This window comes from Lytechinus variegatus, chromosome 1 (genome assembly GCF_018143015.1).
Source record: "Lytechinus variegatus isolate NC3 chromosome 1, Lvar_3.0, whole genome shotgun sequence".
Lineage (NCBI taxonomy): Eukaryota > Metazoa > Echinodermata > Echinoidea > Temnopleuroida > Toxopneustidae > Lytechinus > Lytechinus variegatus.
In genome coordinates, this window is record NC_054740.1 from 42,368,096 (window position 1) to 42,512,274 (window position 144,179).

The window sequence follows — 144,179 nt, forward strand, 5'->3', positions numbered from 1 at the left end:
TACAAGGCTTGATATGAATTATGCATATAGGATGCATTACTTTGCCAAAAGGAAAAAAAAACAGACGTCTCAAATTATGGATATACCTCAATTACAGATACATGAGTAGAGTCTGTCGCTTAATGGGGTCTCGGTGATGGGCTCCTTGTATCAAATATTAAAGGCATATCCGTGTCATCTTAAGGGATGAAAAGCTCTTGGCATGTTTTGTTCATTATTTTTATATTAGTAGTCAAAGCTAATTACTTACAACTGTGTGTATATTCCTTCTGAACAGTGATTAATGATATGAAAACGGGAAATTTTTTTATTGTTAATTTGATGTCAAATATCATTGTTTTATTTAAATGATTATTTTCATGTTGCGACTGTTTCTTTGTTGCTTTTTTAAAAGAAAACATTTGTTTTTCATCTCTCTTTTTCTCTATATATCTAATTATTTCCCAAACAATAAACACAGTTAATTGATGTTCATATTGATCATGTTGACGTGGGCAGGGTCGAGGTCCTAATAGCCCTCCCTTTGGAACTCCAAAAGTAATTGTGGACTTAGGTATAAGTCTTTCCGTCCCTTTGATATTCATAACTGCATGGGTGGGTGTAATTAGGTTAATATAAAGTTTGATGATATTAATGAAAATTCCCAATTATAGGCCTGTTATCAATGGACGCCCATCATGCCAGCGTTATTGCTCGTTTATGGCTATAGCCGACTTGCTATTATTTGATATACATGAAACTGAAATTGTGTAAAGAAAACAGATATGAAATTAAATAACATAAACAAAATTAATGGTGTTACGCAAATTTATCATTTTTACATATTAGGCCGCGCCAGAATATATTGAACCATATATCTTAATAATTCCCCTGACGCGACCACTCCCTTTAAACCAAACGTATTCTTTTCACGTAATTGCAATCTCCATATGTTTGTACTTATATGCCTCTAAATTATGAATTTCAGTTTCTCTGAACATGACTGGGAGAAAAATGAAAAATGGAGGAGAAGATGCGGTAGGCATCTTTTTTTCTCTCTCCCTCTCTTTGCTAAAATTTGAAACGCGAGACACCAATCGATGTCCATATAGCTGATGTGGCTAGAACATTAATTTATCTGTTACCCCTGCAGGCGAAACAGTCACTGATGGAGTGAATGACCGCTATTAACTTTCTATCTCCTTTTAATTGACAGGACAATAATTCTATATTGTCGTCACATAGTCATCTAAATATGCAAATAAAAAATTACAGGGAGACTATAGGAGTGAATCATGAACTTGCAATTGCCAAGTACAATTATTGTATGCACTCTGATGACATTGTGTGTATAAAGGAAATCCGTGAATTTGTCGTTGATATTATCTTATTATCTTAGAAATTCATGAATGAATTAAGAGCTAATAAATAGTAATCATTTTATTATTTATTGTATTTGGAGCATAGATGAAACTGTTTATGTCATTTTATGTTATTTATATTCTACTTTGTACTTACATCAACAAAAACAACTAAATAACCACAAAAAGCAAAAAAAAAGGCAAATAAAGCTGTTGATTGTTACTACATATAAGCTATAAAACAATTATATTTACCAAATTCCATTTGAATCGTATTATAAGACATGAGTTATAATTTCCGTGCAAGCTAGAAGGCTCTTCTCTATAATGTGGTGTATGAGGATACGGCAAATAAATTTGGACAGATTGTCAAGACTAGTTTCATTGTCAAACCCTTTTTTTGTTTATAAGACGTGACAGAGCACAAGTTCAAATGATCTTTTTTTATATCGAATTTTCTGTCAAAATGTTTCCACAACTACTATAGTATCTTTAATGTTCTAATGAATATGGACGAGCTAACACCTGCTATCTCTGGCGTTTTGTTTGTACTTTACCTCAAGCAGATGGCAATACAACCATTATTCAACTTAAGCGCAGGTAATCGGATATGAATGTTAAATGTTGGCTTGTCAAGATTCGATAAATGGAGGGAATATCTGTAAATTGACATAGCATAGATTATGGCCTTTATTTCACTCCATGTATGCGCCGGGGCAAAATATATCTAATCGATAAGCCTTATGTATATATATGTATATATGTATATTCAGAGTTTTTAAAAAGGGAAAGACCGGTACACCGTGTAAGCACCGGAAGAGTGTAAAGTAATTAGTGTGTACTTCACAGTCGCGCCTGTTTGACATGTTCAGAACCCGTCTAAAACAATAAAATATCAAAGGGTAAAGATCATTATTGGCATGGCATAGCAACCATTTTGTTGTCCTGTAGGAATATCCTCATGCAAGCACAAACTGTCATCAGCTTGAAAGGGGGTAATATGGATAAAAAAAATCTATAGTGGAAGCATAATAACTGCATGCCCTCACACAGTACATTGCCCAAACTAATTTAGCTCTTTAAGCATTACTGACACCAGTAGTAAAATAGGCAGGATGCTTACTCCAGAATACTATTCCCATGGAATTTGATACATTTTTTTGCAATGTATGTGTTCATTTTTAGGAAATACTACAAAATGCAGTAATTTGTATTATCAATATTGGTACTTTGATAAGCCTTTATAAACTCGCAATAACTCTAGCTGTGTTTTGTGAAATATCACGTAAGTTTAATGCTTAAAGGTGCGATTTATGAAGAATTCTTATTGAAATATTATAATGTATAATCACGTAAATTGCACAATTTTTCTGGCGAATGCATTCCTTATCATAATGATATTCACAAACTTGTGAATTAGTGCAAGACTGAGACATTCTTCGAATAAGCATGGAAGGAGTCTCCAATGACGCGACTATATGTTGACATCTACTGAAGATCGATGATTGTACACAATGCGAAACGGGACGGATGGAAGACTTCACCGTTTAATGTTGATCTTGTAGAGCTGCTCTTGCCGTGAGCGTGCACACACGTGGTTGATATTGGTATATCGAATTCTATGGATGTAGTCTTATCTATAAATTATCATGACGGCTGTCTCGTTCTCTCTCTCTCTCTTGTTCCCCCCACCCCCCGCAGTCTTTGTCTTCCAAATTCTTCTCCATTCTGAAGGCCCATGTTTATTTTTTTTTCGTTTCTGTGTTTATCTACATCGCATGTGTCTTGGTCGCTTTGTTTTCTCGTGTTCCAGTTGTACTTTTATATGGGTTCGATGATCTTTAAATAAAGGGTTTAATTTTATGTTCAGATAAAGTTAACGTTCTGTTCCTCCGTTCCTCTTTTGCAATTCAACGTTAATTTTCCCCCTCCGTTGCGTTTTTCTTTCTTTTTGTTTATGATCTGTGCGTAAATGTGTATTAAAGGTTCATCTTTTTGTATGACAATTTTGAATCCAATAATTTGTCCCCCCAAACCATTCAATTGTTTAGCTATTAAGCTTAATTGTAAAGTTTGCATGGGTGGCGATCCTGTGAGGGGGCTGGGAGCTACCCTCCTAGGAAGAAAAATCACATTTGTATAATACTCTATTGTAGAGGGTCACTTGGTCCCATCTTGAATGACCAAAAACCTCCTAAATCCACCGCGGACATGGTGGATAGTAGATTGGCACTTTTAGAGACAGAAAATATGATAGATTTGCAAAGTTGCGAGTAAGCAATTGATATCATCTTCAATAATTTGCAAATGATTTCCCTTCGACATACACCATAGATCTGCTTCATGTAACCTAAGGGCCCTCCTATTTACACCCTTTTCTTTCTTCCTTCACCCCCCTCCCACCTTGGTTACGCACTATTTCAATCTTCACGTCCTTCGTCGCTCCTCGCCCACTCAAGTTTAGACTAGTTTGCAGACTCAAACCCCTTTCACTCTTCTCACATAAATCAGGACCGGATTAAAAGACTACGACGACTATGGACGTCTGAAGAGAGTGTTTTGTTTCTATGCATTTTTTTTACTGCAGTGGCATATCAGCCTGATATTTGCAGAGTTAGGCTTAAGGCAAGACTTAATGGAATTGTTGGAAAACGAGATAATAGTTTCTATGAGAGGAGACTACAGAATTTGTCTGTTTGCCAATCTGTCTAGGGGGATATTATGTTAATCGACTGAAGTTCAGGTTGTCTCTCGAATATGAATTCTTCTGTAGCACTAAGGGAAGAAATGGCGAAATAATAATGATTGCTATTAAATAATGAAGATATAATGCCACGACGTCGATACTCATGGTAACCAATGGTAACAACGTTATTTCTCTTAAAACTCAGGCCTCAACGTGGATGATCATATCAGCCGTCGACGCCAGTTCTGTAATCGTGACTTCTTTCTTGAGTAATTTTTCTCCCATTATATACCCTTCACTATCTGCCTCTACCAAAGCCAACACCCTTGAATTTTCTCTCAAACATATTATCTTTTTAAATCACTCTCTTTTTTATATTTTCTCTTTATCTCTCCCTCCCTCTTCCACCTTGTAAAGTTTTCGCTCTTTCTTTCTTTGTCTTAATCTCTTTCTCTCTGTCTATATCTGCTTATGTGTCTGTCTATATATCCGTCTCTCTCCCTACAGCATGTTCAGTGTTTTAGTTTTCTCATCTTGCCTCTATATCTGATGATGTCATGGTGCATTTAATTATCAATTTTCTTTCTCTTTCTCTTTCTTTCTTTCTTTCTTTCTCTTTCTTTCTTTCTATCCATCGTTTTTTCTGACTCTACCCCTCTTCCCTTTTTCTCATCTCATTCTCTCCATATGCCTTTTCTCATTACTTCCTTCCATGCCTTCTTTTCAGCTTTAAACTTGGTCCCTCGTGCATAATGATAATGTTCCTGATCTTTGGAGTTGATATATCCCCTTCGAGCACTTATCCTCTGTTCCATGATGTGATGCATTTAAGAGCATGAATATATGTAAATCTGCAGAGGTACCAACGGGTTCTTGTCTGGGATTGAAAAACACTCTAACTTAAATATCATGGATTTAAAAATAAATCCAGATACGCAGTGAATAGTGACCAGACAAACATTGTATATATTCAACCCTTCTCCTTGTGGATTTAGAATTCAAGCTAAAAGATTAAAATTTAATCTTGTTACTGTTTTGAGATTTAAAAATTAATCCTTAGGATTTAAAATGAATCCAATATTTTGCTGGTCACTATCTACTGCCTATCAGGATTTATTTCAAATCTTTGAAATGTAAAGTGAAGCTTCATTGATGCCGAGTCAAATTTGACTCCGAGGTAATATGACTTAGATTCCGGATGAAAGTCGACTCGGGATGATGTGGTTGGCATTACCTGCAAAATTATGAATCAAAGTAACTCGAAAACGAGTCATTTTGACTAAAAAAAGAGCTGACTTCCAGCTGACGCCTTCTTTTTTCCTTTCAGAAATGAGATCCTAAGTACAGACCACGATATCGATATATCAATGGCACATCGATTTGCTTGTTTTGACGCCATTTTCTAATACATATCATTAATGTCATTCCTGACTTTTATGATTATATAGCAAATGTATACAAAGGAACACTATAATATCTTCATGCATGTAAAAGCATAACTCATACATGTATAATGCAAAAGAATATTGGTTGTTTCTTATGGTTTCATTTGCTTTCACTGTGTTATCTCATAGTATTTATTTTTTTATACTACTCTCCCTCAAATCGCAAATGAATCGCTCTAAACGAAATACATTATAATGCATTGTCTATAGCAGTATTTTAAACTCTATCTAAAAAAGGGGGGCTGAGAAAATTTGTTTCAATAGACCACGATGACGCCAAACATGCCAAAGATGACAAAAAAAATCTAATCTGAAATTGGATTAAAATTGATGAAGAATCTTTCACCCTTCTTGAATACGGTGGCAATTTGTTAAAATTTTGTAATTAATTAAAGATGTCATCAGACCGTTTCTCATTTCCTTTAGCATTTTAACTCCTTCCATTTTATCATCTTGACCTATAATGCAATACCCACATTGCTAATCCTGTTTGCCTTCCATAATATTTCACTCCCGCAGCAGCCCCAGAAAAATTAAGAGTAATTCGCCAGGCATGACTCATGGGAATTTAGAGTAATATAGAAAATAAAGTATCGACCCGATCATGTGTAGGAAAAGAAATTCCATGTTTTCCCGCCATCCGCGCAGGCATAAACAGACAGCAGACGACATTATCTCATGGAGTTCGATGTTCGTTGTATGACGCATCGTCCAAGCATTCCATTGTGAATTATTTGGTGATACCCCGGCTTTCCCAAGAGACAGACGATATTTAAATTGATCATAAAACTGACCCTTAATTACCCACTTTTTTGCTCTTAAAGAGGGACCATCCTTTTAATCAGCGAGCGTGCCCAAGAGAGATTCTTATTAGCATTAAGCACTCGGCGCAGCTCATAAACCTTGCATGTTGATTAAGCAGTCACATTTCCGTAAACAAGATTCGGGAAGTTGTGTGATGGCGTATGGTTTTCTGCCCTAATTGTATTATTTAAGATGCCGAGAGCGGAATAATGTTCCTCTTATTTGTACTTGAATTGCCATAGGTGTTCACCCCCCCCCAAAAAAAAAAAAAAAAAAAAAAAAAAACTTGAATTAGTGACGATTATGAGATAAGGAATAGACATTTAGACCCAAAGCATGAAAATATGGGAAGAACAAGGGATGAGCAAGGAAACGTCTGTTTTACTTGGTCTCAGTTTTCTCGTGTGATTATTTAGTGCATAAATACATATCTTGATTTTTTAAAATTATTTTTGTGTATAAAGCGCATTGAAGTCCTGCCGTAATATTCATGAATACTTTATTATTTTCATTAATTATCATATCATATAAATATTTTTCATCATTATTTACATTTAAGCTGTTGCAGTAATTTATTATTTGTTATTGGTATTGATTGTTATTATTATCATTAATACCATTTTTACTATTATTATTATTATTATTATCATCAATATTGCTATTATTATCATAATCATCATCAGCATTTTTACTGTTAGTGTATATCCTGTTACTTTATTTTTTCACAGTTTGTTATTTCAGATGATTCTTTCCTGTGTTTGGTCATGATCGAATCTTCAAATTTTGAAATATTCACTTAAACATGCTATTAAGCATGTTAAGCGTTGTCTGTCATTCTTATACAACATGCCTCCGGGTGAAAAGAAGCAGCTATACAGTGAAACGTAGATATCTAGTTAACTCGAAAGTGCAGATTGTGTTATTTGATTTTGTAGACTGGGCAAGTGTTTACCAATGACTCGGGGATATGACCTTTTTTTCAAAATGTGAACAGTTCTCCCCAGAGGGAAACGAACGTGGGATGGAAAATGGCGCCAATTTTAGAAAAGGGCGTTGCCCTAATTGAAAACGATGTTCACTGCTACTCAATGACCGGCAGACAACACCTTTTAATGATGCAGTTTCTATGATGATCATGGTGATGATGATAACGATCAATAACAATGATAGTAATAATGTAATGGCATGTAAACGCTCGCATCATTTCTCTTTCCACCAGGCGCACTCACATTACCCTTATTTAAGATCCTTACATTGGCTCCCTGTAAAACAGCGTATTATGTTCAAGATTTTGATGTTAACTTACCATTGTGTTCATGGCTCATCTCCCCAGTACCTTATTTCACTGATCAAAAGTTATACCCCTTCAAGATCCTTACCTTCCTCCCTTTCCAATTCTCCTGTTACCCCCAAAGTTTCCAAAACCTGGGGTGAAAGATAATTTGTTTACTCATCCTCGAAGCTATGGAATAGCCTCCCTCATAACATCAAACAGTGCTTGACTTCTGAAACTTTCAAAAATTACCTCAAAACATTTCTGTTCAATTCTTTTTAATTTCTTTTATAATTTCCTAAAAAGCGCCTTGAGCACTCTACAGAGTGGATTTGGCGCGATATAAGTCTAATTGTTATTATTATTATTATTATTATATTTATTCAGGGTAGCCATATCAGTTTCGAAAACTGTTCTCTAAGTCCTGCTATTAATATTATTACCCCGGCTTTAGCTAAAAGGAGTTTGATATCATTCGTTGGGGTGGACTCAATCCCCTCTAAAAAAAAGTATTTTAGCTCTGTAAAACAGGATATAGCCTTCACTAATTAGGATCATTGTCACCAACGTCTTTTTGTCCGGACGAACATCTGGTTTTAGCGGCGTGATATGCTCCCCCGGTTACATTTAGATTTGAACCTGAATTTCTTTTGTTTGTATTCTTCTATTTCTGGATGGACAGGGCTTGGTTTGCTGCTTTAGTTAAACGGGGACCTCACCATGCCGTGTTATGATAATGATCAACGGAAATTTAAATGAAACATCTGTATATAATTTTATTCATTTATTATATTGTAATATAGTATAATATATAATATTGTAAAATAGTCAAGAAAATGGGTTGATCATAAGCATTTCTTTATTTGAAATACCATAACTTTCTTATCCTTAATCACATTTTGTTTCTAATGATTTACTTCCCCGATCCAAATCTTCTGAAAGTTTGTATGTGTTGGCCTAGACTGTCCTCCAGAAACGCACCAGTTCTTTAGGCATGTTAGGTGGTTAGCTTGTAACCGTCAACGACCCAGTTGTATTTTGTAAATCACCATCCAACATTTTTATTTCCGTATTGTTTTATGCCGCAAGATTCACAAAGAGGAAGCCATACATCATGTCGTGTTTGACATTTAAAAAAAAACATAAACGAAAGACAAAAGAATCAGACAGAAATATCTATTTTCAAAACATATTTATCCATCTAATTTCGGAGTCAATTAAGCATGTTTCCATCTGCGTACGTTATTATCTTTGGTTTCTGGTTCATTGAACGCCCTTAAGAACACCGTCTTTGCGTGTAATTAAGCAGACAATAATTAGTCTCCCATTACTGGGTGATTGGCACCCAGGATGTGCATGGAGGGTTAATCCAATATTGGTTAAAGGGTGTAGTCAAGGTTTATTTTCAATTGGTCTAATGCCAATTCGTCCAATTACCAACCCCTCTACTATCATTCGGTCTACCTTCGGTTAATCCACTATTCACAGGGCATTATTGCCATTTCGTCTGCTCACCGTTTCGTCTAATAACCATTTAGTCTAATAGTCATTTAGTTCATAAACTATTTGGTTGGACTAAGCGTTTATTGGGCGAAGTGAATGAAAAGGAAATGGGTATTAGGCAAAGGGGTTAGAGACGAATTTGCCATAGACGAGCTTTGTAATTAGACAATTTGATCATTGGACGAAATTTTAATAGACAGATTGACAGACTAAATAAAGGTAGGCAATGGAGGGGACAATGGGGGAGGGATAGATTAAGTACGACACCCCACTCCCGATCTGATACGGCATGGAGGGTTGGGATGAATGTGAAACAGAAAATTGTTTTATATATCATTTTTTCCAGTTTGATTTCTATTAATTTACGTCATCATGGTCTATTTAGAGCGTTTACAAGTAGACAGGAATATAAAATAGGATATGCGATTGAGGGGAAAAGAAGTAGGTATATAGAGATAGGGAAAGGGGGACGAGAAGAGTGAAAGATAAATAAAATATAAAGGGTGAACATTCCATTCTGCAATCATAACTTTCTAAGAAAATAAACACTTCGGCATCTTCATTAAGCCTCTAATAATCGTCATCACGAAGATAAACGAATTACACACAGAACCGGGAGAAAATTCACGCGAACACCGAACATAAAATATTCCTTACGAGAATCATTCCTTCGACATTAAGATTTACAAAGCATTTTATAAGTATCTATGTCAAGTGAACATACCAACATATCAACACCGAAGGAGCCAAATGATGTTATGTGACACCACAAATACCATCAAAGTAGCACCAGTGATATCACGTCGCCTTGTTGCACGCACCATTTACTCCGGCCCTGATTTCTTTACATGATCGTTAATGAAATACGATTGAAGGTGACACTGATGCTACATCCATCGGGTCATAATCCAATCCACAGAATGCATTAATGGATTTCTCATTAGTAGATCTAGCTGTATGATATGTGCCTTGTGAATCGATCATTATACATATGAATTAACATCATATTTGACTTTGAAGCGGACTTGAAGGCGCGCATGTTAAGATCGGACACAGCTCCCCGTCAAATTGAAGCAAAGAAATCGGATAAAATTTTGAAGAAAAGATGGATACAAACCCGGAATATTATCTTTCTTCGGAATGCAACAGATATCTCGAAAAAATATAATTGGTTGTGCGAGATATTAACATTGATATAGTCATGCAGTGAGAACCCACAGAAACCGAAAGATCGGCAGCTTGACTTCTTTCCAAAAATAATCCCGAAATCGCCGTCCAATAGAAAGTTCACATAGTAATGTCATCATATGTCGCTTGGAATCTCGGCATTCTATAGTTTCCCTAGTGACTTCACATCTTCACAAGATTTGCACTTTCGATCGTAAGTGTCCCCACTGCCGCGAAAAACCACTACTTCATGTACTCTCCCTGTGTACCCAGCGGTATACTAACTTATTTCACCGTCTGTGCATGTGGTCTGCGTGGATTTATGATTGTGGGAACTGACCTTTAACCCGTCGGCGCTAACAAGATTGCTTCTATATACAAACTGTGTTTGCTTGAGAAGGACCCCTTGAGAGGGGGGAAGAGAGAAGGAGATCAAGAACTTGCTCAGATTGTATCCTTTTGGCAAGGTCATTTGATTGCAAATAAATCAATTTCCGTAGTGTGTGTATTTTTCTCTCCTGCTTAAAATTTCGTTCATGGAAATATTTTGTATGTTTGGGTTTGATTCTTCCCTATTTGTAACTCAATATTTTCGTTCATTTTTTTCAATGATCTAATTATTTTTCTAAAATTTTCATAAGAAGTCTTTTTTCAATATCTGAATGTGAGATTTCACAATTTGCGTCCAGACATTTCCGCCATCCCCTTCTGTGTACTTAATCATTTTCCTATTTCTATAATATACTTTTTTCTTCCATTAGTTGGGTTCCATTTTTCATCACTTTCCAACTGCTCTTACTTTCTTCTTGTCTACCTAATTCGAATTCTCTCTCTCTCTCCCTTCTATCATCACCTCTTTCATCGTCAAATGCCCTTTCTCTCTCCTTTTCTACATAATTCCATAGAATTCCAACTCTCTCTACCTCTCTCTTCCCTTGCTCTTCTCTCTCACACACACACTCTTTCCCCCTTCTTTTCTCATTTTGTCACTTTGCCTCGTTAGCGACTGCTCACCCCACCTCAAAATGTGCGACGCTGCGTGAAACCTTTCGCATAACGATGAACTAATCGCTCGCGCATCATCTCGCCGGTGTCTATTCATACCATCACCCCCTCCGCCAGATGGATATAAGATAATATCGCACTGCAAGATAAAAAGACGGAAAGGCCGGACGACCTGCTATTTTAGAGTCTTCAAACTGATGGCATATTACCGAATACATATTATATTGGATTATATTCATGCTGGAATGCCGCGGGAGGTTGCTGGAATGTGGTGAATTACTGATGCACATTGGAGTTAATATCAGATGTGGATTATTGGAGATTAATTTGTAAGTGAGCTTCGTGCTATGTGTATTTGTATAGTCATTTAAAAAAATACAGCATAAATTTTAACCATCAAGATGTTATATAAGATCGTATGTAATACGGGGAACTCGGTATCACTTCTGTTCTTGGCATTATTCACTTTACTTGACATTTTGATTTGAAATTTAGCCTGAATTTAGTTTTTGATAACTTTGGCCGACAACCCCCCCCCCCCTGAGTTCTTTCGATACACCTCATTCAATCCTGTCTTTGAGAAGTATTCTCGTATAATATCCTCGACCAAAGGAAAGGGTTTTGCCTCTTATTCGTACGTACGTCTGACAAAATGTAATTGAAGCCCCCCCCCCCTCTGAGAACCTCTTGTAATGAGTTAACATCGTCTAATGGCCATACACTTGGATATAATTCTGTTCTTTTCCTTGTATCTTTTCCACATGTAAAATAACACCTATATTGAATTATTGAATCTAATTGAATCGATCGTATACCATGTATATCTACCACACAATAAATTTTGTAACAAGCAAGTCGCTGGCCCTCCCCCTGAAACAAAATAAAAAGTAAAAGGGTCATCAAAATCCATCATTTTAGGTACGGTAATGCCACACTGCGTTTCTAAAACCCAACTTTATGTACGGTCGATGAGTTTTGCTGGAGCGAAATACAACTCCTTTTTAAAGAGGGTTAAAAGCCTTCATTTACCACTGTTGGTCAGTGTTTAGCCACGATTCACACCATCTGAGCTGACCAGTCGTGACTTCATCTTTGTTTTCCTTCAAGAGGTACTCGAAATACCTCAAAATCCCTTTCAACTGGAAAAATATTTAGCAACCTGCGGATTTTAAAGTGTAAATTTGCCCATCCCCTAACCCCTATTTCATTGTTTGCTTTTAAAGTGACTACTTTATTGGCATGAATGGTTATTTTCTGGATGGATGGAATGTTTGGACTTACCGGACTATACGACAAGTCAATAGTCGGCTTTTCTTTGTGTGTGTGTTTCTTACAACTATATCATAATTTTCCATTTCATTATCATTATGTTTGTTGTTATTTCTGGTGATGATGTTGTTGATATTATTACTATTATTATTATTTTGTTTTCATTATTATCAGTATGATCATTGTTATCATCATTTTTGTTTTTACTATCATCATCATCGTAATCATCATCATGAAGATCATCATCATCATCACCATCATCGTGATCATTATCATCACCACCATCATCATCGTGATCATCATCATCATCATCATCACCACCACCACTATCATCATCATCATCAACATCATCACCATCATCATCATCACCGTCATCATCGTCATCACCGTGATCATCCTTGTTGGTTGTTATGTCATTGTACTTGAATTGTTATGTTATTATGCGTATTTAACTTGTTGCTATTACATCAATTACGTTGCCTTTAACGTTGCCGTATAACTTACCCCGTCAAATGTTCAGTTTGATTTACTCATTGCATTTCTCGACTACTTTTGTAACTGAAATATTTGAGGAGTGCCATTCTGACATGATGTTGTTATAGATCGGAAAGAGAAAATTTAGTCAAATTATTTATAGAACGAGAACACCTCCCCGCCGATAATGGGTAAAATATGCATGAGGATTCAAGTTCACCGCTTCAGACAAAATGTCATCACAGACGTACTTACACATTCATGACGTCCAACCACCGTGAAAATGATTTTCATAGTCTTGTTCCATTTGAGGTCCATTTGTGGGTGCTTTCTTATTAGCTTATGTTTGTCTTGATCCGTATACAGTTTTGAAAAATTTCAAACATTACATTTTAATTTGGTTACATTATACCATTTGATCTTTTTTGGTAGGCTATTCATGTCTTGGAGTGTACTATGTAACCATTGTGTTACTTGGGAGGAGCGTGGGGGGTGGGATCATGTACAGGTAATACGATTTCTGTTCCCGTATGTGTTTTTATATTCATGATTTTCCCTTATTACCCCCATAGATTTAACTGGTACCTAGTTCTTCGTCTAGGTTATATTTATTTTTTTTTGGAAAAATATCGGTTCTTAAAGGCCACTTCACAATAATGATATCCGAGTAGTTTATGGCCTGCATTTTTTTTTTTTTGTGGTGCACCGATCGCTTGGTGTCTTGCGAGAACTCGCGGTCACTTTAGACGATTGCGCGAACCCATGGTCGTAATTGGTCGTATCTGAACTTTTAACATGTTCAAAATCCAACGCGATCGATTCACTCGCATCAGATCGTACGACCTGTCGCTCTGGTTTCATTCAATCGTATGAGCGATTGTATTGCGTCACGTCGACTCTCACGACTCTGCGATCAGTCATGTAACTATTGATATTGGTGTGAAACCACTCGTGATCACTCGTTGAACACTCAGATTTGAATGCAAGGTAACTCGCACGAGCATTCTGCGAGTAAATGTGACTTACTGGTCTATTTTGTTGTATTTGTGAAAGTGTTTCTGCGATCTTATGAGAAAGTTAGCAATTTATTGCCTGTTGCTGCCTGTCGTGCGACCAAAAGGTCGCAAGTGGTCGTGACCAATATTATTGTGAAAGGGGCTTAACCGTGATGTTTTCTGCCATACCTCTTCACTCCTTCCCATTAAAGGGGAAGTTCACCCTGAAGAAAACTTTTTTGTAAAAATAGCAGAAAAAATAGTTAAAAATATTGTTGAAGGTTTGAGGAAAATCCGTTAAAGAGTAAGAAAGTTATTAGAGTTCAAAATTTGAGATTTGTGACGTCATAAACGAGCAGCTGCCCCATGTGTTATGTAATATAAAATGTACGAATTTCAAATTTTGTATGGTTCCTGATGACTTAATTTTGTTTTCTTTTCACGATCGGGTGTGAAATGATTTGTTCAGTTCAGTTTCAGTTCAGTTTGGTTTATTTCATTTCAACTCAAATCAATTTTAACAGCAAAAGAAATCATTACAAAGATATAAATGAATATGCAAGTATATACAGTATGACAATGTGGCATATATAAGTAAATATATACAATAGACACGAAACAATATAATCATATTAATAATGATATTTACGATGAACTAGATAATCTGCAGATAGCTGCAGACTATTCATGTTAAAGAGTTTTGCATATGATTTATTTTATTCATCTTTACTATTTAAATAAATGTTGAGGAAATGGAGGGATCCACTAAAAAGCAGGGCTTGTTGAGTGTGGATTCCTCAAATTTGTCTATTGATATGCAAAAGTTACAGTGAAAACCATTTTCAATTTTCTGAGAAAATGACATTTCATTGATTTTTTACCATTCGCTATGTAGAAATGCTGCTCGCATATGACGTCACAAATCAAATAATTGAAATTCTAATAACTTTTTAATTATTTGATGAATTTTTCTCAAACCTTCGGCAATATTTTTTATTATTTTTCTGCTATTTTTACAATAAACTTTTTGTCAGGGTGAACTTCCCCTTTAAAGACATAACCTTCGTTCCGAAACAAAATATTTACCAGACAGATTCGCTACAAAAACATGTTTGTATGCAAAAATTTGCACCAAAAACAAACTAATCCCGCCCAATCTTCATAATGGGTGTTCGCACATTCACTTGTCATTGACGTATGTAACGAACATTGTTGGCATGTTTTCAATCGCTAGAATGTGGCGAAAATATTTTTCCGATCCGAGCCCTTTCATGGTATGGTATGGTATCGCCAAAAAAGAAAGAATGAATGTTGTATTGTGTCAAATCCGCTTACATGGCTTAGGTCGATTAGCGACATCATAACATGCAAAGTCATACCGCCGACAAACATCATTTATAGGCCGAATTTTCCACATGAGTTAAACAGCTCTAAAGCCCCCATAGAAGCTTAAATTAAAGTTGACATCAGTTTTATTACCATTATTACCAATAATGAGCCTGAAATATGCAAGGAGGTACCTATTTGTGTCTCAAAAAATGAGGGGAAGAGGGGAAGAATTTCATATTCATTGTGCGAGGTGGCTGGGAGCTGAATAGTTGGCATCACCTACTTGTACCGTCGGCCTTGGGGCGTGTGCGTGAATGGTGGGGGATATTTGGTGCTGTCTCGAAAGGCATTCTGCATCTGTAATCCATTATACAACAATTTGTAACAAAAACAGCATATTTTGGCAACAAAAGTCAATACGAAGACAAACATATTTTTTCTTACTCGCCTCGCCATTTCTGCGTATGCGTCGTCCTTTTTGAAAGGTTGTGTATACATTATACATGTTATATATATATATATGGAGCACATAATATTGAGACCACTCTTTTTATTTACTAGGGCTTTCAATATCAAATTGATGTATTCGTGTAAAATACATTAAGGGCTTATTAATCGCGGAGTATTAACTTACCATTTTTACAGGAGCCTTAAGGACGTAGGTCATTGACGAACATATTTTACTTTCAATATCAAACTGATCATGTCGGCATGTTAAATGTAATGATTTGCTGAATGCATTTAATCAGTGGAAACTTACGATTTTTTGACGGGAGTCTAGAGGACGACCGGTCATAGACGATGAAAACCTACATCCAAGCTTGCACGCCACAGCAATCACTATTCATTATAATGAACATGGACACAAGTAACACTGATATGTCAAGTTTACAGATTGAAGGCGCCATTTTATATAAATACTATCATAGAAACCAGAAAGGTGGTGTGTTGTAGCATCCCCGCATTGGCAGTGGGTCTTTGCAATGTTTTTTGACCTACCGAAACCCAAGCTGCATCAGAAATCGTAAAACCAGTGTTATATAATAATATAAACATAGTGCCAGACCAAAATGTGATTGAAGGATAAGTCCACCCCCAACAAAAAGTTCATTTGAATAAAAAGAGAAAAATCATACAAGCATAACACCGAAAATTTCATCAAAATCGGATGTAAAATAAGAAAGTTATGACATTTTAAAGTTTCGCTTAATTTCACAAAACAATTATTATGTATATCCTGGCTGGTATGCAAATGAGGGGACTGATGCCATCACCCACTCACTATTTCTTCTGTATTTGATTATATGAAATCAGAAATATTTCAATTTTCTCCTTATTGTCATGAAAAACAAGGTTTCATTTCTCCATGAACATGTGGAATTACCATTGTTTGAACATTTTGTGTTCAAACCAAGAGGGGCCTTATTGTCAAATCCGTGAAAATTGAAATATTGCATAATGCAAACAATAAAGAACAAAAGAAATTGTGAGTGAGTGACATCATCAATTCTCTTATTTGCATATTACTGAGTTGTGCATATCACTGTTTTGTGAAAAATATGCAAAACTTTAAAGTGTCATAACTTTCTAAATTTCCATCCGATTTTGATGAAATTTTCAGCATTATTCTTTTTCATTTATCTCTATTGATTCCAATCAACATTTTTCTTGGGTGGAAATGCCCTTTAAGATACGTTTTCTTTAAAAAAAACTGTCACCTGAATTGAATTGTATCTATCTACATTGTCAATAACACGACGCAAAACTGACTTGTTCCTTAAAAGGTCAAAGTTAATTTAACTGTATTTTTACAGCGTGTTTATGGTACAGTATCATTGAATATCATGAACACCAGATGAAAATCAGCGTGAAGAATCAACAACAAATATCTTGATGATATTGATATGATTATGAAATCAACCGTGTCTGCCTTTATCAAGTTTTGTTATAGGCCAAAAAAGCATGATTAGGCTGCATGCTAGCATTTTTTTTAAGGGTATTTGGCTCTCCCAACGCTCCTATTTCTCTGTTGAGAGGGAAGTTTAATCCTCTGCTGCGCGTGATAGGTTAAGATTTTCTTTTTCTTTCAGGACCTATAAAATATTATTATACCATCATGTTAGTGGAACCATAAGCTAAATCTTACACGTATCAATGTATTCATCCTATGTACGAACCATGGGAACTCCTTTTCTTGGAGGTATGTTTGATATAGTAACCCTTCAGTGTGTTCGAATTGTGTTCACGGTGTGTTCGCAGTGTGTTCACCGTGCGTTCACAGTATGTTCACAGTGTGATCACAGTGTGTTTGCATTGTATTTACAGTGTGCAGTATGTAAGCAGTGTGTTCACAGTGTATTCACGGTGTATGCACAGTGTTTTCACAGTGTGTTAGAAATGTGTTCACAGCATGTAAACCCCACTATGTACACACTGTGAACACGCTGTTGGACACCATGTTCTTTCTAGGAGGGAATGTATCAATTTACCAGTATATCTCTAACACCTGTGATTATTTTTGCACATTTAATTCATTTTTTGCCGAACAAGCCAAGCATTTAGGACATGAATTAAAAAGATGTTTTGTCGCATGAATACCATATAGCTTTTAAAATATACATTTCGATACTCGACTGGCCCAATAGAATGCATAACATGTGTGATGGGGCTAAATGTGTTTCTTTGAAAGTGCTGTCCTTGTTCGAGTTTTACACAGCTCATTGCAATTACAACCATAAACTGGCATTAAAATGTTCACGCCACATTATCGAATGATTTTTATGCATACCCTTTCCGGTTTAATAGCATGCATTAGTTTAAATAGTCTTCAAATATTGTGGGTTACTAGATTACAAATTCAAAACACATTTCCCCAATCTTCAGCCAAGTAAGTGTTTGAAATAAATTTTATGTTCCCAACCTACCCCCCACCGAACCCCTGTTTACTCCGTGATAGATTTGAGTATGTTTTTGTAGCTCATTATCGCATCTTCATGTTTTTAGACACAATATCTTTTGAAATTCAATGTTCTGTTCGTGTTCCATTTTTTTAATTCAATGCACCTGTATACGGCAGGGCGTATTTATGGAACATTTCATTACAATAACGAGTCGAAACACTCAATAGAATGAAACGGGTTAGACACAATCATCGGAAAGTCGTGTCTTTTTTTTGGGGGGGGGGTGGCATAACGATCATAATCACATTCAAGTGTGACATACCCTAGGCCTGATTCATATAAACCCCTTTTCATGATGTGACATTGATGACAAATTGCTTTGAGACGATCTCCATCACATTTAGGTGTGACACACACGATTCAATTAATAAAACCCTTTCATGAAATGGCATTGATGTCTGAATTGTTATCTGGATCGCTTTCATCTTGAAGTATAACATGCCAAAGCTGGGATTAAAAACACCTCTTGATTCATGAACTGATCTCAGACTCAATTAAACTTAGCCCAGTTACACCTAGAATGCTCAAAGAGGGCGCCCGTCCAATCTCGAGAACTAAGAATTTAGTTTGGTTCACTTTTAATCTTTTAATATATCATAAACTTGGAACTGTGATAACAAAGAAAAATATCGGTAAGAAATTAAAAGAAAAAAAATACTGTTGCATCTAGTGAAGTTTTTTTTTCAGGGGGAGGGGATGAAATTCGTTTGTAAAGTCCCTACCCCCCCCCTTCTCTCTCTCTTTCTCTCTCTGTCGGTCTCTGGTAGATAATGTAATAGTTTTTTGAAAAAAGTTAACTAATGTGGAACTATATGATGGTCCGCTGGGAAAAGAAATGGTGAAGTCAGTGTCATTGTGTTCCCATTTCTTGGTGAAATTGTACTTTTATTTGACCTATAGTAAATGGTGTGATAAAGTCGGAGAATGTTTCCCTTCGTTTCCATGCTCGTTATGTATCTGCCATGACAACCATGGGACCATATTTCAGTTTTCGAAAGAACTATTTTTTCATGTTTGGTGGACCTCACACCGAGAATTTGTTTCTTTTTGTGTTTTGCGTTTTGATGTACCATGAATGTTCCTTGGAAACATGTATCAATTTACGAGATCGTGCAAATAACATTGACAATGATTGATTTTACTAATAATCTTTCCGAATGCTCAATAGAACTAAATAGTTCTCGTTTGGCTGTGTAATAATTGTGTTGTGTTTTTGGCAATATCGTGTACGTTTCTTTTAGCATGTTTAGATTTTGATCTAAATTCGGATTTGATTATTTAATCAATTATGACATCATCTAAACAATGAAGCTGAAATAATTTTCGCTCCAATCCAACAAAGAAGTTTGACGTCAAGTGGTTATTATCAGGAATATCCATTGTTTTTGTTTAATAATAACTAGGGAATATTTAGTAGTAATATAATGTAATAACTATTCAATAATGTGGTAATGTTGCAGGGATGAAATAGGGCAAGAGTGGCGATCTTTGATTGACGCTCTCATAGCCCCCCCCCCCAAAAAAAAGGGGGGGGGTAAATGGTCGATGAATAAATAGATAAAAGAATAACTGAATGCATAAAAAATAAATAATAAAAAAACATGAATAAATAATTCAAGGAATTGATTATGGGTACATGAATGAAAGAGGAAAAGGGATAAATATTTGCATTTTCCACTACCCCTTCTTGAAAATGAATACCTTCAGAAGATTCGAAATGCTCGTTTTAGGCACCTCGATTACTCATGTTCTTATCCCGCACTCATTCTGTACCCCAAACGCCGTATTGAGAAGACTTATAGAGATTTTCTTTGGATGGGAAAACACTTAAGATCTTCATTAAAAAAATTGACCAACATATGCCGTGATGTATTGTATGAATATTTTCCCATGATATTTTACTTTTAATCTATCAATCACACTTCCATAATCAATATATAAACCTAAACGATCCCTTTGTAGCGTTCAGGACGTCTTTACCTGAAATATTTTTGTGCTAAATCTTTTTAAAGAGATAGGATTTTCTCACACTAGCCTATTTTTACACAATGTTTTGACCGATTTTCCCACGACTTTGTTCGCTTTTTACGTCTTTGCTCCGTCGTAATTTATGGGTTTCATTCATGGGATGCTGATAATTTGTGATTATTTGTTTTCCCGCCAACCCTTTTCTCGCATTTCAATTGTTATCGCTCCATGTATATATCGATTAACGTACGATTAGCACACTAATTCATTTCCTATGCATAAATCATATATTTATATTACCGTGTCATAAATTGGGACAAATCGAAGCGAAATGGGGATGACGGGTCGCGCAAGGAGGTCAAAGTCGTGGGCCTCTTTTTGACAAAAAGGGGGGTCATAACCTATTCCATTCAATAATTCTGACCAACTTTTTAATAGAATATTTGCTCTCGTTCTGTGGTTTCTTTACATACCACTAGCAGTCTACACGCGAGACTTAACGGGATTTCGCTCTAATAGAAATTGTCCTACATTTTTTTGGCAAATCAAATCAATCAAAATTTGATTGTGTAGAATTGAAATGAGTCGAAGATTGTAGGTTTGATATCAATTGAATGGTGCTCTTGTACATGTATTTTTTGTGTGTGCGGGAATAGTAAATTGTAGGTTGCTACAGCTACGGAATGTTCAAGTAAATACAATATTTCAGTGGAATTGCCATAGGGTATACAATCGAAGGATGTATATACTAGCTACAATGACCTAGACGCAAAATTGGTGGAAAGATGAAACGAATGGCATAAGACGTGTAAGATTTCGTAGTATTGGTGTTTTGAAAGAGATGATTAACTATTGGCTTTTCACTTTTCCATGAAAGTCGGGATCCATTTCCGAACCGAGGATCTGTATTTCTAGTGCATCTGTTTGTTTCATACTGCATTCCCACTCTTTACAACTCAGCTCAGGTTATCTTTAGCATGGCATGCATTGGGCAGTTGGGCCAAATGGTTTTTAAAATAAACCATGTTTCATCTCCCATGTACTTTACAGGGGATAAACTATCACAGATTTAATTTGTTTTAACATTGGGACATCTGGCATTATCACTTTAAAAACAGAAATATTCGGGTTACCTCCCAGCTTCTCCTGATGATTAAATAGAGATCTTGTCCAATAGGCATGATAGGAAGAACTTTTTTTTCGATGACTTTATCCTTGTGGCGTGTACAGATGTTCATTTCACATTTTCTGTGTACATTACAATCTCCTTAGTGTTATAGCTTCTTCAAAGAAAAAAATATATAATTGAAATAATCTCTTTCTGTTGTACACCATATTGATTTCAAAGATGATTGAGTTGGTAAATTTAAGGTCTGGAATACGGGGTTTGGTCACAATCATGATATTTCCCCGACTCTGCCAAGCGTCGCGTCGGTGCAATTTTGGCAACTTAGATCGGAACAAAGAGAAAAGGCAATTTAGGACGTGTCAGATAAATACGTTAACTGTGACAAATGTGCCCAGTGTCAATAGTGCATACTATTACAGAAGTCGTCATAAATCATTCGTGATACAAGGATTATGCTTGTCTACAAATCTCATGAAAGGGAAGAATCGTGTACACTGTGGTCGATAATCATGATTATATCGATCTCTTTTAGATGTGAAAATAGCACCGACAACGAGACATTTTCTTGGGAACTTGTCTGGAAAAATAGGGTTTGTTCTGGGCATCTTACAAAGAAACGATTGAGCATGGTATATGAATGGGGCATAGTTGGGGATTTCGTTGTTTAGAAATCGTCTGATATAAAATGATTGTTATATTGCTGTACAACTCCTAACATATAATAAACTGCAGTATCCGTGATTCATGAAAAAGGTATCATATTGTAAGAATAGCAAGAATTGTCTGACGATTTCTCCTCATCACGGCGACGATTCCATGTGTGTTTTTTTATTGGTAGTGATTTTTTTACCTGATTGCTAACAAAGCATGAATGCTTGTAAGCAAACAACCAGAGAACCGACGGCTTGAACTCCTTTCCAAGGGACCTGGTAATGAGGATTAATGCCTTAAAAGGGCACTAGAGCACCAATTGGGAATCGAACCCAGGTCACCTGAATCTGTAACTCCCGCTCAACAGACCGAGCTATCCCCGATCTTTATAGCAAGAAAAAATTATAGACCCGGGTACAATAACATTCCAAATCGACCATCAACCTGAACTTTCGCGTAGTAGGTGATAATTGAAATTGAAGTAATCCATTTTACGTAGTCTTGATTGTTGGAATTTGATTGATTCAAGTAAATTTATATTGTGACAACCAATTCGGTGAAAATATGCCAATTATTGTGAAAGGGGATTCTTACCTTCTTAGTTCACAGTTCATGGACTTTCCTATTTACGATATCGCCGTTGATAAGGAAGATGATCTATTAATTTTGATACTTCGAAGTCTTTGGGCGTATAAAAAGGAGTAATGATGCATTTTACAACATAGATGATATAGATGTAGAATTGGTAAAGGGGAAAAGAACTCTTTAGTTGTGTCCCTTGTCCTTTAATCTCTATTAAACGCAGCAAAAACGGTGGTGTTAACCGGTGTACATAGAGGACCACACCAGTTCTTTTAAACCGGTGTTAAATTGGTGGTATTAGTTTTACACATATAGATGTTATTACAACACCTTTGGTTGTTACATTTACACTCTAGGGTGTAATTTTAGCACATCAGGGTGTGGTCCTCTATTAACACCAATTGGTGTCAGTTTTAACACCACAGTTTTTACAGTGAATTGTCTGTATTCCAAGGGAATGGCTGAAGAAAAAAAAAGTTGAAGGATAAACGTGCTGTTTTTTTCGCCTGAAAAATGTCCAAAGTCACATATCATTGTGATCTTATCCAGTTTGTAATGCCACATCCTTGCTCGACAGAAGACAGTATTTCATAGTTTCACAGGGTGTGTTCACAGTGTGAACAGTATGAAATCAATATGAAATCATCATTACACTGTTCAATTGGAGCTTTATATCAGTGTGAATCGCAACTTCACATACACACTGTGGAATTTCTTCCCTCTCTGTCCTGACTGTGAATTGTAATTTCACATAGTCCACTAGTTAATAAATTGTAAACACACTGAGAACAACTTACATTGTTGAGGTGTCCACAGTGTTAGATTTTTTCCCCATTGACATGACTGTTGAATTTGAGTTTTCTTCACATAGTCCACCATGTGAAAACACTGTGATCACTCGCACTGTATGTCCACGGTATGGAATCGTCTTCAAATTGTGTGGCACTGTGAACACACTGGAGGCACTATGGACACACTGTGAACTCACTGGAGGCACACTATGGACACACTTTGAGCACACTGTGAACTCACTGGAGGCACACTATGGACACACTATGAACACACTGTAAACTCACTGGAGGCACACTATGGACACACTTTGAGCACACTGTGAACTCACTGGAGGCACACTATGGACACAATTTGAGCACACTGTGAACTCACTGGTGGCACACTATGGACACACTATGAGAACACTGTGAACTCACTGGAGGCACACTATGGACACACTATGAGCACACTGTGAACTCACTGGAGGCACACTATGGACACACTATGAGAACACTGTGAACTCACTGGAGGCACACGATGGACACACTATGAGAACACTGTGAACTCACTGGAGGCACACTATGGACACACTTTGAGCACACTGTGAACTCACTGGAGGCACACTATGGACACACTGTGAACTCACTGGAGGCACACTATGGACACACTTTGAGCACACTGTGAACTCACTGGAGGCACACGATGGACACACTATGAGCACACTGTGAACTCACTGGAGGCACACTATGGACACACTATGAGAACACTGTGAACTCATTGGAGGCACACTATGGACACACTATGAGCACACTGTGAACTCACTGGAGGCACACTATGGACACACTATGAACACACTGTGAACTCACTGGAGGCACACTATGGACACGCTATGAGAACACTGTGAACTCACTGGAGGCACACTATGGACACACGATGAGAACACTGTGAACTCACTGGAGGCACACAATGGACACCCTTTGAGCACACTGTGAACTCACTGGAGGCACACAATGGAACACTTTGAGCACACTGTGAACTCACTGGAGGCACATTATGGACACACTATGACCACACTGTGAACTCACTGCAGGCACACTATGGACACACTTCGAGCACACTGTGAACTCACTGGAGGCACACTATGGACACAATTTGAGCACACTGTGAACTCACTGGTGGCACACTATGGACACACTATGAGAACACTGTGAACTCACTGGAGGCACACTATGGACACACTATGAGCACACTGTGAACTCACTGGAGGCACACTATGGACACACTATGAGAACACTGTGAACTCACTGGAGGCACACGATGGACACACTATGAGAACACTGTGAACTCACTGGAGGCACACTATGGACACACTTTGAGCACACTGTGAACTCACTGGAGGCACACTATGGACACACTGTGAACTCACTGGAGGCACACTATGGACACACTTTGAGCACACTGTGAACTCACTGGAGGCACACTATGGACACACTTTGAGCACACTGTGAACTCACTGGAGGCACACTATGGACACACTATGAGCACACTGTGAACTCACTGGAGGCACACTATGGACACACTTTGAGCACACTGTGAACTCACTGGAGGCACACTATGGACACACTATGAGCACACTGTGAACTCACTGGAGGCACACTATGGACACGCTATGAGAACACTGTGAACTCACTGGAGGCACACTATGGACACACGATGAGAACACTGTGAACTCACTGGAGGCACACAATGGACACCCTTTGAGCACACTGTGAACTCACTGGAGGCACACTATGGACACACTTTGAGCACACTGTGAACTCACTGGAGGCACACTATGGACACACTATGAACACACTGTAAACTCACTGGAGGCACACTATGGACACACTTTGAGCACACTGTGAACTCACTGGAGGCACACTATGGACACACTATGAGCACACTGTGAACTCACTGGAGGCACACTATGGACACACTATGAGCACACTGTGAACTCACTGGAGGCACACTATGGACACACTGTGAACACACTGTGAAGCACACTGTGGTGGCACTGGCCACACTCTTTGATCATTAATATGCTCATTCTAGCCTGCCAACATGCAGGGATAGTCCTTGTGCTTTATACAACTTTGATAACGATATACGCACACACAAGTCTGTACTCTCCTCAAGTTTCCTTTCAAAGTCCCAGAATATTACAGTCACACCAACGACACCGACTCCAAACCGACCAATGAAAAGCTATTGCAAATAACGTAATAAATTTAGCTTTGATCGTTTTGGGGTTCGTTTCAAAGTGTGGCTGTACCGTAATAAACATGGGTAAGGGCAAGTCTCGATAAAGTGGTATAGCGAAGCTTCTGCATAATGAGGTCAACATGGTCAACAGACAAATGACCACCGTATACCTTGAATGGGCAAGGGTTTCCATGATCAAGTACCTCATTAGCCTACCCAAACACTTCTGCCGCTTTGCTATCCTTAAAGATGCTTCAATATTTTGACAGACTGGGTGATCTGGCTTGACACGTGCGGTCGAATTGAGCAGGTGAGTCGATCCTTCAACCCCAGCTGAACCCATCCGACAACCCCCCTTCAGAAGTGGCCAACGAGTGAATAGCCATCCCGGTCTCCTTTAGAGATTGGGTCAGCATTGGTTTCTTGCATTGATTTGTGGTTAGTCCCCAATTATGAAATTCATTTATGCTTACTCCAAGGCGGCAATCGCAGAATCTACTATTGTTTGTTGTCGCCCTGATAAACAATCTTCCCAGAATTTTATGAATCGGCCAATCATAGCCGGCTGATTGGCCTTCTTGAATCCTTCTCCTTCCGCAGACCCTGGAAAGGTACCGTTGCTGACCACATCAAGGACACCGCCAGAGACTATATATCGTCAAGCTCTCGAATGCAGTTATTAACTATCCATAGTGCTTAGCTGAATATTCATAATGTATCAAATGAGCACGGATGGAAGATAACCATACAAGCACGTGCATGTTATTTGATATCCATCATATCGTGATGATCAAAATCATAAGAGGGGAAGTTCGCTTTTACCCCTTAGAATAGAAGCTCGCGCAAAGACAGTATCATCCAGATGAGGGGGGGGTACTCGATGGCGCTCGTTGGGGCACAAAGGACTTGCTGTTGCAGCATTGCATTTAGTAGGTTTAATTTGGCAGTAATAAAACTACCTCGGGGCATGATATCTGGAATTGTATGAATCAGATCAGTGCACTTTTTGTGGGTTTTTATTCGTCTATGGACGAAATTATGAACTGTAGGGGTATCAACCAAACGAGACAATAAATTTGACTTCAAACCGAAACATCTAGTGTGTGTTTTGATTGCGCTCCTTTGTTCAACGCACCTGTATTCTTTAGTACTGGCTATTGGTCGCTTTTTCATTTTAGGGTTAAATGCCGACGTGATTCTGAAGACTTATTGTCGCCCTTTATTTCATATCAGACATTTTTTTACATTTTGCACAATTTTATCTGATTTGTAATCATGACTGGTCAAACATTTTTCAAATAAGGCGCTTGCGTTACATATTGAACTGCGTCGTGCCTAAAATATAAATTGCTTTAACACTTAACTAAATTGATATATATTCAATTGACATGATTGACGCTTAAGCAACCTCATTTTCGTTGATTATGCCATGGTCACATTTGTTCTACGGCGGCCGTACGGCGAGTAGAAAACAGCCGTTTTAACATTTTTTGTCAAACTACATATAGGTGGTTTGAATAAAAATTGATAAAACGGCTGTTTTCGACTCGCCGTACGGCCGCCGTAGAATAAATGTGACCATGGTATAAGTTTCAAAACGTAAGATTCGACAGTCTTCATAAAAAATATTGTAGCCGTATTATGGGCCTATGTACATCAGATATTCATCCGAATGCGTCCTCGAAGTTATCCCAAATCATTAATACTATTTTTTCCAGAATACGTAATTTCATTTCATTTGATTATTACAATAATTAAGAGCGCATATGGGTACCAACTTGCTTGACCATGGCCCCATTTAGGCCTGTATAGGTGTTATATTTTCAGCGATATTAGATTATGGTGAGTGGAAAGAGGCCAGGGCTAAGCGAGCAATCGAGTGTGAATATATTATATTACAACTGGACTTTAGATGAGATATATAACAATTGTGATAAGGGTGATCATTGAATTGACTTGATTTGTGAGAAGGGATGGTGGAGGAAAAGAGGCAAATATATGGGATGCTAGTTGGGTATTGAAGTAAAACAGAAATATAGGGGAATAGAACGAATATTTGTAAGTAAGAATGGAAATGAGAAATAATAACCTAAAGAAAAGAGAGAGGGTGTTAGAGAGATGGAAAGAGAGAGGATAGGTAGAGGGGGAAAAGAAAAAAACCCGGGATATACATGTGTAACAAGCAAGAGGAAAGGGTGCGAGAAAGAGAAAGAAATAAAACAAAAAGAAAAAATAAGACGAAAAGAAAGAAAGATGAAAAAGAGAAAAAAGGGGAAAAAAAGAAAGAAAAATGAAATAAAGAAAGAAAGAATGGAAAAGAAGGGGAAAGAAAGAAAGAGAAGTTTTGAAAAATATTGGAAGAAAGAAAGAGAGGGAGAGAAGAATATTAAGGAAACAATGAGCAATGACTCATAGCTCTGTTGTTGAACTTCAAGGGTGAGAAAGTACCCTTGCGTTTGACCTTGACTAGGGCCGTGTTGTTGTTCCTACACACCTTTATAAAAACCGAGAATTACGGCGTCGGCAAAAAAAAAGAAGAAAAAAAGAGAATTCCCCCAACGGGGTCTTGACTTAGTTCAGACAACCTCCATAACAAAACTTGTACAGTCACACCTACATAACTAATCCAAATCGACCGATGGTATATGTCATTAATAATAACGTAATAATCATTTTGATCGAATGTGGTTGTGCTGGCCGTTGAGACTGTATTTATTTCAAACATGACAAAGTAAAAGTTGAATAGCACAACCGTCTCATGTTGCCTAACATTTTGCGTTGAGGAATATGTCATTATAGGAAATTCCTTCTGTAGTCATGCTCTTGTGTGTCACATGACCTTCAAACTAGGAAATACTAGTAGTTTTTTTGATGACCAGAATGATTTGTCTAAGAGAGGAATATGAAGTTGCAAGTGTTCACAATTTGCATGGGTTATTAATTTTATTACGATATGAAAACTTGTAAATCAGGTATTGTAATGCTGCTTCAACAAGTTCAAACTGTGTCAATTGACATGAATGAGGAATATAATTCGCCTAATTGTTATTAACACATGAATGGATCCCAAGTGCAAATTCAGCAATCAGATGACCTCTTTTGACATAATATTCCATTTTTGTCTGGCATTCATTTTGTTCTACGCCACGGTGAAGTATATAAGCAAGAATTGGACCTGGAAACGTGCCCTAATAGGGAGTTAGATAAATTGTTATTTCACATTTGGACGCTGGTATTGTCACTACATTCGTTGTATTCTTCATGAATAACATACGACCTACATCCGGGAGGGGGAGGCAACGGTAGATAAAGTACATTACAAAGTGAGCTGTTGGTATCGTTCAACTTCGTCTCTACCTCCCTTTTATTAAAACAAATAAATCATTCTCACTTAATTAATTTGTTTCTTCGTTTATGTGCATAGAGACATCACATATTCATGCACTAGAATTTTCAAAAACTCATTGCTCCCATGATTACATGCATTATTATCATTACTATTACGACAATTAGTGATGGCGGGTTGAAATGTGCTAATAGGCACATCTTCTCTGTAACGATCACTGTAACCCATATGTCTGGGAAGCATACATGAACAAATTCAAATTCATTCTTGAGTACTATTGCTTGGTGTTTCTGTATTCTCATTGCTTCTGGAATGGGTCTCCCTGACTCAACTCGGCTCAACAGTGCACGAGCAAAGAATAGAGTCTATTCCCCATAGGCAATCGTAGCATATTTGATTGTCACTCGGTTTTGTGACGATTGTGCCGAGTTCTTTGCCTCATTACACGTTTTCTTCTATTTCTGTCCTCCCCTCCCCCGACTTCTTTTATCCATTTTTCTTTCTTGGTTGCCCTGGACTTCGGAATATTCCAATGTTTGGGTGTTTTATACGCTTCAGTCACACCGGCAAAACCGACTCCACATGGATCAAATCTATTACATTACCTCCAATGGCATATCCTCGGTCAGTTTGGTATCGGTTACGTTGATGTGACTGTGGCATTGGCAATTGAGATGAAAATGCGGAACCATTTGATATGTTTGTGCAGGGGTGCTGCAAAAAGTGGTGCTCAGAACTCAGAAGTGGTGTTAAAGTACATGTATATTCCTATTTTGGTTAAGATGTATGCGGCCCTTTAAATTGTTGACGAGTTGAATGATTGTGCTTGTGTATGGAGGTTGGTTTGGGTCTTGAATTTTTAAGTGAAAATGAGTTTTATAAACACGTGCGTTAATTGGAATAATTAAGACCAACATGACGACATCGCATCGGGATATGATTAGGCTATTTGGGCAGTTGTAGACCAAGTGAGTACTAAACCAAGAAATGATTGGACCAAACGATAATTAGACCAAATCGGGCTTCCCGATACCTCTGAGAATCAGTCCATCTGCTACATACCTGCAAACTGTTCATATTGAATGAAAAAAAATGTTATGTTTTAAGGAGAGGCAAATCGCCATTTTAATTCTCGTGTTCCTATTTTTTTCTTTTAAAATACATTGAATAGACAATTTAAGAATTTTCCTACTTCTGATATTTTCGTAATAGGTTTTTTTCCTATTTCTTGTTAGCAGATGTGCTACTTCCTACTGGTGAGAGCACAGTGTGATCACAATGTGTTCACATACATGACATAGGGGACTATGTGAAAATAGTATTCACACTATCAAAATCCTTGAATTAAAAAATGTGAAGACATTTTCACACTGTGGACACCTCGACAGTGTGACTGTTTACATTGTTTCCACACGATCGACTTTGTGGATATGTTATTCATACTGTTGAAACGTTCAAATTTGACAGTGTGATGTAGTCTTCACAATGTGTTCCACACTGTGAATGTAGCACACAGTGTGGAACAGTGTGTTCTCGTAGACGAAAGGGATTAATGGATACGAATAGATTCGGTAGCCACAGGGCGCCCCGACAGTGGAGACACTGGGGCAGTGTATCCATCGAAAGGTGTGACTTACTCGAAGTGGAATTTTGATTGACATCCATAAATGATTTGCTTCCAACACCTCATCCCACAGAAAGCAAATAAATATGAACATAATGAGTGACAAGAAATTGAAATAGTTTTGACTGAATATACACCTTTACGGATCGAAAGTAAAGCTTTTGAAACTATCACGTCTTCCCCGTCAAGCATTCAAAAGTAATTTCTATTTGATACTTAAAGGTGATAGAACTATTTTGGTGTCAAGTACGGACCTGCGAATCTATACAAATTTATGTATGTATTTTGTAATGTGCATATATGATTTTCTTCACGGAACCGCCTAATTCCCATTTTACTCTTGGGTATTAACCTAACTTTCAAAGTTCAATTTCACACGTTGCGATAAAAGGTATTTTATTTGGGTTTTAATGATGACATGAATGATGCCTTTCTGTGGTCAGCTATTCTACGTAATTCATCGCTCTACTCTTTTGAAACGCTTGCAGAATTCCTTTGCGTTATTGTAGGAGAAAATGAAATTTTGTTTATTTTCTATTTCTGTAACATTTAACTTTAGAAAAATAACCACTTCTCTTTTCCTTCAAGAGAATTAAAAATTAAGTCAATATACTTTTTTTTCAAATACTCTGCTCCTCATGAAGTAATGCAGCATTGTTTGATTGGACATATGTTTGAATAATTTTGGGGATTGGGTCTTGTCTATTCTTAAGAAAGAGACTGAACATAAAGAAAGAAAAGGAGAAGAGGAAAAAGAAGGATGGGGAAAAGAAGAAGAAGGAGGAGAAGGGAAAGGGGAGAAGGAGGAGGGGTCAGAAAAGAAGGAAGTGGGACTCAACTAAAATAAAATGAAATATTTTTTTTGTTTTGCATTTTAAGAAGGAAAAATAACTTAGGTGCTATGTAAAGGTGCTTTGCAGTTTATCTCACATTATAACAAAAACATACATATTTCCTCATCTCCTCATCATGATAATAACAAGCCGATTATTCAGATTATTTTCTAAAGCTTCTTTTACCCAAAACAAAGAAGAAACAAATGGGATCTTTTGCAAAGAGCTGGAAGACACACAGACTTCTATTTATTCAACATAACACATTTCTTTGTAGTGTCTGTTTATCCATGGACCTACATGGGTTATCATCTTCTTCTTCGTAATTGCATCCAAAGAGTGTTTACAAAAACAAATGCATGTGCCTAGAGCTAAACACACACACACAAACACGACAAATGCCCTGTTTAAAGTTACATTTTTAGACAAGGTTAAACTTTGCTTGAAAGGGTTTTGGGCAATAATGGCACGCAAGAACGTAAAGAATTTTGTGTGTTTGTTTGCAAGTCAAATTACTATATACAATACAGGAAAACCTTGTATCGCGCCTATTATGAGCTATTCTTGGCCAATTTTATGAATTCTTGTGACCTGGTATTAAACAAGATAGAAAACAGGTTAATGGAAAAGCATAACGGCTGTGGTGGGGATGGCTCTTGTCTCACAGAAATGTTCAAAACGTAGATTGTTATTGTAAAATGTTTTGATAATCTTCCACACATTTCAAATTTTCCATTCTCCATTTAAGAAACGAAAAGAAACAGATAAATCCAGAACTCCACGTCAAGCCAGCGTCGACTCGGTCACTTCGCCCACTCGCTTGTATGTATTCTTGAATGTTTTGAACTACCCATCAACAATGGTCATGATCATGCAAGTCAAGTCGACCTCGTCCATGGGAAAACCAACAGCGTCGTTTATTTTCGCCATCATCTTCATTACAGCTTGTCATTAGTATTCATGGGTTTCCGTCAATTTCTTATCACCCTTCAAACCAAAGGTGATTATGAGCCTTGACACCTTGTCACCTTTGCATGCAGTAATATTTTACATCCTTCGTAATTAAAATGTATCCATATTTCTAGAATAAGAGATTGACATTCACCCATTTCATTTTGACCAGTTTGATTCCATGAATGAAAAATAAGGATATTAGACATGTACCTGAACGTCTGCTGTTTAATTTGTTTTAATATCAATTAATAAAACTTTAGTAACACTTGTAATCGCCACAGGAGTGTTACAGGCTTACATCATCCTCCTTCCAAGCAAAACTCGAATATCTTCATGATAATGAGATGGGATGCAGACACTGATATGATGGGGGCATCATGAAAAGCGGTGCAGTTTTTTTTTTTTTTACCTTATGTCCAGGGAGTGTTTGTTCATGGAGGCATTAGAGCGGTACTTGGGCATGTTCAGAGTCTAGACCTATGTGTGCATTTAAGAGAGAGAATGGACGTGGTGGAGCTGTTTGGTGATGTGAGAGTAGGAAATTTTACCTCTTGACCAGGCATGCCAGGGAGGACAAGGAGCAATAACCATAGGGAGCATTGACCTATGGATGCATTACCTGTCGTATGATAATTAGAGAGGATGGAGATGGGTGGAGCTATAGTGTGGCGAGCGTGGTGAGGGGTGCATGCATTGCGGGGTTGCGTTGGGCATGTTCGGTAACCACGGTTACCTGTCGGATGATGTCATAGAATTAGGAATGGTCGAGGTGAGGAGAGGGGTAACGGATCTTACCTCTTGACCAGCATGACCAGGGAGGGTGTCTTAATCTAAGAATGCATTACCTGTCGTATATGGTGTGTCTAATGATCTCTTTGATATGTCGATAAAAGAGTTGGACCGGCCGTGGTGAAGGAGTGCAGACTGACCCATGAAGTGTTGGTCTATATATACATTACCTGCCATACCTGTCGGAGGATATTAAAATTGTTGATAAGAAAGGTGGTGGAGCGGTCAGCCATATCAGTTGGAGGGGTGCAGTTTTTACCTCTTTTCTAGGGATGCATTAGCTGTCGGAGAGGGTAGAATGGAACGGGGGTGTAAATTGTTTTCCATATCCAGGAATGTTGATCTCTAGATGCCTCACCTGTCAGAGTGTAATACTATTTCTTAAAACAATTGATAAATAAGAAAGAGTCATGTCTTCATGGAGAGGGGGTATTATTATAACTCTTTTCCTGGGATGCGTTTACCTGTCGGCTAATGAAAGGGGTGCCGGTCTTCGGATAGTTCATGTCTAAGGAGTGGGGAAGGGTGCCGTTTGTATTTCAAGTCCAGGTATTCTATCTGATGGTGCTCCTTAGGACTTCGATGACATACACGACTATAGTCTCGTAGCGCAGACCCGATTGAAGACGTTCTTCATTGTCTTGGATCCATTCCATTAGGCTTCAATCCTTGACATAAAGTCAAGAATTCATACTTTATACAATGTTGGTATAGAAATAACGACGACTTAATCATGACAACAATATCAAACGGTTTTCTGAAGTATACCTTATATCTTTTGCTATTCAATGGATCAAAATTTTCGTTAGGACCATGTACATGATGTAAGCGAAGTTTAAAGAAACTATTGTCTTTTCTAGTCCGTGTTCAAAACTACCAGTGGTTTATCTGTTATATAAATATGTGATAAGAACACAATAATTCGACAGCGAATCCTGAGTGAAGAACATTTTAAAACGCAATCCCGAATGTGTTTGTTAGCGGCAATCGTTAAAATTAAGTTACTCTTTCAGCCGAATTCCATAAAAATACATATTTATCCTGAAATAAAAGAACAGAAACAACTGTAGGTTTTTACCCATGTACATGAACACACTTGGCACATTTATTGCGTTCTTAAACACCATTCGGTCTGGGTTCATGTATATGTAGGCACTATAGATATAGGGTCTTAGGACTAGTAAAGGAATTAAGATGCCGGTGTTAAGTATCTAAATCCTCTGGTATTAATGACCAGTTAATCACCCTACCGGCTTCCCATACCTCCATCACCTCGCTCCTTGATCGGAGCTTGGACCACATTCTTTAATCCCAATCAGCATGAATGAGATGCCATTTCTTCTTGACCCTCCTTCGTAGGAAGTGGTCCTGACTTTCTAGGTCCATGATCCGACCAAGGAGATATCACCTCTCCGACGAATTGTCCATGTTCGCGATGTATGGAGGTCATGGCATTGTAAAGATCTTAAAAAGAATGCTTGATGGATTCCAGGTGCTATTTCAACATGACATTGTGTGAGGTTCCTCTTTTTTTAGTGGGAGTATTCAACTGAAGTCCTCCCATTTGGAACATTCTGCGAAGATATCCGACATTCAGTTTGGGCTCTTATACCTGGTATCAGTCGATACCAGAACTTTGAAAGATCGCAGTTATGACAAGTTTCTGGAATCTAGGAGCTCATAATTGGTTCCTTTATCAGGAGTAACTGAACATCCGTTTGGACAATTCTGCAAAGATATAGGATATTATCTAACATTCGGTTTTGGCTCTCTTTGAAAAATTAGCTGAAATCAGTTGTAGCAGTTCTTTGAGAGATCGCAATAATGTCGGACTTATTTGGGCTAGGAGCCCAATTAAGGCTCCTGTGTGGAGAGTAACTGAACGTTATTCAATAATTCTGATTTCCAACCTTCAACTCGGTTTCCTTTAAGAGCTCTCGTGATCTCATTTGAAGCTGTTTTGGGAGCAATTGAGATTTCTATCTCATTGTATGTGATGGCTTGAATGGGTTTGCATAAGGACGTAGTTGGTAGGTTCCATGCTTTCTTCTTTTGCTTTTAATCTTTTATAATAATAATAATAGCTGGATTTATAAAGCGCTTTTCCAGAGGATACAAAGCGCTGCTTTCGTTACCCCAGCTTTAGCTCGAGCTAACATCACCGGCGCTCAGTGCATGCAAGGAATTACTCCTGCCGGGTACCCATTCACCTCAACTGGGTCGAGTGCAGCACAGTGTGAATACATTTCTTGCTGAAGGAAAATGGGCCATGGCTACGACTCGAACACACGACCCTCTGTTTCAAAGACGAGAGTCAGAACCGCTAGACCACAACGCACCCATGTTTATGCTGTGAAAACAGTTATTCGTTATAATATAGAATAATATAAGATTCACGTCAGTGTTTTTTATCTTTTGTGTAAATCATTTCGTTGACGGGACATTATTTCCGCACTCGTCCATTCATCAACCTTTACTTTCTGGTGTTATCCCCCTTTTCAGTCATTGTGGATTCAAAGAAATGGATCAAGACTGAGTGATACAAAATACGCAATTATCATGATCATGTTCATGGTTATGGGGAGAGAGTTATAGAGTTATTCACAGTCACTGTAAGTTTTTACCTGTATTATGAGATGAAGAAACGTCCGTGTTAGTCACGGTGAACTGGTCAAAAACATCTAAATTCTCTTTTTGGACAAAATAAATGGCCGGTGGGAATGTAGAAAAAGTTTTCGTTTTAAAATGGATTCTTGTTTCAATGTTTGTCAGTTTTGAAAAAAAAATATATAAAAAAATGTGAGATTGACACAATGCTATGCAATTTTTATTTTCCTTTATCTCAATGTGGGACCAAATGACATTTCACTGGTTGTTAACGAGCCCGGGGACTTCGATATTATGAATTTTCGATTTATGTTTGTTCGGGGTTTTTCACAGATATACTCAGTTATCCTGTACTATGTACACAAATTGTTGGGCAACGTACTTTCCACTGTGTAGGGCAAGGCATGTTGCTAATATATATAAATATATACACGATATATTCTGGGCAATTGAGCAAATTTATTACCCAATTAATAGTTTTTATTTCCCAATAAGGACAGATTTTAACCAATAGTTGTGTGGACAGAATGTTGCCCATGGTTGGTTAAAAGTTTGGCTTTTTTCCCCCAAACTATTTAGAGTGATATGGTCTTTGAAGATTAATCATTACCAGTGTTTACGTGTGGTTTTCCATGTAGTCATGTACATCTGGAATTTGAACCATGAAACATTTGCTCTGTATAGATTGTGGATAAAAAAGGGTGAAGTTTGCATTGTGAATCAACAATTTATTTAGACGATCTCATTAAATTATATGGCATTTGCACACAACTATACAATGTTTTTTCCCCGAATATTTACACTGTACGAACAGGGAGTTGGGAACTCCCTTGTGTGGTATGAATGAATGCAGTGTTGTCCATATTGGTCGGGGGGGGGGGGTATCGACACACGTTGATCGTGTAGAGGATGGCAGACTGGCCCTGGATTGAAATGATGTATCATCTAATCAGATGTTTACCCGACATATCACTACCGACAGCGTAGATAGGTCTTTTAGTATACCCTAGATGTTTTTTATACCCAAAGTAGTTTATTGAAGTGGTTTTGCTCTTGCAGTAAATGTCCATGTGCTAGTACGTTGTTAAAACTGATGTTCGATCCATATTCCCGCTTTTATTAGCATGTTTAGTGTGTGGCAGGTCTTTACTGGATTCGAACCAGGAGCCTTTAAAACCTCTGTGAATTCGAAGTGGAAGTAGATTCTTCTTTTCGAATACAGTCAGATTTTCACTGTGTCTGTGGTATCTAGAAAAAATATCGGTGTTTTTGTAAAGTGTGTGATAATTTTTACCATGAAGATGATGCATAACTCTTCATAACATACAGTCGGTGTTATACCAAGCAGGCCTATGGGGATAATTTTTTACCATGAACCAGTGTGTAATTCTTTATATACCATGATGTGCAAAGTGTTAGCACGAATCGTTGTTACAGAGTTGACGAATCATGTCGGAAGTCATGATAAATGTTTTTTACCATGAACCAGTGTATAATTCTTTATATACCATGATGTGCAAAGTGTTAGTATGAATCGTTGTTACAGAGTTGACGAATCATGTCGGGAGTCTTGATAAATGATTTTTACCATGAACCAGTGTATAATTCTTTTTCATATCAATCTGTATGGTGTGCATATCAGAGTGATGGCATGAATCGTGTCGGGAGTCTCTCAATATAGTTAATACCATGAACCAATTCATAATCACCCTGTACCATGATGTGCGACATGATAGCATGAGTCTTTGTTAAAAAGTTGACGAGTCATGTCGGGAGTCTATATACAATTTTCTTTCCACATTGACATCAAGATCAAATCCAGTGAACTACCCAATCGGGTGGAAACCATTCATGTTTTGTGATGTCTTCACTGGGTTATGAAATTGAACATAAGATGAACTTCTACGACCTGCAAAACGAGCTTCTATTTTCGGGATATGATAACAACTCGTGAAAATTGTGTTTGGAAGCGAGACAGGCTTCTCGCGAACAAGATGAAGGTATCACAAGATGGGTTGTCCCCAAAGCCAATGTAGATGTTCACCCATGTTGGCTTGTAGAGGTATGCTGTGGCATAGTGGATATGTCTCCGGACTTTGAACCACAGGGTCCAGGGTTCAAATCCCACAGCACTCGTGTCCTTTGGCAAGGCGTTAATACTTTTACTACTCTCCACCCAGGGAGAGTGCATGGACTCCAGGTAGGAAGGAATTCCTTGAATACTCTAGCGCCCGATCGGGGTAACAGTGCTAAATCCTAGGCAATAGTATGAATCGCTTCAAGAATTATAGAAGCGCCGTATAAATGTTGCATGCTTCCATAAAAGAGCCTACACGACAAATTGTCCGAATCACCAATGTGCACCTTTATCAAGCAACTCAGTCCATCATTCACATGGAAAGTTTTAATGTCTAGATAGATCGAAAGGCTCAATAATCGCTTTCTATGGCTTTGGAAGTCGCATTTATGTCTTAAGCCTGTTTTAAGTGATGGAAAACGATTTATCGATTTCCACTCAACCACACTCATGACACTGTAGGCCCCACAAAACCATTTTTTGTACCAGAAAATGATGTTTCGCTTTAATATGGTCTCAAGCTTTTGTAAAGGATAATGATCATCTTCAAAAACCACACAGCCCACCAACCATGCCAATAAACTCAATTTCAAAAACCTTCTAATCCTTTCGGGAAAGAGCCAAATTATAAAGAACAAAATGACGCTGAGGTGATAGAATAATGTACAATCGGTCGCCCGTAGTGTGAGACCTATAGGGATGAAAGCACACCTGGCTTTTGCTTTTCTTTTGATGAAAGCAAAGGATTTACCGACTCCATAACACTCCGATTTTGACGTCGATGCCCAAGTCACACTGGGAAACCGACATCCCTACCGACCAAAGCTATTACGTTATTACCAATGACATACCATCGATCGGTTTGGAGTCGGTTTCGTTGGTGTGACTGAAGCATAAAGGTGATGGTTTTGACACAGCCACTGTACATTAGGTGTATTATTTCTGTTAGAGAATGGAAATTTCGGAACGATGGTTTGACACTTAAGATTTAATGAAATTAGTCAAAATGGAATCGCAATTGGTAAAAGATAATAAGCATCTGCGCATTATAATCTCGTTAACTATAGCATTTTATCGAATTGTACGTTCAATGTACATGATGTGATCTTGTTTCATTTATCCAATCGCTATTCAATTGGTGACTTTTTCATTGTAGAAAACATGAGAAAATTAAACAAGAATTAAATGTGAATCCTTATTCACTATTATGGTTTATATTTTGGGGAGAAAATACCATTGTATTCTATATGTTTAACAAATTCGTAAAAAGACCGAAACAAAACACGAAAAAAAATGGGTATGGACAAATACATTGTATCGAGGTGGCCTAGTAACTAAGTCTTGCGCCCTCTGTTTGTAAAGCAAGTTTAGTTGCATCAAAGTAATGGTGTCGCGCGCGTAATAGACTTGTGTGTTAAAATGGCACTTTTGAAAAATCCATAAAAAAATCAACGTGAAATTAGAGGGTCGAATATTTACAACCGTTGGATAAGATATATATCTGGCATTCCATATCTGACCAGAAAATAATATCGTAGCCAGCTCATTTTATAAATAAATAGCCATTTATGAAGATAACTATGATGGGATCAAATTTATCAAATGAAACAGTAAAATAGCCCTAATTCTTCCGCCAGTCAAAAAATAGTTCCAAAGTCATTTTATATCTTCCCATTTGGGCAAAGGGATAGTTCAGTACTTTACAATTTCTAGAATCAGTGTTAGATTTTCAATTACATTCTTACACGTTTGTCAATCAGCAATATCAAATTGAAAAAAAAAAATCGAATGGGTTGAGTCTAACAAATATCTTTAGCCCTCCTGTTGTAATTAGGCTCATGTAACCTAATGTATTGAGTTTATTATCACTATTTTGAAGATCAATGGTGTATGATATATAGTTCACGTCAAGAGGGCTGCCCTTGATATCATTCGGGTTCAATGTACACAAAATAAACACCATAAATGGGGGGGGGGGGCACCCGAGATCATTTTTTTTTCAACAATTCCTTCTTTGGAGTAAACAAAAATAGACAGAAAAGATGAAACAGTGAAAATAGAGGAGGCGGGCAAACGAAGCCCAGCTACCCGTGTTATTTTTGTTTTTTATTACTTTTTTTTTTACGTTTCGCCTTGGTTAGTTGAGCAAAGCGGCAGAAAAACTGTGCAAACATTTCACCAAACTCCAAACTGAAAAAAGCCAATCTCTTTCTTCTGCCGCACGCGGTATGAACGAGCTAGACAACAATGCAATTTTTACTTTGCCATGGTTTCGGGAAAAAAATAAAGGGGAATTTCGTCACGCGATTTCTTCTACCCAAATTTTGTCGTTTTTATGACGGATTATCAATGATTATCGCATCTAGTGTTGAAACATGCGTTTTATTCGCTACCTGACAGATTTTCATGTTTGTTTATCGAGTTATTTTTCTCTTCATATTATTTAAGAGATTCGACATACTTAATCAACATTTCTTTATTGATTTACTTGTTTATTCAATTATATTTTTATTTATTACTTTGGGACAGTAAAAAGAAAGGGAGAGGCAGATAGGAGCCAAAAGGACAAAGAGAACGAAGGGCAAATTCAAGATAAAAGTATTATTTGGCATAATTCATCGTCCCGACAACGGGATAAAAAGTGAATCCTATATAATTTTCGACTTTTGTTCAGATGGGAGGGGGTCTCCTTTCACTCACCCCCCCCCCCCCCTAGTTAATCCAAAGCGGTTCCCTTTCTACTCCACCCGATTTCTTTGGGTATACAAGAGCTTAACACATGCAGAGCTTCATAATTCTACCTGAACACAAAAAGTTAATCCCCTCGTGTGGGATGAGCCCTAACCACCCACCATTTTGATGCCTTTGTTATAAAGCTTCAAAGGCGATTGCCAAAGGAAAAAAAGTCCCCCAGCTTTTGGCTAAATCCATTACATTGAAAGAGTTCCTTTTTTTCATTTTCATGATTTTGAATAGCGCGACCCAGGCGGCGCTTGTCCAAACCCTGCCCCCCCCCCCCCCCACCACCGCGCCTCTCAGCGTGCTCAGTGGGACACCAACTACTGGGGTGCCTTACTTAGACAAAAAAAATGGTAGTAGTTATCATAATAACATGATGAATCAATCATTACGCCTCAGCCGATCTTTATACCAAGTCCCTTAAGGGATGAAATCTACACCTTCTATTTAGAAATATGAATTCAATCGTAAAATATAGTTTTCACACATTGGATTTGCCATTTTTCCTGCTAAACCTCGTGAAACCGAAATTGCCTATAATCCTCATATCAAATAGATCAATTGAAAAGATTTTATTTATGTTTTATTTTTACGATCGATTTTGTATTCAAAACTTTCAAAGCTTTAGTAAAGAAATCGAAAACGTCAAGGGAAAATCGCAGCAAATCTAAAAAAAGAAATGCAAGCGAATAAATGAAAATTCTTTTGAATAGTCATTTACACCCCCCCTTCCCTTATCCCTATTGTGAAACGTTTATGTTAAAGGATATTAAAATGGATAATTTCTGTCTATAATATTTGAAAAAAGTGACTCCACACAATCCTGCATTACTGGTATGAACTTGTATTTCTTAACATGATTTTTTTTTCTTTTGTACCTGAAACATAGTTGGCATAACACAAAATTAACGTTCTTTGTAAAAAAAAAAATATATGAAAAATAGATTAAAAAAAACAAAAACTTGCATTTATATTTTCCGGGTTTTTTTTCAGTTATGAGATTACTCCAAACCTTTTTTTTTTCTTTAAAAAATTTTTCTAAGAGTGTGAACATTTAACAGGTGCTTCTGTCTTGATTAACCACATCAAATTCTATCAATATTCCGGCAATATTCTCATATAATTTTTACAATTAGGGAGGAAAATGACTTTTGATATTTTTGTTTGGTTTAATCATGTAACAGGGCAAACTTTGTGTCATACAGAATTTGACTCTGGCACGTTATGGCATATAATTCTCTGAAAACAGATAAGTAAGCCTTCAAATGGGTGCAATTACTGACTGAATGGGGATATAGATATACATTCTCTTCCAGTTTGTAAGCATTTGTTTGACATTTTTGAGGACAGTGTCTGTGAATGTATATCATTTACCGAATACAATAGATCGGAATGTATGGAATGCCATGACAGTGTTGATGTAATTGATTGAAGTCGTTGCCGTGTCGAGAGCCTCTGCAATTAATCGCGCAACAGGTGGTTTCGGATACATCTGTCATTATTTTTCATTTATTGTTTATTTTTATGACTAATTTCAATGCGCGGTCGATGATTATGGCTATGATTGATATTTTGTAAAGCACTTTGATGTGTATTTTAGATCTGTAAGCGTAATATTTATTGCCATGACCCTTTTTGTGTTTTTCATTGATTTAAATTATGACACTTTGGTTTATAACAGAATATTAGTTTTTATAAAGGTCATTGATGTCTTATTAGATGTAAATCATGTTTATTTTGTTATTTCTAGTTTCTCTCTGAATTTATTTCATTCAATATCTATATTATTTCTTTATACCCATCCATCGATCCATGCATCTATCTATCTATCTACATATCTATCTTTCTATCTATAAATCTATCTACCTACCTATCTATCTTTCTTTCTATTTATATATCTATCGACCTATCTATCTACTTACCTATTTATCGATCAATCAATCACTCTATCTTTGTTTTCTATCGACAGGTACACACTTTTATTTCATGTTTGTCTGTCCTTGTCGTTAATTTCCTATCTCTCTTTTTTTATCTTATTTTATTGTTGATATTTGGAACTGTAATCGCCCATACTTCTGCCCTTCTTTCAGTCTTTATCTTTCTATCTCGGATCTGCCATACCCCTGTCCTATATTCGTATCCCAAGTGTTTCTGACCATTCACCTCTGTTGTTGATCACGGTGCAAATTGTCTATTGCTGACATATGAACAATGTTAGCCCCCGATTCAATAGTACTTCGTGACCCAATAACAACCAATGCGTGAAATATAACAATCTTATCTTCCTTGCATCTTACCGCGTGTATTGTCAAGGTCTGTTTAATATATTGTCATTGATAGTCCTAAGTCATCCCAACCTTTCAGTTTCTCTTAACCAATTAAAGTAAACTTAAAGAAAATTCCCATTTCCATAGATCAGTTCTTCCTATTTAACAAAAGCTCAAATTAATAGAAATTCGGGTTTATCAAAGCATATTTGATTCGTGTCGAAGCCAGCGTGAGGTTTTTGCGACTGAAAAGCAAAATCAGATTCGTGGCATATGGCGACCCTATACCATGTATACCTCGACATAGTTGGAAGCCGTTGAAATTCCATCACAAACAAAACATATGATAAATAATCACCTTGTCGTTTTGTTGTAATGTTGATTAACTGGTGTTGTGTTGGATACAATAGCTTTGAATTGTCGAAGTCTTGTGCGTGCCATAGCAAATTTTGCGTGTTCCATTTTTCATTGGAACCTTTTCTACTTTACGTGTTTGTTTAATCCGATTCCCTTGAAAGCCAGTCACCTTTTATGTCTGAATTTTACTGACAGCTAATGCGATTTCCAAAACGAAGTTTTTCTCGTTAACCTGTTGCGTGATGAATCTACAAAAGTATGATTTCGTGGCAGGTGTGAAAAGTGAATAGAAAAGAAATATGTCTTTGACTTTGCCGAAATTGTGCAACGTAACTCAATAGAGGGCGAATGTATATATATATATATATATATTTATATAGCACGAACGTCCCGCGTACCACAATAAGGTGACAACACTTGTTTTAACCCCCCCCCCCCCCCTCTCTCTCTCTCTCTCTCTGTCGTGGTTCTTTTAAAATAAACTTTTCCACGTTCTTTTGTCTTCTGAACTAATAGAATCCTTAGAAAGTAATCCAAAATTTCTCCAACACTTTTTTGGTTTCTTCTTTTTGTTTTCATTTCTTCTTCGTCGTCTTCTTCTTCTCTTTTTCTTCCTCCTCTTTTACTTCTTCTTCTATTTTGTAATCTTTTTTTTATTTTTCGTAAGGTCTATTCTTTGATCACGCGAATATTATTTACCGTTCAATCCTGTCATGAAACTCAGATTTTAAGGGTTCAGCAGTGTTATGTTTCCATTAGGCGCCATTCGTTCCACTATGGATAAGTTTATCTGGAGTATATGTGTAAATGCCTGTTGATGCGAAATCTTCAGAATAAAAAGTTCGAATCAGCTACCCTCACTCTAAACATGCTAAATGTTATATGGACTTCGATGATAGAGGGCGCAAGTACAAATGTATATTCGTTGACTTCCTCTAACCACTGAAAAGTAACTGATGATTAATTCTTGACTCAGGGCATGTTTCTCTTGGAATTATAGAATAAATTCGCATTGATGACCATAAAGGGAACAATTTTTAGAATCCGTACATGTGCTAGTTTTCCGTATTCGAAAGGTTTACGGATGGGGACAGAACAAATTGAAATTACATTGTGCTATTAAATCTGACACAATACACTTTCAGAAAGCAATCATAATAGTTGTAAAATAGATAGAAAACGTGGTATGTTGCAAGTAACGTCAATAATAAATCCGTATAAGTTTACATGGATTGCGGGAATGTTTACAATTATGTGCCTGCGTTCCAAACAATTTCCTCGGCACGTCGCTTTTGGATCCTGGAAAAATCTCGGTTGCTGAGAATAAAATGCCGTCTTGCGTGACAAGGGGAAAACAAAATATGGTAGACTTTCGACACTGTTAGATGAGGACGTGGGGAGCGCCCCCCCCCCCCCCATTTGAAAACCAATCGTCATCCCCTTCCCAATGGGAAAAACAACTAGGAAATGCGAAATACAATATTTTTCAAGTATGCAAGGGAACGTGAGACAGGGTATTACGAAAAATTCATTGAAATCTTGCTCATGATTTTTTTTTAATTATTGATCGTAATTTCGGAGAACTAGACGGGGTGTCTCTGCAACATATAGCCTGTCTGAGACCACCCCCCCCCCCTCCATCACTTATACCTACTCCCATCCGGAAACCTTATAATTCTGATAAACAAAAGTCGGACGTGATCATGAAAATAATACACTGCATGATATACAGAATGTTTGTAATTAAACGCTGCATCGTGTCTCTGACATGACAATATTAAATTTCATCAATCAATGATGCCAGAATGGAGTAACATGAGACGCGAGAGGGCGTCCTCTTCTTTCAACAAGAAACGAAAGCAAAACAAAACGAAAAATAGAAAGCAATAGAAAACTTCCAATATTGAAAAATATTTTCTGTATTACCGACCTCAATAATGCATACCCTATAGGTTCGAATTATACTACTTTCTCCTGCGCCAAATTATTATCAAAATAATAATGAATTTATTACTTTCATGCCTCGACCGAATAAAATCCCTGAGGTTTCTGGATTATGATACCGTTAACCGAATTGGGGGATTAGAACATTCTTTATACGTACGTCACAATGCGTCCCTAAACTATAATCTAATGTTATTTGCCTTGAACAAAGATTTAAGAACAGAGAGAGATTTAGTAAAATATACACTCTCATGACTGTTCCGTTGGATGACTACAAGTGTTAAGTGGTCGCCACTATGGATGCTTCATTTCTTTATGCGCTACGGATCAGAAAGGGGTGCCATTTCCACCCCTCTACATTTACTTTTCTTTCTCTTTCGTTCACCAGGAATTAGCAAGTGCCCTCAAGCCCCTTCCATCTTTACACCAGTGATATTAGCTGTCCAGGGCGCGAAGCCCTCCTCCCCAGAAAAAAGCATGTTATTTTATTTTCAGATTTTCACAGCAATGCGTGAAGATGTGCACCAAATATTCCCCGTTCGTCCCTGAAATACACTCCCGACACCCACACACACATCACGAATCGCAAGCACCCCCCCCCCCCACACACACACAAAACCCCATCCTATCTACATCAATTTAAAAAAAATGGTCTCCAACATGACGATTTTCATTTGACCAAAAAAAAAATGCTTCAGACTTTGTTTGATATGAGAAATTAAACTAACTAAATAAAATAATTTAATTTTTATATTATTGTGTCGTCATCGTCGATCTTGTCACCACAATCGTCAAAGAACTCATCGATGAGATATTTTTTTTCTTGATCTCTTTATCCCAGGAGTCGAAGAAGCAACGATACCGTTTTGGTCTCATCATCGATGAGCTCCACGGGGCCGAGACGTCGTCGTACAAAACGACCCTCGTCGCCTTCATCAACTGCATCCTCATCGCCACCGACAGCGTCGAAGACCGCATCAGGATACGCAACGAGTTTGTCGGTAAGCAAAGAATTCCACTTCAGTCGTCTTTTTTTTCTCTTTTACTTTCGTATGATCTACCCAGTAAACAGTCAATAAGCTTCACAAAAAGAAGCCCGTAACACCAAGCTTAGCAATGATCGTTAACCATTTCTCTACGACTGATTGCATTGACTACAATGTACAGTCGATCGTGAAAATCAAGCGTACGGTTAATCGTTTTCCTTTGTGTCACGGGGCCCGGGTATATAGCAGGCATTGTTTAAATTTAAACAAAATTGTAGACTAATTGGAGAGGAAGATAATTGTCAAGAAAGGAAAGCAAAAATGATTAACTATGAAGAGAGGAGGTAGAAGTGAGACATTTGACAAGGGATGAGAGGGGGAAGGGGGTGAGAGGGGGTAAATATGGATATAAGGATTGACGGGAAGATCAACCGAATTTAAAGGTTCTTCATCCATCCTATATCTAAATCCGCTTCCATGTCATTTTGGTTTGCCTATTTCATAGAAGCAGTTGTTACAATTAATGCTAGATGTTGTAAAGTGTTGGTATATATCAAGATCCCCGGAATCATATTTTCGTCACCCAAGTGAAACACAAATCCACTTTTTCGTCACCCTTCCACCCCCACTCCTGTTTTATCTCGAATGTCGATCGCTGTTCTACACCGAGAGGTCATTGCCATGGGCGCCGAAACACTTCCAATGGTCAACTCCTCGACAATGATATTGACCTGATTAGAATCTTTACTGTCACTTCAAACAATGTCTGTGTTTAGATAATTATCAGTCGGCAATTTTTTTAGAAGATAAAGACAAAAAAGATTGAAGTCGTCAATGGCGGCCGCGGTTGTAACAATATCTGCTCTCCTAAGGTTTAATCTCAAGTCGGAAATTTCAGATACCTTTCAAGACAATGTTGTTTTTGATGAACAATAAATACTCCAGCAGACGAAAATAGCGGAAACATTCAGGTAGGTGGAGGAAGCATGAACCGCTTTCATAAGAATGAAGCCAGGAAGCTATCTAGTAGTCTGCGTAAACTTGGCGTTGCCGGTTTGCTGGTTTCGATGTCACCAATAGCTGTAAGGATTTATTGTGACAGAAACAAACGCCCCACAGCCGGGCGAATATTGATAAACTTTTCGGATGAATTTGACAGATGTTCGAATTTCCTTGAGTTGGTTTTGACAGTGTCACCCCTGCCGAGGGGTGACGATGCTCGTGACATTAACCCAGAGACCCTGAATTTTTAGTCCAATGCTCGGAACATTTTTTGTTTCTTTCTTTAAATTATATTTTTGATACACAAGGGACTTCCGCTTATGTAATCCGGTTTTCATTCTTATCAACAGGCACACTGCCAATCTACTGTAAATAAAATTGGTTTATTCTCTTCGAAATTTGAAGTGAAAAGGATGAAACACGTCCATGTATACTTTTGACAGAAAGTGATATGAATGGGCTTGATAATTTGTTTAAGAATCTGTTTGGAAAAAGTTAAGGGTAATGAACATGATAAATACCGTGATAGATTTCATACTAGGGAATCGCATTTTAAGGCTGATGCTAAGAAAGATTTTGGATTATAGTCACTTTATATTCCGAATAATAGAATTAGAATAGAATTGTCTTTGTAGGATCAACGTGTGACGAAATATCGTCCAGAAAAAAATACCATTCATTTTTTTTTATAATTGTCATGCTTGTTAGGGTTTCTTTCTACAACTCGTCGTTCGGATACCATGGATATAATTTTCAATTGTATTCTCTCTCTCTCTCTTTTCTTGGGGGTGCTCTGGGGTCGAAAATTGCCCGGGGGCATTTCTGTCGACCACACAGGGACAAAAATGGGTCAAAATTAGTGAATGTTATGTCTTGATCAGTGCGGTTTTCGGTCGAGATAAATCTTTTTAAACTTTAAATTTATTTCTGAGAATGTAACCCTGAAATTGTAAGCATGTATGCTGATAACATGTTCCACATTTTGACTTAACCCCAATTCACCTTCTCATATTCCATGCTTTCACTCGTGTGGGTTGCTCAATTATTTACCCTTGGGCAGTGGCGTTTCCAGGCCGCTGTTTTTTGTTTGTAAAAATAGGGGGCGGGTGACTTAACTCACTGAACACTAATGTATTAAATGTTGCCCTCTTTCTCTGGATGTTGTGGATGTAGGGGCAAAATTTCTATTAAAAAAACTCCGAGCGAGAGAGGCGAGTGAGCAAAAATTTGACTTTTTTTACCAATTCGTTTTTTCCTTCTCTCCGTTTTTGGTCGTGATTTTTTTTCGGGGGGGGATCCCTTGCCCCCAGCTTCCATCCCTACGCCACTGTTCTTCCTTAATCAGAGGTGACTGATTGGGTGATTGATTGGTTGAATGCTTGTTTTGATTGACCAATTGATTAATTGTTTTATTAATTGACTTAATGAATGCTTATTGGATTGATCGATTGGTTAATAGATGCTTTTAAACTTTCACCTCGAAATTGGCAGACTAGCAGACTAGAATTCATAAGAATGCCTTCCAAATTTTAAACGCATGTGAACGAAAAGAAAAATCGTATTTGGGAAAGTTATGATTATTGATATTTCTCAAACCTTGTGGTGGGCTACTATACGTCACCGATATTTATATAAGCTTACTGTGGTTTCTATAAGTTCAGTGAACTCGTTAGTGGTGTATAGGTCTCCTGTCAATTTGTTATGGTTAATGAATTCAGATCACTAACCTCTATTGAACAGCTTGATACGTTTCGGGATATACAGCTGATTTTTTTCCAACCTTATTTTGATGAAGATGTATCCGCGTATATTTGAGACATGGAAAAGGAGAAAGATAAAATCAATATTTTTCATTCGGTTTTCTTCTTTAATTGATTATTGATAAGTTATACGAGTTCACATTTATTATTGATTATTCATTAGTTTATTCTGCACAAATTTATGACAGGAATCGAATTTGAACACAAGTCATGTGTGTAGGCCTATGACGATGTATCAGTAAGTGAGTGCGGGGGGGGGGTGCTGGGCAATGATTCTTGGAATGATGACCCCCCCCCCCATCATGTAGAACAGAATAGACCTATATTCATCTAGTTCATCGAGTTATGCTACAGGCATACCAACGAAACAGACTCCAAACCGACCGATGGTGGTCATTGGCAATAACGCATTGGTATTAATCGGTCTGGTATCGGGCTCACGCGTGAGACGTTGCTTGCATTGGAAATTTTGATCTGCGTTCTGTACCTTCTTAAAATAATGTTCTGTTTTAAGGCAATATTTGTTTCCTTCTATGTTTTTAAATATGTAAATGACAAGTGTGGATGTGCTGTGTTTCTCCTACCTGGGCCTTAAATTGAGTGTTTTTTTTTATAGATTTTTATAACAAAAATACTCATAAAGCCCTGTGAATCTATATGTCTACAGTTTCAGCCCCGCTCTTGGTCAAAATTTGTATGCATGCGTATATACCAATAAATGAAGAGCTCACTTGCAAAAGGGGTTAGGTCCATTTTTCATCCAATTTGATTTTTATGTTTAAATGTATAGATTTTTATTAGCTCTATAAGATGATTCCAAAGAAAAGTTGAAATTCCTATTAAAAATGAACTAAAATGGCAAATAAAAATCACTTTTTTTTCAAAAGGGGTTAGGTCCATTTAAGTTTAGTTGCAAAAGGGGTTAGGTCCACACCGATTTTTTTTTGGTAAAGAATATCTTTAAAAATATGAAGACAGGTAGATTTCTTTTATACCCAATTTTATGTTCTCATGGTAGGGCATCATGAATATTCAGTTTCGCATAAGAATATTGCAATATGGGAGAATTAAAAAAAATGATTTTCTTGGAGTGGACCTAACCCCTTTATGCAACTAAACTCTTCTGAAGAACTCATTTGTCAAAAGGGGTTAGGTCCATATTTCATTAATTTTATTGTTTTCTGTCTCTAAACCTCTAAATTTTTAGTCACTCTGATGATACCAAAGAAAATTTGAAATTCAAATGAAAACGTGAATGAAAGTGGCAAAGAAAAATCACTTTTTTTAATCAGTAGACATTCAATTCATTTTAGTTTGCTTGTACAGGGTTAGGTTCACAATGATATATTTTTTTTAATATATAGAAAAAAAAACTGAAGACAGGTAGATTTCTTTTATACCCAATTCTATGTTCACATGATAGGGTAGTACATCATGACAATTTAGTTTCTGATAAGAATATTGCAATAAGTGAGAAAGAAAAAATGGTCCAAAGTGGAACTAATCCCTTTTGCAACTAACGCTTCAAATAAATGAAATAAAATAGATTAATCAGACACCTTTCACATCTTGAACGCGCGCCATTTTCAAACCCTGAATACAACACAAAATAATCATATTCGATCAGTATAATAATGAGGACACCAAAAAAAACGTATGATGAACTCTTTGTAAGAGAAAAGAAAGAGTGGTACATAAAAGTCAAGTTTTTGTCTCAGCAAATAGCCAGAGGCTGACAGGGCCAGGCGTCCCCAAAACTGCCATTCTCTTCACAGTTTCCTTCGTTTTTCCTTCTGTAGGAATACAAGACTTCTGTTTTCCTAGCATAGCTGGCTATAATAGACTTGTTTGGAGAAGGGTTACAGTGAAAATTCAGCCGGGTTACGTCCTTGGACAAAAGGTAAATTTGCCTGCCGGACCGCATCCCCCCCCCCCAAAAAAAAAGGGGTAGAAAAAAAGAGACATGTGTACTTTGGCCCCATCCATTGAGATTCATGTCGTCTTTGGATGGGGTTCTGATGCTACGCCAAGCTGTCACTCAGTGCTTACCCTCTATAGCCTCGTGTAAATTGGCAAAGTAAAGCGTCCTTCGTTTTCCGTATTTGGATAATCATTCTCCAGCTTCCGTTTCATTTAAATAATCTGTTTTGGATTGACATCTGCCAAGGGTGGGATATTGAGATAGAGTTAAGTATAACGTATCAATTCGAGTGAGAGAGTATAAACATTGGAAATTAATTTTGAACGAAAAATAGGTTGCAATGTTGCGTTATCAGTCATTTTGAGGCCACTGCCGTTTTCCTTCAAATCTGAATGCACATTTAAGTCACCACGAGAAATTTCGATAAACCAGTTCAATTGGCACTCACTGTGTATGGGGTAAGGGGCACTGCATGGATCCCCTATTACAAATATCAAAACCAAGAAAAAGGAAAACTAATAGAAATGAAAAGGAAAAGGCTTAGGGTGTACCATTTTTCAGTTTGGGGGGAGGGGGCAAAATCATGAATCAACGTTCCAAGGGCGCTCGATCGTACAAAACACCCACCAACACACATAGGCATAAATATATATATATATATATATATATGTGACTCATGAGATACAGACACGTATCTCACCAACAAATTAATGCGAACGCGAAGCGTGAGCTGAATTTTTTTAGCATAATGACCTTAAAACAGGAAAAGTGTACCTGTTTAGAACGATTTGTAGTAACGCATTAGGAGGATACAGGGTACAGATAATGCGAGTGCCGAGAGCGAGCTGAAAGATATTCTAATCATTTTTGGTACCAATGATTAAGATTGGTATCTAAAAGAACAATAGATGCGAGCGCGAAGCGCAAGCTGAAAATTTTGATATTTCGATCTGAGAAAAATGAGTTTAATGGACGTTTTTTTTATAAACAACATGATACATATCCAACAAAAGATTATTGCAAATCGAAGCGGGAGCTCTTTTCAGGTTTAGAACTGAAAACAGGACATTCCTTTCCCCTATTTAATCATGAAAAGTGTAGGTTTTAGCTACAGAAATGATGCGAGCGCGAAGCGCGAGCTGAAAATTTTCATATTCCAATCTAAAAAGCGGACATTTTGAGCACGATTTGAAATAAAGAAGTTGTGTATCCCAATCTCGCTTGCTGAACATTACAATCATATTTTACTTTTGCACATCTGGAATTATTGGGGGGTGCAAAACGATATGTTTGCCCCCCCCCCCCCAATATTTTCATTGGTGGGGCGATCGCCCCCCTGCCCCCAGGATCGACGCCTCTGGGGTGTACAATGGCTTAACTTTTAGAATATTATGTCAAATTTAAATTTTCATATCAAAGAGGTCGAAATTTCGCTTGCGAGTATCTAGAATTTTCACCTTATCCGCCATGCTGTACTCCTCAAATATTTTGCCTTATTGCTCTGCTGCTAGCTGTTGGCACAATTATTGTTTCCTAGAACCCTTTGTCAGACTTTTCTGAAACTACATACTGCCATTCACGAAAAACGAAAATGTAGATTTTGAGGGAGAGAACAAAAATATTCTTATACAATATTTGAATTTCTGGCTAATCTTGTTAGATTTGACGGTAAAGAGAACAAAAATGCGATGACGTACGTCAGTTAACAATCCGACACTCCGCCATAGGCGTCCTGTGACCGCACGGTCGGTCGGGTCATGAAACGATATGCACACTGATTTTACATCATACCATTTTAATTGACAGGTTCGGCTAATTATCACTTTGGGTACAAGTAGGTGAAAATGGCTTTTCCACCGACTGTATACGACTTGACAAAAACATCCCACGGGATTTGTTGAAACGATTTTCTCATTAGATTGAGAGAGTGATGTGCTTTAGATCGAACGTTGATGGCGCGATCCAGATTTTTGCTGGTTTAGAGCACCGATCAGTGGTTTTATGGTGTCACACCTGTAATTATTTTCCCCATCATGCCCATATACATACATGTTAATATAACAGTACTAGAATATTGATATATTCATATATAGTAATATATTCACATACAATAAGGATTAGATCAGGGAGACTAATGTTTACTTCGAGTAGGCAGGACATATTTACATCTGATCATGTTTTTTTTCCATCAGCTATCCTGGGAATGGTTGGGTCAAATTAATATTTTTTTGTTTTCTTGTTGCAATTAGCATGATTAGACGTATAAAGCTCAATGTTAAAAAATATAGATTTTAAAAGAAAATAATGTTCGTCTTATGATATTTCTAAAGGGGAGATTTTAAGTTTTACCAGACCCAGGGAACTTGTGTGACTGTGTGACGTCATTTTCCTGTAAATGGTTGAGAATAGCAAAAAAGTGTGTTTAAAATGATAGTGAAAGTGAAAAAAATTCCATTTAACTTGAATCTACTGCACCTTTTTTCAATTTGATTAAATCCAACTCAGTATCTTAATTCATTTTTTATATAAAATGATTGGCTTATAGAAATGCCTCAATAATTTTGATGGGAATATTTCATTAGTACAACTCATAGAATGAGTGACATCAGGACGTAACTGGTGTGGATATATAGGACGAAAACCACTGTCGAAAATACAGTGTATCCCCCCCCGCACAGCCCTCTTTATCATTCACCGCCTCATCCTCCCTCAAAAATATATATTGCCCCCGCCTTCCCCACACCTGTAATAATCACATTGCGTGTATCTTACCATTAAAAGTACAAAATCAAGTTTCTATTATTTTTTCTGTTCACACGCTATCCATGTGCACTATTTTGTTTGAGTGCTTTGGAAATCACATGTCAGAATCTGATTTTTCTCCGCGTAATGTTGTGATGTCCTATGACCTCCTAAGATAAATGGGAGTAGTTATCTCTCTATACAGTGCGTATCAAAAAAAGTTTACACTTTGAAAAAGACCTGGGAATTAAAATATATATAACATGTGGGTAATTTTTTCACATTATAATCTTGGGTTTGGATCTCATCTATCCAATGAACAGATGAAAGCAAAAGTTTTGACAGAATGTTACACCTGAGTGAGCACTGTCCATTTTTGTAAAGGTCGCAGAGATCTGTTTGCGCAGAAATGCTCATTTTCAAGCTATGTCAAGGGGAAAGGGCGAAATCAAACTTACCCTGCGAAACATTTCTCATACATTTCCCTTGCACTTTTAGTCAATTGAAATAAAAGGGATACGTTGAAGCATTTTGTTACAATTTTGCCACCCAAATTGAAATGTCAACACTTAGTAAGTACACCCTTTATCCTTTTTTGCCAGCTGGATCTGAGGACATAACTGAATCTGAACAAAAGTTTACATCAGATATCTCCAGCATTTTTTCATGAAGTTTTTATCATTTAAAGTGGGTCTTTGTTTCATTTGTCACTTACTATTTGTTTCTCCACACTTTTCCAAAATGAAAATCAAGCCTTTGCCATTTCATGTAATAACAGCTCAGTGTAAAGCAAATATCGTCACGATTGCCTCTGTGTTTTGGGGAGTGGGGTGGGGTGTAATGCACTCTTTGAAGTGTTTCGGGCAAGGAAACAGTTGGAAAGGTAAAAGATATCTTCAAATCAATTTTACTAACTAAATTCCACATGTTCTTCATGATAAAGGTCTACTTTTATTCGCATAACCATTTCAAAGTTCTGCGCAAATCATTTTTCACTAACTTTACAAAAGTAAGTGTACGTGCTCACTCAAGCAGAAAATTTTTTCGACAGTTATATTCATTTGCATAAGTGGATCTATATCAATGTTAAAATGTGGAAAAATCTTCAGGATATTACAAAAATATAATTTTACAGGAGTTTTTCTAAGTGTAAACTTTTTTTGATACGCACTGTATACACACACTCCTGACACATTTATGATAAAAGAACAGAAATTGCATTAGAAAATCCCTAAATCCAAATGCCTAATGCCAAAAAATACTAAATTACCCTTTAGTGACTAAATATGAAGTGTTTCTGGTTATTCTTTTCAATCAAGGTTATGGATAGATAAAACAATTTGTCACGAAGAAGACTTCTTATTAAAAGATAAACGATAACCCTTTCTTCCAACATGTCCAAGAAATGGCCGAGAAACTGCACATAAATCTATCAGAAAGACTTAAAAGGATACATTTAATAGCTGGATTCAGTTTTCTTGATAATGGATGATAATGGAAGATGATTGATTGAATATGCATGTTTCCTTTTGTTGTTGTTCTCAAAGTGAAATGTTTATGATAAAACTAAATTGTTAATGTAATTTTAGTTTCATGTGTCGTATTTCATTGACTCAGTTGTCTGAGACTGATATTTTATCTGTGTGGCGAGGTTTTTCTCCATTATCATCATCGTAATAAAATGCAATTCAAACTGAAAATGAAAGTTTTGATCATGTCATCAAACTCCTCGAATCAAGAGGCCCTCTATGTACTTCCAGTTTAGATTTTCCTGTACAAGAGTTTATTTCGAAATCACAATTCACATTAAACTATCAACACTCTCTGTCAGTGAATGTAATTAGATTTTTTTTTAAATGTTAACAATGCTTGGAAATTCCTGCTATTAGTAAAGTAGATGAAATATCTTTCAAACCTTCAAGTTCTTTCCCAAACATTCTCTCGAATTTATATATTATGACATAATGATAACGTTGTATTTGTGTTTTCGTTCTTTAAAAAAATCGAGAGAAAAATCTAGTTTGTTGGTGAAATACTATATGAACAGTTTAAGAACAATATTTTGCCTCCTTATTATTTTATTGGTGAGAAATTGGTCATTTTGGGGGATCATTGTGTTTCTGTAATTTCATGAATTTCAGCAAGTAATTAATTATTTCGTTAGAGTTACCCCCTCCCCTCCGCCAAAAAAGAGAGAAAAATTAAACTAGACAAAATGCCTAGTTTAATACAGAGATAACAATGTTTTTATATGTTTAGCAAGTATTATCTGTTGATAAGCTGTACTTTTTCTAATGTTAACTAATAATGTGTATGCTGCTTTTTTCCTTTTCTTATTTATTTATTTTGTTATATTTCAAATAACTTGTATAAATTATGTGTGATTTGTTATACAAAATTATGAAAACCCAATAAAAACTTTTTAAAGAAAAGATAACAATGTTTAAATCAGAGACCTAGCCTCGACCTTTGCCTTAGCTAGTTTTATGACTGAACCTAAAACTGAATTGTTTGATCAGGTCTGGCGGGAGGAAAATGTTCTATTATTTTAATCTCATCCGCTCATTCTGAAAACTTCCAGCCAGTTACCAACTCCCCAAATCTCGGCATTTTTTGTTGTTATCAACATGACCCACAATTTACATTACTTTATCGTTTTCACCTCTGTAAACTTTCAAGGGGAAAGGGATTATTTATAATTCATACAAAAATTCAATCTAATTCTTATACCCAAGATATATGGAAATTTAACCCCCCCCCCCTAAAAAAAATAAAAATAATAATGAAATAGATAAATTACAAATTAATGAATGAATAAATAAATAAATAGATAAATAAAAATCAAATGAAAATTAGATGAGAGAAAATAAATGGAAAATAAGATCAATGAAATAAAGTTAATGAAATGAAAAACTAAATACATGCATGAATGAATGAAAATTGGAAAACTTGTGAACTTGAAAAATCTTTTGAAAGACTATCTTCACATTTCATCAGTAAAATGATTAATTTCAAGTATTTTGAGCGTTACAGTGGATGTGTACATTGTGGAACGCAAAGACCATTTTCCTTTATGAATAAGTCTTGTAATCGACTTTGACTATGTTGACCATAACTAAAATCGTCGAATCATTCATTGGAGGTGCCGTGGCCGAGTGGTATAAGGCGCATGGCTATATACATGGAAAGTCCGGGGTTCGATCCCCGGCCGCGGCACTTTGCCAACTGATGTAACTCTATTCATGCCGAAGGCTAATTGAACTTGGCGAAAAAGCATATCAGATCCAAGATAAAGCGAACAGTAGTGCATTAATTGCACCAAATTTATTGAGCACCCGTAAAATGATTTTTGACGCAAGACTAAAACGTAGTCATCATAGTGAAACCTAGCTCGTGACGAAGCGTCACATTACTGAGAGATCGATAAGTCTTTGGTACACTCGCGCATCAAGACATTATTCCAAAACGAACAGCAGTTGGAAGATTGTCTTCAGCGCAAATGGCGTAGTTGTTGACGCAAGCGAATTGCGTATGCTCATGTCTTTACCGCATGTAGACATTTATTATGCGCAATTTCATTTCATCTTATATTATTTCATGCCAAAGGGCAGAGTAGGCGATTTAAATCACTTTGTCAGCTACTATTTCTCAATTGAAAAAACGAAACTATACCAGTGAGCTGGTTTACATTAACTATTTCTCAATTGAAAAAACGAAACTATACCAGTGAGCTGGTTTACATCTTGTAACATTAAAGATATTTTCCTTCCCATATTGACGTGGGACACTTTTCATTAGATTATTAGGGCATGTAATCAAGTGTTTTAACAGATTTTCTCTCAAAGCTGACACAAAATAATGCTATCAATTCCTTTCACCACGACTTTCGATTGTAAACATCGCAAACAAATGCTTTTCCGATGCTTGGTTTCGGGAAGCACCGGAACGTTTGTTGAAGGAAGATCTAATGGATATGTTTGAACTCGGAAGGTTAAAGTGAAAGGTTCCTCGATCAAACTGGGTGAAGTAGGAACACAATGATAACGATATATATGATTTGACCGGTGTATAACTTATTAAACAGTTTGCAACCCAAGGAAACATTTTAGTTGAAGCGCGACTGTCCCCAAGATAACTTCACGCTCGACCTGCAGATGAAGCTTCCAGATTAAGATCTCTCTGTAGCCAAAGATGATCTTTTCGAAAGTTTTCGGTCATTTTCTCGATCTTACACACTAGGTTCCCTGTCCACTTTCTCAAAGAAACTTTCTTCAGTTGGGCTACAACCTCACTGTGCTTTGGGTTTTATGGTTTCATCATTCTAAGCTTGGTTATTATACTTTTCAAAGTGACTTTCAGCATGCTTGGACATCTGATCTTCAAGAAGATGTCTTCCAGTGTTCCTTCTGCTGATTTGCTGATACGGTCGCGGTGAAGTACCTCATCAAACTGGAAAAATAACTGTTTCAAGTTCTAGTTCTTCTGTCGGTCCTTTCTTCCCTGAATAGATTTTACTTTCAACTTTGTGTAAGACATCGGACTTCTTTCAAGTATGGAGATTGAAACTTTTCCAACTTTTAAAAGCGTTCCCCTTATGGCTGAACAGTTGGAGGGGTATCTTCTAGATCTCCAAGACTCCAAGATCAGCCACTTCATAAAGAGGAATTCTTATGGTAAGTTTCTCTAAAGGTAATGTGTACAATTTTGTATTGATTTCCAGAAAATTTGAATTCATTCCACGACACGTGAGTATCCTTGCATGCTATGTTTGTTGGTGAGGTCTCCAAATTCTTGTTTCTGTAGAGGGTTTCTCTTTTGTCGGGGTATTGTCATCCAAAAATGCGCCTCGTTTATGTTGTTGAGGAATACGTTTAATGGAAATGTACAATGTTCGCAGCGATCATCTGAATGTTGTGTCATAACCTAATAAGATAACATAATTCTATTCTAAGTGAGGGCGTCGTGGTCTAGTAGTTAGGAATATCGTCTTTCAATTTGAGGACGCTGGTTCGATTCCCCGCGATGGGTTGTTTTCGTTCAGCAAGAATGTTACCCACATTGCGCTGCACTCAACCCAGGTGAGGTAAATGGGTATCGGCAGGAAGTATTTCGTCAAAAGCTGTGAGCACCGGAATCGAAATCGGTAGAATAGCTTAGCCATTTCGTCTAATAACCAGTTGGTCCAATACCCATTTAGTCCATACATGTATACCATTTAGTCTAATTGAACCAAGTGTTAACTGGGAGAAATGAATGAAAATATGATAGGTCTTAGACCAACCTGGTTATAAGACAAAATGGTCTGGTGATTAGCTGAAGTGATTATTGGACCAAATAGTTTAATAGACGAAATGTTGATGGACGGAATGGCATTAGATTTCGCTGAAAGGTGGCCCGATGTTGGTTTGGGATGTTTTTATCTGATTTCTTACATTCCCTAGGCAGATGTAACAGGGGTCCATGTGATGAGTGGACGAGTTGGCAGGAGACGAATTTGGCAATTTACCGTTTTGTTACTTGATTGGCTTCACAATGACAGCTAAGACAGACTATGAAATCACCTGAAACTGCCACAAAACGCAAATCCTTAAAGGACAAGTCCACCCCAACAAAAACTTGATTTGAATAAAAAGAGAAAGATTCAAACAGCATAACACTTAAAAATTTCATCAAAATCGAAAGTAAAATAAGAAAGTTATGGCATTTTAAAGTTTCGCTTATTTTCAACAAAATAGTTATATGAACGAGCCAGTTACATCCAAATGAGAGAGTTGATGACATCACTCACTCACTATTTCTTTTGTATTTTAGTATATGAAATATGAAATATTTTTATTTTCTCGTCGTTGTCATGTGAATTGAAGTTTCATTCCTCCCTGAACCCGTGGAATTCCATTATTTTAACATTTTGTGCTTCAGGCAAGGAGGTACTAATCATCAAATTCGTAAAAATTGAAATATTGTATAATTCAAACAATAAAAAACAAAAGAAATAGTGAGTGAGTGACATCATCGACTCTCTCATTTGGATGTAACTGGCTCGTTCATATATAACTATTTTGTTGAAAATAAGCGAAACTTTGAAATGTCATAACTTTCTTATTTTACATCCGATTTTGATGAAATTTTCAGCATTGTGCTTGTCTGATTTTTCTCTATTGATTCAAATCAACAATTTTCTGAGGTGGACTTGACCTTTAATTGCTCTCCAAACCAAGGACACATCAGTACACATGTTAAAATGTTGGGACTATTCCAGCACACAATCAGACAATAGAGGAAAGGATATTGCGCAAAAATCATCACGTAGAGTCCTTTTTAAAAACAATATTTCCCCTCATACTCATTTCAACTTCTGATAGGCATGATAGGGCCGTGTGATTCCCCATCTGAAAAACCCAAATCTACAAAATGAAATGGAAGATTTCTGCAATTTCCGCAATCAATTGTGAGCCATTCAGTTTATCATGCTTTTCGACAACATAGTCATTGTATTTTGGGTAAACATCACATTTTTAGGTTTTGTTCGTTTTGTCTTGAATGCATTGTTATTCCCCTATCGTTGCATGGTTCTTGTGATTTCCGCTTGATGTTTTCAAAATGACTTTGCTAATATTGTTATAACATGAAAAATCCCTTTGATACTTTTTTTCGGATTTGAGATGACCCCAGGGAATTCCTATATAGTGCAACGGTATGCTTAAAATAAAATTGCGCCAAACATCTCGTAAGAGAAACATGACTGTGATGATTCCAAAATGAGACCTGAATATGTCGAATAATACTTGTTTGTGTCTATAATACACTTGCCATTAACATTATTTTTTGTGAGGGGATGTACAATTTTTGATGGTTCAAAACCAGCCTCATATTTTGGTTTTCTAGCGAACTCGTATTTGCAACTTCAAAGTGCTAAGGATTTTGATATCGGTCGTATTTTTATTTATGAAAAATGACTGTTTTCATTACATTTACTGATATCCCGGAGGTGTGTAAATTGATTTAATAATTGAGATTTACTGACAGGATTAGGACGATGTCAATTCTCCTTAAAGCCGTGATATTGAATGAATCAATTTGATAGTTTTTAAATTAATAGGCCCTATATTAATTTCATACCGGACAAAAATCTATTAAATGATCTCATGCCAAATATGAGACGCAGACGTGTATTTTTTTGGGGGGTGGGGGTCTCCATGGTTGTTGCAAAAGATATCAAGTTTGCCTTCACTAAGGCCACCGCACACCTTACGACTGTTCGAGATCCAATATTGGAACAAATCGCATTTTGCTCATTTTCTGAAAATGTGAATGGAACATATCATTTTATTTGAGGTTAGAATTATTTGAAAGAATGCTAATATAACCATTTTGAAAGATTGCCGAATAAGTTTCAAATCGTAGCCAATCGTACGACTGCTATGACGTCATTACGACTAGATATTAAATTCGCTTTTATTCTAAGAAGGATGATATTATAGTCACAGATTTGAACACAGGTATTCGTACGATGATTTAGAACATTTCACAGTATTCCAAGTCTGAATATTAACATCAAATTCTACTACATTTTATTCTGAAATCGGGTCGCGGACCAATCTTGAGGTGTGCGGTCGCCTTTACACATGTATTGAGCTATATAAATTATATATATGTAGGGGAACAGACTGACGGAAACTAACATAACAGATAATGTCGTCATAAAGTTCGCTACTTTGTCAAAGGTTCCAAGTTTTAAAAGTAGGGGAGGAAAAAGAGAGAGAGCAGGGAAGGGCCGAAAAGCTGTCATTTTTATAGGAATAAGTTTTCAAGCGTTCTTTCTATCCCACCCTCATTATTCAACAACCTTTTTGTGACAAATAAGAACATTATGAGATTTTAAAGAAAATTCCTTTCATCCATGACTTCGATGCCACGCATACACCTCGGGCCACCCATTTCCTTCGGCTGCCAAAATATGTTTGATATGCCATTACTCCCAGAAACCCAATATCCCCGCTAATCCACTGAGAAACGGTTTTCGAAAACATAGATCTTGAAAATATTGAAAATATTTCAGATGATAAACGCTTTTGACACCGTTTGCAATATTAATACTCTCTTCTTTCGTCAGCGATCCCTCGGAAGGGTTTTGACCAAACATTTGACCTTTCAAGTTCTTTTTCCCCCATTCAAGTTCACCCTCAAATGATACTTTTGGTATGCGCATACGGCGGAGCAGAAATAGAAAATATTTTGAGAGATCCATCCAGAGAGCGCGTTGTTCATAGTGTAATGTGTTGTCTGACGTATCAGCACTATTATAATCTCTTTTGGACAGTGGAAGCAAACGTGATTTATGTCAAATTCTTGCTCATAAAATTTGGCGCCTTTTCATTTTGGGTGAACAGAGGCGTCGATTATGGGGGGGGCAGGGGGGGCGATCGCCCCACCAATGAAAATATAGGGGGGCAAACATATCATTTTGCCTCCCCAATAATTCCGCATGTGCTAAAAATAAAATAAGATTGTAATGTTACACAGAAATCAGCAAGCGAGATTGAGATACACAACTCGTTCTTTGTCTAAAATCGTGCTTAAAATGTCCACTTTTCAGATTGGAATATCAACAAATTTCAGCTCGCGCTTCGCGCTCGCATCATTTTTGTAACAAAAACCCATACTTTCAATGATTAAATAGGTGAATATGGTCCCGTTTTCAGTTCTAAACCTCAAAAGAACTCCCACTTCGATTTGCAATAATCTTTTGTTGGATATATATATCTTGTTCTTTATTAAAAACGTCCATTAAACTCAATTTTTTTTTCAGATCGAAATATCAAAATTTTCAGCTCGCGCTTCGCGCTCGCATTAATCTGCTGGTGAGATATGTATGTATATATATATATATATATATGTGTGTGTGTGTATATATACATATATATATGTACACATATATAGGCATATGTGTGTGTTTGTGTGATCGAGCGCCTTTGGAAAATTGATTCATGATTTTGCCCCCCCAATCTGAAAAATGGATCGACGCCCTTTTGGGTGAATCCCTGCATCTAGACATCCTGCGTAAGGAAAAAAAAGAGGCAAAAGAAGCAGAAACGGGCCATCCCCTGATCACATGGCTCCACCCCTCCTCCCCTCTCTCTCTCTCTCTCTCTTTATTCTTTCAAAACAAGACTGAAAGATATTTAATGTTTAAGTTGCCTGGTATAGGCCTATATTTCCCTCCATCATCATAATATTTATTCCGGTTTTATCGTTGACCCGAAGAACTAGCTTATTTCAACGGCGTTGTTGCCAGATCTGCTGAACAATATCTCTACAAGCCTTTCAAAAATGACCAAAATCTATAAATCGCAATATTCGCATTAAATCGACATTTTTTGAGGACTTGCGAGATGTTAAACTGCGTTTACTCCAGGGTCATAGAGAGCTAAAAATTTGAGGGGCAGATTATGACTTAAACGCGTCATATAGATTCTGGAAATAAAAGCGAGCGAAACAAGAGAGAGCAAAAAACCCGTACTATTTATGATATTTAACAAAGGAAAAAAGTCAGAAGAAAATAAAGAATTCTTGAAAGCATAGTTACATTTGATTTTTTATCATAAATCTTGCCGAGTTAATGATTTTTGTGCATTTGCGAGTTGCTTGCCGAAGAGTGCGTAAACGACCTCCAACTATAAATGCGACTATAGGGGGAAAAATGCATAAATGAATTTAATTTCTTCATTTTCATCGCTTTCTCTTGAATTTAGGACCTGGGCAGATTTGTCGAAAGAAGGCTGGTCCCTTGGGAGACCAAAATATGAGGCTGGGCGGCTGTCTTTCTCTCAGTCGAGGTCAAACGAGGTCGATTTGAACTTGAGTGAGCGATGCAGAACAAAGGACGATGTGCGCGTTTTCAGGGGTCGACGAGTACTAACGAAGGACGTGGGCCGAGATGAAAAACAGTCGCGTTTCCGCGCCGATGTACTTGTTGCAAACAATACAAAAATGAGAAATTCTCGCTCGCCAAAACTTGCAAAAGGTGAAAGAAGGGTTAGATTTTGATTCCAAGGGGTATTTATCGAGGGATTTATCGCTTGTTGAGACTACACGGCCCATGAGTGCTTCTTTATGAGTGCCATTTCCGATTTGTCATAGAAAAAGAGAAAAGGGGAAACTTATTGATTAATTTTGAAAGAAAACATCCAGATTTTGGTTCAGATTGAAAGCGTGACCGGATTTTCTTTCCCCCACCACTTTTGATACAGTATTGTCGGCCGTCGAAACAACGATAGCGAACATCCACAGGTTCACAGATTCGATGTATTTCTGTAAAGAACTTCATCAGATGTTTAGTTAGCTGACCGCAACCTCTCACGTAAGAAGTATGGAAATAAACACCATTTTCTTTTTATTATATGCCTACATCGGTTACATGGTTTTCCTTATTTTTATGTCTTGTCACTCTTGTTAATTCTTCTTATCGGATTTGTTCTGTCATGATTTTGTCTATCGAATATCCTGAACGCGAAATTCAATTGAAAAATGAAAATGCGGTTGTGGATGACTTATCATCAATGAGAGCAGTATGAAAAATTACATTGTGACAAAAATACTCAAATAAAACACAAATAAATGAAAAAAGTGTATTTAAAGTATTGTTAATCATGAACAGATTATCCAAATAAAGGTCTGTAAATGCGTATTTACATTGTCAATCTAAATGAACTATCCAAAATAAAATTTCCTTGCACGGTAAAACCTTCATTTGCATGGATGACCTGTGCAAGAAATAAACACAATATGTTGAGGGGGTCGACCTAAAATTATTATTTAGACATGTATATTTTTCAAAAGGTACTTGTATTTATCCTATATATACAGACATATCCACCATGTTTAACCTGATAGAGGTCAGGTATACTTTCTGAGAAAAACACATTCCATCTGACTTTATATCTCAAGTGATGGGGTTTTGAACCAAAGGAACGCGGGTATTTTTATATTCAATTGCTTATCCTTGTAAAATCTGACGTAAAATTCCGTCTGGACTACCCCTAGGGACCACCGTGTGGGGTAGGAGATATTAATTTCCATGTCTTTTGTTTTTCAAGGCGAAAGCACGATTTTGTCGTGGTCGTCGGGGGAAGGGGAGGGGGGCAGTTGTGACATCATGATCATTGCCGAAAGGAGAATTGTCATTTTCAGTGTTTTGTAATTCGGTTCAATACCCTAATTCGAATTCTGACATTGTTTCCTTGTGTCTTAAGAGATAGTCAACATTATTTTATTATATCAGCCGCCAAGGATAATCTGCCTTTACTTTTTTTTCTCCAGAATCACCCCCCCCCCCCGATGTTCTCACTTCCACCCCATGATGATAGTGCAGACCAACAACGAACTAGGCCTAAATGGTTCTCACCCCCGCCCCCCTTTCTCTGTCAACACTCCAACTCCACCCCCAGTGACAATAATATTTTTATAAATAAACACATTTTTACCAGCAATGCATATTAGAGCACATTCATTCATTCTCTAGATAAAATACCTTTCTCTGTGGCATCATGTGCCGTGGCAGAAACGAAACCGAGCCCCGGGCACGGCAGCTCCATTCCACGCCATGCAGATCAACGATAAACTATCAGTAGGTTAACGCCACCCATCCCCATGATCCGCCCCACCCCCTCCCCCATCCCCGGGCGCTGTCATCACCACCACCTCTACCCCCAGTGCCACAAGCTTGTCATAAATAGTTCATCCCCACACCCATCACCCCCGCCATCACCATATTCCATCATCGAAGTCAACGGCAAAAATTCCATGGCAATATGGAAATGATCACGTTCTCTGTCATTTTTAACCGAGTTTATAACGCCTGTCCCCAGATACTTCTCTGCTACAGTTGCTCGAAAAGCAGAGGAGAGAAAGGAAAAGAAGTAAAAAATGGATCTGATCCCTTGTGGTTGGACCCAGGGATGCTAAGGTTAAGTAAGATCAGAAGAACCAAAAGAACTCAAAGGAACCAGAACTAGTGTTTTCTCGGTATTGCTTCTGAGAGATCTAGGTATCTCCAAGTACCAGAAAGGACATTAATGTGACAATACAAGTAGAAGCTGGAACTTGCCAAGTCAGATACGCCTCGCTTTCGAAGATTTTGCGAATCAATATTCAGTTGAACTTTGGACATGGTGCCTTTTTAAGTATACCTTTTTGGCGCATTTGGCTTTTGATGTCGCTTCAGTCCTAGAAGCGAATTTGTACTGAAAGTTTCAGGGAGGAGTATCGAATTCGGTTTTTGCGAAACTCATTTGTGAAACCACTTTCCTGATCTTGTGTTAATTCTGTCATGTCATCTTTGAGTTTTGTTGTGATTTGATGAAATTGAAAGTAAGTACGACCAAAGTTCAAGATGTGATTGAGAATAGTATGTATTTTCTTTATATTGTCCACGTGAATACAGCAATCGCATTCATCATCTCGTTGTCTTTCACAGAAGCGATGCTACGGGGGCAGGGGCGGTAGCCTCTAGTCGAGGCCCTGGCAGCTGCTTCCTGAGCGAAGCTTCGCTATATCCCTTGATTCGCCATGTTCGCTCGGAAAGCAGCCGACAGGGCATCGACGAGGGGCTACAGGGGCGGTCGCCCCAAGGATTTTTCAACTAGTGAAAAAATAGGAAAGGAGAAAATAGAAGAACATAAAAAGATGGGTGTATGTCGTGTAACACTGTAACAATATATTGCCTCTGCAATTCATTTGAGAAAAAAATATGTCGTCTTGAACTGCATTACAAAATACCATGGCAACCTCCCTGCACGGTCATGTGTGTTTTGTGGTTGAATTGCGGCAGTTAACACCAGAGCAAAGAGTTTCTATAGTTACTGCAAGAAGTCTCGTTTTGAACCTCCATGGTTACTGAACAGATAAAAACACGTCACAGATTTCACGAATTCGCCGTCAATCAGTTTGAAAAAAAGTTTTACGCATATATTCTGACGTTATCAATGTATACCAATATATTGACATTACCTTCTTTTATTTTCTCTTTTATCCAGGTCTAAAGCTTCTGGATATACTCACAAACCTAAGGTAAGCACACGAATATATATGTATATTGTGATGCCAAAATTACATGTACCAAACAATCTTGAGATGAGATAAGAGTATGTATTATGGATTATGAGATGAGGGTCAGCGCAAAGATGACTGACGCATGAAGGATGCCTTTTCTGTCTCGTTAATTAGGAGTAGTTTCAGACATTTTTTGTAACTTTTCGCGATAATTCTTATACACACATGAAGTTCTTGTAAGCAACTGGATTGACCGCTATATTGACCATGGACCATCATCTGTATTGACCGTTAAAAATGACCGGCCGTGATTGGCATATGACCTTGCAGTATTGGGTGACCATTGGTACAATGGTTTGGTCTGTATCCTCGAAATCCGTTCCGCAAATGGCATCGTTGTAGGTACGAATTATCCCTTATAGATTTTGTTTTAATGTAGCACAAGTTTTAGTGACGGATCAAGACTATCGGATATTTTTAGTAATGAATGACCAGAGGGGGTGGGCAAGGTCTCCTAAATGTAAGCTTAGTCTGTGCTTTCAAAGTTGTGGAAAATTAGGCCTATATTTTGTTGTTGGTGAACTTCTTGCCGTTCTCCAATCGTTAAGGCGGTCCATGGGGTTCTGGTGGCGTTTAGGCGCGTATATGCGAGTATATGGCCCCATCGGCCCATGTACCATGATTTTAGATTTTAATTTATAAGACTGCACTGCGAATGGGCCCTCATGATTATGTACTGGATGGGTAATCATGAACCTTGCACAACTTTATTAGTGTGAATAAATTCCGGGCCGTGTAGGGGCGCACCCCTTAATGATTTGGCCTATGTGTGAAACAGTTTTCAGCGTTTTGGAGGGAAATCATGAACTAGGCATGACCTTGCACAACTTTATCTGTAATGTGTAATAGGGCCTATGGTTCTGAACTCTGTACTATCGTGTTCCATCTCATTCTAGGATGAGTTACATCATCTGTATTGTATCTCATTTGACCGCCTTTTGCGTTGTCAGTTCGAGGGAAGTTTTTCTAACCAGTCTGTTTGATTAGATAGGATATTAATCGCTTGCACACCTAACCATTGTCAGGTTAAGGGGTCAGTCACACTTTGAGATTCAATTCCAAATCGATCGATAGTTTGCCATTAATATGACGTCATAGCTTTGATCGGTCAGGTGTCTGTTACGTAAAGTGTGACTGCGCCATAAAGGCACACGAATGAATAGAAGTTTAGTTCACATTTTTAGGTGAACAGTATCATTATCATTTATCTCGCGCCATGTGTGAACCATTGCTTATATCTTGCCTTTTATGGAAAAAATAGGAAATTGATCCTAAAAAGTACAAACATTGTAAAAAGGAGAGTTCATTGCCAAATTTACATTGTCAAGATAATATCCTATTTTCTTCATAAGGCCTATTCATATTTTTTTAAACAATAGCTTTTGAAGATTTACCCTAATCGTGACCTATTTCACAATGGTGACGAGAACCTATCCACCGGCCGGCATCCTTAGCCGGGATCATTAGGGATTGGTAATGGTGGGGAACGAAAAAATACTCACATGCCTTCGTGCAAGTATATGAGTTTTAAGCCCCCCCCCCAAAAAAAAAAAATAGATAAATAGATAGATGAAATAATGATAATAATAAATAAATAAATGAAATAAAATGAAAACAAAGTGAAAAATAGTATTATCTTGATCCGTATTAGGACAAGTCCCCCTAGGATATAGTAATTGTTGTTTACCGGAAAGGGGCGGAAAAGGGGCATGGGGACGGTGTCCACTGGAAATGTGACAAAATGTGAACTATATATCCATATCATTGTCAATGTATATAGCTCATTTAACCCCGTTTTCAGTTGGCATTCCTTAAATCGGCCCTGCAAATTGTGAAATTAGATGAGGGTGTTACTCAAAATTTAATGTTTTTTAATAAAAAAAACCAACCTTCAATGAAAGTGAAGTTGCCTTGATCTTCCTCATCGTACCTTGGCACCCAGGTACCACACCTGTACTTAGAGAGTAGCTTACTTGGTCATCAATCATCGACAGTTTCGTGCTCGAAAACAATTTTGTCATTAATTACTATCCTCTTAAGCAGTTATTACATGGATCATTTGCAGGGTTTGGATTTGATACACTATAATTGGTGTGTGTCAGTGCAGTACTACACTTTTCCATGTTTGTAACATGATGATACCATCCATTTTTTTAGAAAGTTGGGAATGGAGTAGGAGCCCTTGCTTTACGTGTTACTCAATGTTCTGCATGCTTTATTTGATTAATTTTGGGGTTTTTTTCAATCATGCAGGCTAAATCAGTGTTAATAATGTTATACGTTATGATTTTTCTACAAGAATCTCTCTCTCTCTCTATCTCTCTCTCTCTATATATATATATATAATTTCATAAAATAGGCCTATGTATAAAATGAAAATCCATCAAAATCACTGCTCATGTAACGTTCTATTTTTTATATCAGAGTAAATTTCATCAATTCATTGTGCATTTCTTTTGATTTGGAACCACTAACATTCCTCTCCTTTTACTTATTGGGATCCCTGCATTTACCTAACTATCATCCCCCTCCCCCATTCGACCATTCATCTACAACTGTGTATAAATGCTTTGTTTATTGATGGTGGGTTGTAAAATTGTTATTATTCCGCCGGAATACCGTATTTGACATTGATTGCAAGTTGATAGGGGGAGGAAAATCACTAAAATTGGCCAAGAAGCATGGTCGGCCGTGACCTTACACGAAAATGCGGTTGAGAAATTTATTATGGGAATTCGAAGGTTGATCTAAAATAGGCGAGGTCTGTGTACATTTCTCCCTCTCGGTTTTTTTTTATTTTGAGCCGTAATAAGATTTACCAATTCGTGTTTTCCCGGTAAATCTTGTCCTCTACAAACAGTCACCTTAATGCCGTATAGAGCTCGCCCCATTCATGCTTATTTATGGAGGTGATTTATTGTAAGCTGAGCGACGTTAGAATATCAACTGGTTACTTCAAAAACGTGCTCAGATTTCATATTGGTCGCCATGAATAATGCCCTTGAAAATATCTAGGCCGTGCGTGTGTGTGTGCGTGTGCGTGCGTTTGAGTTTGTAAAGACAACTATCAATCAAACATAATTTACATCTGGACCGGCATTTAACGTCACTATCCGGAAGACGTGACCAGGGCTCGAACCTCGAAGCTCTGTATGAATTGTAATTTCCCCCACATAGCTTGGATTACAGGCAAACGTCACAACGTACAAGGCGTGAGCATGCTTGCAATATGAGAATGAATACATTTTCATCGAACTGGTTAATGTTTGTTATAAGGAACTCCACACCATCTAATTAAAGTCATTCATCATGTTCATAATTCATCATATAAGCCTACTTACAGATCATACAAAAAAATGTAGTAAACCTAATGTAGGCAAATTCTTAAAAACAAGAACTAAAACACATAAGCACTTGTTCATGTTTGTGTGATTTTGTTTTCATTTATTCATCTGGTTATTCTTTTATTCATTCACTTGTTTATTTATTGACTTATTTGTTTATTTCCATGCATCTATTCACAGAATTATTGTGTTTTTTAAAACTTGAATTCTTACATAATTTTTTTTGTAATTTTAGTTTAGTAAACCATGGACCTATATCAGTGGCGTACCGTGGGTCATGGCATTGGGGGGGCACCAGCAAAAATTTCGGGTCACTTAGGGTTGTCAGGTAAACTGACCTAATAGAGATATTTTAAGGACATGCAGTGCCATCAAACGGATATGTATCTCACTGATTAAATAATGCGAGCTCGTAGCGCGAGCTGAAAATTTTTGATATTGAGGGCTAAAAATTGACATTATAAGCAAATTGTTTTGTAATCATGATACTTAACTGTCTCGCTAAACAAACAATGCGAGCGCGAAGCGCGAGCAAAAATTTTTGTATATTCTGACCCTAAACAAGGAGATTTTAAGGATTATATTTTAGAATCCATTAAGAGTATAAATGTCTCACCATAGTCATCTAATGCTATTGCCATCCTTTGCTGATTTTGTTAGAATTACATCTAAGCACAGTCATGAAGCACCTTTTGTAGTCATGTAATCATGATTATCATACGCATCTTACTAATCAAATACTGCAAGCGCAAAAGCGCGAGCTGAAAATTTAGGAAATATAGAAGAGGGGCATTCTAAGGGTTGTTTGTAGGAATTCTCTAAGACCCTACGTATTTGACTAACCAAATGATGCGAGCGCGAAGCGCGAGCTGAAATTTTTGTATATATTGACCACAAACATGGATATTTTAAGGACTATAGTTACGAATCCATTAAGTCAGAGTATACATATCTCACCATAGTCATCTAATGCGAGTGCCAAGCGCTTGCTGATTTTGTTAGAATTACATCTAAACACATGGAGCACTTTTTGAAGTCATTGTAATCATAATTATTATACGCATCTCACTAATGAAATACTGCGAGCGCGAAGCGCGAGCTGAAAATCTAGGAAATTCAGACATGAAGAGGGGCATTCCAAGGCTTGTTTGTAGGAATTCACTAAGACCCCACGTATTTCACTAACCAAATGATGCGAGCGCGAAGCGCGAGTTAATTTTTTTTATATTCAGATCAGAAAAATTGACATTTTAAGGACTGATTTTAGGAGTTCATGAAGAGCAGAAATCTCACCAATCCACTAATGCGAACGTTAGCACGGACAGGAAATGTTTTATATTAAGACCTTAAAATAGGGCAATAACTTTCAGTAGTCATGAAAAAGAAGAATATATCACTACTTAAAACAATGATAACTCTAATTGCGAGGAAATATATTATTTTGTTGTATATTGATTTGAAAACGGGAGGCTTTAGTACAGCAGGTTTATATATCTCGTTAAAAAGTCTATGCGAGCACCAGGAACAATGAAGACACAATTAAGCAAATAATGTTTCATAAAGTTGTGAAAAAATGCTTCTTATGTTATATAACATAATATAATATAACAATATGATAAACAACAATTTCTTCTTCCCCCCACTACGTTTCTCTTCCTTTTTCCCTCTTTTTCTCCTTTTCCCCGTTTTTTTTTTTTTTGCCAGCCGATTGGGGGGGCACGTGCCCCCCCATGCCCCCCCGTAGTTACGCCACTGACCTATATAGGTCCATGAGTAAACCAACGATTTTTTTTCCTTATGACATCCCTCAAAAGAACATTGAATTACATTATAGCAAATTGTTTTCATCTTCATCAACAAACAAAACTGACGATTATAATCTTTGGAGAAGGGGAAAACCAAGTTAACATCGTTCCTCTCAAATGACTCTCCTTGAAATCCAACCATTAAATGGTTGCCGTGGAAACGATTTAATGATCCACTCAGCTCAGCAACAGGCTAACAAGTTACTAAAAACAAGTATCTCGAATACCAATAAAAAATACTTACTGATGAAGACAAGGACCATTTCATTTTGTAAGCGGCATTTTGAATAACTGGCTCTCTTCTGTCGTAAGTTAAATGTCTTACACTTGCCTAAAACATTGTAAAATGTTTTAGTTTAAAGTAAGAGATTACATTATATGAATGTAAACATTTATAGAATAAGAATTTGATATTTTAGAGTTAGATGTGAATGGGTATGAATGAAAACGAGGAAACCATTTCTGAAATTCTGAATGATGAAATTTTATCTTCGGGGCAGCTTTACCAAACTCCATTGCCCTATGTCTCCTTCTCTTCCTTCCCTCCACTTACATGAATTAATACATTTCCCATTCCACCCCCCCCCCACAGCCGCCTCCACTATTTTTTTTGTCAATCCTCCCATCATATTTCATTGTTTACTTCCCCCTTCTCCTCCTCCCCCTTCCTCTCTCATCCACAAGCCCCCCCCCCCCTTCCATTTATCCTATTTTCTGTCCCTCGTACATCTTTCAATTTTGTTTTAAAATATCATTTTTGCTTTGTCATCACTGTAACATTACTATAAGTATACTCTGTATTTACCAGTCTGTGTTTTTCTCCAGGGACCTACACAACATGCACAGTAGGTCCATGGTTTCTCCAAACAAGGTTATTCATAAGTTAATTAGATACTATGTCATTTTACGTTCTATTCTTACTAATTCAATCAAACATTTTGAAATTGTTTGAATTATTTTATTTTTACATAAAGCCAATACTTTTTTTTTGTCTGCACACTATAAAAAAAACTAAACAAATATACAATTTGGGCGTTGAGTAAATTGATAGGGACAATACAAATGTGCATATTTTGGCGAAAATGTTGGTATTTTTGATGGCGTCTATGAACTGCGTAGGAATGCGTGAAAATGTGTATGAATCGTATTTTGAACAAACTTCTTTTTTTTCTTAATCAAACATTCTATTATTACGATTGTGAGTCATCGGTTTGATATTTATAGTTCTTTGACGAGAGATGAAATTAAACAATGATCCTCAAACCTGGGAAATTCTTAGTCTGACCTTCACCTCAATGTTAATCCTTGCAGTCTCTTTCAAATTTATGGTATTATTATTTTTGTTAATTAAACTATGTTCAATTTGTTTCGAAAGAAAATGAATACGCCATGATGACATGCGAAATTTTGCTTTTTCATTTGCCTAAAGTCAGAATATTGTACAGAGCGTGGAAAATGAAGATAATGATGCATGATATACAATTATATTCTACTTTTTTTTTTTATTTGTTTCTAAATGTTTGAGTTCATCTGCAGGTTATATCAACTAGTTTACGGTACTTTGATTTACAATAATGATTAATATTCATAGCCAGAAGATTCAATTCTCTTCATTTTTTCTATCAAAAAGCAACTCAGATCCACTTTACTTTTGATAAATATTTATATTTTCTTCTGCCGTTTTGAAATCCACAGTAGTGTGGAAAACTTACGATAAAATACTTAAGCATTCGTTAGCCGGTTGGCATCTTTGGTGTCAAATTGTGGTGCGAATTGTGATTCGAATGTTTTCTAAATGGGATCTTCTGCCTCCTTGTCAGCCGCTCGACTTGTTAGAATAGAGAAGGGGAATGTTAACATTGTATTATGCATGACCCGCTTGGCGGGAAGGGGGGGGGGTTAAGAGCTGAAGTGGGTATCCTGGGTAAATAAGAATTACTATTATTATCATATTTAATGTCAAATCAATGAGCTCAACAACGTTGTATTTCAGGTCAAAAGACTAAAAATAACTTTATTTTGAGATGAGGCAATCTACGGGATGCTAGCAAAAAATCTTGATAAATCACGAAAATGACCTTTCGCCAAAGGTGATGTTTGTTTCTTAAACGAAAGCAAAAATCAACCGAACTATATTTAAATCGAATTCAATCCATCTACATGTATACCATATTTATGTTTGTTCTGTATATCCTATTGTCTGCGACCATGGCGATTGCAATTTGGTTTGCAACCTGTTTCGAATTAAAATGATTTTTATCTCGCATTTTGCCGATTTAATTGGCTACTGTTATCCGAGCTGTGGAAATTTAATCTTGGATCAGACAAATTTAACCAACTTAATTCGTGTTTTTTAACAACGCCTTACTGTGTCAGTCACACCAACGAAACCTACACCAAATCGACCGATCCTCTGTCAATGGTAATAACGTAATAGCTTTGATCGGTCTTAAGTCGGTGTGACTGCAGCAGTTCGTCTCGAAGGGTGAATTGTCTGGATGACACGTTTTCAATCAAAATATCGTTTATTGAAGTGTTTGATTTTTAAATTCGCCGTTTTGAGTGACAGTGATGTACAATTATAAGTTCTAGCTGTCAGTTTACTCTGAATTTGGTTGAACTAGCCCTTCGAAAATAATAAGAAGGTATACAGTAGTGAGTTTTGCACAGGGTCGATATTGCATGTGTGCATTTTTATTTAATATGGGAGGGGGGTATTGATTCTTGAGGGCTAATCGCCCATCGATTGTGATCAGTAAATATGGCCATTTGGTCTAATATTCAGACGGGCTATGTCCATTTGAGCTGAACTTTTTTTTTTAGTTTGACATGAACGGATGACGCTTCAACAGGATACTTAACTTACTAAATAGATAACGCGAGCGCGAAGCGCGAACTGAATATTTTTGCAATCAGTCCTGAAAAGTGTCTGTACATAAATTTATTTCATCATACGTTAAATCAATAAAATGCGTAAGGCGTTACACATTCCATCATGTGGACCTTTTTAATAAGTCAGTTATTGTATGAAATGAATTAAATGAATAAATAAAACAAATAATGCATCATTCTTTCAGAAAAACGGAGTCCGATGATCTGGATCTGGTTGTTCAGCTGGACGTCTTCGACGACAAGAAGGTGGCTGACGAAGAGCAGTTCTCCGGATCTCGAAGAGTCGACCTCAACGACCACATCGATGTCTTCCACGCACTATTCAAACAGGTCAGAGGTCAAACAATATCCTATCAACCCTGTAGTCTGAAGGCACAGACGTTTTGTTTTTTGAATGGTGAATAATGCCGAGTTTGAATCAGTGAGACTGGGTTCACTAATTGACCTTGACTGCTTCTGTCGCACATTAGGCCCATATTCTCAAAAGATGTTTCAATTGTGCCATGGTTTTGCACCATGGTACAAACGAAACCAGAGGGTTTGGAGTCCATGTCTCTACCCTAACAGGGACATAGTAATATCTGTTAAATATTTGGTGTCTGTGTTGCAGACTAGTCACCCCCCCCCCCCCCATTTCGTCTCTGATCTGTTTTTACTTATATTTTTATTGTCATGACTCCATCCCTCGTATCCTGCGATAACGGGGATGCGTCAGGTTTTTTTTTTTGGGGGGGGGATTTTCATTTGTTTATTCTTTCGTTGTTTTTACCAGTTACTTTTTGATCCATCGTTAGATTTGCGCGACACCGCCCTCTTTCACTCTCGAACAGCTCGTTCTTGCTGTAGTCGAATCCAAGGGCTGATAATTATTACCCCAAATATGTTTGACAAAAATGCTAGCTTGAAGGCAAATCATCTTACACCACTTCCATTCATTTAAATGCTTCCTGACTTGTGAGTTAGACAAAAGATACAAATATTGCTGCTTGGTGAAATGACCGAGTTCGTTGGCTTGTCTTTCATAACTCACAGAGCATCACTAATGCCGGTCATTAAAACAGGTAATACACCCTTTGATAACCCCATAATTACTCATCTTTTCGCTCAAAGTCTGAAATCAAGGTTTTTTTTTTTCCTTTCAAAGACACCTTATTCTTCATGCCCGATTTATTATTGTCTTCATTCAGGATGCTATTGGCTATATTCATTCATGGGATATAATGTTTCCTGTGTATCCCAATTTTCAAAGGTTAATGTGTGTGTGAAAGAGGGGAAGCGTCATTCATAAATAAAAAAAAATGAGGTTAATATTATTGTTCACAACCCGCAGACAATTTATTGTCAGGAACGCCATTAAATATGCTAACATGGTCGAAGGAGAGGTAAATTATATATCCCCCCCATACTTGGTCTCAGAGAAATGTTATCCGTACAATCATTTTTCAAAATAAACGGATATTTTTGTTACTAAACATTCGGTGCCCATTTCGTTGAATTAAAATGTACGATGACCTCTATACTGCATTTAGATCATTGTGGAATCATGAAAATGCTTCAATTGGATTTTTTTATAAACTTTAAATGCCATGGAACGGAATGTCAGTTTTACTATGGGCACTGCAGATCAGGTGCCACGTTCACGACCTACTCCCCCTCGATGAAATAAAATAAAACGATCATGGATAAAAATGATAATAGTAATAATGAATAAAAGATATATGAAATAATAAATCTACCATAAATAAAAAGAAATAAGAGAGTATAAACGAGTAAAATAATATCATGAATAGCACGTGATTGAAATATTGCATTCTGGGTATAAGGAAACAGGTATACTATCTGACTACCTTTTTACAAGTTTAGGACTCGAGCTGTAATGATAATCAATATAACTGGGATATATTGCCTTTTATGCCTAATGTGGCCTACTCTGAACTTGTACGTTAACCTGTTTTATACATTACAAACAATTATTATTTAAATAGGCCATTGACCGATAGATCAATGTAGGTAGGAAATCGACTGGCCTTAATTTGTGTTTTGGTCGATTTGAGAATACAAGAAAAAAGCACTCCAACAATGTTCCGGATTACTTCCCGCCAATAAGAGCACCAATTAATCCCGTCCTTATGTCGTCTGCATACAACTTGTTGACCACTTATTCAAAATTGGCACAAGGGCGGATCTAGGATTTTCCAAAAGGGGCAGAGTATTTTTGTTCACATAAATGAATTAAGGTAAAATTTGACAAGTGTGGAAAAATAAGATCTTCACTTGCATATGCCCGACATTTTCCACTACAATTATTTTTATGACTCTCATCGGGGGGGGGGGGGGGGCAGGGCTAGATGTGGCCCTTCCTCCTGGACCCGTCTCTGCATTGACATGAAATGTAATGCGAACAATAAGAGCTGCAAAAAAGCGAAGAATTTGTAAAATTAGGGGGTATATATCCAAACGTCAAAAGGGCCCTTCATTCCTTTCCCTAGCGAACAATATATTGTAATTTTCAACGAATACAAATCCCCTGACGCCTTTTGTAAGAAATCTGAACAAAAGCTATTTACCTGTTTACATAAATAAAACGTAAACAGGATTTGTGAGTAGCATCCGATAATAAGGGGGAATCAATTCCCTTAATTGGAAAATAGATATAGGGAAAATAAAAAAGGCGATTCGCGAAGAATTCTTCGACTGCAGTGACGTGAAAAATAACAACTAACTCTGTTTTTGTGTGGGGTATGTAAAACGGAAATGGGCGACAATTTCCACATTTTCTATCTGTAAGCTGCTTGATAATGAAGTGGTTTCGACCGTCAATTCCTTAAAAACTCGATTTATCCCTCAAATGTATCTTTGTTTGCTCTTTATCAGTATTTCTGAAGCGTTAACTGACGAGTAGTGATGGGTATTATCACTGTAATCATTTGTATTTTTTGAGGGACTGCCACTCAAAATACGTAAATTGTTGTATTTAGCACTTCATTTTGCTATGTAAAGAGGGTTTTCGCGTCAATGTTGATTGGATTATCTTCTTGGGCTAACTTATAACAGCAACGATAATATTTCACTTTTATTTCAAACCGACATCTCTTAGCGTTTTACAGATACCACCCCGTTCAGCGGATTCTTCCTTGCCCGCACACCATGTCATGTAGGCCTATATGTGAGCGCTTTTTCCACTTCCTGCGGAGTAAATACAAGGAAGAGTTTCAAAAAAAAATCAAATTTAAACATAAATATGAAGTAATCAGTCTCTCGGTTAAAAGTGCCCATGTCACCTCAACTTCCTCTTTGTAAAATTTTACCACGAATCACCTTCATTGTTTTAATTATTTTTTTTACTTAAAACATGTTTAAAGAAAATGCTTTATAACTTTTATCTTTTTGTAGCTGTATCTTCATGGCTAAATCGAATTCTCATCCATTTCGTTTTGTCAATTTAAATTATAAATCAGCTGATCGTGACTATGCCATGATTGTCATCTGACTACTTTTATTCAGAATTCTAAATTTGGTGATGATAACTTTTACTATTTAAATGAAAACTTAATTATCTATACTTCACTTTCGGCGTCATGAACAGAGAGATAGGCCTCCATACAACTCCCGCATGACACTGAAATTAGGATTACTTTAAAGGGCAAGTCCGCCCCGGTCATAGTGATTAATGAAAAGAGAAATCAAAATAGCTTTGCGCTGAAAATTTCATTTAAAAAAGTTACGACTGTTTTGTGAAAAAGTGAAACTTGAAAGGGCAAACGAACCAGCAGCCTTCACCACACGCCACCTCCGGGTTTCAACTAATATCTGGCCAGGCTCGTTACCCATAATGCAATATTCTGAACAATGTAGTCGTAAATGACAGGCCCACACACCCTAATTCATCATTCAATACAATCATATTGCAATGATTATGTAACCAAGTAGCAAACAAGTTACCTTCCCTTCAAAAACATTTAATTTATCTACACAAATAAAACTAAATATTCCAATCTGTTCTCTGAACTACTAATAGAAGGTATATTTAAGACTAATCATTATAGTCAATTAGAGACAACAATGTTGGTTCATTCGCCCCCCCCCCCCCCTGAAATACCACAATTTTCTTATTTTCCATCAGATTTTTATGAAATCTTCGATTTATCATGGTTATGCTTGTTTAATTTTTACTTATTGGAAATCCGAATTCGCTTCTCGTTGTTGTGGACTTGCCCTTTTACATTTCCAAAAAACTCCTCATGAGAGAAGACACCAAAAAAAGTGCAACGAGGAAAGAGGAAGGCAACGCTTCCGTGTGGTTCCCTATCTTAGAGATTAAAACCACGACGACAAAGATTACATTCCTAACATGACTGTTGTCTGTGATTCAGGATGATATGCATGGAAACATCAGATATTAGCATTCATGGTCATTATTGTAGATGATAATGGATGGTGTTGTAGATGATAATGAATGCTGTTTCCTTTTTACCCTTACCCTACCCACCTCTCCCACCCCTCCCACTTCATCCCACCCCTTCTCTCTCAGATAAACAATCCGACATCCCTCCAATGGGTGATTCAAATGTTGTCACGTTCGTTTCTTTCTTGAGGACCCATCAATTTTGGATTTTGCTTTGCATTAATTACTCGTTGCTATGTCTGGCAATTCTCTGACAAACCTTCGGGTCGTCAAGAACAACTTTCCTTTTTAAAAATTTGCAGTATGTTCCACTCTAAAACAATCTACTAAAATTAAAAAGATACCTTGTCAAATTAAAAAAGTACTGTCTTATCAAATGAAAATGATAATTAAAAAAAGTAAAATTTCCTGGTAATCCTTGGTTTAATTTCCCGACATTTGTTTCTTTTTTGTAAATATTTTAGTGAAAGGAAGTGTCATTGACTTGTCTAAGACAGAAAAGATAGCCAAACCAGGCAGCTTATTTATAAATTTAGTGGGTTGTGATAACTCTGATGCATCATGGGGTCGAGGATAGGATCTACGTACAATTCTCAGATTTAGGTCTAAAATAGGACAATGGTATGTCATCCGCCTAAATTTCTGAGATCTGAAACACCGCTATCTCTGGGCACTTTTGTTTGTGAGTTTTGGGGTCAAATTGCGGGAGAATTTTAACTTTTTGTTTAAACAGATCAAAAAATAATCAAGAAATTTTAAGACTGGTCAGTTTCATGATGTGTATACCTTATACGTCATTATTGTATTATATTTCCCGTTGAGTTTAATTTATGCATTTCTGATTGATTGATTGACTGATTATAACATACATGAGGCAGCTGGAAACTAAATTTTAAAAGTTTTTTTAAAGAAAAAAACTACAAACACCAAGGAAATTAGGGCAGGCTTGGCCCTATACTATTAATTAAAATTTGATCTAAATTGCCCCCTCCCCTTCGAGGTTAATTTTATGTTTCGAAATTTTGACAGTCCTAATGTCATGCTCTCTTATTTCAGTTTTTATTAAAACAGGCAGAATTTAAACAAAATATGAATCGATATAAAAAAATGTTTCTCTTATATGTTCAGCCTGATTTGGCACCACAGATCCCCATCCATGCAAACGTGCAGGATTTGAACAAACATGATTACTTGGTTTCCCTTTCATGTTCGACCTGATTTGGCATCACCGATACCCCAAAACCAGAAATAATTATCCGACCAAACAGGCTATAAATAAAAACCAGTGGTTTTCCTTACTCCTAAATCCTCGAGATATTCGGGTAATTCTACACTTGATATGTCTTTCTAGCATCCGCCCAATGTCATACCGATGATAAGAAACATTTTTTACCGGTTCGAAATGACTGGAATTCACGTGCTCATCTTCAAGGCTTTCTTTTCAACAAAATAATACGCCCCCCCCCCCCGCCGAATTTTAGAAATACTTTTAGGTCAATCACCTTTCCCGTTCATTCGGTATGTTTTGTTTTGGTCCGAACCCCTATACTCTCTAAATTCAAATGAGCTAATCTAATCACTCTTCTCGGAGTGAGCCGAGCTCACTCATTTTCGAGTGAGATTTGCATCTTTCTAGAGTGGATTTTACATCTTTTTGGAGTGAAAGTGTCTAAAAAAAGACGCACAGTTCAACCCAGAAGAAACTATAGTGCACTCTTTAAGAATTCATAATTCACTCCAAAGAGATTAGTCTCTAATATCACTCCGTGGGGAGTGTGATTCGGGAATAGATCTTTTGTATTTAGAGAGTATATAGCACTATGTATACATGTACATTACAAACCCATCAGATATGCTGTGCAGTTATTGAAAAAATGAAAGTGGCTTGGATATCTATTCTTGATATAGACTCCTACCTTGAAATGATCTGTAAGCAAGTCGATATTCTTTTGGGGAAAGTGCTATTTTTACGAGGAAAATGTATAGGAATAAAGGAGATTGCCTTTGTTCTATTGTACTATCAGCAGCAACATCAAATGTTAGTGATTTTTGTTTTTGTTGATTTGTTAAGTCGGTAGGGTCTAGATTATCGTAATAATTTGTAAACAAGTGTAAAAATCACACCCGAAACATGATCTACCGTATACCATGTATACCCTACACACTAAGAAATAAGGGGTTCAAACTTGTACCTATATAGGAGTTGGTCCGATTAGTGCAATCAAGCTCATTTGTACACCTTTATAAAAGGTGCAGATTTGAACCTTCTTTTTATGTTTAAGTTTTTGTACATTAAACAGGTGAAAACTGCACCTTTTTACGGTGCAAACGAGCATTTCTTGGTGCCAACGAGCATTTCTTGGTGCAAATAATCTTATAGGGTGCAAAATTCACATTCACACCAGCAAAACCGACTCAAAATCGAAAATGATATGCATTGGTATCATGCATTAGCTTTGATTGCGCTCTTTTTACACACGCACGGCGCCACCGATGACCGGAACGGGTTTACCCGCCATATTTACTTCCCGTTTTTGTTGTTCGATTAAAAGCCACTGAGACCAAAATCAAACAAACTTTTTAAGATATACTATCTGACGCGCGACGCCAAGCTAAAAATCAAACGATCATTAATATCTTGACGCGGTCACTTTATTTGCTTCTCAAGTCGACAACTGTGTATACATAGTAAAAGGTGTAAACTATAAAAACCACAACTTCCTAGAAGAGCATGCAGTTTACAATCTCTCAAGTTCACGCTAGTTTGAAGACGGACTATTCATCCTATGGAAGTATATAAAGTTGGTTTCGTTTGTACCACCCGCCATTCAAAATGATGCACAAGGCACTTCAAGATTTACTCGTAAAAAATCGTTAACTGTGTTTTTGTAGTTTTTGCTTATGTATAGGAATAGACTAAGACAGTATTATTTTTTTATAGTGAGAGAGAATAGGGGGAATTGAGATATTCAAACTTTAATAGAAGATGGACAAGAAGCAGGAACGTGGAAAGAATTTAAGGGTGGGAGATTAGAAGAAAGATAATCCGTCTTTTAATTAATCAAATTAAATCTTAATTAATTGAACTCTACCAAAATACCATAAGTAGAAAGGACGAACACAAAACATAATATCAAGTGCATAATATGAACAAGAACATGATGATCGCAGAAATTCAGAAAGAGTACAATGAATGAAGCAAACGCATTCGATGTGAATTGAAATCAATCGCAATTCGCGACTTAATCCAATCAGTAGCGCCATCAATCCCAAAATAAATCATGTAAATTGTGATGAATGAGGAGAGAGAGATGAAAGAAGAAGAAAATGAAAGTTTCACCGTACTTTTTGTTGACTGAAGGTTGTCGTAGTTGGATTGGTAGTATTGTTTTCCCGTGGTTACGATGACCACGACATCATTACATAACGTATCTCAAATTCCTAGAAGACGTAGTATGATAGCCCTTATAAGCTCCAAAACTGACAGTCAATGAACGTTGATGATCTGTCTGTTTATCACACTTGCCAAGGTGTAGTGACCCTTGCATTCTTTACACAAAGACGTCACTTCATTTTCCCAAGAACGCCCACTAAAACAAAGGATGACCATAAACACTTGTCCTTCCAAGCAATCGAATTCATCTACCATATATATCATTTCAGGTCCATGATCATTTTTTTTCTTATTTTCAGATTTTCAGAGTCAAAATTTCTGAAAGATTGAACACTTTCAAACCTCGTCTACCTCGTCAAACTAGAATTTTGCTCATATCATAAGTATTCATTGTGTCCATTTATTATGAGGTAGTGCACTGTTTTTATAGGTCTAATTGTAATTCGTTTACACAGCTAAGAATTTACATACTTTATCACTCCAAGCAATTCAAGTCAACAAGTCAGTGTATGTTTTTATTAGAATCGAAAGTAATAATTTACCCCCTAAAGTGCATTTCTTGATATATTGCTATAAATATTTCATGGTCAGTTCAGCACTACACGAATAGGTGAGTGTAGACGGATCTCAGTGTTTAAATTTAGACATTTTAAGACATTATAATGTAGAAGTCATATTAGTCATTATTATTTAAAGCGATCGTTACTCTTGGGTGCTGAGGACACCCGTGGAAAACTCGAATTAAGGATAATTAGTGTCGCGGCATTTAAATGTTGCAAGACACAAAACCGCAACAATTATTTCATTTCCATTTCCAGGTCGACTTCCCGCGTTCCTCGCGAACCCATGCAGCTCAAAATTCTGCCGTCACTTTTTTTTATAAGTCGATGTCCAGATTGTAAGGTCCATGTCCAGATTATCCAATCAAAGATCGAATCATGTGAGGTTCGTGAGCGTCCTGAATAGCATATTGAAATAACAAGCGCTTTATCTGTCAGACTGTAATGTAACATGCTCATTTTAAATCGAAACTACCAAAATAAATCATTTCTTTGAACAGATTTCATACTCCGTGATTACAATGAGATCTTGATAATTGAACAGAGACTGGCATTGTTGTGGTCTTGCTGGCCCTTGCTGGTCGACCGCACGCGCGAACGTGCGGACATTTTGGAGGTTGACGCTGCATGCGAGCGCGTTTTCTCAGGACACTGTCGTCTGCTAGCCGTGAAAACAATTCGACTTTTCATTCATTCGAAGTGCACTGACGAGCCAGGAGTCGCGGGAAACCACCGCATTATTATAACTGTGTGTCGTGGGTGTGAATTGTTTTGTAATTGTTGAAATACTGCATTCTGTTCCATCTTAATCATTCGGACTGACTCATTTGTATGGTCAGACGCGAGAAGAACGAGGAATTAAAGAAATATACTGGATGTATTGTGGAATAAAAACACATTCTATAGAACATGTGCATGGACTTACTCGAGACAGCTTTTTAGAAGACCATCTAGAATAGTAGAAATATAGGACAGAGGTATGTAAAATGATCATTCTTTGATCCACCCCCCCCCCCCCCGGTTTCTCTCATTCCCCCCTCCCCATACTTCTAAATACTCATTCTTCTGCTCATAATTATTTTATTTTTAACCAAACAATGAAGTTTTGTGTTTTTTTAAGACAACCAGCCTTATTGAATGTCAACTGTAGGTATTGGTCAGTAATGTATCTTGTTCTTGTATCTTTATACAGTTGTGCTTGTGTGAAATGTGAATGCATTTTAATGAAGCGACCATAGAAGCTATTTGTATTATTATTGTAATTCAGTAGATACGGATATGTTTATCATACAATATTGTGTTGTAGGCCCCATCTGTCGATCCTGGGCCCCGCTGCCGTTGGGCGTGTTGTTAAATGTTGCTTTGTTCTATTGTTGTTCCAGTGAATTTACTGATAAACTTCGTCATTATTCTAAGATATTTAGCTTGAATTGGAAACCCACTCAATATTCCCCTGGTGCGCCCCAAACGTATAGAAACCAATTTCATGGTCTCAATTCGGGGTGCTACCAGAGTTACTCCCAATCAACCTGAGTGTGATGAGCGCCACACCCCTCATTACCACTTTCTTTCGATTCCTTCCTCCGCATATGAGCTTATCCATAATTATATACAGTGGTTTACCTTGCATTGTCGTGCACAAGAAGTCATTGAGGAAGCTTAGGATGCCCGAGTTTGGTTTTGACTTTCGTGGGTTTGGTGCTTTCGATTGGGTAGTACTAGTAAATGTGAAAAACCAAGGTTTTGTTTCTTCTTGGTGAAGTTTTATGGGGATGTCATGGGTACCAGTCCTCCTTGGGAGCGTTTCATGAAAGGGCTTGTCGGGCGTTTTATCCGACAGTTACCGCTGGAACTGTGCCTCTCCAATCAAAATCAAGGAAAGATGTCAGATCTGACCACTTAAATATCGGACAAAAATGTTGATGAACCGCTCCTCGTCTTAATCTCTTTTTCATATTTTTTTCTTCCCAATCTTCTTTTAAAATTATTATCCTCCCCTATTAAGATCCGTTGTGATCCCTCTTCGATATGTAAGAACGAAAAATAGTCTTTTGGTGTCTTAGATTTTTTTCGGCTGTATCATGGTCAGAAAGACAAAGAATCGATTCATTGATGACTAGATTATGTTCATAGTGCATGACACCCAGGCATGCTTGAGGACGTTCACATAGAAGGTACCAACATACCTCCTATAGCTTATTCATCTAACATGATCCGATTTTAACTGGGATTTCAACCAACGCCAGACCACGGACTATAATCAAGGAAAGTCTGCTTTATTATCAAATAACCTTCAAACCATTATTAACCATCACATATGCTTCATTCGAAGTTTTAATCTGCCATGAATTGAAGAGAGAGTTCACAAAACTCGGTTCAAGAGTGATCAGAGTATCACGTGAGTAGTCTACAAGCACAGACTCAAAATCGACACCTTAACCAAAGTCATGTCTAGAATGATTAAGACTAGACTCCAGCCTCTTCGGCTGTGTCAAATAAGAGCCAACCTAGTCTCACTACTTGAGAATCTGTATCATGCACAATGCCTATTGCGAAAACCTAGGGTATGTGACTTGTGACTGCAGACTATCTCGTGAACACTTGAGGATACAATGTCATGATAGGCATTCCGTTTTGCTCTTTTTTGTTTGTTTTGTTTGTTTGTTTGAGGAAATGAAATTTAAGAATAAATCTCTCGTTTTTATTATTTTTAATTGCAAAGAAACTAGTTTCGTTTTTCCGTGAATCTTGTTTATAGTCTACTCCCAATAAAGCCACTTCCAGCTACAGCATGGTCAGACGTAATCCAACTGAAAGCACGAGTTTCCCATAAAGACTCATATGAGTATTTTATATAGCTTGACAGTCCAGTTTCCTTGAGTAGGCCCTTTACCGTTGTGAATGTTCAATTTTGCCATGTTCAGGTAGGCGCTTGACACACATCGCATGACATGAATATGCAGGTCTCTGCAGATGAGAGAAAGTTTAGATTTAAAGACATTTCAAAGCGACAACAGGCCACGATAGAACTTTGGAAAATTGTGGGAAAGGGATATACAATTAGATCTAGTGCAATATACATTATTTCAAAGAATATCTGAGTGCGCGGCGCCAAGCCCAATCGACTGAACCTGCATGTTGGCAGTGCATCTCTTTTGGCGCTCAAGTACTTTTGAAATCAATGTCAGCAACACATTTATCATTTATCTACCAGAGATTCCAAACACTCATGATGACAATGCATATGATTTATCCTGGTATTTATCAACCCACGACTGGATTAAACAATATCTTGTCAGTTCTATAATCCACAATACGAGGAAATTGGTATAGATATTAATGCTTACGTCTTTCCCGTAAGCAACGGTGAATATATAATTACTTTTTCTGTCCAGCTTTTTAGAATCAACCTTTGAAAGAGCCTTTTGCTACTTAAATACATTAGTAAACATTTATGAATTTCATGGAACAGTTAACTACAAAATTCATATTTTCTTCAATGCTATCACTTTGTATATACTTTGGCAAATATTTTACATGTATTAAGCCGACACAGTTTCTTTTATAATGAACCCATTATAATCTTTTCTGCTGCGAAAACCCCAGATCACACAATACACGATTCCAGCTATGAATGTGGTTTTGTAATGACTCAGTCAACAATAAAATACAAAATCATATTTTTCCCTTTAGAGCCGATTGGATTTAGGACTTTAAAAAAAAATAATTACCTGTGTGTGACGAAGAATGCCCATCATTATGGTCATGGAAGAAAAAAAAAGATTGAAATTGAATGATCATCTAATATTTCTACGAAGTTCACGTGAGGTAAAAATTCGATTCAGATTCGTTCAGCTATAGTTCACAAGTGATTCTTCCACTAAAGTGCAATACCTTTTTTCTTATAGCACAGTAATGTTATTTAATAACAAACGCTTTAAACACAATGTAAGAAGTTCCCATCTATCATGAATCTATTACAAAATGATAGGGATTTTGTCCCGATGTTTGCCTTTCTCCAGCATTGTATTGCTTCTGTACTCTCGCTTGTATTGTCTATGTAAAGTTCTGTTATAAAACTTTGCTAATGTATTTATGTATTCATTTTCTGTCAATTGTCTGAGCTGTTTGGCCATTCAGTTAACGAACGTAAGGGCAATGATGTTTTCTAAATGAATTCGTTGAGTGATATTGTACAATGTGTCATATGATTTAGACAAATGAAAAGGAGCAAGGTCGTTTTCGAAGAAGTATGGTTTTCTAATTAACAATGACCGCGCTCATTTAGTGCGGGAAAGTTTAAGGGAAAATAAACATGTGTGAGTAGCAAGACCTTTTGCAGTTTAACATATCATAAATCATATCGAAGTAAACTCATTTCACAAGTGGTCTAAACGATGACTAAAGTTTATGAGGTTTGTTGACTTCCTTTGATAACGTTTATCGATCCGTATGAAATTGTCAGACGTTTTTTGTTTCATTTTTATCGGGGGAAAACCAGAATTATTCCTCTCAAATAATCCCGTGAACGAAAAAAAGAAACTCTTTGAATTAGAATATTATAAGAGGTGGAACAGAGACATCCCCCCCCCCTTCCCCGCCCCCGTTTTTGCCAAAACCTTGAGGTTTGGGAAATCGAATGCGTCCCTTTTTTCTAAAAATCTTGGATCCGGCTATATAGATCTGTGTAGTCTATGAACCGGTCTTGACATACACGATTCCCGATTCCATGGACCTATCCATGGTAATTCTGAAAATCGCTTGCCATTTTGGTTTGTCAGTTTGTCGGAAAGCATTGCTAATCGCCAAAGACAAAGTGAATGAATTCACTGCTCGCAAAAAATATTGAATGATGTAAGTTAAAATGATTGATATCACTCATTATCTCAACGTGTCTCTAAGACACCTGTAACTGAGCACTCTAAACCTGTTCATATTTACTGTGTCATGCTTGAAGTATGGAATGTCACAGATGGTTTGGTTCTCAAAACACTCGTCTATCTTGTGGACAGTTACACTGGCGACAACGACTCCAGACCGATCAAGACCATTACATTATTACCAATGGCGCACCATCGGTCGGTTTGGAGTCGGTTTTGTACGGTGTGACTGCGACGTAAGAAGAACTTTGCCCCAGGGGACCCACTCATCTATTTATTTATACTTATACCATTCCCGCCTATTATTCGTCATGCTGATAAATGTTAAACATTCAGAAAAAGTCAAAGTCATTCTAAATCGGGCTGATAAAGGCTCTTAATTACGTCATTTTTATTTATTTCACTGTTCAAAGATGGATTTTGCATATTCATACGAAAAGGTGCTAGTTTTATTCGACATTTCACCATTTTAAACTGGGTCCCCTGTCTTATTTTTTATACATGTATACCTTTTTTTTTAATTACGCTCGCATTATTTAGATCATGATCATTCTGAGAAGATACTATACTTTCCGAAAAAAAGGCTACTTTGTGTTGGGATTCCCGAGTGCTCACAATGCGCAACACAATGATGAAATAAAATTATTTCAAAATAAATAATAATACATTTATACAGATTGATAACCTTCAATTTTATTGCCTGAGGAGCGGAAATATACCCCGAACAGACCGATTTAAAGATGAATGGAAGCAATTGTTGCGAACGAGACTGCGAAGGTCAAGAACATTGTTTAGTCTTGAGAAAAGCGATTGACGTGGACCATTCAAAGTAAAGTGGTTTAGAAATGAGATAATAACTTGCCAAACCCTCATAAATGTGCCAGAGGGGGTCGCGGTTAGCGGATAGATTTCATTACTGCATTTGACATTGGACAATGTATGTACCTGTTCATGGCTTTGAAAAGGTTAGAACAACTTCTCACATCGTCATTCCGAAAAGGAAGAAAAGGTTTAGCAAGCTTAACTGGACTCAGCAGTCAATAAACAGAATGAACGTTGCTATGGTATCCGAAAACTAATAATTTCGGAAGACATTGATAATCACTACATTGACATAAGTAGAAGGGAAGTGTTATCTCTCACTTTGAATAGTCTTATGTAGATTTAGAATAAAAGAGACGCAAGCTGCTATGGAAACTGAATGAAAATAAGGATTTCGGAAATAATGAATTAGTGGGGTTTTCTTTAGTTTTCATTGAAATTTCTTGGGTCAGAGACTTCGATGTTCTGTTACCATGGGGATATGTCGATACAAACATCGAAGCGATCCATTATATGAAGGATGATGTGTGTACATTGTCTACATGGTTGAAGGTTGTGTTGAAATAGGAGTGTTTGAACAGTCGCCTACCTACGTAGCCCCACCTATAGAATCTGACGTTGACATTCATGTTAATTATATTTTCTTCTTTTTTTTTTTTCATGATGGGGATTCCCTTCCAATGTGGAAAAGGGAATGGAAAGGGGGAAAGAAAAGAGAGGCTATCACTTCCACTTGCCTCTTTATAATTCGACCGAGAACTACCACCCCGGAACCCCCCCCCCCCCTCCCTCCCATTCGACCAATGCTAATTCCAATCATACATCGATGAAGTAACTTATGGGTTTTAAATACGACACCCACCTTCTGCTCCAATCTCCTTCCAGTTTAATCGAACTTGACTAGGTACATGTATACCCATGGACCTTCAAGGGCCTAGTCGATTGTTTAAATCTTCAGAGTCTTGAAAATATGTTACTTGGTTTTTGTCTGCCTGAATTTAAAACATAAATACTAATTTCATTTAGCATGTACCCCCTTGACACCCAGATTCGACACCTAAATACTTAACTTCACCAGCCCAGGTTGACGAACACCTGCAATGCCACACTATATCCAATGATGTCCATATCACATCAGATGTCAATCTTCTTACGGTTATCATATCAGTGTTCTTTTATCTTCTAAACTACAAACATCTTTATTACGTCATCATCACATTTATTGTTCTTCTTCCTTCTAAACTGCATACATCTTTATTACGTCATCGCCACATTGCCAGTTTACCATGCAAGGAGCAGCCCAAATGATTCGGCAATTTTCGTCAGAAACACGCTGTTGTACTATTGCAGCAGCGACATCGGATTTCGACTATTTTTTTTATTGATCAGAGCATGACTCATCGACCGAGGAACACCTTGTATTTCTACTTGTTAGCTGTCCGTGCTCACTTTATAAGACATCTATATTCATTCCGTAGGTCCAAAGTCCAATCGTGCCAATTGAAATCGACAATACATTTGCATTCCACTCCAATGATTCTGGTGTTTTATTACTACTGCCATTTGTTGTTTTCCTCTTGCGAGGTTTCCCATTCTTTGGTCCGTTGTATTGATTCTCTTCTATCAACAAACACTTTTTAATGATTCTAGAATTCAAGAACAATTCTCTGTCGGGGAAATAGTGCCATGTGGCATGGGAAAGGAAACAAATGCCATCATTCTTTTGATATGAAATCACCGAGTGGAGTAATAATTGTATTATTTAATCATTATGATGTCAATGTCGAGGGAAGCCCTATTACTGAGGGTGTTTTTGCTCTGAGTCATGTTCAGTTTTCCGACCGGTTCCACGTGGATGATTTGAGCTGATAATGAGCTAATCTAATTAATTCCTTGAAATGACAATAATCAATGTGGATCTTGATCAGAAGTAAGATAAAGAGGAACTCAGTAAGATGTGTTAGGTAGTAGGTACCAGCTAGGAGTGATTGTGACTCCTTGATATCAGAAAGAAAATGAACCAAGTAAGCCTATAGGCTAGTGACTTCCTATTTTCTAACGGGGGTGGGGCGGGGTTACGGTTGTGGTGGCGTTCAGGGCAGCAGGGGCTTTTTACCTGTTAAAGGCATGATAAAAGAGTGTATGGGGAGGGACCGAAATCTCTTGACATGTCTGTTTGTCGTAAACACCGACCACGTTATTTGTCGTGTCCATCTGTACTTTACGCCGGGGGGGGGCGTTTCATGAAACTGAATTTTCGGATGTTTTATCTGACAGAAATGATTTATCCGACAATTTCCATGGTAACTGTGCTGCTCAGCTGATCAATATTGTATTTGACAATTTTGTCAGATGACAAAATAAAGCGCTTTCCCATGATGAGCATTATGAGGAGGAGGAGGGGACTGACTTCTTGTCCTTACTGTTTAGATCCTATACCCTCAAATAAAAAAAACAGAAGTCTCGAATATTTACCCATGCACCTTCAAATAAATACCACTGAGAAAGTAATCAATAGCCAGTCTACGAAGCCCACACCCCAATTTGATGAATTTTACATCGGGGTCCATGACAACCAAACTTGTCATCCTAAACGCCATTGCGAATCTGCGGGGGCGGGGCTGTTTGAATTACCGTTACAAATACATTGGTATTAATTGCTTTGTGGGCTCCCCTCTTTATTTATCGCAAAATTTACGAATTGTAATTATATATAGACTGCGGCTTAAAAACCGCACAAATATCGTTATTGTGTATTGGTTGTATGATCAATCTATATGGCTTTCGCGATTGGATCGTCGTAGCTTGTATGGGTTCTTCAAAGGAAAAGTAAAAAAAAAAGGAAAGGATTGTACAATTACGACCGTTAATCTTTAAGAAACCTTAAAAACATCCATTTTCCATTTCGGATATGGTTAGTCACCAGTCAGGGAATCAGTCTTCGAAACACACATGAATGAATCCAAATTTGATTTATTTTATTACTTTAAGAAGGAAATGAGGGAGGTGTCTTGATAATACAAAGACATAATTTATTAACTTGATTCATTCTTATGTAGCCTTGATGTGAACTTATTCGCTGCATTCTTGAAATGATTACGGTGACAGAATGTATGTGCCCCTCTGCATAATCCATTTTATTCGGGGTATCAATCTTACTTTTTTCTTTTCTGGAACAAACAAAATGAATCACGGGGTGCAACTGGGAATGTTGTTCTCACCACAGAACATGAATGCACGGCTGTTTTGAACAAACATGTATTTGTATCATTGATCGTTCGTACATCGAGATCACGACGATCGAGGAACACTAACCTTACAGGTGTGTATATCAATGGATCGTTGCAGTGTGACCGACCCACCCACAGAACAGAGTTCGGTGGTGCTACTAATTTTAAAAATGGGGATATATGAAGAGAGAGAGTGTGTGTGGGGGGGTGTGTGTATCAGGAGGTGCCGTGGCCGAGTGGTCTAAGGCGCCTAGCTATACATGGAAAGTCCGGGGTTCGATCCCCGGCCGCGGCAGCTATATGCCAGTGAGCAAAGCATTTAATCTACAAAGCTCTTTTTATCTTCTTTCAAATAAATGGAAATGCTATATGCATTATTGGCAACTAGGTGTGCACTTGTTTTTAAAAAAAAAGTGTGTGTGTGTGTTGAGAGGCGGCGGATTGAAGGGACAGGGTGGAGAGTTATAGGTTGCTATGGCAACACATCTACCTGATCGTCTACAGCAAGGATGAAGCAGTTTTAATTGTATTAACCATGAAATAAATCTAAATTATCGGTCCGATTTATTTTGGTCAAACTAAAATTGGATCGGACATGGATTCAACAATTTGACAGTGAGGCGGTAAAAAATTTCAGCAGTCGATATGAACACATATAAACATATTTGCATTGCATATTTGCCTAAAATAAAACATGTTTGGCTATATTGGCTTTATCAATGGCTCCAAAATAATGAACCTAAATACAAATGATTGCTTTTGCCAAGGTCGAACTTTCTGGACTAGAACTGAAACAGCACTATCAATTTATCAATGTGTAATTATAGCAGCTCTTTTATCACGCATGTTTATAGCAATGCGGAAGAAAAACTTTATGTTTAGTCAATGTTATTCGTGTGGAACAACTATATAGTATAGTGTATACAGTGTTTACTCAACAATGCAAACACAATGTAATTATATGTGTCATGTTGTATACAGATAAACAAGGAAATGGCTGCAAAGTTTGTTTGGTTTCTCTTATTTTTCAATTGATAAGATTCTGTTGTTGTTGTTGTTGTTGTTATGATGTTTATAATGAGCTTAACATTTTAAAGCGTTGGAACATACAATATACATAATATACGCAGTACATCATTATGAGTACGTTATACTCTATAATCTATATGTATTTGCAAAATTAGGTTGATTTTGCTGTGCGAGCCCTTTACTTGGAGAAAATGGTCTGAATATAAAAGCCTATAACGTTCCTGCCGACGACTCCTGTACATTAGGTCCCTCTCATTCTTGCTGGCTAGTCTCGTTTGGAGACCCACCTTTTGGTGAAAAAAAAATAAAATCAGGGTCTGTACCTGCATTCTAGGTTATGTAATGTATTTATGCGCTGTGTATGCCGATATAATTAATCAAAAATATTTTCCTTAAAATGTCAGTTTTTCTTAGTTGAAGCTGTACTGGCAATACCGATGGCAAAACCCTCAAGGACTTGCCATTTTATTGCCTTGGTCATTAGCAATTTTGTTTAAGCTGTGTTTAAACTGATCCGTTAATTGTCCTCTCCACCACTTACCAAACCATCTCTTTCCATCACCGACTTCCACGTCATCCTCTGATCAATATTCCGCATCAGGTATATGATGGAATATAACCTTGACATTCCCCTCGCCGTCATAATTATTGTCTCCTCGGTTACACCCTCATAAATTAGAAATTAAAAAGAGACAACCATCAGTGTTGTCTGTGTATAATATTTCGAATCATATCTATGTACCAACGCCTTCGTGCCTTGTCTTTTCTATGTTGACATTGGGGATGTTGGGTGACAACCCATGCTTTGGATGGGCGTGATGGAGTCGGGGCAAATGTGAAAATGAAAAATTCAAAAGAAAAAAAAAGAGTTTTGCGCGTGGGATGCGCCGAAAAATCGATAATGAATATTGCACGCATTAGTATTTTTATGCCAAGATCTTTAGTGCTTTCCAATGCTCTTTAAAACATGTATTTGCATTGCTTAAAATAATTTTCCAAGGCTTTTGTTGGATATTACATGCATACTGAAACTGCGTAGTTTCCTAAAGCAATTAATCATATTGTTTTGTGTGTAAAAAGACTCATTTTTTCTTCGGCCCAGGCACAGGCAAATATATTTTTGAGAGAAATATGTACTTATCTCTGTCGTGGATCTATATAATTTGTAAATAAATCAATATTTTGGTATCCTTTGATACGAGGTACTTTATTCGTTTTCGCTCGTGTTCTTAATGATAACATCACAACACAAGATAGGTATCAAAATTCATGATTCTGGAACTGATTATCAATTTGTTATGATTGTTATTGTAAGATTTTAAGATTTTAATCATGAAAAGGGACCCCAACTCCATCAGATATGGTGCATGCTTTACAATACACAGAAAGGATGTGGTCTGAGTTATCCAGTCTTATCATGATTTTTATCATATTAGATTTTAGGTGTTATTAGACATGTTAGAGGTGCTAAAATGTAATCTTTTATCTGTGATCGTCTCGCCTTGATTTCGTCCCCCGATCGGTCCCCCGATTGCTTTCATATATCCAGTAGTGCCGATCTGTATGATTTTTATCTTATCAGATTATTGGGGGCATACGAGCGCTTTTGTAGATAATTATATGCGGTTTAGATAAATTGTGATAATCCGGGTGATAAGACTCTCATTGTCCCTGATAGAATTTTGATAATCTTGATGATCATGATAATGGTATTCCTTTTCTCATTGCCCCTATCTCTTCTCTCCCCTCTCTGTCTATCCCTTTCTCTCTCTCTCTCTCTCCTCCCTCTCTTCATTTTTTTTTCTCTCGTACTCCCTCTCCCTTCCTCTCTCTATCCTTTTTTCTCTCTGTCTTTCTTAAATCCCCTCTCTCCCTCTTTCTCCTCATGTCTCTCCATCTTTTCTATCTACAGGTGTGTGATACGCCTCAATCAACCCCCTTCCTGACGATCCTCCAGCATCTCCTTCGGATTGACCCGAAGGACACCCTTAGCGAGGTCATCTGGGAGGTCTCTGAGAAGCTCGTCCACAAGGCAGTTCTCCTGGAGAAGAAGGACTACGCCGACAAGCTCCTGAAACTCGGCGAGCGCGAGATTGCACGCTCGGTCGCCTCGCTCCGAGGGCGGGCGGACAGCTTGGCCAGCACGCCGCGGGTCGAGAATGGAAGAGACATTCTAACGCCCAGAAGCGAGGTAGCGAGTACGGGTTCCGCACCTGGGAACGGCAGCGGTACGACCAGCAAGGGTCCTCCTCAAAAGATGGGCGTGGCGGATGCTGTTTGTGTATCTGAATCGGTGCAGGCGCATACCGAAACGGACGGTGGACTGTTCTCCAAGCCTAGTTCGGCCATCACGCCGCCATCATCGTTATCTCTTCCTGCTCCCATCGTACCACCTCCCCCTCCACCCTTCATGGCTGGCTCCGGAGCTCCACCTCCGCCGCCACCACCTGGGATGGGTGGGGCACCCCCACCCCCACCACCACCACCTCCTGGATCAGGTGGTGGTGTCCCTCCACCACCTCCTCCACCGGGACCAGGGGGTCCACCACCCCCTCCTGGACCACCAGGGATGCCTGGAGTACCCTCGATGCCATCGATGCCTTCTTCATCAGCAATACCGAACGTCAAACCCAAATCACGAATGAGGACGCTAAACTGGGTTAAGCTGCCTCCCCGGAAAGTCATGCATGCCGACAACAGTATTTGGAGCAAAGTCAATAAGGTAAGTGCTAAACCTCGCCTCTTTCTGAAATGGTGGTGTATTTCTGCTGCGAATATACCACCACTAAAATATGCAGATGTTTAATGTTTAAAATCCTGGATCAGAAGGATCATTGTTGTGATTATAACAAAGACAAAATTGGGGGGATGATAATAGAAATTGTCAAACTCTTAGCGAGAGTCACTAGTGGAACAGAAAGGGACCTCTTTTTAAAGTTGTCAGAAAATTGTTGCCCCCCCCCCCTCCTGTCGATGTTTACAGGTACGCATGCATGTTTTAAATCTACGTTTAATTTGGCTTTCTGCAATCTTCAATCATCATGATATAAGATATCGAAGGCAGATATTTCAAGTCAAATATTCACAATCAAATATCGCACCAGTCGTGGCAGTAGTTTCCAAACTGAATGTTAATGGAAGGTTTATTTTAATTTGTACGTAGTTAACTCATGAGCCCCAAAATCTCCAGTCACCCAAATTGAATCGATTTAGCCTTCAAAAGAGCTGCAGTTAGTTGGCCTTTATTTGAATATGACCACATAACAACCGCAGAATTATATTTTTCATAAGTACTTCTGCTGTATGTAAGCATTTTAACTTGTTCAAAAACTCTTGAAAATTAACATTTCGGTGCCTGAGTTCCACTCACCCATTATCATCATGATCATGACTTTCGTCATCTCTGAGTGTGTCGATCTTGGCAAGCTATAGGTCCCCTCTCTCTTGTTTTCTTCGTCCCTACCCCATCTCCTCATTCTCCTCCCCACCACTATCTCTCTCAATTCTTTGAAAACTGGTCAGACGCATCCGCCTTTTCGGTGGTTCTATTACATCAAGACGGAAAGACAGAAATCAGATCAGGAAATGTTTATCTGTGGCTGTAGTAGCTGTACTTTTTTCGAATTATCAGTCGATGCAATATATGTTTCTTGCGCTATCGGTAGGAATATACCGATCAGAAAGTGTAATGTTTTTTTTCACACGATCATGTTCAGCAATGTTGAAGTCAAAACTGATGTTGAACATTACAAAGGTCTTATTGGAAAAACAACAACATATTTTGTTGTGTGTTGCATGCAGTATTGTTCAAATGATAAAAACAAGATTAATCCATTAAGAAAAGAATCGCATTCACACTCGTTATGATATATGTGACTGAATAATCGCCATCTAACGTGTTTGATTCTGTGGATTGTATAACATAAGATATTGGATAAAATTATAATGTGGGGTGGGGGTCTCATATTTTTGCACCTTTGAATTGAGATTTTCGGGTACAACTTTTTCAGGGATTCATTTTGGCGCAGGTGGCGAACGTGTGAACTTGCCTATCAGATTTTTAGAAGTCAAACATAAACTGATGCCTTTATTTTCTTAGATACTGTATTTCACATCTACCGAAGATGACACTATTTCGACAAATATGAATTATTGCATGTCTAAAACTCAGTTATTACTCAAAACAGTTATTGTGGAGCGTTGTGGCCCAGTAGATTAGTCTTCGGACTTTGAAACAGAGGGTCGTGGGTTCGAATCCCAGCCGTGGCGTAATTTCCTTCAGCAAGAAACTGATCCACTTTGTGCTGCACTCAACCCAGGTGAGGTAAATGGGTACCGGACTACCGGTAGGAAGTAATTCCTTAAAAAGCTGTGTGCGCTATGAACGCCTATAGCTTAGCCGGGTAATATAGGAGCGCCTTGAGCACCTAACAAGGTGGATATTTGCGCAATATTTTGGAATTGTTTCACGGAAATTCCATTGGCCATGTTCTCGATAATTGTTTTAATAAAAAAAACTGTGATCTGGAAAATGGTTTTGTGAAAAGTTTTATGTTATATACAGATAAGAAACCATGATTGAATAAACTTGAGCTTATGAATTATCATGCGTAAAATTATTAATTTTCTGGTACATCCATCATAAATGATTCAGATAGAGGCTTTTTAGATAAATCTAATCGCTAAATCTGTACATTTCTTAGAATTTGTCAAATGATGTCCTGCCGAGATCAGATATCTGCGCCCAAACTTTCCCGCATGCACCTTCTATATAGTGCTGCCAAGTTCAATGTTGAGCCTGATAACTTTCTGCGGTTTTTTTTTTCATTTCGTGGTTAACCCACTATCTAGGATTTCAATGGAGAAATTCATGTCCATTCATTTTTTTTCTTCACAATCGAATCCATTTATGAAATCATTCTTTGCTACTTACCGCGATTGGTTTGACCCGAAATCTCACTGTCCATTATGGATAGTTTGCCAAGCTCATGGCAGGTATATAGCTACTCCGATGGTTCTTTGAAGATCAGGTCCATCCCAGGGAAAACGGTTAAATGAAAGGTTAACTTGTCGGACGTTTTATCTGAGAGGTTGCCATAGTAACTTTGCTTCTCAGCCAAACAAAATCAAGGAAAGTAGTCAGATCTAACAACTTTTCAGACAAAAATGTTGATGAAACGCTCTTCACGATGTGAAATTAGGCGAAACTTCAAAACGTCATAACTTTATTTTACTTCCAATTTTGGTGAATTTTCAGCTTTATGCTGTTTTTTTTTCTTTTCATTCAAATAACCTATTAACCTAAAACTACGTTCCCACGTACTTACAATCCCGTCCTGTTTGCCCCAAGTTTTGAGGGTTGAGTGCTCAAAGAGTAACTCGCGTCTTTTCCGACCGGTCATTATATATTTTCAATAGAAAAAGAACTGTTTCTTTGTCGGGAATTCCGTTACGGCTTTACGCGATTGCCGTGAAAATAAACACTACCAGCCCTCTAATTTTTCAAATCCATATTTCAACACAAAGTCATTCATATAGAACGGAGATAAGCGCCCGAAACTATAAAATCTCGCTCAAGCCTGACATGTTTGCCATCTTAACAAAGAATTTTTGCAGGTACTCTAAAGAAAAATAAAGCTTCTTTCCCTAAATCCAGAATATGTTTGACCGTTACTTGTTAAGTTGTGGTTTAACACACAGGAAACCCGTAGGCAGTGAGCTAAATACATGTAGGAAACAATCATGTAGGCATTTAATATTATGATGTGGTTACGTCTTTACAGTATCACTGTTGCAGTGCGTGATTTTGGATTAAATTAACAAAATATCCCGGAAAATATCAATCGTTATGTACAAGTGTATATCTTATTAAATTGATTCTTGCTCTCTTTTATGAAATGATGTGGTTATGAATTTACAGTGTCACTGTTGCAGCACGTGATTTAGAATTGAATTTAAAAATATTAGTCGTTTAAACAGTTTATGAGCAATTAAGTGTATTTAAAAATATATACTGAACGCTTTTTAGTGAGAAACTGGCGATGTACATGTACTTGAAATGGGAGGTAAGCTATAGGGTTCATAGTACTATTACCATGGTTTTGTATACTAGATGATAATATAGATATACAATGAGAACGGAAGGGAATGAAGCTGTGATAGAGTTCCCTTTCCTTAAAATAAAACTGCGCCAGAATTATGTATGTGGCAGGGAGATAGGTAGATAAATACTATCTATCTTCCTAAATGTAAAGCGTGTATGCATGCCGACCTTGTTTCGTCGTCATCATTGCGACAGTATCATGTTATTGGTCACTTTCAATTTTGAGGGCGTTGTTTTTAGTTGGGGCACAAATGGGGGTGGTGTTATTGAAATGTAAGAAAACAAATGGACATATGGGAAAATCAAGATGATTGAAATATAGGGTAATGAATTGTAATGTTAAAGCTGATTGAAAGGAACAAAATTTAAATGAAGGAATCCTGAGAAAGGGTGTGGAGAGAAAAAGGATGATGGATGGTTGTACTGCTACTGCTGATGATGACCATGATCATTATTAATGATGGATATTAATGACAGATTCATCTCAAAACCAACCTATATAGAATAATGTTTTTATTTCCAATATCATCATGATCATCATGGTGGCCCCGATAATTTTGGTGCCATTCCTTACTTGGGGCCTTCGAAAAAGAAAACATTATTTTGGCCTTTATTTGCGTATTTTTTTCCTTTATTTGAACAGTCAACTGAAATAAAAACATGAAGTTTTATGTCTTTAGTATACCATTTTAGCATTAGTGATAAACACCATATTTTTATCAATTATGTTTTATTGTTGCCAACCCCCCCCCCCCCCCTATTATTCATATTAGATTGAAAACGGGTTCAACGCAGACTGGGAAGCGATAGAGGAACTATTTTGTCAACCAAACTTGATGAAGCAGAAGAGAAAAGAAGGGAAGGAAAAAGAAATTCAGAAGAAGCGCGATTCCCAAGAGGTATGTATATACCCCACTTTGATATCAAGAAATGTATTCCTCTCATGGCTTTTGCTTGAACTTCAAAATAATCTTAAGTAGGCTATATGAGAGCATACGAAAATAACAAGTGTGTAATCGGTATTTTCTTAGAATATTCCAAAGCATTTGATTTTGTTGATCAGTATCAAAATGTCTACTTTGAATGAATATAAGTGAATCTATTTTTCAATTCTCTCACGTTTTTAACATGTTTACGGCTACAGGTCCTTCCGATGTTAGCATATTGGTCGGATAAGGTCACGCATGCAATCTGACAATAAGAGAATTCATCACAATTGTCGGAAGTTCATATTTTATGAAATGTATCGTCTGATTTTTACTGACCAATTTGCTCTGAGCTAATCTTGTGCAAGGAATTCGGTAGCTTATAACAATAGTGTAAATCACTGTATGCTTCGTGATAAGCTCCCCATGCAAGCGTGCATTTGCCCTCTTTTTATTTCCATCCTATTTTTGTGCTCACAGATAAATCTTCTGGACAGTCGGCGGAGTCTCAACATCAATATCTTTCTCAGGCAGTTCCGCACGACCAATGACGCCATAATCAGATTGATAGCTGATGGGCGGAGCAACGAGATCGGCGCGGAGAAACTCAAGAGTCTGCTCAAAATTCTGCCAGAAAACGACGAGGTATATATTGGCGATAACCTCTCACTCATTTCATATCAAATAATGCCTTGAATATATCAATTCCGAAACAAGGATTGTATTGTTTCAATTACGTGAATGCAAGATTCAAGTTCTTGTGCAAAATATTATTGATAATGAATGATTGAAGTAGTGTATAAGCTTTTTTATCAATCTCAGACTGCCCATTATGAGCAGAATTATTATGGCACAAAAAATGATAGTTATTTTCACTGATTAGCTGAACAAACTAATTTGAAATCGTGTTATCTGAATGGTTCAGACAAAATTAGTGAGAATCACTAAGAGTTACTTTTGTGAAACACTACCTGAAAATGCCAGTAATTTCTTTAATGTTATTCATATCTTTCTGTAGTTACAATTCCATATCATATTTTCACTATCAATTAGATATTTGTCACTTTTAGATCACGATTAACTTAAGAGATAGCGCCACTATGTTGGCGGGTCATCATTGACGATTGATATTTTAGACATTTATCCAATCCTGACAATAATCAATAAATCTGATTTTTTTTTATTGATACCCTTCAGATTGAAATGCTGCGTTCTTTCGACGGTGACTCAGTCAAGCTTGGGCAGGCTGAGAAGTTCCTCATTTCCCTGGTCGAAATCCCTCAGTAAGTTTTCATTTCATTCGAGCTTGGAGAACAATTCCATAAAACAACTTTAAACATGTACATGGTTCTATACAACATGATTACTTTACGAAAGTAGTGTTGTTATTTTAAGGTTTTTAAGAAAATTATTATTTATAATTTTGACCAACAATGTTCAACTTATAAGCAATAAATACTACACATCAGTAAAGATATTGATCTGATTGGTAGAAATCAATTCCAATAATTGGAATTTGAATATTAGGAATGAATACTACAAATTGAACATTGTTGTTCGAAGTTAAACATTTTGTTATAGATTTAAACAATACCTGATTAAAGTAAACAAAGGGTGTATAAAACGTTTTACTACACATTGTGAGGTCAAATTGATTACTCTATTTAGATAATATCATGAAAACAAAAATACAGAAATAGTGTGAAAAGTATGCCGAAGTGTTTTGATTGAGCAACAGTAAAAAACTTCTTTCTATTTTGCTTTCATTATATATTTTTCTGCTTGTAACTCTTCCTCATCCATGAATATAACAATTTTCTTGGAAGAAACTAAGAACCCCTTATATTTTCTCTGAATCTAGCAAACATTGTTAAGATCAAAGAGATATCTTCATATTTCTCATAGTATATATTCTCATTTTCCTTTACTGATCAAATTCCAAATCCTTTTTGTGCTTCCATACTTCCTTGACGAAATTAGATTCCGAGAATTTTCTCTGAATCCAACATGTCCAAGTCGATATGAAACTAATAGCATGAAAAGGCAGTAGTTCATATTTTCAGTAATTTTTCTGCACTACTGTTGGATAATTTGCTATTATCTTTGCACCCCCCCCCCTCTTTACCCAAATTTGAATAACTTTGGAAAAGGGCTGACAAGGTGAAAACAAATATTCTTTTTTTTTAGTAAACACATGAAAGACTTTGGTCTGTTCCCCCTAATCTTAAACCCTCGATACGTGCATGTCGGAGCCAATTCAGACTGCGCATGCGCAGATTGATCTATTTCTTTAAAATTTTTGACATGGTTTCCTAGCTACATATTGTGAATGATGTTTAGGGTTTGGCAACATCTTGACGCCCTGTTTGTTCATTGAAAATTGGCTTTAATAGTATTTTCTTTCTTTCCCCCTTACTTTTCCTTTATCTAGTTACAAGCTTCGAATTGAGAGTATGCTTCTACGAGAGGAATTCACCGCCAACATGGATTATCTGATCCCTTCCATAGAGTCAATCATTAGTGCTAGCGAAGGTATGTCCTTTAGCAGGATCACTTCCCAATTATCTAACCTCTAAGTACCTCCCCACCCAATCCCCCCCCCCCTATCTACCCCATGCCTTGCTATTGTAAATAGAAATGATTTGAATAATCAATTTCGTATATAGAGAATAAGTCAAAATAGACTTTAAAAAACAAAATGTCATTGATATCTTAAAAAAAAGTATTTGGGATCATCCTGTTGTCAAAACTCACAATTTTTGAATTATGATTTACTATTAATGACATATTATTTTGGTCGTAAGGTATTATATTATTTTTTTTCTAAATATTTGAGCATCAAAAATTGTACAAATATGATGTTGATTAATGTGCGATTAGCACAAAACCAGACATTTTACTCTGTAGTCCTTGTAGGTTTATTTTCATTTTTAGATATCATTATATTAAATATTTGAACCAACTTTGGTGTTGGTTCATCACCTATATGTGTTAGTATAACACCTTTGGTTGTTAGTTTTACACTATTTGGTTTTATGTTCAATCGCTAGGGTGTAATTTGATCACCTCAGGGTTTAGTCCTACAGGGATACCCAACGTTTTGGCCTATCCCACCGCTGCCACCAAAAGTGAACTTGTGTATCCTAAACAAATGCGTTCTTTATCATATTCTATTCAAATGTGCTCTCTATATTCCTCAGAACTGTTAAAGAGCTCAACCCTGAAAGACATACTTCACCTGGTGCTATTAACCGGCAACTTCCTCAATGCTGTAAGTGTCCATCTGTCCGTAACGCTTCAGTCACACCAACGAAATCCACTCCAAACCGACCGATAGTATGCCATTGGAGTTAAGGCAATAGATTAGGTCGGTTTGGATTCGGTTTCGCCAGTGTGACCTAGGCAGTACTCTGTAATGACAACTACAGATATAGAATTAGTCAGGAAATGAAAAGAAAATGTGTCCTCCGGAGAACAGAAAGAAATTAATTTTTCAGTTCATGTTGTAGATCGACTGAAATGATAAACAGAAGTATATGGGCTGTAGGGCCGATTTGTCCTCCTAGTTCGAATTCTTGATGAAAAAAGGGAGTGTATTCTGACAGAATTTGCGTAATTTCCGCTTCTGTAAGATGATAGGTAATTTGGAATAATGAATTGTTGTGTTCTGACAGGATTTATTGGGCAATCAGAAACGTTTGTAACGAAAGCAGCATATGACATACACGCCTTTTTGAGTGACATGACAAGTGATAATGACAGGAAGTGAAAACTGTGTGGCCCGGAAGTGATCAAAGATCAACGTCCGTTTGATTAACATCAGAAGCTGTGAATCTGATAACTGTAACCCGTTACATGGAAGTTGGAAACCAGAGAGATAAGAAAGCCTTTGTAGAACAGATGGTTTAGAGATCTAACTTTCAATTTTACTTGCTGTTCAAAATTTCATGATTTGGTTTTGTTTTACAATGGTAAAGAATGGTGGGAATGTTTCGTTTTGTGTAAATACATGGTTTACTTCTTACAACGAGTTACGATTGATCCAATCAATTTGCATAGTGTCTTTTGTAAACAAAGGAGAACACACTAATTGTCAAGAAATCAATGAAGTTATGGTTAAACATTCATATCTAGAATTTCTTTTAAACATATATGCATTTCATATGTTGACGTTGCTGGCCTTCCATAGTTGCGATTGATCGTATCAATCGTAACTCTTTGTAAGATGGGGCCCAGAGAAAATTATATTATAATGATATCTAAAAATGAAAATAGACCTACGAGGACTACATTTTACTGCTGAGAGAGACGACAAGCCAGTAGTTTGGTTTGAAGTGTTTAAAATCGAAATTAAATTAGGATTTTATCGTTTATTTTTTTTTTACTTCTGTTAGAAGTATTCAAAATTATCGAAACCACTCACGAGAAACGGATCAACATTTCTTTCCGCTCTATGAATATGGAAAAACTTCCATGACATTTGTTCAAAACTATTAGTGTTTGTCTTGCGCCATTTGTCAATTTTTTATTGCATTGTGAAATAGAACCAAAGAAACGCAGGAATTCTGCATGGGTTCTGGTGAACAGTTTTATATATCTTTTATTGATTTTGAAAATTTTTATTTCTTGAAACACGATCTTGGTCTGATTCATCAATTACTGCACTTAGCTATCTAAAAAAAAATCCCAGATCAAATTTCCTGAATTTCATTATCTTTTTTTTTCAATGAAGGGAGGATATGCCGGCAATGCAATTGGATTCAAAATGTCTTCTCTGCTCAAGTTGGTTGAAACACGAGCCAATAAGCCACGGATGAATCTTCTTCACTACGTTGCTCAGGTAAAAGTCCACTTTATCAGTCTAAAGGACATTGAGATTCTCAGAGGAAAAACAAAAGCACATCGCATTTTTTTTTCTTAGTGGCGATGCGTGGAAGGAATTAATAAACGTATTGCAAATGATGTATGCTTCGCCGGAATACCAAATTTATGTATATTTATAACCATCTATATCTTTAGGAATAAGTCATTCGAAATGACTGACAAATACTACAACTAGGGCAATAATGTATTCTTATCCCTCGATCCAATTCTTTTCTTTACCAGTTGGCTGAGCAAAAGAATCCAGAGTTAATGAACTTTCCTGAGGAACTCACTCACCTAGAGGAAGCTTCACGGTAGGTAACCATGGTTGTTGATCATTCTTCTCTGTTATCTAAACGCAACTTTCGCATATCCAACCATCTATTATTTGTAGTTTTTCACTTATTATTGTTGACGCAGGATTGTGCAATGAGAATACTCCGAATCTCAAAGACAAATACATTAAGTAGTCCGACCGTACCTTTCTTTTTGAATAAATTGTCTTTTCCAAAAGAGTTTCCCAAACAGAGACTTTTGTACTATAAAAGTCATATTAATTCTTGCTGCAATAACGGTATATATAAAATTCATCATGTCGCCCTGGGAAGCATTCTATTAAAAAAAAATAGTTTTCACTGACAATTGGCTGAGAGCCAATTAGTCACTAAAAGTTGTTCGACAATACTTTGCGTGAAACGCGCACCAGGTCCTCCAAAGGTCCAAACACATTAATTCTTTGACTCGTATCATGGACCTACAACAAAATCGACCCGACTTAAATTCATTCTGGCGTCCTTTCTCGTGTTTGCAGATTCTCGGTAGACCAGCTTTTGGCAGATGTGAAGAGTCTGAAGGAGAAGGTGGACAATATCAATGAACAAGTCGAAGCAGTCACAGATTCTTATAAAGAACACATGCAACTCTTTCTCAAGGTTTGTAAGATCCAATGGTGCAAAATAGGTAGAAAGGTCATTGCTGGTTCTGTAAAGATGCAAAGTAGACGAACTCGTATTAAGAATATTATTTTGATGAAGCGATCGCGACTGTGCATAATAATGAAGATTATTTGATTTATAAAAATGAACATAAAATGTATTATACTACTGTTATTCACATTGCACATAATTCTCTACGGATTTATCTACGACATCGAAAGGTATTCCCATACCATAAACATTTTACTTCTGTGTTTTAGAAAATGTCCCAGCAATTCCAAAAAAAATTGATAGCTCAGCAATCATGAGATACATGTATGGTTCCCCACGAAAAGTTCTAAAGTTGATATCCCTAATGAGCTAGCCTGCTCAAGAGGTGATATTAGGAACACTAAAATTTATAGGACTTTGGATGATAAAAGGAGGTAAAAATTGTAAACTGTGTCGTTTTTTATTTCATTTTAGACTGCGAAGGGGGAACTGGATGTGATCGACTCAATGATGAAACGCGTGGAGGAACATAAGAGTGAACTGGCCGAGTACTTCTGTGAAGATGCGAGTACTTTTAAACTGGAAGAGTGCATCTTGACCTTCAAAATATTCTGTGAGAAGTTCAAGAAAGCAATAACGGTAGGTGAAATTATTTCTCTTGTCGAGGGGATTTGGGAACAAAAAAAATTTCGGACACGTTTCAATTTATATTTTTGCAGTCATTTACAGAATTAATGGACGATTCATGATATTTTTGACGATATTTCGATTCTGTTGGCACTTCTGTAATTTGTTAGATATATTAAGTTTTATGTTGCATAATCCGTGCCTGTTTAGAATCGTAAACAGACTTGGTAATTTCACTATCATAATTAGATATTCGTTGTTGATCATGTCAATTGAAAACGCAGCTGTCTCAAGAAAATTTCATCTAATCATTGTAAGAAGACACTTGTTAGGATCGTCAGATAAAGATATTCTTGGAGTAATGATACGAAGGATATTTGAAAAAAGAGTAACTAAAGATAAAAACGCATGTTCTTAACATAATGTTACTTTTATTCATTTTCTAACTACAGGAGAACGAAACGAGGGTGATCCAGGAGAAACGAGCCAAGCAACGCCAAAAGCAACGTGAAGAACAGAAAGCAGCCACCTTGAAGCGCAAAGAAAGTATCAAGAAAGCACCCGCAAGGTCTGTGAGTGCGCCAACCGGAAGAGAATCAAACTCCATTGTTGACCGCCTACTTGGAAACATCCGCGATGGCTTCACAGGAAAGTACCAGGGTATGGAGACAGACGGGACAACCACGGATAGTGACTACGGGAGCAGACCGACATCTCCAGCACCGACTGCAGATGGGAAGTCTTCAGTGGAGGATGTTTCACCAGCTTCCTTTACGCGAGCAGCTGTCGCACGACGATCGTTCCAGAAGACGCCAAACCTGAACGCGATTTCAGAGAATTCTTCCCAAACACGCGATGATATCGAGACTGGTTCAAAGCGATTATCTCGGGTTTCTTCTGTTCATGAATCCAAGAGTGATAACCATCTAATAGACTTGCTCATGTCGGGTAACGACGATGAGACATTGCAGCAGATATCATTCAAACGCGAAGGCAGTGTGAGACGCAGCGGTCGCAAGCGACGGACATCGCAGTATAATTTAACTGGAAATCGTGAGCGCTCTGAGTCACCTGCTGCTTTTGTTTCTGAACAAGACCCACTCACGAAACCACAAAAACAAGAACCAGAAAATAACGAGGAATCGAAACCAGAATCCTCAGAGGAATACACTGTACCAAAGAGTCCCCAAAAGCGTAGTTACCGCTCTAGAGCGTCTCTGGATAGCCCCGAAACTTTGCTGGCAGTGAACAGCCTTTCAAGGCAAGAAAGGCTCAAAGACTTCATAAACAAAGACAATGTTACGAGTCCTACCGAACCTAGAGACCAAACTATATACCGTAATGTAAAGTCGCATAGTGAAGTGACCCGGCCGGTATCGTTTGGAAGTGACGATGGCAGCATTAGTTCGGAAGTAGCCGATGCTCTTTCGGATCGACCTGAGAACAACACAATACGTGATCATATTCACCGTGAAAGAATCGCAATGTATGCTAACCTCAATAACACTAGTCTTAACTCATCAGATTCGGATAAACGACTCTCCGGTGACTCAGGAACGTTTCAAACTATCTCCGACGACTCGACTGACAGTAAACGCAACTCGCGAGCCGATTCAGAAACAAACGAACCATCGAACGATAATCAACTCAACCTTGGGACAATGGCAAATAGGATTGAAGCATTGACTCTAAATCTAGACAGTTTAGAAAGGCATAAAACCACCGCGTCGGAAAATCTTGAAAAACACGTCAAATCCAAAGAACCTGATGTTTCCAGTAACGAGAGCAAATCTGAAGAAAGCAGATTATCTAGCTGGAATAGGAATGTCCAAAGCATGAACATTGAAGCAGCTGTTAGCACCGTAGAATCTTCGGTTTATGATCGCAGTCCGAGTAAAGAGGATATTTCCGGTTCTAAGAAAGAGCCAGTGCAGCCCGTTGAGCGACGAGAAAGTGCATACCGCGCACGTCTCCGTGAATGGAAGGCCATGCGGAGCGAAAGTGTAAGCCAAGAACCAGAGGTTGACCACAAACAACTCACCGAAGAGCGCCAGAATTCAAAATCCTATGAGGATGTGAAGCCAAGTGAGCCCTTTATGGACACACCCTTGACACCGCATCTTGCTATAGTTGCCATGGAGACTGAGAGTGTCGAGGAGACATATCGAGATAAGATTAGCCGTGACCGATCGTTACTGGAGAGTATCCTGACAGGCCAGTCGACCCCTGAGACGGTTGCCAAAGAGCCAACACCCGTCCCTGAAGATGATACCCCGCCGGTGATACAGAGGCCTGTAGGACTCAAAGCTCTGAAGGTAACAATCTTGCTAGTTTATGTTAGGTTTCAAGTGCCGAACTTTTCCATTCTATCAAGTCCAAATCAAGATATTCCCGACCTGATCTGTCTAGCATCACAAGTTTAGGCAATGTTCTGACTCCCTGATCAAATATTTAGGACATGTCTAAGATATTTGAGTTGGTAGTTAGTTAGAGTGATTTTGAGCAATGCAGACTGATGCTGATCATGGTTTATTAACCTCGAAGTCTCCTCGATTATCTTTGAGCTGCAAATTTCATGGTCGGGTGTTACCACTTGACTGCGTAGCACGTAATATTACGTGCTGGGCGAGTCTACGATCTGTGCGAGGCACGTAATATTACGTGCTTGACCTATCTTCTGTTTGAGGCGTCAGCACCGCGGTGTTAATACCCCTACGATAAAAACAGCGTGTGTATGTCAAATTTTAGACTATGGACACCAGATGGCGCTATTTCACAAAAGTTATCGAAACTTTTGCAGTGATTTATAAATGTTTGTATTCACTTTGCCGTAGTAATAGTGTACGACGCTCAGTTCAAAATGGCGACTCGCAGTGGAGAAGTGAAACAGAAGGATTTAGACGAAACTTTTGACGATAGGAGTGATAGATTTAGTGAAATATCGGGGTCAGAAGGGGAGGATGATTTTTTTAATTGATATTCGAAATAGTGATGAGGAAAGTGATGTGATTACTTAGAATTTGTTCCCCCAAGTTGCTGTCTGTTGTAGTCCCAAATTGTAGTCCCATTCAGTAGCACCAGGGGGTCAGTGCGCATTACAGCCTATAGCAGTTAAGTGGGGTGGAACTTAAAATTTCATTTTAAAACCTACCAATAGCAGGTGATCAGTATGCATTCAGATTTGGACTCGATCAAGTTTTATAGGCAGGTTTAGAATGATACGAATTATTCAAATTTCATAAGCTCAATCAATTGATATTCATCTGGTTGATAAATTATTGATCTTAATTATGCAGTGTTTGTAATTACTTTAAAGGTAGAATTGTCAATGTTATTTTTGTATTATGATAGGCATTTGCTCATGCAACTTGCTTATGATTCAACAGATTATTACTAGGAAAGAATCGATTTGCAACTTTCAGTGGACAAAAAGTGCAATACTGAGAGGTTGTTTTGTTGCGGAAAAATATAATCCAATCTTCTTTTTCTAATGTAAACTTTCTCACTATTTAATTTGCAGCTGAAGAGGTTGTCTTCCGAAGTGACTAATGGCTCTGACTCTGATGATGACCCTTGGACAGGTATTGACCGCCGACAGCTAGAAATTCGCCGCGACATATTTGACATCAAGGTGGAGCAGCATCGACGGAGCCAGTCTGACAACTCCACTCCAAACAGTCCCGTCAAGGAGTACAAAGAATTTGTAGGGTCGCAGTCGGATGTATTCAATGAAGATGATTTGGTTGTGGAGGACTTGGAAAACGTTCAAGATATCAACCAGAATGTTACAAAGTCCCCCGATGTATCCACGGATAAAGTTCCAGCTTCTGAGAAGGATGAGGATGTGAGTGAGACCATTCCAATCAATGATAGGGATGTTATTGTCTTGGAGAATGACGAATTGGTAGAAAGTGGATCGGAGCCAACTGTTTCTGAGATCACGAACCCTGAACAGGAAGTTCCTCAGTTTGAATCGTCTGAAGTGAAGAATGGTGTGCGGGACAAAGCCAGCAAGTCCGTAACCAAAGCCACTGCCACCTCAAACAAAAAGGTTACGAGCAGTAAAACAAGCCCAGTCGAGAAGAAATCAATGAGTAATGGAAATGGAAAAACCACAGGTGTAAAGAAAAATGTGTCTAGCCCATCCAATAGGACACCAGTTGTTAATTCCAGTGCGGGAAAATCATCACCATTAACACGTAATGGATCAATAAGATCCTCATCTTCAGCAAAAAACTTGTCACCATCACCAAGAATTACAATGTCGTCATCACGCGGTTCTACACCGATTTCCCGTAGTGGTACTCCAACAAAGAGGAGCCCCATGTCAGCATCACCAAGGTTACCTGTCGGGTCAAAGGTCAATGGTGTCGGTAAAGGAGGTGGTAGCAGAGCAAGTAGCTATGATTCCCTTCACTCGTTAGGATCCGAACGTTGCGACTCTGCCGCAAGTGGCGCTTCCTCAGTGTCAAGCGTAAGTCAGACAAAGAAACCAGTCAATAGCTCAAGGACTTCATCAACAGTATCTCGCAGTGCATCCGTGAAAGCTCCTTTATCAAGGTCAACTTCAAATTCATCAACGGGATCAAAAGCAAATGCATCTCCACGTACTGTTCAAAGTGGTTCAACGAGGCGGAATGTAACCACAAAACCTGCTGCAGCGGGATCTTCACAACCGGGAAAGAATTTTGTTCGCGGAGCACCTGAACGGACTACCATTGCTGGTAGTGCGTTGAGGTCTACCAAGTCAAGTTTGAGTGCTGCATCTTCAGTCAGGAGCTCACTTAGGGGAACCTCTGCTACCGAGAAATCACCTTCAACTTCCACTAAGTCTTCATCGTCATCTGTATCTTCCTCACCGCGAAGTGTATCCAAGGACTCTACTACGACGAGTAGTAATTTCACTCGAGCAGGCTCAGTCAGAAGACAGAATGGGTCGAATAAACCAGGTACAAAGAAACCATACACCTCCGCCTATGCGACATTATCTGTAAAGAAGAATGCATCAGACACGTCCGCTACGAAGAAGACAACTACTGCAAAGTCGAGTAGTTCAGTCCGCAAAAGTGAACCTACTGTGACAAAAGGAAAAGCCACTGGCTCAGGGAGTACCAAGTTAGATACATCACGAGTAGCAGGTCGCAATACGAACAGCACTCCTGAGCCTGTAGAAGTGTCGGAAGTAATATTGGAGGGCCAGAAGTCTGTTCCAGAAAGTGCAGTAGAATCTCTTCAAGCCCGATTGGCTTCGATGAACATTGTTGAAAAGAATGAAGCCGCAAAAGAATTGAACGAATCTTCAGGAGAACTGACTAATAAATCTGCAGACGAAGAGGTTCATATACAGAACGATAACTCTTTTGCGTTTCCACGGAGCTCCTCAGACCCAGATATTATCCGAAATGCAGAATCAACCCCAGATGTCACTCTTCGAGATAAGTCGTCCAGCTCCACTTTTCAGCGTAACGGTCCAAAACGGTATTCTTTGCCACCAACTTCTGTCAACATTACCCCATCACCGACGGGTAAAAAGGGTAGTAAACCTGGTAAGCTCAGTCGGATTATGAACCGACTAAGCCTCAGTGGATCTAAGAAGGGTGACAGGCTCGGTGCCAGCATTCCAGAAATTGCTGATGATGACGTCTTTGCTGCTTCTTCTTCTTCTTCAAAGCCTAGGAGTAAAAAGTTAACAACAAACAACCCATCAAAAGACAGATTTTCGCGGACCAAGTCCGCAAGTTTACGAGTTAGCTCGAAAACTTCCAAACCAGCCGCATCGGTAGCAGCAACTAGCAAGGACTCGGACACCAGCAGAAGGCGGCTATGGAGGTCATCATCCGTGAAAAGTAAAGACAAAGCTTCGCCTGCTAAATCTTCAAGGAGATGAAACTCCCTCGTATCGTGTAAAGAGACTTATCAACTGACGTAACATTTTTGTAGTCATGGAAGTAATAAAAATACTACATCACTTGCCAGTAATAATAAAATGATTAAAATGATATCGAATAGCGAAACTTCTTTGTCAAATTCGTGGAAATTGCAATGTCAAATTGAAGATTATGTAAATAAAATTAGGCCTATATGGACAATGCGTGTCTTTAAGTGATATTGAAAATGTGATATGTCAAACAAAGAAAAACAACAGTTTCTCAGGGAAAATCATCAATCGTTACGCGACAACTACCAGTTGCAGACTCAATATGATTTATTTTATTTTAATTCTGATCTACAATTTTACAGATGGGTTTTGTCAAACTAACTTTCTTGAATCTTCATTTTCAGTCAGCATTGGGTATACCAATGGAAACGACAGGGAAGTTTATTTTTTTATGTCACCGAAGCTTCTCACTTTCAAAACTGGAAAATATTGGCTCGATTTTCATGAAACCAACAGCATTATTTGCCCCAAGTGCAGACGATTGCTGCTGTTCTACCCCTTTAATCGTTTGCTGCACATCAAAATATTTAATTTTCCTTTGGATTACATAAACCTGCAAGGGCTTTGAGGCCCTACATTTTGTAACTGCATACAATAATGTTAAAGGAAGAAATCCTAAAATATATATTTCATAAACCCATTACATGCTTCACAGTAGAGGTAAAAACACAACTTTTCCCCATACAGGTCCTAAAGAGTTTACATAATATAGGTACCTAGGGACGCTTATGACTGTAGCCATCATAATTACAGCAATTAAACGTCCAATTAGCTTGAAACTCTAAGGTAATTTCTGTGTGACCTTAAACTTTCCAAGTTATGGTCACAGAATTAGCTGCAAGAAAAAACATATTTTTATATTCTTAATGAAGCAAAGCAATCTCTTTGAGAACACAGCCGACTGTGCTGATGACTAGTGATATCAAGGAGATCTCCTTGGTGGTATACCTCATGGCAACGGAGCTTCGTACACTGCTGAATCTTTCGTCTTTGACAGGCCGAAAGTGTCTGCGCGGTCGGGCCCTTCCATGTTGTTCACAGACTGGTAAAGTCTGCATTGCGATTAAGACTACAATGCTAGAGATTTACTTTTTAAAGGATTTTTTAAAGATTTTTTTGAAAATTAATCGTTGGTGAATGAGACCAAATATTCCTTCCAGTCGTAGACATCTGGTGAAATGAAGAAACACGCCTCGTTTCACGAATGAACTGAATGATTCCCATCATGTAAATGAAATACTTCCATAAAGAAAATTAATATAATAAAATGTTATTCAGTATTGCCTGCCAATCAATCATATTAAATCAACATAGTTTTCAATATCTGTATGTATTTTCCCTGTATTTTATATACTCTTGTAAATTAAAATGGATTCAGATAAACTATTTTGATTACCTATAATCATCCCTTTTCAAATTAATTCGAAGAAAAATAGATAATGTAATGAATGTTAGCCTACTTGATAATTTGCGATGTAACAAAAGTGCCTTGTATATTTCTGTAGATGCCTTTATTGTTTATGATATGATATTTATGAAGCAACAAACAGACAATAAAACGCAATAAATATCATTTATATTACTATTTTACTGTTATAGGTGATCGCATGGTATATACAGTGTATAATCAACACAACTAATCCAACTAGACTAGTGACATAGAATTAGGCTGCGAAACACATGCAGCATTATTGGACATGCGTTCGACACAGTTGGCGCTATATCGGTAGTTCAGTAGTCAACCAATCATCTTTTGCGTATTATTGTTTACATATTCTTTTGATTATATCATGTACAGTTGGGCAAGTTATTTTTGGTTGCGTTATAAAGTATTTTTTTCGGCTGATGTAAATATTGCAAAATATGAATATTTCGTTCTCAGTTTTCTTCAGTTTTCAGTTGCACGTTATTGTGTAGCCTCGATGTTTGTTCTTTTTTATTAAGTTATACGATCATGATAGAAGCAGTTGATTGATTTTTCGTGATAATGATAATTTTTTATGATTGTGATTATGATTATGATATTATAATCCATATAATATTCTATAATGCTTCCATAAATGGCGATGACAGGGTCGTGGATATTTAAATTGGATCAGATCGATTCATCGTTCTCAGATTTTTTGAGGCCCTTATTCCATCATCATGATCATGTCATTTTTTTTGTTCTTGATTAATTTCTCAAGATTTTTGCCTAAAATCTTACAAAAACAAACCATTCATTGTATTCATTATGATTTCATATTGTCATTCGAAGCATGGAATATTTTGAGATGACGTAAAACAGTACTTATGCTCTCTATTACTGGAAGTTCTACTTGAAACTTTCGAAACTTCAGTTTGTTGAAAAGATAAGTTTTCATAATATGAAGAAATAACGATGTGGACCAGAATATGTGCATGCGACCGTTATTAAGTCCTTTGGGATTACGATTGAGCTTGAAAATTATTATTCAAGCATCAATTTATTTGAAAAAATATGACATTATATCCTCTGAATATGTTTTTAAAAGGTAAACGAATCGCTTTTTTTAAGTTTACGATAAAATTATCAGGTCACCTAATATATTTTACTGCCATGGATGGTATTGACTTAGATGATGGCATTTTCGCCTTCAACTCAACTTGTATCTTTTGGTATTTTATATTCAATTATCGATTTCTTTGCGTTATATTTTCATTGTACATAATAAAGAAAAGTCTTTTTTTGTAAATGTAAGTAAAAGACATTTATCTAGTATTTATATATGTTATATTCACGATTTAACCGCTTTTTAATGACACGTTAAAAACAATACTACCGATATCACTTGTGCTTCTGAAGTATTATTCATTTGTCATAGTTTATCTTCACATTTTAATGTTGTTCTTCATTGTAGTTTCATTGAGGAGTTTTTACACGGTGAAGTACGGAGCATTCAAGAACAGACAAAATACACATCCAATTTATTAACTCATTTGACACTCAAATTGTTCATAATTGTCTGGGAATGATAACTGAATGGTTTTTCTTCATTGTGAAAGCAAAATAAAACAAAATAGTAAACATAAGAAATATACAATATAGACAGAATTTTTGAATTTTTGGCTTCCCATAAAATTAGCACAGAGTTAGACCGTGGTCTAAGTTAAACCCGACTTTAGAATACGGTCCACTGTGTTTTTGAATGGTCCGTACAACACGGAGCGGAAACTCCCAAGTGGTTATAGTTGCAGGTGAAGTTCTGTGAGAATGTGTAGCTGCAACAATGGGGTATCGGGAGTAGGAAGGGGGAGATGATGATAGGTGTGCAGCGAAAGAGAGGATCGACATCTCGGAATGTGCAAAGGAGATTTCAATGATTTTGTTCAATCCATTTGTAAGTCCGGCCAACCAAGATGTTATCGGGGTGTTATGTCCAGCACTTTCATGGCCGAAAAAAATACCTTCGATCCATAAGTGTGCTATAGTGGGGACCCTAATCATGTTGGTTTCCGCGAGAAAAGCACACCCCCTTTTCAGTAGCTTAGTGTATTTGACACCCTTATCATGGGGGTATTATTCTGTACACCCCATTATTTTTTAGCACTGGCCAGCGAGATGTGGTGTTCAGCCCCTTAAAAATGGCCGAAGCGCTGTTGATCCCTCGTGTGCTGATGAGCCGTACCGGCAGAATCAGTGGCGTAACTGGCGGAGGGCAGGAAGGGCAAGCTGCCCCCGGCTGGAAATTAAACAACGAGAAAATGACAATAAAAAAGGGGGAAAGGGAAAGGAAAGTAAAAAAAAGGAAAGGGGAAATGAAAGGGAAAGGGAAACTATAAGAAAAAACATAAAAAGGGGGAAAAGGAAAGAAAGAAGAACGAGTGAGAAAAAAACAATGCTCCCCGATATAAAAATACATTAACATGATAAATAAGACAGGAAAATGCAAACAAAAGCGGGAAATGAAGGTAGAATGGAATGAGCCAAAATCTAAATTTGAAAATAAAGGAAAGGGACAAGATAAAACTACATGGCGAGGATTGACGATAACGAGCAGGAAGGAAAGTTGCACGGTATATTGCATATTGTCGTATGAAAGTCTATCATAAATTTGTTAATCTCTAAAGCTACCGGGGGCTCTGTCCAAGACTCCGTGCAGTGGGGGCTCTTCATCTGTAACATTTAAAGGGCTCTATAACGGTCCCTGTATGGACGCTTCCTGCATTAAACTTTGCGTTGAACCACTGTCGTACCAGGGGGGGTGGTTCCACATAATATTTGCTATAATGTCAAAATCTACCACATAATTAGAATTTCATTTCAAAAGGCCATTTTTCTTTCTAGCTCGCTTCGCTCGCTGGCGACTTTTGTGAATTTTCCCACGCTTTCTATGGTCTGCTTCCTCAAAACATTTGGAGGATTACGGTACACAACTGCATTAAATTTATGTGATGTGTGAAAGCTAAATACACACGGACTTTGATTGAAATTAGTGGTCATTTGTAAGGTTTAACTGGCTTAAACCGTCAGGAAATTCCAGGGCTCTGCCCCGGACCAAACCCACATTGCACTGCTGTATCTCTTGTATGGATGAGTTTGGACCATGGCCCCCAAAAGTTCTACAAACACTGACAAAAAAGAGGAGGAAAGAAAGAAAAACAAAGGAAAGGTGTATTATATTTTTTGTTATATCACGTCAACATCTATCTCCCTGCTAGATTATCATGAAAAGGTGTTTTTTCATCTCGCTCGCTTCGCTCTTTCTGGACTTGTATAAAGCTACTTCTTGCCACACGAGTCATACTGGGCCCCTCGAGCATATAGAGCTTCGCCATCATGCGCATAATCATGAAAAAATCCTATTCACCGTGACGTACAAACAAAGAGAGAAGGATAAAATATGATATTATCTTTTTTAACATTATGTCAAAATCTATCAAAAAAAATATATTTTTTTAATAAAAATTGATTAATTAAATTAAACTCGAGCTTCGCTCGGTTGTATTTAATTTTTTGCCCTATACATATGTCGGCCCCTCAAAATGTTTGCCTTATGATGCCATTGCCTGTTCCATGATATGACAGGGAAAACTTTGGCTCTCGTTTTCTTTACATTTTTTTCGTACTATATAAAGAATCTTAAAAGACTGAAAAGTGATTGAAAAGGATTTAATCCTATTGATAAGCAGGAAGACAATCATGAATACTTGCTCTAATGAGCTTTCACCTGTATTAGCGCATGTAATTCGCAAGTGGGGTTTATCTTCACATGACTTAACAGGAGTTGTCGCCGAGAGCTCAAAACAAATGGATCAGATGACAACGAAATGCAATTTAATTTATGTAGACTTTGATTCCTAAAGAAGTACAAAAGAATACACAGATGCAATGTAACCCTTGGTGGCAACATGTAAAGCTGTCAGTTTTACGACCGTAGAACTGAAAAGTGCATTGTGTTGTTAACCACAATTAACCACAGTCATGACTAAATAATATATCAAAAAGTAGAGTTGTCCATTCCATTCCATTCCTTGTTTTTATTTGGCAATAAGTCATAATTGACTATTTTTGCCACTCACTGTATAAAGAGTTGGGTAATAATTTTATTGAATAATATTATTTTCATTTCTTATTTCTATTTTTTTTTCTTCCCTTTTTTCAATCATTTTTTGTATATTCGTTCCTTTTTTTTCTATGAAAAAAACGAACAAAACAAACATTTAATACTATAAGGTCGTTGATCGATGATCTATGTGATATTATATAAAAGAAAATCATTCTAACAAGGGGGAGGGCTAACATTTTAACAGGTTTTCTGTATATACTCTGAATTCTCAGTGTACCAAGCATCATTTGTGATATATTTTTTTTTCTTTACAATTCAATTAATCTCAGTGGCCTAAGATAATTTTCTGGGGTTTTATTGACCCGTAAAGTACGTAAAGACAGAGGAAGAAAGGATTTATGAGATCAAGAAGTGATAAGATATGGAAGCTCAGAGGATATTAGCCTTTATTCATGAGGGGGCATCTATTGGTTCGCCCCCCCCCCCCCTTGGATATAAAAGATAATCCTCTACGCTGACGTCCACGTCTCAAAGCCCTGTTAAGTCCTGAAATTTGGCGAAATAATAGAAATAACAGCTTTCAAATGTAAAAAGCCCTCAGAATGTGACAATTCTTTAATCAACATTTTATAAATTTTCACACACTTCCACCTTACCAAACATTCAGATTAGTTTCAGGGAATATATCTCTGTGTGATGTTATGTGTCACAGTTGTGGCCAGTTGTATCACATAAAGACTATGGAAATGACGCATCAATTAGGCACTGCGCATGTGCCGAACTGTTATCTAAAGTGTAGATTCGTAAATGAATGACAGCTCTCTGCGCATGCTCAGCACGGACCACGCCCCGAGAACGACTTTCTCCCCTCGATGTGTGTCTAAGATTCTCTCCCTCTCGAGGTCTCTTAAAAAGTCTCTATCACTTCCAGACGAAGTGTCGAGGTTGACAAGATTCCAGTCAAGAACAACAACTATATATATATATATATATATAGAATCTGGTGAGTACGAACGTCTGATTTTTTTTAGCATTTTGGCTAGCAGAATTCCACCAATTTGTTGATGAAAAATATTTATTAACAAACTATCAGAACGATAAGAAAAATAAATAAAATGGAGTTCTGCTTGATAAGCCAGCTCACAGGTACCTTTCGGGTAAGTATGTACAGTGACATTTTCTTTCGTTTATACTAGCATGATTAGAATATGCAAATTAAAGCAAGATATTACGTAAGCTAGCTTGACATTGAATGATGCACAAATTGCTTAGACCAGGTGACTTGAATCCTAGCACGTCCATGAACGCTTTTAAATAATTTGTTGCATTTCTTCTTTACATGCATTCACCTGTTGCTATTACAATGTACATGGCCAACTGTTACATACCAGTTGGTAACGCATGCTCTTGTCCAATTACAGATGCAGAATCATCTTTGAATAAAAACGTGTAAAAATTGTTAAGTTTTCAAATCAAATTATAAAAATTAGCTCGCGCTTCGCGCTCGTGTCATTCATTTATATCCTTTTTCATTATTACAAAAAAACTGCACTTAATGTCCGATTTTAGGTCTGCAACTTCGCTCTCGCATTAGTTGTTTGATTAGATACCTCATGTTTATGACAGCAAAAAGTGTTTGAAATGTCTAATTGTCAGATTGTAAAATATATACAGTGCGTATCAAAAAAAGTTTACATTTTGAAAAAGCCCTGGGAATTCAAAAATATACAACATGTGGGTAATTTTTTCACATGTAATCTTAGGTTTGGGTCTCATCTATCCAATGAAAGTAAAAGTTTTGACAGAATGTTGCACTTGAGTGAGTACTGTCCATTTTTGGAAAGCTCGCAGAAATCTGTTTGCGCAGAAATGCTCATTTTTACGCTGTGTCAAGGGAAAGGGCGAAATCAAACTTATCCTGCGAAACTTTTCTCACACATTTCCCTTGCACTTTTAGTCAATTGAAATAAAACGGATACATTCATGTATACTGTATACATTTTGCCACCCAAATTAAAATTTCAACATTTAGTAAGCACAACCTTTACCTCTTTTGTGCCAGCTGGATCTGAAGACATAACTGAACCTGAACAAAAGTTTATATCAGACATCTCCAGCATTTTGACACTGAGTTTTTATCATTTAAAGTGGTTTTACATTTCATTTTTCATTTAATACTTGTTCTTCACACTTTTCCCAAGCTTGACAATGATTAACAAAATTAAAATCAAGCCTAAGCCATTCATGTAAATCACAGCTCAGTGCAAAGCAAATATCGTCAAGATGGCCTTGGTGGGTGGGGGAGTGGGGTGGGGCACTATGCACTCTTCGAAGTGTTTTGGGCAAGGAAACAAGTTTAAAAAGGTAAAAGATATCTTCAAATCAATTTTACCAGCTAAATTCCACGTTTTCTTCATGATTAAGATCTACTTTTATTTGCATAACTATTTCAAAGTTCTGCGCAAATCATTTTTCACTACATTTTCAAAAGTAAGTGGTGCTCACTCAAGCGGAAATATTTTTCGACAGTTATATCGTCATTTGCTTAAATGGATCTGTACCAATGTTAAAATGTGGAAAAATCTTCAGGATATTACAAACGTATAATTTTACAGGATTCTTTCAAAGTGTAAACTTTTTTTTGATACGCACTGTACATTTTTAAATTGCTTGCATTTGCAGCCACAACAGTTGCTTATTCTATGCCCACCCTCTTCATGCTTACATTGCTTCGAATGTCCCGTTTTAGTTCACGCTTGTTTTCTGTGCTCTTCATTAAAAACGTTTTCAGATCAGACAGGGGCGGCGGAACCGGAGGGCAGGGGGGGGCACTCCCCCCAATAAAATATGTTTTACTTCCCCAGGAGAAAAAAAATCCTTTTTTCAAATTGGAAAGTGCCTTTTTTCAAAATGATATGTACCTCTTTTCAAAATAACATGCCTTTTTGAAGTATAACATATATCAAGGTTAGAAAACCACATTTTCTTGGCTTCGCTCTCTCATCAATTATTCTTTAGTAAGGTTGCCCCTACTCATTTATTATGTACTTGGCTACAAAACGTGCTTATAATGTACACTTTTAGGTTGGAATATCACAAATTTTCAGCTCGCGCTCGCATCAAATTTTTGTTTAGTAAGGTACTCATTCTGTTCTTGGCTACAAAACGTGCTCAGAATGTCCACTTTTTAGGTTGGAATGTCACAAAATTTCAGCTCGCGCTTGCAACAAATTTTTGTATAGTAAGTTACTCATTTTGTTCTTGGTTACAAAAAAGTGCTCAGAATATCAAATTTTTAAGCTTAGAATAGCTCGTGCTTCCCGCTCGTTTTATTTGATTGATGTATAAATGCAATCCTTACCAGCTTCCTTTCCTGGTCAGTACATTGAAAATCTCAGCTCGCGCTTCGCGCTCGTGTCAGTTCTTTAGTTAAATACACATCTTTCTCATGATAACAAAAGCTGCTTGGAATAATCTTCAGGTCCTATAAATGAAATGTCAAAGTTTGGGCTCACGATTCGCGCTCGCAACATCTCGCAAGGATGCCCCACTTAACATTTTTTTTTCGCACGATACTAACCAAAAAAGCAAGTTTCACAACAGATTTGAAAATGTTTCCAAACCGCTCGCTCGCTACGCTCGCCCGTGGAAAAAAATTAAGCCTAAATTCATATTTTATCAATCAGAAATCGTTTGAAAAACGCTTTGTTCAACTTAATTACTACAAAACACATAACTACATAACGCAGATGATAATATCATGGTGAAAATATCCGTTTGCATCAAAATACCAATTTTTGACTTACAAGTGCCCTTTTGGTTTTGCCCCCTAAACGGAAATACGTTTCGCCGCCCCTGAGCTGGATATCTCAAAATTTTATGCTCGCGCTTCGCGCTCGCTATATTTGATTGGTGAGAATTATATTCTCCTCATGAGTCACTGCAAACAGTCTTTAACAGTTATTTTTAGATCAGTTAATTAAAACTTTCAGCTCGCTCTCGCATGAAGTACTTATCTGTTTACGCATATTATTCATAATTACAAAAAGGTTTTCGCATGTCCAATATTCAGGTGGTTCTTTAGTTCGCGCTTCGCTCTCGAGATAATAGCTTAGTTCACTGTCCACCCATTTCATGGTTAAATTGCTTCGGATGTCCTGTTTTAGTTCTAGCTCTGAAATAAAAAAAAATTATCTCGCGCTTCGCTCTTAATGTTTACTTCTTTATTAAAACGTGCTTAACCAGTTAAGTTTTCAGGTCTAATATCTCAAAAATTTTCAACTTGCGCTTCCCGCTTGCTCTATCTGATTAGTGAGAAATGTCTTCTATTCACGAGTCACTGCAAACAGTCATTGACATGCCATTTTTAGAACAGTTGATTAAAAGTTTCAGCAAGCGTTCGCATGAATTTCACATATTCATGTACGCATTTCATTCATCCAAAAATTGATCAGAATGTCCAGTTTTCTGGTCGGAAATAAAAAATTTAGCTCGCACTTAAACTGTTTGGTTAACTTTTATAGAGTTTTCAAGTCGCACTCGCATTTTGGGGGTTGAGATATATATTCTATTCATGGATCAATGCGAACAGTCTTTAACAAGTCTTTTTGCAGGCCAGTATTGTATAACTATCAGCTCGCGCTTCGCGCTCGCATGGTAATTTATATTCAGGTTACATGAAATACCTATCTTGTTTCTAAAAATGAAAATTTACGCGGACTAACCCCCTAAAACAAAATAAAAAATCAGATTTTGGCGGCGGCGACGGGGAAATTGTGAATGAAAATATTTTTCGCCTCTCCCCTATATCGATGAAAGCTGGAACTACCCATGGGTGTGACGAAAGATAATGTGACTTAAGGCCAGGTCACACCGCCCGAGCGTTGTTGGAGCGGTCGTGGAGCGGTAGGGAGAGATGGTCGAATTTCGCTCACAAAATTGGGGAAAAAATCGAAAACAAAAATCGAAACAGAAAAAAAACAATCGAAGTCGAAAATGGTGAACGGTAGCGAGCGGTGATGATTTTTTTTCTCTCGGCTCCACGACCGCTCCAACAACGCTCGGGCGGTGTAACCAGGCCTTAAGGAGAATGAGGAACTCTCCTATGGCTCATGGTCGCCGGACGTCAGTAATCGGTACCGATATTTGTCGGTAATGCATGGTCTCCACATCCCACTTGAAAGGCCTAGCGACGCCCTAATATAGAGAACAAGATATGTTTCTCAACAAACAATACCAGCGCCAAGCGCGAGATGCTTTTTATTTTTAAATTTAGACCCGGGATTCTAAAATGGTGGCGCACGCGCCACTTGTGGAGCACGGAGCCTTGCAAAGTGGCGCTTGGGAGCCTTTATTAAAAATAAATGAAATAGGGAAAATGCCCGGCAAAATTGGGGTGCAGTAAATGTATCTACCAGTTACCTGGAAATCAGGGTTTGATGATCATTTATTACAAAGAGAAAACGAACATCCTTACTTGACACTTAAAGGCTAATTGATTTCCTCAGATTTTGTCCAATTTAGCACTCGATGGTGTTTGTATTATTCATTCTATTTTGTACAAAGTTTCTGTGCCACACAAGTAATTTGAAAGCCCCGTTCATATGAATGCTATTTCTACAACGAGTAATTTGCATTCCCAGAGTATATGTTTTGGTTAAGTTTTAAACATCAAACAATATGATATTCAAAGAAAATCCTGTTAGATGATGAATCTGAGACATATTAATAAGCATAAAGTTTGTTTCCGAAGCCCGGATTAAAATCCAAAGTTAAGTGAAATATGCTCCGATGTATTGTCTCTACCATGATTGCCTGCATGTATTCTTGCTTAACATGAACTGAATGAATGATATTGCACGTGAGTTGTAGAGAGGGAGAGGGGCAGTTTGGACGTTAGTGCAGTGCAACGCCTGATTTTCAGCCCTTGCAAAATTAGGGAATGTATGGCGTACAGATGGGTGTGGGGCTTGCAAGCCGAATGTTTCACGGCCAAGAAAAAAGGAGAAAAAAGAGAAAATGAAAGGGTAAGAATGGAACATGGTACTATTTTCTTAGTAATATGTCAAAATCTATCCAAAATATAGATTTTTGTATTGAAAAGTTAAACATTTTTTATCGCTTGCTGCGCTCGCTCGCATATTTTAAAACAATTTGCTCCAGCCGCCATATCTGGCCCCTCAATTTTTTACTCATTACACCACTTGCTTCAGCGACTCGGCTCTCTGGTCTGAACTAGTGATATCACTCACTGTAAAAATTATCTGTAATTTTACAACAAATGCTGTCAGCAGAGTTTCCAGAATTGTGTGCAAATTTACAAAAGTAATGTTTATATTTTTTCCTGGAAAAATTCAAGCGAGAGAAACAAATAAAATATACATTGGTCAGGACTAACACATTTCATCTATTTTAACTAAATATGTATAAGCCTAACGTTCTCTATAAAACTCTGATTTTATTATCTTTTCTTTCTAATTCACGGAAAAATTAACATCAAAACTGTAAAAAGAAGATACACACATTTTATGGCGACTCTGCTGACATCAATTTTGCTGTAAAAATACAGATTTTTTTACAATGCTGATAGGCGTATGTTGCGAAAACGGCACTAATTATTTTTCTTTTAATAAATTGTGTAGATTGTTGGCATTTGTATTTCTTCTATTGATATTAAAGATCCCATATACCAAAGTTTCGGGGGCTCTGCCCCCTCGACCCCCTCAATGGCCCCTGGACCCCCTCCGCAATATTTCGCTTGGCTAGGTTCACACCAACGCCGCTTTGATGGCGCTTTAAAGCGGCGTGCAAAGCGGCGGCAAAGCGTAACAAAGCTTCATTAAAGCGTAAAGACCGTAATAGAGCATGAGAAAGCTTTGAGCAATTCGGGACATTCGGCAAGAGCGCCAAAATTTTTTAAACTGTTAAAAAAATTGAGGCGATCTGTCACGGATTGAGAAAAGCGGGGAGAGCGTATTAAAGCTTATCAAAGCGTCACAAAGCTTAACAAAGTCGTAGGAAAGCTTAACAGAGTTTAAGAGAGCTTGGTTCAAAGCAGTGACCCCACTTTTGATACTTTGCCCATAGGCCCTACAGTTTAGGATTCGCTCAGCCTGATTTTTACCGCTTACAGACCGTTGCAAGAAGTACTTATAACACAAAAACCACTGACTGTGATTTGGGTATTTTTATTTTTGGATCAGTTACTAAATGAAGAGTTGGTCTTTTCAATGAAACAAAAATAAAGAAAAAAAAACGACCAGAAGTTTACCGGGCGATTTTTAATGGGACACCCTGTATAAAACATAATAAAATAGAAAACGCAATAGAATAAAAAATAAAAGAAAAACTCTGTTTAAAACTCCAAGTTTTCCACAAAGTTTTTTTCTATTTTTTCAATTATATTTCATTTTTTTAATTCTATAATGTTTTATATTTTATTTCCTTTGTTTTATTTTCTCTTTTACAATAAGGGTTATTTATCTCACATGTAAAATTGATTTTCTTACTAATTTTTTAATTAGTAAGAAATTCAATTTGTAATAATTAAAAAAATATGCGTATTTTACAAAATTTTAATCGCACATATCTAAATTTTGAATTCTGCAACTTGATTCCTTTAAATTTTCACTCCTGATTCACAATAGTAGTATTATCTGATTTTTCATGGGTAAGAAATCAATAGTCTGTATATTTTTACAAGCAGATGAAATACATAACAATAACATGAATAATGATAATTGCATCTTCACAAGTACGCACAATACAAAATTATTTGAAACTTGTATTAAAAATAAACGAAGTTTGCATATGGGAGTATGTTCTTATTTCCAGACAAAAAAAGTCTTTATCTTCATCATTTTCTTCTAACGATATCTGAGCCACTCCTTTCTTGACTCAATCAGGAAGTGCCACGCCAGCCATTCATTTGTTGCCAGTCAACAGCACCCACTTGAGAGTATTCTCTGAGCTTATCTCTCTGATGTCTGGCATCCACATTGGCGAGGTTTCCCCTTGCAGGTGGTTGCGGAACATCTTCCCAGTGAGGTCCACCTCTCCTGGCCCCTAGTGCGAAGCTGTGCTCTTCATCTTCGTGGTCCACCGCATTGGCTGCCAGAGCCACCCTCATCCTCAGCAGGTTGTGGAGCACCACAGCAGTCGCCACCAACTCTGTGACGTTATCTACCTTCTGTTCCAGTATTCCCAACAGGCGCCGGAACCTGTTGGTCATGATGCCAAAGGCATTCTCCACCACTCTTTTCCCCCTTGAGATCCTGTAGTTGCAGATCCTCTGTTCATCTGTCATCCCTCTTCTGCTGTATGGCTTCATCATGTAGCTCTTCGGGGCAAAAGCATCGTCACCCATGATGAAGTAGGGAATATCAAGATGATTTTCTCCAGGGAGGGGGCCTGATGGGGGCAGCCCTATGGACCCATCTTCTAGGCATTCGAAAAGCTCAGAGTCAGACATGTGTCATTTACCTCCCAGCTCAATCCAGATGAACTTGTACTCTGCATCTACCAATGCCAGCAGTGGTATAGAGAAGAAGCCCTTATAGTTGTAGTAGAGACTGTCTGTGATTGCTGGCTTCTTAATGGCTGTTTGCTTTCCTTCCAAGGTACCAATTGCATGGGGGATATTCCATCTCTGTTCAAACTGCTGGGCAAGGGTGCTCCATGCTTTAGGGGTGGTAGGTATGTTGGAGACCTCATCTTTATATGCCTCTGCAATGGCCCTGCACACTCCTGGAATCAACTCTTATATGGTTGAGATACCACATCTGAAACCATATGCCAGTGATCTGTATTTGTCCCCAGTGGCCAGATGTCTCAAGGTGATTGCCAGGCCAGCGGACAAACATGACAAAGGGTGCCTGTAGTTAGTCTCTTGCTTCTGGATGACTGGTGCAACTCTCGCAGGGATCTCATCGAACACCTCAGGGGTTACTCTGGTGAACATTGTGAAGGCAACAGGGTCCTCTAACCGCGGTTGTGTGTCTAAGAGAATATTGTACTGGCCATACTGCTGTCTTCTTTCTTCAGTGAGCCATGGCCTGGTCCAGCAGCACCTGATGAATGGTCTTCTCCCTCCTGCTAGTTGTTCAATCTCTTCTTGTCTTTGCTGTTCTTTCTCTCTCCTCTGCCCCGAGGGCTATGATTTAGTTATATAGCAGGGAGACAAAGGTCATGTCTACATCATAAGATGGTTCATAATCTGGTTCATATTTAACTTCTATATCTTGTTCTTCATGCCAAAAATGTAATGATTTCGTGTATCGATCTGCTGCATCTTCATATACTCTGGATCAGTGGCGGGATGCAATCAGAATCTCTAATTTTGTCATTGCGTAACAGAGCTTGACAGACCCTATCAGTGCACAAGAGATCTTTATAATCGTATCAAAGCGTCATTTAAAGCGTGATAAACGCATCAAAGCTTATCAAAGAGTAATAAAGCATATCAAAGCGTGATTTAAAGCGTAATAAATCCTGATCAATCGGCATCATAGCGTGAGAAGCCTAGCGATTCGGGATATAATTTGTCGCATAAAGCGGGAACGAACTTCGTATCAGACCGTATCAGAGCTTATCAGAGCATAACATATCTGATGAGATCGTGAGATTTTTTTAAAAGTAAAAAAAAAATGACGCCGAATTGATCGCCGATCTAAAGCGCGGCATTCGCCGTTGGTGTGAACTTAGCATAATGGATAGTGGCGCATTGTAAATTCTCAACAAGAAATGTGGAGCTTCAAGAAAATAATTGAGAATGGCTAGTCTAGAAATCGTTGACATTCTGGAAATTTGTTGCTATGTATTTGCCCTATGAATCTCCTTTAAAACCCTGTAAACACCTACAAATGCCATTGGAAAGAATTCTACAAAACCATCATTTAACAAGAGAAGAAAAGTTAGAAGAACAGCTATAATATCTCACTAGGTGCTTCTTACAAGTTGAATATCTCTGATAAAAAAAATGACCGCTAAGAATTGATTGATTCAACTAACTTAGAAATTATTTCAAACACCAAAATGTAGAAGTTTTGACCTGGATCAATCCTTCAGCTCCAGGATTTATCATCACTTGAAAGATCTCCTAAGAGTTGATTTGGACCGACCATCAGTTCTGTTTCCAGGCTTGTTGGCCTGGATCCTGCTGCTCCGGGATCTATTATGACTTGAAAGCTCTCGCAGAAGTTTATTTTGACCAGTCAGTTTGCAGGTGTTTTGGCTGGGATCTTGCAGCTTTATGGATCATTACTTACTTGAAAGATCTTGCAGGGTGTACAAACTCAAAAAATCTTGCGCAACTTCATTTTCAGCCAATAAAGCACCCGTGTTCGGGACTTGCGTTTAAACTTTTTTCTGCGACCGGCCCCAGGATTGACTGGACGTGATCCATGCTTGGCTACAAAACCCCGGCACAGAACAGTAGCATTAAGTTCTGATAATATGCTTCGTCCTTCCATATACCACCATCTTTGCATGTCCAACTCAGAAATGGTTGCACTGTCACCTTATATAATGTCCTCATTAGGAGAAATGTCTCTTACACTCTGATTGACGAACAATTCATTGTTGCACCGAAGATGATGATGGCTGTAACTTTGATGTATTCCACTGCTGCCTCTAATATTCTTTGTCGAGCACAGCAATGCATGCAGCAAAGTGGTTTTGCTTTTCCCCACTTAAAATCAATCCAGACAGTCTTAACCTAAATTTTGGACTAGAATGACCAACTCCGTGAAGGCATATGCAACACATAAAATGTACGTTCTATTCATTAGCTAGAATTGTACACTAAGTCCCAAACTACTGGAAACTGCAGTTGTACATTATGTAAATATTTTTTTCTTCATTATCTAGATAGAAACTATCGCAAAATAAATGACTCAACTGTCCAGCATCATAATCAAATAAAAAAAGGAGAAATAGACAATGATGCTTGAGCCGTTTCAGGTCTACTGTACATGATATACAATGCATATACCATGTATACAGGAAATGATTCTTTACGCTGTGTCAGGTCTACTGTACATATATATTCAATTCAATCAATATGATTTAAAAATTTTACTGTCAAGTGCGTCTGCATCACTCGCCATTACTTCCCAAGAAGGTTTGTCATTTAATTGGGAGCGATTAGTTTTAGTATGTTTTCCGAGTGTTCCATGCTATCAACTACAATACCCTGTTTCAGTTTCACAAGAGGGATCCTATCTGCACATTCAATGACCCAATGATGATTCTTGTCTGTGTGTTAGGTTTGTCATGTGTGAGTAAAAAGTATGCAAAAATAGTAAAATTATGTATATCGAAATTAGGTTTGTTACCTAGATACATTAGGGCTATACTGTGCAGGCATTATAATTATTTGGACGGTCTCTGAACTTTTTAGGGATCTGGTATATTTTGTTTACTCCAGAGTCATACTTTGACCAATTTTCCAACCACTTTCATTCAAACATTATGTCCAGATGTTGAATTAATAATACTTCAAGATTCCACAAGCCTAAATTCTTTTAAATTTAAGTTTACAAAGTTTCTCCAAGATGCTCCTTAGTTTATTTAACTCTTCATCACTCATACATTCTTTTCTTATATATATGTATACACAACAAAAAAGTAGGTCCCCCCTTAAACAAACATCAATAATTTCCGAACCAATGCGAAATTCTGATATATTTTTACATGAACGTGTAGGTAATTTTATAAGCTACCCTCTGACATGTCTGAGTAAATGTTGTGGACGTATTTTGCGTCATGCTTAAGTGAGCACCGTCAGAAGGCAAAAATGTCACTTTTCAAAAGTCACAAGCCAAATATCATGATTTTTATTCCATTTTATTGGAACTAATTCCACATTCTCATCATGAAATATAAATATCAATAAGAATGAAAGAATACGATGACAGTTCAGTTATTTTTGTAAAGAGTATCATCAACAATATTCATCGTTTCGCGGTTCAATGAACATTTATTGAAAACAAAAAATACGATTTTCAAATATCATAGGCAAGTATTGCTTAATTTTGGTAACTGTAAATGATCTTTTCTCAACTTTTTTGTTATGTTCACGACCATTTAACATGCTTCAATGATTCAAAGGCGTTTTATTAAACATTCACGCTTGAATGAACATGTGGAATGTGATTAGCTCTTTTTTACGTTATTGGAATAAATGCAATTTGTAACTATGGATATCTGTCACAAACCTTGCATAGCTTATTTGATTTGATTTTTTATGAAAATCCCGATGTTTAATGCATCAGTGAGCACACAATATTCGAAAATTATGCAAATGAGAAGAAAGTTCAAGGCCTTGGCCCCACTCTGTGCCGTGTTGAATAGTTATTTTGGTGTGCGCGCCTTTTGGATAGTGTTATTTCGAAGCCATGTGCGAAGTTTCATGAAATAACTGTTGGCAGAAGTAATAAAAACCGTCTATGAAAAGAACCCTCATTTCATATTTGTGAAAATTTTGACTTCTTCTCTCATAGACTTGTGTACATTATGGGTGCATAATTATGTTTAAAGCCTGTGTATAGCTTTGGTAAAGGGTCAATAATGTGATTGATAATCGAATATCATCTAATATGACAGTCTTACTGAAGCGTCTTACTGAAGAGACCGTTAGATATTTTTCCAACTGCACTTCTCTGAGAAAATTTCAAATATTCAAATCTTGGATATATAGCGCCCTCTCTCGGCGATGCTTGTTTTAAATTTAAAAAATGGGCATTCAAGCACTTATCTTATAAATTTAGTGATTAGATATCCAAAAGTTACAGACAAAGAACATATCTTAAAAGTTTCAGCCCATTCCATGATTTGGAATAGGATTTAATTGAAAGACAAAAACACACAGATATTTTAATTTGATCGGGTGACCCGATCAAGTTAAATTTCCATGTAAAATCGCAAAATTTATCCTGTAAAACACATTTTCATGTCATATCCTCCACATCATAACTGTTATAGGGCATATCCATTCATATTAGCTAGCAATGAATTGGAATAGTGATAGGTGCATTTTGGTGGATTTACCAAAACTATACACAAGCTTTAAGAATAAGTAACCCTTTATTCTATGGTGGAACTTTTTTTCAAGGCTGTCTTTAGCAATGTCATTTGGCAGTAATATTTACCAACCTATGGGCAGAATTCTGTGCAAAAATGAAATCGATATCTTCATTCATGGATGAGTGAGCACGCATCAAAGTGGAAAATTGGTCTTTTCAATGTCACAGACTCATTTTAAAGGGTAATAAAGTGAATATTGAGAGCAAATTCGGTTTCATTTTTTTTTCATCCATCATTTCTATCATCACACACTTTCCGAACTTTGAACATTTTCATGGTTGAGCGAGCACATTCAAAAACTTAGGAATGAATACTCTTTATACAATGTACGGCATAAATGTATTCTTTTCGTAACAATTTCTCATGATCAGTTTGATTTATGGGCAAATCAGTGGTGTATCCAGAATTTAAAAATGGGGGAGGGGCCTATAATCGGGGAGCCACCAACATTTTTAAATGTTAACATGATCTAACAAGTTGTACAGGATACTACCATAAACCCCTATGATGATACGTCACCAACCGCGGAACGGTTTTCTAAAGGGGGTGGACTGAGCCAAAAGTGTGAGGGTGGGGCCTGACCATGCAAAAAATCACAATCGTATGGTCATTTTTACATTTTGTACATGCTTTTTGAAAAAAGTGGGGGGCTGAACCCCTCCCCCCCCCCGCTTCCGCGGCCCCTGCAATACAATGTGCTCACTCAACCATGAACATACGATATCAAAATTGTGTGTGGAGTGGCTATGATGGATAGTAAAACAGTATAACACCATAAAATTCACCTAAAATCAACTTTTGTCCAACTTTGTTATTGCACAATCGGAAACACGACTCTTGTGACTTTCAAAAAATGTCATTTTTAATTCAATCTTTGATTACTCAAGCATGACTCAACCGATCAATCCCATCCCCAGGAGTTGCTTAATGAGTGTAGAAAAACACCTACGAAATATTATATCTCGAAATAATTCCGTTCAAAAGTTACAGCAATTTGATTTAGGGGGACTTACTTTTTTGTTGTGTATATATATATATATATATATATATATATATATATATATATATATATATATATATATATATATATATATATATATATATATATATATATATATATATATACATGTATATATATATATATATATATACTGAGCATTACGAACCGTAACTTATGATATATTTTGTTTTCCTGTTGATCCGTAATATTCGCTGTGAGTGCCGGGGCAAGAATCTGGAGACTATTGATCTCGCTTTTTATTTTCATTTTCTATTTTTTTTTAACTATACATTTAGATGGATTCATGCTCAAATTTCTACCATGTTGTATTTGTGTTTTGTTTATATTGTGCATACGAATATGTAATCGGAGGCTGCATTTTACAAGCTTCGCTTTTTAGCAGCTTCCTCCGTTTCCGACCTGATACATTGTTATCTTGATTATTATACATAATTATTAAGTTTCATTGTTTTATTTATTATAATTATATCAAGATGTATGTAACAAAATTTATTTGTAAATGATTGTTGGAAATGGAAAATAAATTAAATGAAATGGAATAAGTAATATTATCTATAGTTTCTATAGAAAATGTGTTGCTTAGCAACTGTTGCTATACATGGTCGGAATGTTTCTTGATATGTGATTGTAAAATGGAAGCTTAGAAGTCAAAATATAGTTTTTGTAATGTAGATAACACCCCAAAAATGGTGGTTGCCAAGGTAAATATGTTATATAGCAACTGTTGCTATACGAGAAGAGGTCAGGTTGGCACCCCTACTAAAAATATTCAGCACTGACTACCTGTCAGCCAAATTTCATGCTTTTACCATAATCTGAACAATTCTTGCTATTTTTTGCACCGATCATCTACACTATCCTGGCACAACACATCATATCGGAAATGATATAAAATAAAGTTCTCAATTTGCATATTAGTGTGGCATCACGAAAATTAAGTCGGGTAAGTTGTAATCATCACATATTTCAGACATATTGAAAATCAGAAACTTTGTTTCCGAAGCCGATTATGTAAAATCTAAGGTTGCGAAAGAGAAATGCTGCAAAGTATTGCCTGCTGTGATGTGTGCATGGCCTCGTGAATTAGCGGTATCACTGGTATGTTGTGAAAAGTCAGTTATCATTTGAAAAATAACAAATTGTGTATTTTCTTTGCATTTGTGCTTCTTGTATTGATATTAATATCCCTCTTGGCCATTTAAAAAGCCTCATATTCCAAAGCTTCAAGGGGCTCCCCCCCCCCCTCGAGCCCACCAGGGGCACCTCAGCAATATTTCGCTCGTTAGCGCCAGTGGAGCAGTACAGATTTTCGAGAAGAAATGTGGCGCTTCAACAAAAGTAATTGAGAATGGCTGCCCTAGAGATTGAACATAACACCAAAAAGTGTTAATGTAAAAACCAAAGGTGTTGTAATAACACCTCATCGGCGGATCCAGGGGGGTGCGCAGGGTGCGCGCGCCCCCCCCCCCCCTAATATTTGAGCGGCGCCGAAGGCGCCGCTCAAAATAAAGAAAATAAAAAAAAGTAAAAGAAAGAAAAGGCGCCGCTTGAAAAATTAAAAATAAAGGAAAGAAAGGGAAAAGGCGCTGCTAAAAAAAATTATACACTGATATAACATTAGCAACAGTAAAGGAAAGACTATCCCCAGCAAAGCGTAATCATATCATCTTCCTTATTTTTTCTTTTAACTACCCTTTTCCCAACAACTTCGCCGGTAGCAGTGCGCTGCCTGCATATAACTGGCGCCAATCAAGAATAATCAGCGCCACCTTAATCTAAATCGGCGCCGGACAAGAATAATCAGCGCTATTTAGTTATAAATCGGCGCCGGTAAAGAAAAATCGGCGCTGCCTGAGTTCTTAACCGGCGCCGATCAAGGATAATCAGCGCCACCTATATCTAAATCGGGGCTGGTCAAGAATAATCAGCACCACCTGGTTAAAAATCGGCGCCAGTCAAGAATAATCGGCGCCTCCTGGTTCTAGATCGGCGCCAGTCGATTATGGATTGCCGCTGCCTGAATCTTACGTAACGTCGGTAAAAATAATCAGTACTACTTGTTTAAATCGGCGCCGGTCAAGACAAATCGGCGCTGCCTTCGTCTTAACCGGCGCCACCTAAATTGAAATCGGCGCCGGTCAAGAATGATCAGCGTCCCCTGATTTCAATAAATAAGCGCCGGTAGAATAATGAAGAAGGGCCTATTGCTAACCAAATCTAGATCGGCGCCGCGGCCAAGAATGATCGTTTTGCCCTCCCCCAATAATTCCGCATGTGCAAAAACAATAAGATGTTAATGTTACACAGAAATCAGCAAACGAGATTGAGCTGCACAACTCGTTCTTTATTAAAAATCGTGCTCAAATTATCAGATTGGAACATAAAAATTTTCAGCTCGCGCTTCGCGCTCGCATCATTTCTGTAGCAAAACCCCATACTTTTCATGATTAAATAGGTGAATAGAATGTCCCGTTTTTAGTTCTGAACCTCAAAAGAACTCCCGCTTCGATTTGCAATAATCTTTTGTTGGATATAATCTTGTTCTTTATTAAAACGTACATTAAACTGTAATGTTTTCAGATCGAAATATCAAAATTTTAAGCTCGCGCTTCGCGCTCGCATTTTTTTTAGATACCCATCTTAATCATTGGTACCAAGAATGCTTAGAATATCAAGCTTTCTGGACAGAATATAAGTAAATTTCAGCTCGCCCTCGGCACTCGCATTATCTGTGTAGTGAGATATGTATCCTCCTCATGAGTTACTACAAACAGTCCTAAACAGGCACCTTTTTCCTGTTTTCAGGTCAGTATACTTTAAAAATTTCAGATCGCGCTTCGCGCTCGCATTAATTGTCGGTGAAATATGTGTCTCTATCTCATGAGTCATGTATATCTATATGATATGAGTCATATATATATATATATATATATATATATATATATATATATATGCATGTGTGTGTGTGCGTGTGCGTGTTTTGACAGGGTCAGGCATTACCCCTTTTTCTTTTTCAACATTTTCTTTTATGGCGCCGGTGAAGTGCAAAAATATGTGCGCCGCTCGGCAGTGCGCCCCCCCTTTCGCCAAAAGCTGGATCCGCCTATGCACCTATAACTGTTAAAGTAACACCGGTGTAAAATATCTGGTGTGCTCCTCTACATGTATGTACGCTGGTTAACACCGCAATTTTTGCTTTGTAGTGAGAGAAATACGTCATCAGTCTCCTAAATTTGCATACTGCAGTGTGAATTATGGATACAGTCATGTGCCGGGATAATCATTCTACTGTGAATGCATTTATAGAGGTTTAAAACGAATTTACAGCGATGTCTCCGTCCCGCGACAGCACCGGGATGAATTTGAAAACCATGCTGGGTGACTTCCCGGCAGAGACATTTGGCCTCACCAATGTTTGCAAACAGTAGATAGCTCCGGGGACCTTGATTTAAGCTATGCCTGCCAATTGTTCTCTTTATTCATTTCTTTCACAATTTTTTCTCCTTTCCATTTTTGTCTCGCCTGCTATTATAGGCGCCGTTTTTTCCTACGGCGGCAGCGACGGCGGCGGCGGCGTCGTCGTCAACATTGAAATCTTAACCAAGGTTAAGTTTTTGAAATGTCATCATAACTTAGACAGTAGGGGAAGGCGGGGTAAGTTGTGACAGTTTTTGCTTTTTGCATGTTAGAATTGATATGATTAATAATCTTGTCGAAATAAGTACCTTGCCTTGAAATTTAATTCTTCTGAAATATTTTCCACCTATATATAACTTTCTATCCCCACACTGAAAGTCATCGTGACCTTTGAAAAAAACGATGTCAAATGGCTCAACTTGCCCCATATATGGGGTAAGTTTGAGCCACCTTCTGGGGTAAGTTGAGCCACAAAAACTATGTACAAAATGTATGGGGGAGAACCAGCATGTCAATTTTTTGTTTAAAGTCTTTTCACTTGCTAATTCTCTATAAATACTAACATCCTGTAAAAGGAAAAGAACAGTCTTGTAAAATTTGCTCCTTTCAGCCTGCATTTCAATCGATTTTTATGGTTTGTTTGTTTTTTAAGAAACATTAACATAGGAATTACCATGGCTCAACTTGCCCCATGCTGTTTGGCTCAACTTACCCCAGTCCGAACTTAGTGCGATAATTTTGTATCCACACATTTATTATGCATCCATCATATAAAAGACTATGACAAGAATGAAGATCCATACCTGGACTAATAATGTTGTTATCATGTCTTTATTATATTTAAAGACGTGTGTGTTTATAAAGCACTTATCTATTTCACACTCTTTTTTACTTTTTTGGCTGAAATTCATATTTTTCCCTCTAAAAAACTACTTTTTGTTTCAAAGTTGGAAACAATGTGGTGGGGTTAGGGGTTATGCTATGGGTCATCAATACATGACACCACCACAATGTCTGACTCATTCATTATTGGCCTGGGGCTGGTGGCTCAACTTGCCCCTATGCTCAACTTACCCCGCCTTCCCCTATATGGGCCTATAGTTCATGAAACTTGGACATAATGGTAATCAACTATTACTGAAGAGTCTGCCTGAGTTTCAGATCAAACGATCAAGGTTAAATGTCATTAGGGGTAAAATGAACTTAATGTTGGGGGATCAATATCGGAATCTTAACCAAGGTTAAGTTTTTGAAATATTGTCATAACGTCGAAAGTATATAGACCTAGTTCATGAAACTTGAACATAAGGGTAATCAAGTATTACTTATCATTCTGCCCGAGTTTCAGGTCACATGATTAAGGTCAAAGGTCACTTAGGGTCAGTGAACTTTGACCATATTGGGAGTATTTGTTGCATTCTCATCATAACTTTGAAATTTGATGGATCTATATCATGAAACTTAGACATATAAGAGCAAGGACGTATCCCTGACCATTTTTTCCGGTGTGTGTGTTTGTGTCACAAGGGTGGATCCGACTTTCGCCAATAGGGGACGGGGCCCGAAATAATCTTCACCTATATTTTCCCCGATCAGTCACTTCTTAAATGTATTCTCATAAAACAACATTAACATGAAATAATCTCATAAGCCTTAGAAAAAGTGCGAGCGCGAACCTGAACAAGATTCGAATGTAAGTAGATGGTTACTGCGAATGCCAAGCGCGAGCAGAATTTTTATAACTGTTCTAGCATTATCGAAAAGGGATCTGTTAAGGACTGCTTACACAGTTACCCTCGAAGATGGTATATATTTCAAAAATGCGAGCGCGTAGCGCGAGCATATTTTTTTGGGCATTCCGACCTATAAAAAAATGGTTATTCTAAGCTCTTTTTGTATTGATAAATGAAATAGGTATGTAACTAAACAATTGATGCGAGCGCGAAGCGCGAGAGGAAGAAAATTGAGATTTTAGACCTAAAAGCGGGGCCACTCTATTCATATTTTGTAAATCATAAATAGGATATAGCTAATTGGGTATCTATATCAATAATGCGATCGTAAAGCGTGAGCAGACAATCATTCTGACGTGAAACTGTATACTTTAAGTACACTTTAAATAAAGAGCATGCAGGCTATTGCGCATGTTTTAGATTTAGACCTAGAATCTGGGCATTCTGAATACATTGTTCAATGGAACATTATGGAATACACGTAGACAATAGGACCTTGGCAAAGCGTGAGCTTAAAATGCTGATATGTAGACCATAAAACAGACATTTTACAGAGCACTTACATTCGTAAATGAAAAAAAATAATGAAAGCTCGATGTTCGAGCTAAAATATGTTTTGTATATTGACTTTGAAACTTGCTCCATATCAGCCAATTGAGCAAGATATGAATCTCATCGAATAGGCAATTTTGGCCCGAAGTGTGAGAATTTTTTTTATATCGTAACATGAAAGATTTTTTTTTGCAAGTCTTTCCCTCACATTATTTCATTCACGTGTCTTCCTCTTATTTTCTTTTCTTCTGTATTTCTTCTTCTTTTCCTTTTTTCTTTTCTTCTTTCTCCCTTTTTTTTGCTCTGCCAATTTTTTTTCAAGGGGGGCACCTGGGGGCACACCAAATCTCAGGGGGGGGGGCACGTGCCCCCCCAGCTACGCTACTGGGTAGTTGATGAATTGTCATCATAACTCTAAAGTTTATAGATCTAGTTCATGAAACTTGGGACATAAGAGTAACCATGTATCCCTGAATATATTGTGCTTGTTTCAGGTCACATGACCAAAATCAAAGGTCATTTTGGGTCAATGAACTTTGGCCGTGTAGGGGATATTTGTTGAATTGGCATCAAAACTTTATTTAGTTTATGGATCTACATATGAAGTTCATGAAACATAGACATTAGGGTAATCAAGTATGAATGATTGCTTTGCACGTGTCTTAGGTCACGTAATCACGGTCAATTGTCATGTTTGGTCAGTGGACTACATGTATTTTTAGTGTTTTCTTTTGTGAATAATTATTCAGTTGCTGTTTTCAAATACAGCACTGCTGCTATATCAAGTCGCGTAATGCAGGCGAGACTGCCAGAGGTGATCCACGTGTTTAAAAAAACATTTTTTTTTTGCCTTTCCCTCGCAAAAGTTAGTTACCCTTCTCCATTAGATAGAACAGTTAACATAATCTTTTATTTGAGCAGATGATATTTACAGGGGGAACTTATTCATTTAAACTCTTTTAATGCCCCACAGCTCACCAAGATGAGTCTCAGCCAAGTACTTGAGGACATTGAAGAGAAGGGGATCACCGCAGTGAGATTTGAGCAGACTGACTTAAATGGTGTGGCCCGGTCGAAGCTGATCCCTTCCCGTCACTTCAAGGACAAAGCAGAAGGGGCAAACTTCTACTTGGGTCATATCGGTATGGACGTCCAAGCCGGTGTGGTCTCCGGGACTGGATTCTGCGAGGAAGTTGGCCATTGCGACGCTGTCATGCTGCCTGACTTCAGTACATTCAAGGTGCTTCCATGGGCGGAGAACACTGCCCGTATTCTGATTGAGCCGACTTACAAAGGCGAGTATGTATCTGCTCATCCGAGGGTTGCGGCACGTAGGCAACTGGAGAGGCTGAAAGACCTCGGGTACTCCCTGTTTTCTGCTCATGAACATGAGTTCTATGTTGTGGACAAGGACACCAAGAAGCCAATCCACAGTGACATCAATGTCCGAGCCACATTGAGGATGGTTCCGATACGGAACTTCCTCAAACAGATTATGGAGGAGATGCCAATTGCTGGTGTTGATATTGAACAAGTCGAAACGGAATTAGGCCCTGGACAACTGGAAATAACATACAGACCAGCCTTCGGGATTAGAGCTGCAGACAACGCCTTCACTTTCAAGACTGGCATCAAAGAGATCGCACTTCTCCACGGATACCAAGCTTCATTCATGTCAAAACCGTATCCCAACGAGAGTGGATCATCCGCACACTTCTGTCATTCCTTGTATCTTGCGGATGAGAAAACGCCCGTATTCTATGATGCCAGCAGCCCCACTGGTCTGTCCGAGGTCGGCGAGAACTGGGCTGCAGGAATACTTGCCCATGCTCCTGCGATCGAAGTCCTCATGGCTTCCTCAGTGAATTGCTTGAAGCGAGTCGGTGCTCCTTTCTCCCCGAAAAATGCCACCTGGGGTATAGAAAACCGCTTTGCCATGCTGCGCGTCAAGATCAACGGCGACAAGGGCACCTATATGGAGAACCGTGCAGGAGCCGCTGGTGCCAACTGCTACCTGATACTGGCTGCGACCGTTGCTGCGGGAATAGATGGCATCATCAATAAGTACAAGCTTCCTGCAGAGGTTACCAATCCAGGTGTAAGCCATGAGGAAGTCACAAGCACGGCTGCCGAATTGCCAAACAACATGGAAACTGCTCTGGGGGCTCTTCTTAATGATGAGGTGATAAGAAATGCCTTTGGTGAGGATTTCATCAAGTGTTTCAGTGCTATGAAGATGCATGAGGTCGAATTGGCTAAACGGGCTAAAGCTAGAAGACAAGAGAATTGGGAATTTGAGTTTTATTTTGAATATCTATGAAAGAAAAAAGATATAAATATTTTGGACGTATAGATGTTCATTTCAACATTAAGGATATTGAGGAAAATTCTGAGCGTAATGAAATAATTTTGTTGAATAGTGTAAGATAAGAATCGTTTTTTAACCATCCACCATTCGGGTCATTTCATAATTACCATTTTTTGCAATCCGAAATTGGGGTCATTCGTTATTCATAAAACCGAAAAAGGATCAAAAACCCATTCACAGAAAAAACTCGTATAACCTTGTTTACAATGGCAACTGATCCAAGTATATAATGGTTATTTTGTTACAAATTGTTATAATATACGGAACACATGGGGGCGCTAGTCCTAATGGGAGAAGAGGGTTGCAGGCTAGCTTCATGATCTGTTAGTGCGAAAATCTTCTTGCTTTTGAAACTTTGGGCGGTTCGATCGATCCACCCCCCCCCCCCCCCCGGGGTACGGGCACGAAAATCTGATCTACATTGTAGCTATCACGACGTCCCGGGTGGGGGGGGGGCTACTTGAATTAATAAATGATACCTATGCGCCACAACAAAGACGAAAATCTGATGCTCTGGAACTAAATCTTGATCTTAAAATGGGAGTCTTCGGAACGGCTCTTGGCTGAACGATTGCTAAAATTGCAATTCTCTGGAACGGACCACATAAAAAATGGGGGTCTCCGAACTCATTATCGTACATGATAGCGGCTATATGGTATATAGCGCACTGTCCAGAACGAGAAACACAAATTTGAGGGTCTCTGGAACGGGGAAAATGGGATTTCTATGGCTTTTTAGATTGGTGTTGCTCTGGAACGAAAATTTAGGCTGAAAATGGGGGTCTCAATCGCGGCACATACGTATTATACAAATAGCCCCCCCCCCCCCGGGCACGAAGTGTCCCGTATTTCGACTGCCAAAATCTGGTCATCTTGCTGTCACCTATTTTTTCGTGTTATGTGAATAGCAGTTCAATACGCCCCCCACCTTTTTTTCACTGCGAACAGCTACCTTTATGAATACCAAGCTTTTGGAAAAGCGGCCCTATATGAATATGGAACCTCAAATTAGGTTGTTTGATGTACTATTTATTCATGTTTTGTTAATTGTGTTTTGTATTGATATATTTTCGCCTTGATGATGATAATAACGGAAATGATGATGATGATGATGATGATGATGATGATGATGATGATGATGGAAATGATGATGGAGATGAGGATGATGTTAATGAGGATGATGATGTTGATGAAGATGATGATGAGGATGATGATGGAGATGATGATGGTGATGGTAATGATGGTGATGATTATGAAGATGACGATGAAAATGATGGTGGTGGTGGTGATGATGATGATGATGATGATAATGATGGAGATGATAATGACGATGATAATGATGGAGATGATGATGATGATGATGGTGATGGAGATGATGATGATGTTGATGAGGATGATGATGAGGAGGATGATGATGATGGAGATGAGGATGATGATGGAGATGATGATGTTGATGATGATGAGGGTGATGATAGAGATGATGGTGATGACGATGATGATGATGAAGATGACGATAATAATGATGGTGGTGGTGGTGGAGGTGATGGTGATGATGATGATGATGATGATGAGCATGATGGAGATGATAATGATGAGGAGGAGGAGGATGATGGTGATGATGATAATAGATGACGATAATGATGATGATGATGGTGGTGGTGGTAGTGATGGCGATGATAGTGATTGTGATGGTGGTGGTAATGGTGAAGATGGTGGTGATGGTGGTGGTGGTGGTTGTAATAGTAAGGATGTAATCCTGGCAGTGGTGCTGACTAATGTGTATTGAATAGCATAGTGGAAAGAATGAAATAACAATGAACTAACAATCTTTATGAATAGCGGGTTGACCCTGTGATATAGATGTAACTATAAACATGACAAATTTTTATATCCTACATAGATTGAATCCTGTATAGTGATTGGTTCAAGTAGCATCATGTGACCAAATTTATTTCAACTATGATGTTGCGTGACGTCAGACCTCGATATTTTTTTCGCTATTCCAATATTCTGACGTCATTATTTCAGAAAACTGGATATTTAGCTGAACTCTCGTGCGCACCGGCCAGCGAGCTCTCTCCGCCGGGCGCGAAATTATTTTTCCCACCACAGTTCTGGACCAACGTATGAATATTCATGACCTGCGTCTTCGGAATACGAGTACGCATGCGCGTGGACTAAATTCACTCAGATCAGTGGTCGTACGATATAGCGTTCACGACTTCACGTTGCCAGCGCCACGAACGAATCAGCACCATCTAATTGCCGGTGCCCTTACATTACTTACATAGGCCTTATACTGAGCTATAGGCTAGTTAGATCTACTATATTTTGATCATAGCCCGATCATAGAGATATATACTAATAACGATACATCTCTATGATATAGATCATATTCTTAAACACGTATCAAACTGCCATTAATGACAAGACAAAATGCTATAGGCTATGGCTAGCCCCTAGCCTAGGCTAGCGCATTAAATTTATCTCAAATCTGGACCTGTCTGCATGCTTGCCAGTGACAGATGCCTGTGACTGACTAATGTCGTGGTTGACTAATAGAATTGATGATTCCGAACTTTATGTTTACCATGGCAATGAGCCATGGTCGCCTTGGTTTAATATGTCTAGTCCGTACATAGAACTAGGCCTATAGTAACACAATTGCCAATTTGGAGCACGGGAAATTAAAAGCTTAATAACTGGTAAAGAAAATGCAGATCGATCTTGTTGATCAAGACGGGGAAGATCGAGAGTTTGCAGAGCCGCGTGCGTTAAACAGTTCGGCTCACTGTGCCTGACGTTTTCCTACCTTCCATGCTGATACAGTGTAGATCAGAGTCTATCAAGATCTAGAGACTAGACTAGATCTGAAATTTATTTAGATCTAGGACTGGTTCTGCATACGGACTAGACATATTAAACCAAGGCAAATAAGCTCATATTGATCTCATGGGTCTAACCCAATTAAACGTAAAGTTCGGAGTTAACCAGTTCGAAGTTAACCATGGCATTAGTCGCCTACTTGTATTAGGCAATAGACAGGTCGACTTGAGGTAAAGTTAATGCGCTAGCCTGCGCTAGCCATAGCCTAGCATTTTGTCTTGTCATTAATGGCACCTAGTTTGATAAGTGTTTAAGAATTGGATTTAGATATAGATATAAGCCTATATAAGGCCTATGTAACTATGTAAGGGTACGGGTAATTTGAGGATGCTAATTCATTTTGGGCAACGTGAATGAGTGCGCTGACGACCGCGCCACTGATCGAGGCAAAGAAGTCCATGAGCATGCGTACTCTTATTCCGAAGACGCCTGTCATGATTATGTTGGTCCAGATCTGTGGTGGGAAAAATAATTTCGCCTCCCGGGCAAGTCCCGCGATGCGTCGGCGCAGGCACTAATCTGCGTTCCGCTGCTCGTGGTGGCTTGCGAAAAGTAGGTATTCAACGCAAGTTACCGGACTTTGCAAGCTCAGCGCATAGATTTTGGTTATAAATTATTAAAAGTAGGATATAAAACAAATATATCAGGTGTTTCATTCGAAAGCATAGTGGAAATTATTAATCCTCGGTTGGACTGGCAAAACTACTATATTTCCCTCGGGCCCGGCTTCGCCTCTCGGGGAAAAATAGTAATTGCCAGACCAACCTCGAATAAATAATTCCACTTTACTTTCTCAAAGCCTGATATATTTGTTTAATATGCATCCAAATGTTACATTTTTGTTAACTGACTCTGTTTCGGGGAGGGATAATACTTTGATATATTTATGCAAAATCAAGTTTTGATTTGATTTTATTTATTTCTGCATTCACATCAATATCAAGTTGTATATGATAATGAGTAACGAGTGTGTACTTGATGTTATAATTTAGATGTTATAATTTATGGTTTGCATGAAACTTGTTTTCTTCTTGACACAATTGTATTATAAATTATGTAAATATTAATATGATTAATCAGGGTATATTAAATTGGCTCACTAAATGAGTGGTTAATGTTACGAACATGAAAAGTTTATTTTCAGTATATTATGTATCATTTTTTTTATATAAATTTCAATTTTCCATGAAACTAGAC

At 37.6% G+C, this 144,179-nt stretch overlaps 2 protein-coding genes across 3 annotated transcripts; both read left to right on the top strand.

Annotated features, from left to right (window-relative positions):
* Positions 1-45,965: 45,965 nt before the first annotated feature.
* On the top strand, positions 45,966-115,198 carry LOC121414441 (formin-J-like). Of its 2 annotated transcripts, none has more exons than XM_041607628.1 (15): positions 45,966-46,130; positions 66,575-66,608; positions 74,877-75,021; positions 94,924-95,733; positions 99,888-100,013; positions 100,521-100,685; positions 101,238-101,323; positions 102,472-102,572; positions 103,241-103,311; positions 104,773-104,880; positions 105,147-105,217; positions 105,715-105,835; positions 106,304-106,468; positions 106,909-108,771; positions 109,977-115,198. In XM_041607628.1, the coding sequence occupies exons 4-15, from the start codon at positions 95,269-95,271 to the stop codon at positions 112,341-112,343; spliced, it is 5,709 nt and encodes a 1,902-aa protein (XP_041463562.1). In that variant the 5' UTR covers positions 45,966-46,130; positions 66,575-66,608; positions 74,877-75,021; positions 94,924-95,268; the 3' UTR covers positions 112,344-115,198. The 2 variants fall into 2 exon arrangements, with proteins under 2 accessions (XP_041463562.1, XP_041463553.1); XM_041607619.1 differs by lacking the exon at positions 45,966-46,130 and adding an exon at positions 57,736-58,213.
* Positions 115,199-138,708: 23,510 nt separating this feature from the next.
* LOC121406438 (lengsin-like) lies at positions 138,709-140,475 on the top strand. Its single transcript, XM_041597461.1, has one exon. It carries the CDS (start codon positions 138,711-138,713, stop codon positions 140,046-140,048), a length of 1,338 nt encoding a protein of 445 aa, XP_041453395.1. The 5' UTR covers positions 138,709-138,710; the 3' UTR covers positions 140,049-140,475.
* The last annotated feature ends 3,704 nt before the right edge of the window (positions 140,476-144,179 follow it).

Bases quoted from the DNA above. Each gene is read 5' to 3' on its own strand.
- LOC121414441 (XM_041607619.1), top strand. From the start codon at position 58,093: ATGGAGATTGAAACTTTTCCAACTTTTAAAAGCGTTCCCCTTATGGCT. The intron at 105,836-106,303 runs GTTTGTAAGATC...ATTTCATTTTAG, and splicing joins ACATGCAACTCTTTCTCAAG to ACTGCGAAGGGGGAACTGGA. The intron at 106,469-106,908 runs GTAGGTGAAATT...TTCTAACTACAG, and splicing joins AGTTCAAGAAAGCAATAACG to GAGAACGAAACGAGGGTGAT.
- LOC121406438 (XM_041597461.1), top strand. From the start codon at position 138,711: ATGAGTCTCAGCCAAGTACTTGAGGACATTGAAGAGAAGGGGATCACC.